The sequence below is a fragment of the Bos indicus genome, chromosome 7, assembly GCF_029378745.1.
Source record: "Bos indicus isolate NIAB-ARS_2022 breed Sahiwal x Tharparkar chromosome 7, NIAB-ARS_B.indTharparkar_mat_pri_1.0, whole genome shotgun sequence".
Taxonomy (NCBI): Eukaryota; Metazoa; Chordata; class Mammalia; order Artiodactyla; family Bovidae; genus Bos; species Bos indicus.
The window spans coordinates 37,653,190-37,797,368 of NC_091766.1; the positions used below are offsets into that span (position 1 = coordinate 37,653,190).

At 42.9% G+C, this 144,179-nt stretch overlaps 2 protein-coding genes across 10 annotated transcripts; one reads left to right on the top strand and one right to left on the bottom strand.

Annotated features, from left to right (window-relative positions):
- Window positions 1–34,812: 34,812 nt before the first annotated feature.
- FAF2 (Fas associated factor family member 2) lies at window positions 34,813–103,865 on the top strand. 4 transcript variants are annotated; one of them, XM_070793296.1, is made up of 12 exons: window positions 34,868–34,925; window positions 35,492–35,588; window positions 75,246–75,314; window positions 86,933–87,067; window positions 88,702–88,778; window positions 91,123–91,261; window positions 92,886–92,971; window positions 93,070–93,161; window positions 95,050–95,227; window positions 96,186–96,357; window positions 96,957–97,100; window positions 103,029–103,865. In XM_070793296.1, exons 3-12 carry the CDS (start codon window positions 75,267–75,269, stop codon window positions 103,209–103,211), a joined length of 1,254 nt encoding a protein of 417 aa, XP_070649397.1. In that variant the 5' UTR covers window positions 34,868–34,925; window positions 35,492–35,588; window positions 75,246–75,266; the 3' UTR covers window positions 103,212–103,865. The 4 variants fall into 4 exon arrangements, with proteins under 4 accessions (XP_019820234.1, XP_070649398.1, XP_070649397.1 ...); XM_019964675.2 differs by lacking the exon at window positions 35,492–35,588 and having other exon boundaries at window positions 34,813–34,925; XM_070793295.1 differs by lacking the exons at window positions 34,868–34,925; window positions 35,492–35,588 and adding an exon at window positions 56,119–58,460.
- A 14,099-nt stretch (window positions 103,866–117,964) lies between these two features.
- Window positions 117,965–135,048, bottom strand: RNF44 (ring finger protein 44). Of its 6 annotated transcripts, XR_011567614.1 has the most exons (12): window positions 134,810–135,048; window positions 123,364–123,515; window positions 122,968–123,157; window positions 122,407–122,574; window positions 121,828–122,004; window positions 121,553–121,714; window positions 121,346–121,470; window positions 120,965–121,052; window positions 120,755–120,876; window positions 120,510–120,609; window positions 119,696–120,318; window positions 117,965–119,651 (listed from the first exon to the last, which is right to left on the bottom strand). XR_011567614.1 is itself a non-coding variant. In XM_019964676.2 (11 exons), the coding sequence occupies exons 2-11, from the start codon at window positions 123,468–123,470 to the stop codon at window positions 120,256–120,258; spliced, it is 1,302 nt and encodes a 433-aa protein (XP_019820235.1). In that variant the 5' UTR covers window positions 123,471–123,515; window positions 134,810–135,048; the 3' UTR covers window positions 117,965–120,255. The 6 variants fall into 6 exon arrangements, 5 of the variants coding, with proteins under 5 accessions (XP_019820235.1, XP_019820238.1, XP_019820237.1 ...); XM_019964676.2 differs by having other exon boundaries at window positions 117,965–120,318; XM_019964679.2 differs by having other exon boundaries at window positions 117,965–120,318; window positions 121,828–122,001; window positions 134,810–135,047.
- Window positions 135,049–144,179: the final 9,131 nt, after the last annotated feature.

Sequence of the window (144,179 nt, forward strand, 5' to 3'; positions counted from 1 at the left end):
TTATGAAACTCAGCAATGGTCAAAAGACATCAGTTGAGTAAAGATATGAGGCAATCTCACAGAATCTAAATTGCAACTTACAAATTCTGAAGTGGAGATATTTTTAAAATGTTTTTAATAGGAAGTTTCAAGCATGCAGAAGAGAAGAAAGACTGATTTAATACAACTCCACATACCAACACCTGAGCATCAATATTACCAATATATAATCAGTCTTGTTTCATCCATAACCTTTATTCCTTCCCATGTATTATTTCATCAGTAAATCGTAACTTTTTTCTAAAATCTTGTGGTAAAAAACACATAAATTTACGGTCTTTACCATTTTAAGCGTACAGTTCAGTAGTGTTAAGTATAGCCACATGGTTGTACAATAGATATCCAGAACTTTTTCATCTTACAAAACAAACTATATCCATTACCCAATTCCTCACTTTTCCCTCATCAAAGCCCTGGCAACCATCAGTCTACTTTCTGTTAATATGAATGGACTGGTTTAGATAGCTCACAAAGGTGAAATTATAGAGTTTTGTATCCTTATTCCACTTAGCATAATGTTCTTAAGGTTCATCAAGTTCTGACAGATGCAGCATGGGTCAGAATTTTCTTCCTTTTTAAGGCTAAATAATATTCTGTCATATGATATATATATTGCATTTTCTTCATCCATCTGTCCATGGACATTTGGATTGCTTCCTCCTTAGTTACTATGAGTAGAGCTGTTGTTAACACAGATGTACAAATATGTCTTTGTGATCCTGCTTTCTGTTCTTTTAGATATATACCCTGGAATGGAATTGCTGGATTCTATGGTAATTCTATTTTCAGTTTTTTTAAGCATCACCATACTGGTTTCCAGAGCTACTGAACCATTTTACATTCCCACTAATAAGTTCCTTTTTTTTGATTGGTTGATTTCAGTTTCAAGGGTTTTTTTTTTTTCCTTCATTTTTTCAAGTTTTTATTTTGACAAATTTCAACTTACAGGAAATTATAAATAATTCCCATAGGCTTTTCACCATTCTCACCAGATTCCTTAAATTATAACATTTTATCACCTTGGCTTTATTCTTTTTTTCTCTTTCTCCTAAACTAAACTTACTCTGTGTAAGTTGCACACACCATGAACCTTCATCCCTAAATATTTCACTTCATGTTTTCCTAAGAATAAGGACATTCATTTACATCACCACTCTACAATTATCAAAATCAGTGTATTAATTTTTATATAATACCATTATCAAATTGACATAACTTACTCAGATTTCACCAAATGTCCCAACAATAGAGGGAAAGAAAATCCCAAATTATGTGTTTAGGTATTCCACTCAGTACCCTCTCTGTTTGATTTCCTTCAGTCTGGAGTGGTTCTCTGTCATGAAGATGATGTCTTGAAGATTACTAGTCAGTTATTTTGTCCTTCAATTTGAGTTGTGTTTGTTTCCTCCTGGTTAGATTCATTGTAAACATTTTTGGCAGAAATAACATGATTCAGGCATTAGAATGATAGTTGACAAATGCTAATCTTCTAGTTCCATTTCCATAAACATTTATTAGTTGGCTTTCTACTATAGGATGTTTGTTCCATCTGCAAGACTCATAGATTCATTTGATCCGAGTGAATTGTATTAGTAGTGCTTTGCTATCATTATTTATTCTAGTGCTCATATTGTCCAAGATTGGGTCAGTAGGAGCCCCTTTGAGTTGGCTCCTGTGTTTCTAATGTGTGTGTGTGTGTGTGTGTGGTCAGTCATGTCAGACTCTTTGCAAGCCCATTAGGCTCCTCTGTCCATGGGATATACCCAACAAGAATACAGGAGTTGCTTAACAGTTCCTCTTCCAGGAGATCTTCCCAACCCAGGAATCAAAACTGCTTCTCCTATGTCCACATCATTCTTTGAGCACTTTCTCATTTTCTGGCACAACAAAATATTTCAGGCTTAAGAATAAGTCATTTCTCAATCATCAAAAAGTCTATAAATAATAAATGCTAGGGAGGGTGTGGAGAAAAGGAAACCCTCATACACTGTTGGTGGGGATATAAATTGGTGCAGCCACTATGAAGAACAGTATGGTGTTTCCTTAAAAGAGCTAAAAATAGAGTTACCATATGATCCAGCAATCCTACCCCTGGGCATATATCCAGAAAAGACAAAAACTCTTAATTCAAAAAGATTTATGCACCCCAAGGTTCATAGCAGCACTATTTACAACAGCTGAGACATGGAAACAGCCCAAGTATCAACAGATGATTGATTTAAGATGATGTGAGATATATGTAATATAGATACATAATGATATATTAGCCATAAAAAAGAATGAAATATTGTCATTTGCAGCAACATGGGTGGGCCTAGAGAATATCATACTAAGTGAAGTAAGTCAGACAGAGAAAGACAATAATTATATGATATCACATATATGTGGAACCTGACAAACAATACAAATGAATCTATATACAAAACAGAAACAGACAGGCATAGAAAACAATCTTGTGGTTACCGAAGGGGATAGGGGGAGAGGAGGGATAAATGGGTGGAAGAATAAATTAGAAGCATACAATTAACAGAAATACACTATGCATAAAATAGATAATCAACAAGGATTTACTGTGTAACACAGGGAATAATATTTAGTATCTTGGACAGAGGATGAGATGGTTGGATGGCATCACCAACACAATGGACATGGGTTTGGGTGGACTCTGGGAGTTGGTGATGGACAGGGAGGCCTGGTGTGCTGCCGTTCATGGGGTCGCAAAGAGTTGGACATGACTGAGCAACTGAACTGAACTGAACTAAACTGCGATCATCTATAATGGAAAATAACCTGAAAAATATATGTGACTTAATCACCTTGCTGTATATCTGAAACTAACAGAATATTGTAAGTCAATGATACTTCAACTGAAAAAAGAAAGAAATGATGGTGATTAATGTCATACATGTGTGAACTAAAGCTTTGGTGACAATTATTTTGTAATATTTGAAAGTATCAAATCAACTGGTTCTATACATTAAACTTACTCAATGCTATATGTCCTTCATTTCTCAGTAAAGCTGACAGTGGAAAGAATAAGCCATTTCTACAAAAACTTCTGGTACTTTTGAGAGGAAAATGAAGAAACCAAGATTCACATGCCAGGTGCTATCCTTGCTATGACTGCAACTTCTCCTTTCCTCCTTAATTCTCATCTTCTCCTTTGGGCTTTCCTGGTGGCTCAGACAATAAACAATATGCCTGCAATGAGGGAGACGGGTTTGACTCCTGGGTTGGGAAGATCCTCTGGAGAAGGGAACAGCTACCCACTCCAGTATTTGCCTGGAGAATTCCATGGACAGAGGAGCCTGGCAGGCTATAGTCCATGGGGTCGCGAAGAGTCAGACACGACTGAGTGAGTTTTGTTTTCTCCTTTATGCAACCACAAAATTATTAAAACATCAAAAATTTCTCCTCCAAATTCCATAATGTCATCCATCATAGTATTCAGATTTGCCCAGCTAGTTGCCATAAATATCTCTCTATTGTCTGTTTGCTTACTTAGGATCCAAACGAGGTCAAAACATTGCATTTGATTGATATAACTCCTAAGTTCCTTAAAAAAATGTTTTTATGATGGACAATTTCAATTATATACAAATGTAGAGATAACAAAATTAATATAATAATGTATAATACAATAATAAACTTATAATAAATCTCAATGTCCCCATCAGCCAGCTTCAATAATTATCAATATTTGGCCAAACTTGTTTCATCTACATCCCCATCATTGCCCTGTGCTTTAATTCTTTTAAAGTAGATTCTACATACCATATAAATTCATCTATAAATAGATGAATAAAATTCATCTAAAATAGAGGAATTTCTTATACCATCTTAATATAATCAATATAATTATCATAGATAAAAATTAAAACTATTATTAATAATATCAGCAAATATTCAGTAAGTATTCAAATTTTTATAATTGTCCTATTTTTTTCAGTTGGTTTGTTAGAATAAGGATCTAAACAATTCTCTGTATTACATTCATGTCTCTTAAGTCTTTGAAAAATCAGCTTTATATGGTAAATTTTATAATCAATAAAGTATGTCCATTTTCAGTGTACAATCCCATGAGTTCTAACAAATGTGTATACCTGTGCGACTGTCAGCACCAAAATATGAAGCAAATCCATTACCCTGAAAAGTTCTCTTATGCTGCTTCTCAGTCAACTCCTGTGACTGCCTACAACCCTCAGCCCTAAGCAAGCACTGCTTTCTGTTAGTACAGATTGCTTTCTGTTATATACTCTGTAATACACATAAATTGTGTATCTTTCCAGATCTCTCCCAGGTGGCTTAGTGGTAAAGAATGCACCTGCCAATGCAGGAGATGCAGGTTTGATCCCCGGGTTGGGAAGATCCTCCAGAGGAGGAAATGGCTACCCACTACAGTATTCTTGCCTGAAAAATTCCATGGATAGAGGACCCTGGTGAGCTACAGTCCATGAGGTCACAAAGAGTCAGACATGACTGAGCACGCACACACATGTATTTTTTCATCTGTCGATGGTCATTAGAGTTGTTTTCCAAGTTTTTGCTATAATGCAAAAGCTACAATCTTTCAGCAATACATGAACCGTGAACTTCCAGATGTTCAAGCTGGTTTTAGAAAAGGCAGAGGAACCAGAGATCAAAGTGCCAACATCCACTGTGAGGGAGTCTTTTGGGCCTAGAAAAGAAAACAACAGTCTCAAAAGCCCTTGGTGAATCATCTAACTTCGGAGAAAACAAAACAGAACTTTAGGTCCCGCCCTGATGCTCCAGGCTCATTGCATCTATCTGGGACTTTATCATCCCCTGTCCAGAAACCTTCCACCCCCTACACCTGCCCAGAAGACTTATCATCCCCTGTCTGGAAATCTTCCACCCCCTACACCTGCCCAGAAGACTTATCACCCCCTGCCCAACTACAAACACCATCTCAACTAAAGAATACCCAAAACATCCTGCCTGATTAATGTTTCCCTTATCGCTTCCACAAACTTCCCTATAAGTATAGAGCCTCCCTGATCCCTCTCCACGCTCAGCCTGGTCGTTAGGCCGACTGTCGCCCCTCCTTGCCTGAATAAAGGTAACCTACTTCTGTTGAGGTCGTCTTTCCTCTTTCTGCCTCGGCCCGAACTATACCTTACAGGACTGATGCTGAAACTGAAGCTCCAACACTTTGGTCACTTGATGCGAAGAGCCAACTCATGAGAAAAGACCCTGATGTTGGGAAAGATTGAAGGCAGGAGGAGAAGGGGAAGACAGAGGATAAGATGGTTGGATGGCATCAGCGACTCAATGGACATGAGTCTGAGTAAACTCTGAGAGTTGGTGATGGACAGGGAGGCATGGCGTGCTGCAGTCTATGGGGTCGCAAAGAGTCAGACATGATTGAGCAACTGAACAACAACAATCAAAAGCAGTTAATCTTCAATAGACGATGTGCTTCTCTGAGATTTAATGGAGTCACTGAAACTGAACAGAGACATTTCTTAGAACAAAATTGTCTACTCTGTAGGGACTGGAGTAGGGCTTTCTGGTTGACAGTCCTAAAGATGGAGATGGCATCCTGAAGTTCCTGGCATTCTTGGTGCATCCTGGCTGGTGCTGGATGGGACACAGGGTCCCTGGAGGCCATGGAAGGAAGGAGACCTTCACTATTGTTGATCTTGGGAATGCACCATTTTCCTGGGATGTCTGTTTCTGTCTCTGAATTACTTGTCTCTGCTTAAAAATTTCAGCCCCTCAGAGGCCACTGAAGGCTGAGGATCATCCAGCTAAAGGAGCTGCCTGTGCCAATGATCCTTTCCTTATGCTCAAATGTGAAATTAGCATTTCCTTCTCTAAGATCCACCCAATGCCTTTCTTGTTCTCCTGACTTTCAGCATCTTGACTACCCATAACATAGCCCTCCTTTTTCCTGGGCCTGGGCTGACAGGGCTTGTACAAGAGATGGTCTACCCTTTGCCTTTCCTCTGGGTTAAAAACCACTGAAACAAATCTTGAGTCCTAGTTCCTTTTATTTTTTTAATTGAAGTAAAACATATAACATTATCTTAGTTGCAAGTGCATAGCATAATGATTCACTATTTGTATGTATTATGAAATGATCACCACAATAAATCTATTAACATTTGTATACTGTGCACGCATGCTCAGTCACTTCTGTCATGTCCGATTCTGTGCAACGCTATGGACTGGAGCCCACCAGGCTCCTCTGTCCATGAGGATTCTCCAGGCAAGATTACTGGAGTGGGTTCCCATGCCCTCCTAAAAGGGATCTTCCCAACCAAGGGATGTAACTGGTGTCTCCTGCATCTCCTGAATTGCATATGAATTCTTTTAACTGCTGAGCCATCAGGGAAGTGGCTCAGCACTTAGTTACAAAATTTTTTCCTATGATGAGAACTTTTAAGATCTACTCTTTTGGCAACTTTCAAACCTCAATACAGTATTATTAACTACAGTCACTTTGCTATTCATTACGTCCCCTTGACTTAATTTATAGTTGCAAGTTTTTCTTTTTGCCTGTCTTCACCCATTTTATCCTCCTCTCATCACCCCTGGCAACCACCAGTCTGTCCTGTACCTGAGTCCGTTCCAAGTTAGCATTTTGGAGGAGCCTTTCTTTCCTTTCTCTAATGCAAACTAGAGTATTTCCTTCACAGGATCCTCAGTTAATCCCATCCTGGGAAAGTAGCTGGTCTCTATGGTATGAGAGGTCCATATCTTACTTACACTTGAAGTTCTCTTGGTTTGGGGTGTCTTAGGGTCTCACTCCATCCATATGTTGTGAAATTTAACTTTGGGGAGCTTACTAGTTCACTGGCTATAAGGATGTTTCTTAAATCTTTTTTAATTGACACATTCCCCTCCATTTGTTGCCTTGCAATTTGTTGTCATTGAAGGAATTGTATTGTTTTGTAGAGTTTATCTCGGTGTAGGTTTACCCATTTGCATTCCTGTGGTTTTTAACTTGCTCTTGGGGACTTTTATTACTCAGATTAGTAGTCAGATCTACAGTAGTGGTTCTCAACCAGGCTTGATTTTACTCCTCAGGGACCATACTGTCATAACTTGCTGTTTTTCAGTCGCTAAAGTTGTGTCCAACTCTTTGCAACCCCAGGGACTGTAGCACGCCAGCCTCCTCTGTCCTCCATGATATCCTGGAGTTTGCTCAAATTCATGTCCATTGAGTCAGTGATGCTATCTAACCATCTGATCCTCTGTTGCTACCTTCTTTTGCCTTCAATCTTTTCCAGCGAGTCAGCTCTTCCCATCAGGTGGTCAAAGTATTGTCTCAACTTGCCAGGGTGCTAATAATAACTAGTAGGTAGGTAGTGCTAGGGGTAAAGAACCTACCTGCCCATGCATGAGATATAGGAGATGCGGGTTCAATCCCTGGCTGAAGAAGATCCCCTGGAGAAGGGCAGGGCAAGCCACTCCAGTATTCTTGCTGCAGAACACTATGGACAGAGGAGCCTGGCAGTCTACAGTCGATATGGTCACAAAGAGTTGGACATGATTGATGCAACTTAGCCAAGGATGCTGCTAAATATCTTAAAAGTTACCAAACACTCCCTCACAAAAGGAATCATCCACCCAAAAAAGTTTAGTAAAGCCCAAGTCGAGAAACCACAATCTAGAGACTTAAGTAGATTCCACATGACTTTTTTGCAAGAATATTTCATACATGATGTTGGGAAATTCCCAGTGTATCACATTAGATATCACATCACATCTAGTTGCCTCTTAATGACATTAATGTTGATCAGCAGGTTTAGGTGTCGGTCAGCTCAACTCTTTAATAACAAAGTTTCAAATCAGCTTTTCATCTCAGGTTTTAGCATCCATTGTGATCTTTATCTAAATCAATTACTTTATTTGGAATTGAAGTTGTGGTGATTCTATTCCTCTCAATATTTCTGCATTAGCTGGAAGTTCTTAAAGAACTTTCACTTGTTATCAATTTGGTTGCCCATAGGTAGAATTCATGGAGGACAGGTAAGACCAAAGTTTGATTGCTTCTCTTAATATACCAGCTTTCAGAAAAATGAAGTGCTGTGCTGGCAATCTCCAAAAGCAGTTAATGAGCTATGGGTTTGTGTTTATTCTCTTTTTGATAGCATAATAAACTCTTGGATTTATATATTTTTGATGTGTTTCAGTTCATTGTAGGCATTATACTTTTTAAGTACCTCTATTTAGGTATAATTGGCATGTAATAAGCTGCACATATTTAAAGTTTACAGTCTGAGAAATTTTAACATATGTGTACAGCTAGGAAATCCTCGTTGCAATCAAGATAATGAACATCTCCAGTAACGTGAAAGATTTATTTGTGCCCTTTGTAATTCCTCTCTGCCTTAACTCCCAGCCTGCCTCCAATCTCCAGGCAACCACTGATGTGTTTTATGTATTGTCTTGAGTTTTATATAAATGCAATCATGCAATATTCATTCTTTTTTTACTCAGCATAATTCTTTAAAGATTCATCCATGTTGTTCCATGTATCAATGGTTCATTCCTTTTTATTGTGTTGAGTACTAAAATGTATTCATCCCTTCACCTGTTGATAGATATTTGGGTTGTTTCTAGTTTCTGGATGTTACCAATAAAGTTGCTATGAGATTTGTGCACAAGGCTTTGTATAAATACATGTTTTCTTTTTTCTTGGGTAAATACCTGAGGTGAAATGATTGGATCATAGGTATTGAACCTGAATCTCCTGCTGCTCCTGCATTGCAGGTAGATTTTTACATCTGAGCCACCAGGGAAGCCTGATGTTGGAATATGTTCATAAATAAATGTGATGATGTTATACATCATTTTAATGCATATTTCTCACTTCATGTTTTTTTGCTCATGACATTACTTGCTGTTTATATTAGACTATAAAAATGATGTTAGACAAAAAGCAGATTCCAGCGATTTTTATATTTGAATTCATAATGGGTTGTAAAACAGCAGAGACGATTCTCAACAAAGCAATACATTTTCCCAGGAACTGCTAATGAACATACAATACAGTGGTGGTTCAAGAACTTTTGCAAAGGAGATGAGAGCCTTGAAGATGAAGAATGCAGTGGCCAGCCAGCAGAAGTTTACAATGACCAATTGAGCACCATCATCGAAGTTGATCCTCTTATAACTACAAGAGAAGTTGCCAAAGAACTCAATGTCAACCATTCTACAGTCATTCAGCATTTGAAGGAAATTGGAAAGGTGAAAAGCTCGTTAAGTGGGTGTCTCATAAGCTGACCGAAAAAAAAAAAAATGTCGCTTTGAAGTGTCATCTTCTCTTATTTTATGAAACAACAATTTCTTGATCGGATTGTGATGTGCAATGAAAAGTGGATTGTATGTGACAAACGGCGATGACCAGCTCAGTGGCTGGACCAAGAAGTTCCAAAGCACTTCCCAAAGCCAAACTTGCATCAAAAAATGGTCATGGTCATTGTCTGGTGGTCTGCTACTGGTCTGATCCACTACAGCTTTCTGAATCCTGGCAAAACCACTACATCAGAGAATTATGCTCTGCAAATGAAAGAAATACACTGAAAACTGCAACACCTGCAGTCAACAGAATAGGCCCATTTCTTCTCCATGATAAGGCACAGCGCATGTGCCCAACCACATGTCACACAACCAACACTTCGCAAGTTAAACGAATCGGCCTACGAAGTTTTGCCTCATCCACCATATTCACCTGATCTCTTGCCAACTGACTACTGCTTCTTCAAACATTTTGACAACTTTTTGCAGAGAAAATGCTTCCACAACCAGCAGGAGGCAGAAAATGCTTTCCAATAGTTTGTCAAATCCTGAAGCATGGATTTGTTACACTACAGAAATAAACAAACTTATTTCTCATTGGCAAAAATGTGTTGATTGTAATGGTTCCTATTTTAACTAATAAAGATGTGTTCAAGCCTAGTTATAATGATTTATAATTCACGGTCCGAAACCACAATTACTTTTGTATCAACCTAATACTTTATAGTTTCTAACTAAAGCCTCTCATCAGATATGTAGTATGCAAATATGTCCTTCCAGTCTGGTTTTTTTCTGGCTGTGAGATCTTAGTTGCCCAGCCAGGGATCAAACCTGGGTCCCCCACCCCCGGTCTTGGAAGCATGGAGTCTTAACTTCTGGACCATCAGGTAAGTCCTATATCTTCTTATTTTCTTAACAGTACTTTGAAGAGCGGAAATTTTACATTAAGATGAATTATAATTTATCAGTTTATTTATGGATCATGCTTTTGTATTTTATATATATATAGAAATATTTGCCTAGCCCAAGATCACAACGTTTTTTTCTTCACTTTGAATCTTATTTATTTATGACTGTGCTGGGTCTTCATTGCTTTGCTTGGACTTTGTCTGGTTGCACCGAGCAGGAGCTACTCTTTGTTGCAGTTCATGGGCTTTCCGTTGCAGTGGCTTCTCTTGTTGTGGAGCACAGCTTCTGGGGCATGTGCGTTGCAGCATGTGTGCTCACTGGTGCATGAGAAGTGAGGGCTGCAGTGTGGGCTCACACTGCAGTAGTTATGGCTCATGGGCTCTAGAGTGTAGGTGCACAGGTTGTGCTCACTAGTTGTGGTGCACAGGCTTAGCTGCTCCTCAGCTTGTGGAATCTTCTTGGACCAGGAATTGAACCCATGTGCCCTGCATTGGCAGGTGGATTCTTATCCACTGAGTCACTAGGGAAGCTCCACAAAGATTTTTGTCTGATGTTTTCCTTCTCTAGTTTTATGTTTTATATCTAAGTCTATAAACAAATTTCCCTGAATGACACACTTTCTGAATACCCGTATATCTATTAAAGAAATAAAACTTGTAGTTAAAAATCTTCCTATATAAGAATGCACGCTTTTGCCACTTCTAGTCAACATTGAACTAAACGTTCTGATCAGAACAGTTGGGCAAGAAAAATAAATAAAAGACATTCAAATTAGAACAGAAGATGTGAAATGACCTCTATTCACAGCTGAAATGATTTTATATATCAAAAATCCTTAAGTTTACACATCAAAACTTTTAGAGCTAATAAATGAATTTATCAAAGTTTTAGGGTTCAAGGTCAACAAGCAAGAAATAGTTGTATATCAACTATACTTCAATTAAAATAAATTTTTAAAAAAGTTGTATCGCCATACACTGCTGCCGCTGCTGCTGCTGCTAAGTCGCTTCAGTTGTGTCCCACTCTGTGCAACCCCATAGACGGCAGCCCAACAGGCTCCCCCAGGGACTCTCCAGGCAAGAACACTGGAGTGGGTTGCCATTTCCTTCTCCAATGCATGAAAGTGAAAAGTGAAAGTGAAGTTGCTCAATCATGTCTGACTCTTCGCAACCCCATGGACTGCAGCCTACCAGGCTCCTCCATCCATGGGATTTTCCAGGCAAGAGTACTGGAGTGGGGTGCCATAGCAATAAACAATCCAAACATGGAATTGAGAAAACAATTTCATTTACAAGAGAATAAAAAAAAAATAAAATGCTTAGGATAAACTTAACAAAAGAAGTACAAGACTTGTACCCTGAGGACTACAAAATATTTTTTAAACTAAAGAAGTCCTACATGACTGGAAAGACATGCAGTGTTCATGGATTGAAAGGCCTAATATTGTTATATGGCAGTACAGCCCAAAGTGGTCTACAGATTCAATGTTACTACTATCAAAATCCCAGTGATTATTTTGCAGAAATGGAAAGGTTGATCCTAAAATCCAGATGGACTCTCAAAGAACCATGAATAGCCAAAACAATCTTGAAAAAGAAAAACAAAGTTGAAGGGCTCATACTTCCCAATTTTATAACTTACTACAAAGCTACAGTAAAAGAATGAGGTATTGGCATAAAGATAAATTAACAGAAGAGTATTGAGAGTTCACGAATCAACCCATGTATCTATCATCAATTGTTTTTGAAAAGGGTGCCAAGACTATTCAATAAGAGAAGACTAACTTCAACAAATGGTGCTGGGACAACTCAATACCCACATGCAAAAGCATGAAGTTGGACATTTGCTTCATAAGATATGAAAAAGTAACTGAAAATGGATCAAAAACTTAAATGTAAGAACTAAAACTATGAAACTCTTAAATCTAAATATAAATTTTCATGACCATGTGTTTGGCAATAAATTCTTAGAGATCACCCCCAAAAACACAAACAGCAAAAGAAAAAAATAGATGAACTTGACTTCATTAAAATTAAAATCTTTTGTGCATCAAAAGATACTATCAAGAAAGGGAACATACCACCAACAGAAAGGGAGGAAATACCTGCAAATCACACATCTGATTAGGATCTAATATCCAGAATGTATAATAAACTCATATAATTCAACAACCAAAAGACAAACAACCCAATTAAAAAATATGCAAAGGACATGAATGGACATTTCTCCAAAGAAGACATAACCAACAGTCACATGGAAAGATGCTCAACATCATTAGTTACTAGGGAAATGCAAGCTGAAGCCACATGAGATGCCACTAGAATGGCAATAATTTTTTTAAAAAGAAAAATGTGTTGGCCAGGATGTTGCATCATTGGAACCCTGACACATTGCAGGTGGAATGTAAAATAAGACAGTCTTTGTGGAAAACAGTTTGGTTGTTCTTCAAAAGGTTAAACATAAAATTGCCATATGACATAGAAATTCTACTCCTAAGTATATATCCAAAAGAATCGAAAATAGGTGCTCAAGCCAAAAGTTGTTTACAAATATTCATAATAGCACTATTAACAATAGCAAAAATGTGGGAACAACTCGAACTTTTGTTAACTGACAAATGTATAAACAAAATGTGGTATATCCATACAGTGGAATACTACTCATCAATACAAAGACTGAATTGCACACTATAAAATGATTAAAATGGTCAATTTTATGTCATTTTTTACCACACTTTTAAAGAATCAATTCAGGTAATTGATCACATTAACAAAATCAAGAGAGGAAAAACCATATGATCACCTCAGTGCAGAAAAAGCCTTTGATTAAATTCAGCATCTTCCTAATGGAGCTCTTAGCAAACTAAGAATTGAAGGGAACTCCCTCAACCTGATAAAGGACAGCTATGAAAAACCTTCAGTTAGCATTAAATACAGTGGTGAAAGACATCACTTTTCTTCTACGGTCAGGGATCACATAAGGATGTCCCCGTTCAGCACTTCCATTCAACATTGTACCAGAGGTTCTATATTTCAAACCAAGAAGTAAAATTATCTTTATACACATATATAGACAGCATGATTATTTTATGTAGAAAAATAGATTCTACAAAAAAAGCTACTAGAGCTAATATGTGTGTTCAACTAGTATACAGGATACAAGATCAACATACAAAATGAATTTTATTTTTACATACAAGCAATGGCCAAGAGGAAATTGACATGTTAAAATGTCATTTACAGGATTCATTTCGATATTTGGCAAGACTAATACAATATTGTAAAGTTTAAAAATAAAATAAAATTTTTAAAAATGTCATTTACAATAGCATCAAAAATATTAAATATTTAGAGATAACTCTAACAAATAAAATGAAAGACTTGCACACTAAAAACTACTAAATATTGCTGAGAGAATGAGAGAAGTTAAGATTTAAATAAATGGAGAGATAATTCTTTGTTCATTGATTAGAAGACTCAATAGTAAGATGTAAATTCTCCTCATATTAATCTATAGAGTCAATGTAGAGGTGGTCCTAAGATGGCAGAGGAATAGGACGGGGAGACCACTTTCTCCCCCACAAATTCATCAAAAGAACATTTGAACGCTGAGTAAATTCCACAAAACAACTTCTGAATGCTGGCAGAGGACATCAGGCACCCAGAAAAGCAGCCCATTGTCTTCGAAAGGAGGTAGGAAAAAATATAAAAGATAAAAAGAGAGACGAAAAAGGCATGGACGGAGATCCGTCCTGGGAAGGGAGTCTTAAAAGTGAGAGAAGTTTCCAAACACCAGGAAACACTCTCACTGGCGAGGCTGTGGTGAGCCTTGGAACCTCAGAGGACAGCATAACTGGGAGGAAAAATAAATAAATAATTAAAACCCACAGATTACGTGCCCAACAGTAACTCCCAGTGGAGAAGCAGCGCAGACGCCCGCATCTGCCACTAGCAAGCGGGGGCTGGGCAGGGAGGTGCGGGCTGCATTGCTTAGAGTAAGGACCGGGCCTGAATGCCCCGAGGGCAATCTGAGAGAACTGACTCGAGATAGCAAACCAGACTGTGAGATAGCTACCAGGCGAAAAGCCCTAACCTAAGACACCGCCAGGCCAGGCCCGCTCACAGAACAAAGGAACAAAGGACTGACAAGAGCTAGCCGCCTGTGGACCGGCCCATCCCCAACCAGACCCAGGCAGGTGAGGGCAGCCAGAGCCAGAAGGGGACAATCGCGGCTCCAGAGAGGCATCATCTACCAAACTGCAAGCAGGCTTCGTTGCTAACCAAGACTTCTTGGGATTCTGGACTGTCGACATCCGCCTGAGAAGGTGCCCCAGTTGTACATCCAGAAAACTGAGTGGCAGGGACGGGGGAGGCGATAAGTCGCAGCAACCATGTTCACCAAACACCTGGTCACCTGAGCTGCTTGGACCTGGGAAGGGCACAAAACGCAGGCACAACCAAGTCTGCACCTTTGTGGAGTACCCAAGTACCTGAACCTGAGCGGCTTAGACTTGGGAAGCACATACAACCCAGGGCTGGCCTCAGACAGTTCCCAGCAGAGCAACCTAGAGCCTAAGCAGTGTAGACAGGGAAAATACACACGCACTGTGAGCGGGGGCAAGCCCAGTGTGGCCGAGACACTGTGAACACACGCCAGTTATTTGTTTGCAGTGTTTCTCCCTCCCCACAGCATGACTGAACAAGTGAGCCTAAAAAAGTGTCCACCACCCCCCCCTTGTGTCAGGGCAGAAATTAGACACTGAAGAGACCAGCAAACAGAAGAAGCTAAAACAGAGGGAACCGCCTTGGAAGTGACAGATGGAGAAGTCTTGAGGCTACTGTAAGAATAAGACTGAAAATCAGAGACAGGAGGCTTAAGTCCGAATCCTGAGAACACTAGAGAACTCCTGACTCCAGGGATCATTAATCAATAGGAGCTCATCAAATGCCTCCATACCTACACTGAAACCAAGCACCACCCAAGGGCCAACAAGTTCCAGAGCAAGACATACCACACAAATTCTCCAGCAACACAGGAACATAGCCCTGAGCTTCAATATACAGGCTGCCCAAAGTCACTCCAAACCCATTGACATCTCATAACTCATTACTGGACACTTTATTGCACCCCAGAGAGAAAAAATCCAGCTCCACCCACCAGAACACTGACACAAGCTTCCCTAATCAGGAAACCTTGACAAGCCATCTGTACAACCCCACCCACAGCAAGGAAACTCCACAATAAAAAGAACTCCACAAACTGCCAGAATACAGAAAGGCTACCCCAAACACAGCAATACAAGCAAGATGAAGAGGCAGAGAAATACCCAGGTAAAGAATGGGATAAATGTTCACCAACCCAAACAAAAGAGGAAGAGATAGGGAATCTACCTGATAAAGAATTCCAAATAATGATAGTGAAAATGATCCAAAATCTTGAAAACAAAATGGAATTATAGACAAATACCCTGGAGACAAGGATTGAGAAGATGCAAGAAAGGTTTAACAAGGACCTAAAAGAAATAAAAAAGAGTTAATATATAATGAATAATGCAATAAATGGAGGGAACCAACAGGAGAATAATGGAGGCAGAAGATAGAATAAGTGAGGTAGAAGATAGAATGGTAGAAATAAGTGAAACAGAGAGGGAAAAAGAAAAAAGAAATGAGGACAATCTCATAGACCTCTGGGACAATGTTAAAGGCCCCAACATTCGAATCATAGGAGTCCCAGAAGAAGAAGAAGACAGAAAGAAAGACCATGAGAAAATACTTGAGGAGATAATTGTTGAAAACTTCCCTAAAGTGGGGAAGGAAATAACCACCCAAGTCCAAGAAACCCAAAGAGTCCCAAACAGGATAAACCCAAGGTGAAACACCCCAAGACACATATTAATCAAATTAACAAAGATCAAACTCAAAGAACAAATATTAAAAGCAGGAGGGGAAAAACAATAAATAACACACAAGGGAATTCCCGTAAGGATAACAGCTGATCTTTCAATAGAAACTCTTCAGGCCAGGAGGGAAGGGCAGGACATACTGAAAGTGATGAAAGTAATATACAGCCCAGATTACTGGGCCCAGCAAGGATCTCATTCAAATATGAAGGAGAAGTCAAAAGCTTTACAGACAAGCCAAAGCTTGATCTTCTCTAGACAGGAAACACAGAAAGGGTGTATAAATTCGAACCCAAAACAATAGAGTAAATGGCAATGGGATCATACTTATCAACAATTACTTTAAACATAAATGGGTTGAATACTCCAACCAAAAGACAAAGACCGGCTGAATGGATACAAAAACAAGACCCCTATATATGCTGTCTACAAAAGACCCACCTCGAAACAAGGGACACATACAGACCAAAAGTGAAGGGCTGGAAAAAGATATACCATGCAAATAGAGACCAAAAGAAAGCAGGAGTAGCAATACTCATATCAGATAAAATAGACTTTAAAACAAAGTCTGTGAAAAGAGACAAAGAAGGACACTACATAGTGACCAAAGGATCAATCCAAGGAGAAGATATAACAATTATAAATATATATGCACCCAAGATAGGAGCACCACAATATGTAAGACAAATGTAACAAGTATGAAAGGGGAAATTAACAATAACACAATAATAGTGGGAGACTTTAATACCCCACTCACACCTATGGATAGATTAACTAAACAGAAAATTAACAAGGAAACACAAAGTTTAAATGATACAATAGACCAGTTAGACCTAATTGATATCTATAGGACATTTCACCCCAAAACAATGAATTTCACCTTTTCCTCAAGCACACAAGGAACCTTCTCCAGGACAGATCACATCCTGGGCCATAAATCTAGCCTTGGTAAATTCAAAACAATTGAAATCATTCCAAGCATCTTTTCTGACCACAATGCAGTAAGATTAGATCTCAATTACAGGAGAAAAACTATTTAAAATTCCAACATATGGAGGCTGAAAAACACACTGCTGAATAACCAACAAATCACAGAAGAAATCAAAAAAGAAATCAAAATATGCATAGAAACAAATGAAAATGAAAACACAACAATCCAAAACCTGTGGGACACTGTAAAAGCATTGCTAAGGGGAAAGTTCATAGCAATACAGGCATACCTCAAGAAACAAGAAAAAAGTCAAATAAATAACCCAACTCTACACCTAAAACAACTAGAAAAGGAAGAAATGAAGAACCTCAGGGTTAGTAGAAGGAAAGAAATCTTAAAAATTAGGGCAGAAATAAATGCAAAAGAAACAAAAGAGACCATAGCAAAAATCAACAAAGCCAAAAGCTGGTTCTTTGAGAGGATAAATGAAATTGACAAACCACTAGCCAGACTCATCAATGAACAAAGGTAGAAAAATCAAATCAATAAAATTAGGAATGAAAATGGAGAGATCACAACAGACAACACAGAAATACAAAGAATCACAAGAGACTACTATCAGCAATTATATACCAATAAAATGGACAACTTGGAAGAAATGGACAAATTCTTATAAAAGTACAACTTTCCAAAACTGAACCAGGAAGAAATAGAAAATCTTAACAGACCCATCACAAGCACAGAAATTGAAACTGTAATCGAAAGCTTCTAGCAAACAAAAGCCCCGGTCCAGAGGGCTTCACAGCTGAATTCTACCAGAAATTTAGAGATGAGCTAACACCTATCCTACTCAAACTCTTCCAGAAAATTGCAGAGGAAGCAATTTCCAAACTCATTCTATGAGGCCACCATCACCCTAATACCAAAACCTGACAAAGATGCCACAAAAAAAGAAAACTACAGGCCAATATCACTGATGAACATAGATGCAAAAATCCTTAACAAAATTCTAGCAATCAGAATCCAACAACACATTAAAAAGATCGTACATCATGACCAAGTGGGCTTTATCCCACAGATGCAAGGATTCTTCAATATCCACAAATCAATCACCACATTAACAAATTGAAAAATAAAAACCATATTTATAGATTCAATGCAATCCCTATCAAGCTACCAACAGTATTCTTCACAGAGCTCGAACAAATAACTTCACAATTTGTATGGAAATACAAAAAACCTCGAATAGCCAAAGCAATCTTGAGAAAGAAGAATGGAACTGGAGGAATCAACCTGCCAGACTTCAGGCTGTACTACAAAGCCACAGTCATCAAGACAGTATGGTACTGGCACAAAGACAGAAATATAGATCAATGGAACAAAATAGAAAGCCCAGAGATAAATCCATGCACCTATGGACACCTTATCTTTGACAAAGGAGGCAAGAATATACAATGGAGAAAAGACAATGTCTTTAACAAGTGGTGCTGGGAAAACTGGTCAACCACTTGTAAAAGAATGAAACTAGAACACTTTCTAACACCATACACAAAAATAAACTCAAAATGGATTAAAGATCTAAACATAAGACTAGAAACTATAAAACTCCTAGAGGAGAACATAGGAAAAACACTCTCCGACATATATCACAGCAGGATCCTCCATGAGCCACCTCCCTCAATATTGGAAATAAAAGCAAAAATAAACAAATGGGACCTAATTAAAATTACAAGCTTATGCACAACAAAAGAAACTATAAGCAAAGTGAAAAGACAGCCTTCAGAATGGGAGAAAATAATAGCAAATGAAGCAACTGACAAACAACTAATCTCAAAAATATACAAGCAACTCCTGCAGCTCAATTCCAGAAAAATAAATGACCCAATCAAAAAATGGGCCAAAGAACTAAATAGACATTTCTCCAAAGAAGACATACAGATGGCTGAAAAACACATGAAAAGATGCTCAATATCACTCATTATCAGAGAAATGCAAATCAAAACCACAATGAGGTACCATCTCATGCCAGTCAGAATGGCTGCGATCCAAAAGTCTACAAACAATAAATGCTGGAGAGGGTATGGAGAAAAGGGAACCCTCTTACACTGTTGGTAGGAATGCAAACTAGTACAGCCACTATGGAGAACAGTGTGGAGATTCCTTAAAAAACTGGAAATAGAACTGCCATACGACCCAGCAGTCCCACTGCTGGGCATTCACACTGAGAAGACCAGAATTGAAAGAGACACATGTACCCCAATGTTCATTGCAGCACTGTTTATAATAGCCAGGACATGGAAGCAACCTAGATGTCCATCAGCAGATGAATGGATAAGAAAGCTGTGGTACATATACACAATGGAGTATTACGCCACCATTAAAAAGAATACATTTGAATCAGTTCTAATGAGGTGGATGAAACTGGAGCCTATTATACAGAGTGAAGTAAGCCAGTAAGAAAAACAATAATCAGATCAGATCAGTTGCTCAGTCGTGTCCAACTCTTTTCGACCCTATGAATCACAGCACGCCAGGCCTCCCTGTCCATCACCAACTCCCGGAGTTCACTCAGACTCACGTCCATTGAGTCAATGATGCCATCCAGCCATCTCATCCTCTGTCATCCCCTTCTCCTCTTGCCCCCAATCCCTCCCAGCATCAGAGTCTTTTCCAATGAGTCAACTCTTCACACGAAGTGGCAAAAGTACTGGAGTTTCAGCTTTAGCATCAATCCTTCCAAAGAAATCCCAGGGCTGATCTCCTTCAGAATGGATTGGTTGGATCTCCTTGCAGTCCAAGGGACTCTCAAGAGTCTTCTCCAACACCACAGTTCAAAAGCATCAATTCTTCGGCGCTCAGCCTTCTTCACAGTCCAACTCTCACATCCATACATGACCACTGGAAAAACCATAGCCTTGACTAGATGAACCTTTGTTGGCAAAGTAATGCGTGCTTTTGAATATGCTATCTAGGTTGGTCATAACTTTCCTTCCAAGGAGTAAGCGTCTTTTAATTTCATGGCTGCAGTCACCATCTGCAGTGATTTTGGAGCCACAAAAAATAAAGTCTGACACTGTTCCCACTGTTTCCCCATCTATTTCCCATGAAGTGATGGGACCGGATGCCATGATCTTTGTTTTCTGAATGTTGAGCTTTAAGCCAACTTTTTCACTCTCCTCTTTCACTTTCATCAAGAGGCTTTTTAGTTCCTCTTCACTTTCTGCCATAAGGGTGGTGTCATCTGCATATCTGAGGTTATTGAGATTTCTCCTGGCAATCTTGATTCCAGTTTGTGTTTCTTCCAGCCCAGCGTTTCTCATGATGTACTCTGCATAGAAGTTAAATAAACAAACAAAAAAAAAGAAGTTAAATAAACAGGGTGACAATATACAGCCTTGACGTACTCCTTTTCCTGTTTGGAACCAGTCTGTTGTTCCATGTCCAGTTCTAACTGTTGCTTCCTGACCTGCATACAAATTTCTCAAGAGGCAGATCAGGTGGTCTGGTATTCCCATCTCTTTCAGAATTTTCCACAGTTTATTGTGATCCACACAGTCAAAGGTTTTGGCATAGTCAATAAAGCAGAAATAGATGTTTTTCTGAAATTCTCTTGCTTTTTCCATGATCCAGCGGATGTTGGCAATTTGATCTCTGGTTCTTCTTCCTTTTCTAAAACCAGCTTGAACATCAGGAAGTTCACAGTTCACATATACTAATGCATATATATGAAATTTACAAAGACAGTAACGATAACCCTGTATGAGAGACAGCAAAAGAGATACAGATGTATAGAACAGTAGGACTATAGGACTATAGGATTCTGTGGGAGAGGGCGAGGCTGGGATGATTTGGTAGAATAGCACTGAAACATGTATATTATCATATGGGAAATGAATTACCAGTCCAGGTTGGATGCATGATACAGGATGCTCGGGGCTGGTGAACTGGGATGACCCAGAGGAATGATATGGGGAGGGAGGTGGGAGGGGGGTTCAAGATGGGGAATACATGTACACCCATGGCAGATTCATGTCAATGTATGGCAAAACCAATACAATATTGTAAAGTAATTAGCCTCCAATTAAAATAAATAAATTAGAAAAAAAAAATAGAGTCAATGCAATCACAGAACTCCGGCAGTACCTAAAGTAGAAAAAAAAACTTTGGTAAAGAACAAAATTGGAGGACTAACACTACCAGATTTCAAGACTTATTATACAGGTACAGTTATTAAAACAGTGTGGTTTTGGCATCAAAATAAACAAATAGGTCAATGAAAGAAAATAGTCTAGAAAAAAGACATACACATATATAAACAACTGATTTCTGACAAAGTTGCAAAGGCAATTCAGTACAGAAGAGATAGTCATTACATTTTTTAAAATAATTTTATTTATTTATGTAAAATTTTTTTGGGCTGTGCTGGATCTTTATTGTTGCTCAGGCTTTTCTCTAGTTGGGTAAGCGGGGGCTACTCTCTAGCTGCGGTGCATCAGCTTCTCATTGTGGTGGCTTCTCTTGTCGCTAAGCATGGGTTCTAGAGCACACAGGCTTTAGTAGCTGCAGCTCGTGGGCTCAGTAGTTGCGGCTCCCAAGGTCTAGAGCACAGGCTCAAAAGCTGTGGTGCAGAAGCTTAGGTGCTCTGCAGCACGTGCGATCTTCCTGGTTCAGGGATCGAACCCATGTCTTCTGCACTGGCAGGTGGATTCTTCACCACTGAGCCACCAGAAAAGCCCATCATTATAATTTCTGATGCTTAAATTTCCCCATCTTTGGCCCCTTGTAACAGTTCAACAGCTTGTTTGCTCTCTGACACACATTCCTGGCTCATCCTGTACATTACCTGCCCTCAGACTGGGATTAGTCATTTCTTCAAAGAGTTCTGTGATCTCTTAGCAGAAAATGATATTTAGAAACCGTTGTTGGGTCTCCTCAGTAATTACATTTAATAGACCTCTTTAGTCAACAGAATTGGGCAACACATTTTCTGTTTGAAAAAGAAAAATAAATTGTGTTCTTATTAATATTTCTAATTCAAATTTAAGATTACAATGTTTTACTTAATCCTTTTGATTTTAGATCTATATATATCTCTTTCACCAAAAATTTTGGTTCTCCTGCAGTGGCAGACAGATTCTTTACTATTGCACCATCTGGGAAGCCATAAATCTTGGTTCTAATGCATAATATGACCACTCTTTCTTGCTCTATCTACAGGAAGATATGCTATTGTTGTTCAGTCGCTAAGTCATGTACAACTCTTTTGTGACCCCATGGACTGTAGCCCACCAGGTGCCTCTGTTCATGGGATTCCCCAGGCAAGAATACTGGAGTAGGTTGACAGGGATCTAGGGTATCCAGGGATCAAACCTGGGTCTCCTGAATTGGCAGGTGGATTCTTTGCCATTGAGCCACCAAGGAAGCCCCCATATATAGTTTTTTAAATTTATTTTTTATTTAAGTATAGTTGGTTTATAATGCTATATTAGTTTCTGATGCACAACAAAGTAATTCAGTTATACATATGCATGCACACAAATATATATTCTTTTTCAGATTCAGATTATTACAAGATATTGAATATAGTTCCCTGTGCTATACAGTAGGTCCTTGTTGTTTTATCTGTTTTATATATAGTACTGTGTATCTGTTAATCCCAATCCCCTAATCCCTCCTCTTCCTTTCCCTTTTGTTATTGTTATTCAGTCGCTCAGTCATGTCTGACTCTGTGTGACCCCATGCCAGTTTTCCCTGTCCCTTATCTCCTGGAGTTTGCTCAGATTCATGTCCATTGAGTCAGTGATGCCATCCATCCATCTTGTTTTCTGTCACCCCCTTCTCTTCCTGCCCTCAATCTTCTGCAACATCAGGGTCTTTTCTCTTTTGGTAACCATATATTTGTTTTCTATATCTGTATAGTTTTTAAATAACAACATCAATATTATTATTGACCTGTGATTACTAAATATCATTTAAGATTTTTCTGTTTTTAGGATATGGCCTATTGGGAAAATGTAGGATTACGGTCCTGCAGATAGTGTGTTTTAAATTCACTTGAAATTGTTATTTTCTCTGTGGTTGAGCCACTAATTTGATACACAATGTCATAGGCTAGGTCCCATAGAAAACAGCCTGAATCAAAAGCTTACATGTTTACAGTTTACTGGGGAGTGCAATTCCAAGGTATCAGGCATGACAGAACAAGGCAGGGAGGCAAGGAACAGGGAGAAATACAGGAGGAAGGCTACTGTTTGGTAGGAACTACATTGCTCCATCCCATGGGTCTGCCTCCGAGAGACCATCTGAATGCTTGCATCTTAAGATAGCTCAACACGGAGCAGGAAATGAAAAGTTTTCATTTGGCAGATATCAGCTTTCAGAGGTCAGGGTTTTGCCCCGTGAGACATGAATTCTCCCGCACTTCTGTGTAGTACACGTGTGGACATTGTGCTGGTGCACAGTGTCTCGTACTCCAGTAGCAACAGGCAAGCTGTGGGGTGGGAGGCGCACCCATGAGGTGAAGCACTGTCAGGCCGTGTCTGTATAAACGTGTCACCATGGTGGTGACTAGATAGGATCCACGTAGAGCTGGTCACCACGGAAGTGGCTGAGCTGAAACAAGTGACCAAGGGCCTTGAAGACAGGTGAAACTGCAAAGGTCTGAAGTGAGAACATAAGAGTCGTCTGACACAGTACACCCTCGGGCCCTCAGTGTTGTTCATTCCCTCTCATTATACCTGGTCTCATCTGACAATATGGGTCTCCTCTACTGTGGGCAAAAGGACCTCACTCCTTCTGAAAGGTGGGGTACAAGTCCAGCCATTCATAAAAATCCCGGAGATAGTTGGATAGCTTCTCTGACTCAATGGACATGTTTGAGCAAGCTCCGAAAGATGGTGAAAGGTCAGGGAAGTCTGGCATGCTGCAGTCCATGGGGTCGCAAAGTGTCAGACACAACTGAGCAACTGAACAACAAGCCACAATCTCTCTTAAGACTTAGGAAAAATGAGTTAGCAAGACAAGCTACGGTTCTCTGCAGCTGAGGCTGGTTCTGAAGCTCTAAGTGAACATTCCATTATCTCCCTCCTACCATTCAGTCTAGATTTTGTCACTCTTGGCTAATACTTTGCTGCTGCTGCTGCTGCTGCTAAGTCACTTCAGTCATGTCCGACTCTGTGCGACCCCATAGATGGCAGCCCATCAGGCTCTGCTGTCCCTGGGATTCTCCAGGCAAGAACACTGGAGTGGGTTGCCATTTCCTTCTCCAATGCATGAAAGTGAAAAGTGAAAGTGATGTCGCTCAGTTGTGTCCGACTCTTAGCAGCCCCATGGATTGCAGCCTACCAGGCTCCTCCATCCATGGGATTTTCCAGGCAAGAGAACTGGAGTGGGGCGCCATTGCCTTCTCTAATACTTCCCAACTCGTTGGCCTGATGGCTTTCCTGAGGAGATATCCAGACTTTGATTTCCACAGGGTCTGCGTTGCCTCAACCGTGTCAGGTTACAGTTGTTGCAATTGCTTCTTTTCTGTTACCATTGGGTACAGAAGTGTGCAGAGATGTCCCAGTGAATCCCCTGGGCTCCAGTCCCACTTTTCCGGACTCTGTTGTGTGTAACAGCAACCCTGGTCCCTCATTGTAATGGGGGAGGGTTGCCCTGGCAGTATGGTAATGCTTCTATCTCCATGTTCATTGGCATATTGAGCCCAAAGTATCCAGATGGTAATCTGAGCATCTGGTTCAGTGGAACCTACACTATATTTTTGGGAAACATCCTCCCCTCTTCTCCCCCAAGCCAGAGTCTAAGACTGTAGGGATAATTTCAATGCATCTGAGTTACTGAAACCATCTGTAAGTAGGTCTCCTTCTTTCCCTCGCTTTCCCACTCTGCCAACTGAGGTGTTGTTTGAACTTATTGACAGTTCACAAATCATGTAATTTTTTTTTATCAACATGGGGTTTTAAAAGAGCAATAAACTATTTCTGCCTTAAAAAAATATCTACCTTAAAAGTCACTGTTATTAGCATCCTTTCCTCCATCGGGCAAAACTTAGGTGGTTCTTTTCTTCTCTATTTGAGATGCTGTGAGTAAAGACTTTCTGTCTACATCCAACAGGCAGTAGCTTTATTTCCTGATTTCGTTCCCAAGGCTGTATTCCCATAAGTCCATCTACATTCATGAGGTCTTTGCTCTAAGGATCTAGCCTGGGCTCAATATTTATAGACCTTTGACTCTATGCCTAGTGCAGCTCTCAGTACTGGGCACTCAGTAATGGCCCAAGCCAACTTGGCCTCTCTTTTCCTTCTGGAACACAGAGCTTTGAGATAAATGGATAAGCAACCCAATAGCATCTAGTTACTAGTGATTTGAAGAAAACATACATTTTAGGATTTATCTGAGGTTGTTATACTCATGTACTGAGATCTGAACATCAAAAGGGACCTGTCGTGAGGACTCAAGTGTTCCAGGCAGAGGGTACTAAAAATGCAAAGTCCTTGACGTATGACTAAGAATAATGAGGTGGAGGTTTGAGAGTAATGAGTTCACAATAATGAGGCCCGAAAAGTGTAGGGTAGGCTTCCTTGTTGGTCACAGAAAGGAGCTTGGATTCTATTCCAAGACAATGGGAAGCTAATAGGTTTGGAGTTGGGGAGTGATAGGATTTGACTTACTTTTTGAAAAGTTTCTCTGGCAGCTGTGATGAGAAGGGCAAGAGTAAAATCCAGGAGACCAGTTAGGAGGAAACTGCAGTGTTCAAGGGAAGAGATGAGATTGGAAGCTAAGAGGTCCTTTGTAACAGACGGGGCTTCCTTGGTGACTCAGACAGTAAGGAATCCACCTGTAATGCAGAAGACCCAGGTTTGATCACTGGATCATGAAGATCCCCTGGAGAAGGGAATGGCTGCCCTGTCCTGTATTCTTGTCTGAAGAACTTCATGGACAGAGGAGCCTGGCAGGCTACAGTCCATGGAGTCGCAAAGAGTCAGACCCGATTTAGTGATTCACACACACACACACATGAAAGATACAGTCTATTACCGACTGTATATCTTTGGGGCTCTGTCATTTCCCAACTGATACTGCAATTGACTTCCTGTTATTCTAGGAGATTCCTGAGGCTAGGCCACCCCCAAAGCTAAGTAAATGTAAGACAGTAACATGTTGAGTCAATCTATAGCAAAGTCTAACTTCTGAAAATGGCTTTAGCAATAATAAAGTCTTTTCTCTTTTTTTTAAAATATTTTATTGAAGTACAGTTGATTTACAGTTGTATTAGTTGAAGTACAGTTGTTATATCAGTTTCTGGTATATAGCAAGTGATTCAGATATATATGTGTGTGTGTGCACGCATGTGTGCTAAGTCACTTTAGTCATGTCTCGACCCTATGTACTGTAGCCCGCCAGACTCCTTTGTTCATGGGATTCCCCAAGAAAGAATACTGGAGTTTGGGGTTTCCCAGGTGGTCCAGTGGTTAAGACTCCATGCTTCCACTGGGTTCAATCCCTGGTCTGGGAACTAAGATACCACATGCAGCATGGTGTGGCCAAAAAAGATAAAAAGTAACAAATAAATAAATAACTTTTTTTAAAGAATAGTGGAGAGGGTTGCCATACTCTCCTCCAGGAGATCTTCCTGACCCAGGGATCAAATCCATGTCTCTTACATCTCTTGCATTGGCAGGCAGGTTCTTTACCACTAGCACCACCTGGGAAGCCCATATACGTGTGTGTGTGTGTGTATATATATATAGATATAGTCTTTTTCATATTCTTTTCTATTATGATTTATCACAGGATATTGAATAGGTCCCTGTGCTATACAGTAGGACTTTGTTTATCCATTCTCTATGTAATACTTCACAGCTGCTAATCCCCAACAACTCCAATCCACTGCTCCCCAACCCTCCTGCCCCTTGAAAACCATAAATCTGTTCTCTGTGTCTGTGAGTCTGTTTCTGTCTCATAGATAAGTTTATTTTGTCGTATCTTACATGTCGTATCTTACATTTCACATGTAAGTGATATCAGGCGATATTTTGTCTTTTTCTGACTTACTTCACTTAGTTTGAGAATCACTAGGTCCATCCATGTTGCTGCAAATGGCATTATTTCATATTTTTCTATAGCTGAGTCATATTCCACTGGGTATATATTCACATCTTCCTTATCCATTTGTCTGCGGATGGGCGTTTAATTTTTCCCATATCTTGGTTATTCTGAATAGTGACAGATAATACACTGTTTCACTCTATCCTCTCCCAAGTCTGCAAGGTGGTTATAATAAGGCCATAAATTTTATAAGTTCTCTATGATTTAATCATTGCCACAAACTGTGAGGTAGGAACTATTCATTTACAGCTAAGAGATGAGCAAACTGAGACAGAGATATTCACTTACCAAAGCCACAAAATTAATAGTGCAATACTCAGGTAAGAAAAGTCAGACGAACCAGAGATCAAATTGTCAACATTCTTTGGATTGTGGAGAAAGCAAGGTAATTCCAGAAAAACATCTACTTCTGCTTCATTGACTATGCTGAAGCCTTTGATTGTGTGGATCACAATTAACTGTGGATAATCTTTAAAAGACACGGGTGTACCAGACCACCTTACCTATCTCTTGAGAAACCTTTATGTGAGTCAAGAAGCAACAGTTAGAACTGGACATAGAACAAATAACTAGCTCAAAATTGGGAAAAGAGTATGTCAAGGCTATATATTGTCACCCTGCTTATTTCACTTCTATCCAGAGTAAATTATGCAAAATACTGGACTGGATGAATTATAAACTGGAATCAAGATTTCCAGGAGAAATATCAACAACTTCAGATATGCAGATGACACCACTCTAATGGCAGAAAGTGAAGAGTAACTAAAGAGCCTCTTGATAAGGGTGAAAGCGAAGAGTGAAAAGGCTGGCTTCAAACTCAACATTAAAAAACTAAGATCATGGCATATGGTCCTATAACTTCATGGCAAATGGAAGGGGGAAAAGTGGAATCAGTGCAAATTTTACTTTCTTGGGCTACAAAATCCATGTGAATAGTGACTGCAGTCATGAAATTAAAAGACATTTGCTCCTTGGAAGGAAAGCTATGACAAACCTAGTGTGTGCATGCTAAGTCACTTCAGTCGTGTCCAAATCTTTGACTTTACAGACTGTAGCTGGCCAGGCTCCACTGTCATGGGATTCTCCAGTCAAGAATACTGGATGGGTTACCATGCTCTCCTCCAAGGGATCTTACTGACCCAGGGATCGAACCCACATCTTCTGAATCTCAAGTGGATTCTTTACTACTGAGCCACCAAGGAAAGTGAAAGTGAAAGTTGCTCAATTGTGTCTGACTCTTTGCAACCCCATGGACTATACAGTCCATGGCATTCTCCAGGCAAGAACACTGGAGTGGGTAGCCTTTCTCTTATTCAAGGGATCTTCCAAACCCAGGGATTGAACCCAGGTCTCTCACATTGTAGGTGGATTCTTTACCAGCTGAGCTATAAGGGAAACCTGGACAGTGTGTTAAAAAACAGAGACGTTACTTTGCCAACAAAGGTCTGTGTAGTCAAAGCTATGATTTTGCCAGTAGTCGTGGATGGGATGTGAGAGTTGGACCATAAAGAAAGCTGAGCACCAAAGAATCGAAGCTTGTGAATTACGGTGCTAGAGAGGACTCTTGAGAGTCTCCTGGACAGCAAGGAGATCAAACCAGTCAATCCTAAAGGAAATCAACCCTGAACATTCACTGGAAGGACTGATGCTGAAGCTAAAGCTCCAAAACCTTTGGCCACCTGATGCAAAGAGCCAATTCATTAGAAAAGACTCTGATGCTAGAAAAGATAGAAAGCAAATAGGAGAAGGGGATGGCAGAGGATGAGATGATTAGATAACATCATCTACTCAATGGACATGAATTTGAGAAACTCTGGGAGAGAGTACAGGACAGAGGAGTCCGGCATGCTACAGTCCATGGGGTCGCAAAAAGCTGGACATGATTTAGTACTGAACAGGGGCTTCCCTGTGGCTCAGAGGTTAAAGTGTCTGCCTGCAATGCGGGATACCTGGGTTAGATCCCTGGGTCAGGAAGATACCCTTGAGAAGGAAATGGCAACCTACTCCAGTATTCTTGCCTGGAGAATCCAATGGACGGAGGAGCCTAGTGGGCATGGGGTCACAAAGAGTTGGACACGACTGAGCGACTTCACTTTCACTTTGACTTTAGCTACTGAACAGTAACAACTTGTTTCCCTGCAGAACAGGATATGTACTTCATGACTTACATAAGGCAAAACTTTGTTTCCAAGCTTAGTTTATTTTAATCACTCCAAACACCCTTAGCATAAGCCTGAGAATCTAAAATACACTGTTGGGTAAAGGTATTACTTCTCTCAATTCTCCTACTTTTTGAATGAATCTAGTTGAGTCCTCTTAATTCCTGCTGGTGTCACTTAACCTATAATGAATAATTTGATGGACAGAAAGCCAACAAACAAAAAACTGCTGCTGCCATCTCAATGGTCTGCTTTACTCAGCTATCAAAATGCCGTGTCCCCAACTGATAGAAAATACCTTATGTTCCAGGTTCTCAGAAATTGAGGGCTTCTTCTAGGATTTTCATTACTCAATAGGACAGATTTCATCCTTATCAGGAATAAAATGGTATGGAGTTAACAAATCCTTATTACTAGAATTAGAGGAACAATTATTCATTAGATTCTCTTAGCTCTCAGTGACAAATCCCATTGTGTTATAGGCATAAAACTGGAACTCAAAAATCTCTCTCTCACACACACACACACACACCAGTCCAGAGACTGATGAAAATCCAATTAAATTTTCATTTAACTATGTATTCTTTCAAGAACTGTGGCTGTGTCTTGTTTACCATTCTAGCATCTGGTCCACAGCCTGGCTCAGAACAAGCATTCAATCAATACTTGTTGAACAAATTAGCAAAATCTGTAGATGCATATAATTTTTCAAATTTTATTGAAATATTAGTTGATTTACGATGTTATGTCAATTTCTGCTGCACCACAAAGAGATTCAGTTACACACACACATACATATATATTCTTTCAAATTCTTTTTCTTTTCATCTTCTTTTCCATTACGCTTTATCACAGGATACTGAATATAGTTCCCTGTGCTATACAGTAGGACCTTGCTGTTTAGCCACACTATATATAACACTTTGCATCTTTTAATCCCAAGTTACCAATCTTTCCCTCCCTCACCTACCTTCCCCTTGGCAACCACAAGTCTGTTCTTTATGTCTGTGAGTCTGTTTCTCTTTAGTAGATACATTCATTAGGTACATGGTAAAGTGATTCAGTTATTCATATATGAGCGAGTGAAGTCGCTGAGTCGTGTCCGACTCTTTGTGACCCCATGGACTGTAGCCTACAAGACTCCTCTGTCCATGGAATTTTCCAGGCAAGAGTACTGGAGTGGGTTGCCATTTCCTTCTCCAGGGGATCTTCCCGACCCAGGGATCGAACTCAGGTCTCCCACATTGCAGGCAGACACTTTACCGTCTGAGCCACCAGGGAAGTCCCTTATTTGTATATATACACATACATATTCTTTTTCAGATTATTTTCCATTATTATCATAAGATATTGAATATAGTTCTCTGTGCTATACAGTAGGACCTTGTTGCTTATCTATTTCCCCATATTTGCCTGTTTTTAAAACTTTTCTTTTTTTAAAACTTAGTTGGTTTTGGCTGCACTGGGTCTTTGTTGCTGCCCCCTAGTTGAGGCGTATGGACTCTTCCCAGAGCAGGGATTGAACCCGTGTTGAACCCTGAACTTCAAGGCAGATTTTCAACCACTGGACCACCAGGGAAGTCCTAGTATGTACCTGTTAACTCCAAATTCCTAATTTATCCCTCCATTGGCCTTACATGGAAGCCAAAAACTACAGCTAAGAAGCAGAAACTACCTTTACTCATGGAATGAACTCTCTAATTTGTCATATCATATTCCTACGATAGGGTTTTTTTTTTTTTTAAGTAAAATATTCTTTTTTTTTTTTTTTTTAAGTAAAATATTCTTATAACCACATCTTCATTCAAAGAAAAGGGAAATGTAGATTAAGAGGGTGTATGAAAAGCAGAACATTGAATGGTGTTTAATACAACTAAATTTGTGCATGGAAAGAATACATCTTAAATCAGAATTATGCAACAACTCTAGAAAGCAACTGACTTTGCAGTCCCTCATCTAGTTCTTCTGGATCCATCATTATTGGAGATGTTGAATAGTACTGCATCTCCTTTAAGCTTTGAATTGATGTTAAAAAAAAAAAAAAGTCTCTCAAGTGGCTGCTCAGTTCAGTTCAGTTCAGCCGCTCAGTCGTGCTCGACTCTTCGCGACCCCATGAATCACAGCACGCCAGGCCTCCTGGTCCATCACCAACTCTGGGAGTTCACTCAGACTCACATCCATCGAGTCAGTGATGCCATCCAGCCATCTCATCCTCTGTCATCCCCTTCTCCTCCTGCCCCCAATCCCTCCCAGCATCAGAGTCTTTTCCAATGAGTCAACTCTTCGCATGAGGTGGCCAAAGTACTGGAGTTTCAGCTTCAGCATCATTCCCTCCAAAGAAATCCCAGGGCTGATCTCCTTCAGAATGGACTGGTTGGATCTCCTTGCAGTCCAAGGGACTCTCAAGAGTCTTCTCCAACACCACAGTTCAGAAGCATCAATTCTTTGGTGCTCAGCCTTCTTCACAGTCCAACTCTCACATCCATACATGACCACAGGAAAAACCATAGCCTTGACTAGACGGACCTTTGTTGGCAAAGTAATGTCTCTGCTTTTGAATATGCTATCTAGGTTGGTCATAACTTTCCTTTCAAGGAGTAAGCGTCTTTTAATTTCATGGCTGGAGTCACCATCTGTAGTGATTTTGGAGCCCCAAAAAATAAAGTCTGACACTGTTTCCACTGTTTCCCCATCTATTTCCCATGAAGTGATGGGACCGGATGCCATGATCTTTGTTTTCTGAATGTTGAGCTTTAAGCCAACTTTTTCACTCTCCTCTTTCACTTTCATCAAGAGGCTTTTTAGTTCCTCTTCACTTTCTGCCATAAGGGTGGTGTCATCTGCATATCTGAGGTTATTGATATTTCTCCCGCAATCTTGATTCCAGCTTGTGTTTCTTCCAGTTCAGCGTTTCTTATGATGTACTCTGCATATAAGTTAAATAAGCAGGGTGATAATATACAGCCTTGATGTACTCCTTTTCCTATTTGGAACCAGTCTGTTGTTCCATGTCCAGTTCTAACTGTTGGTTCCTGACCTGCATACAGGTTTCTCAAGAGGCAGGTCAGGTGGTCTGGTATTCCCATCTCTTTCAGAATTTTCCACAGTTTATTGTGATCCACACAGGCTGCTACTTGCTTCCAATTTTACTTTAAAGGTCTAAGAAAAATTCCAGGACATTGTCATAAAGTTTGTGCAGACTGTCGGTTTTAAAAAAAGTCACAACTTAAATGTTGAGAGTTAGGCTTTATTCGGCAGAAATTTTCAGGGCTTAAGCCCAGGAGGCAGCATCTCAAGTAACCCTGAGAGAACTGCTCCGAGGAGTGTGGGGAGGAGTCAGGTCATATGGAGGTTTGCAACAAAGGGCAGGAAGTCTGAACATCAAAGGTATTTTTGTGAATTAAAGAAAACCAGATATCTTGAGTCAAGGAATTTGGTGATTTTCTATACATGAGAAAATGAAAGAGTCTGGGTTTATGGAAATCATTTCTTTTGTATGCATCTCAGCTATCTAGGGCCAGTATCCTGCCTCTTTCCCTCAGTGCTAACCTTAGCAAGTGGCTGCTGGATCACAGGTTGTTCTTCTTGGTTGCCCTGGAGGCCTAGAATCACTGATGACTGTGGCATCCTTGTTTATTGATATGGCAGGAAATACTCCATTTCTCAAGACCTATTATAAGACTGGATTCAGGCCTGAAAGAAATAGCCCAAACTTAAGTCCTTCCATCTCTTATTGTACTCTTCACTGAACTTTAGTTTTCAAAAGCCCTTCGGGTTCTGTCTCAGCAATTTAAATGCTGTGAAATTGGTGGGGTCAGATAGCACAGATAGGGAGGACAATGGGGCCCAGAAGGCTGAGTGCCTTGCTAGGAGTTAGACAGACACTTGATGTAAAAGCAGGCACCAGACCCTGACCCCTCTGCCTCCCAAAGCCTTCTGGAGATTGGACAGAAAAACAGGTGGCCGGAGAAAAGAAATGGAAATGAAAATAGATCTGAGGAGAGGTGGAGGGTTTGGAGGGGAAAGGAAAGTGCATAAGAAGGCAGACATTGAGAGGTAGAGATAAGGTAGTAGAAAGGGTGAGGGGCTGCTTCCAAGGAGAGTGAGATAAGGCAGCATATCTGGGGCTTCCGGTGAACCTCATTCCCTCAGTGGCAAAACTAGACCAGAGAGGAGGAGGTTTGCTCAAGGATGTCCAGTACTTTTCCACGTGGACACTGGAACCTGAATCCAAGTCCTCTGATCCCACTCATGGGATCTTCCTTTGGCTGATCACAGAGAAGATGGGCCAGAGGGCAGAAACCCGAGAAGGCCTGAGGCAGGCAGGGGCAGAGTCCCAAAAGGAGTGGACAGAGAGCTCTGCCTAAGTCTGGCAGAACCCAGGTGGCCGAGTCCCAACAATTTTCATGAGCCCCTAATCTTCCAGCTTCTGGTTCGAAGGCGGTGAGGGGAAATGCCTCCCACCCCTGGCCCAGTATTCAGGGACTTTCAGAGTGAGAGATGGTCAAGGGCTTTTGGAAACATCATGGCAGCAATCAAACATCAAACGACTGATATTTCTGAACGGCCACAATTTCTTTTTTTTTTTTTTCTCACAATTTCTTAAGAAACATTCTGAAACACTAGAGATGAAAATGGTTAAAGAGCAGGCAAAATCTGTCGAGTGGCATTAGGGAGTTACCGAAGCATTCGGAACCTCTTGGCTCTGAGGTCTATTCAAGGGTCATAAGTCTGGAAGATCCTGACTTTAGTTCAGTTCAGTCACTCAGTCGTGTCTGACTCTTTGCAACCCCATTGATTGCTGCATGCCAGGCCTTCCTGTACATCACCAACTCTCAAGAGTTTACTCAAACTCATGTCCATTGAGTCGCTGATGCCATCCAACCATCTCATCCTCTGTCTTCCCCTTTTCCTCCTGCCTCCAATCTTTCCCAGCATCCGGGTCTTTTCAAATGAGTCAGTTCTTTGCATCAGATGGCCAAAGTATTGGAGTTTCAGCTTCAGCATCAGTCCTTCCAGTGAATATTCAGGACTGATTTCCTTTAGTATGGACTAGTTGGAGCTCCTTGCAGTCCAAAGGACTCTCAAGAGTCTTCTCCAACACCACAGTTCAAAGGCATTAATTCTTCGGCGCTCAACTTTCTTTACTCTCACGACTCTCCTATCCCTACACGACTACTGGAAAAACCATAGCTTTGACTAGACGGACATTTGGCAAAGTAATGTCTCTGCTTTTTAATATGCTGTCTAGGTTGGTCATAACTTTTCTTTCAAAGATCTATCCTGCCTTCGCCTAACTCCAAAAGGCGTCTTGTCCACACAGTTCTGGACTATTTTCGGAAGTGTTCGGGGTCAGCACGAGAGAAGGCGCCCTCTGGCGGCGGAAATTATCACTATTTCCATCCCACCCCAGCACCTGGGTTGGGCCGGCATGCGCAGACGCAGTTGCGCGCCGGCGGCCGTTCAGACCGGATGTGGGTGCTGCTGAGGTCACTTCCGGCGGGTGACGGTGCGGACGGGTCAGAAGCGTAGAGGCGGCGGCAAAATGGCGGCGCCTGAGGAGCGGGATCTAACCCAGGAGCAGACAGAGAAGCTGCTGCAGTTTCAGGTAGCAGCGAGCACTCGGTGCAGCGAATGTTGCCGCGGGCTAGGGAGTGGGTCCCTAGAGGAGCCCAGAACCCTGCTCAGATTGGGCCCGAGATTCTTCTCAGACCAGCAGACGGCCCCCTCCCCCCCAGCCGCCAACTGCCCTGCTAGGTGCCCCCGGCCTCCGAACCTCTGTCTGTCCCCGGCCTTCCAGGAATGGCTGCGGCCAGACCTGCTCTCGCTGTCTCTCATCAGAGGGTCAGCTCTCCAGGTTCCCCTTTAGCAGTGCCCGTCCTTAGCCATCCTTTCCAACCAGGTTACCGGTTGGACCCTCTCCGCCCACGACTCTGGATCCGCTGAGATGCTTAATCCCCACCGTGGAGTTGGCCTCGTTTCGGGTCTCTGTTAGAGCTTTTCACCAACTTCCCCATGCCATTTCTACAAACATTGAGGGCTTTTTAGGTGCCAGGTCCTGTGTTGGGCGCTTTGGTAGGGCGGGGGCAGAAATGGCCCCCACCCTAAAGGTGTGGGAGGACACCTCGTATTGAAACAATGCAGCGTTGTAAATGTCATCTGTGCCTTCTGAAGGGGGTTATTTCCTGGAGCTGATTCCTGGACTCACGCGCTTGACTCTGAGGAGGATGGACGGTACACTTGCTGCAGTCTGCCTCGTTTTAGTGGATGTGTAGGTTAAACACTTTTGACACTAAACACCTTATCCCTGAGCTGGAGAATCCGGTTGGAGGAAACTTAGGTTACCTTGGCTCTGTGTTACCCTAATGGGTACCAGTTTATTTCTGCGGTACATGTCTTGAGTGTTTACCCCCTAAGGACGTTGTGGAGATCACAGTGAGTTTATGGATGTTTAAAGGGCTTCGTAAACAGTAAACTTCTCTCAAACAGTATTGCAACTGTTAATCCTTATTTAACTTAGGGTAGAATTAAAGTTAGTGGTGCACCTATTTCCTAATATAAACTGTGCTAAGTATTCATTAATTCCGCGATATTTACCAAGAACTGTAGTGCTCAGGCCACAACACCAAATGGTTAGAATACCATTTATTGAGTGTGGTGGTCTAAGTACTTTGCTGAAACACTTAGCACACTAATGCATTTTATACAAGAGTTTAATTGTTTAATACAACAATTGTATTTAATACAGTGGCCCTATGAGATTCATATAGTCACAATCTCTGTTTTAAAGATGAGGGATATGAGGCTTAAGAAGTAACATGCCTGGTTTACACAGCTAGTAGGTTATGGTGTCAGATTTAAAGCCAGGTCCCTTGCATTTCCTCAGCATTTCCTGAGTTCTTGAGGTGATGCTGTGCAACACGTGGGAGTAGCAGTGTACAGCTGAAAGTGGAATGCCAGTGCTCTAATACTGTCTTTTTTTTTTTTTTCCTTTTTGTAAGTTCTAGCTTTTCTGTGGTTTCCTCGATTTCGCTGTAGTTAATTTTGAAGTGTTTTCTCTTAAATCAAGCAGTGGGTTGGAAGCGTATAGATTGGAAAATACTGTCATAGGAGTAGTTGACATTTGATTGGAGTTCTGAGTAGAGAAATTGATGATACAGCAGATTAGAATTAGAATGAATAAAGAGCGAACAACTAGCTTCCACTTCCTGGTAGACCACTAATTTCAGAGTTTTGTTTAACTTTGGCAGATCATTTTATTCCTTACAACTCTTGAGAGATAAGCCCTTGTATGGTTTTAAAGTGTAATGAGGTGATGTGAACCGTAAACGAGTCATGAAGTACTAAGTCTGGTCCTGGAAGAACATGAATATGTGGTAGCATTTCTGAGATAAAGTGCATGGGAACCTCTGTTTTTGTCTTCACTGGGTATTTCTATCAATAAGAGAGGTGAGTAGCAGGTTAGAATTGTATTAAGATTGCTTTATTTAATAAGGCAAGTACATTTTACATTTGTGTGTTCTCTAAGCAATTGCTTGGATCAGGTTCACCATCCAGATTACCATTAACACTCCGAAATTTACTAGGTGTCAAGCATTATACCAGGTATTTGATGTACATTAACTTTTTTAAACCTTTTCATAACACTGTAAGGTGTTAACCCCAATTCAGTGTATTAACGAAGAAACAGGTTCTGTGAGGCCAGGTAACTTGCTGAAGTAGTAAGTGACAGAGATTTAGAAATCCATACCCATAGCCATCTTGCCTATAAGCTAATGGAGAAGCCAGATATATACATAAATAATCGATATTTTTCAGTGTATTAGTGCTCATAAGTATAATAAACATAGGGGTATAAACCAAGGAAATTTAGGGAATAATAGTATTGATGAAGGTGGGAGGGGTAAAGAAGTTGGCTTAGTAGTTACCATTAAGTTTCTACTGTGCCTCAGGCATGGTGCTAGACAGTTTATAACCATTATGCGTAATTCTCACAATAGCCTTGTGAAGGTGCCACAGGTCGTATGCCTCCTAGGTAGGGAAATGGGTCTATTGAAGTATTTTCTCCAGATAATTAAGCTATTAAGCAGTGGGGATGGAATTAGAATTAGAAATCTAGTGGGTCTAGATCTGAACTTAAAGGCTGGACTCCTTCCACTGTTCTTTGCTACTTTGAAGGAGGAATGAAATAACTGGAGGTGGGCAGGAATATGTTCATAGCTGAGAGATGACTGTGAAATAATGTGGAATGTGTTTGTTGTGATGGATTTCAAGAATTGGAAGTTTAAAATAAGACTGGAAAGGTAAATTAGAGCCAGATTTTGGAGGCCTTTCAGAGCAATGTTCAATGGTTTAAAGTTTAATCTGTAGGCATGAGGAGCCACCAAAGGTTTTTTCTAACTCTCGAGTGAAATAACACTGGGTTTCAAGTTTGCTTCACTAAAAGTATGGAGCGTGTGCTTGGACTCTCCACAGGGATCAGAGCAGATGATACTGCTAGGAGTCAGTTTTTAATAATGTTGCTTCATTTTATATATTGAAATTAGCAAAAAGTAAAATATTTTGGAAATCTCAGGTTTCTTCTGTTTTACTGTTTTTGTGACATGTGATTTGATTGGAACTCCTTAGGGTATATTTAGCAGGTTCTCAGTCCGTATTATGTCCTTTAAGATTTTTCTAGTTATTTTCTCCTCTTTATTTTGGATCTAGTTGAATATGAGTAAACGATGCCATATTTGTTTTAGGTGCTTCAAATGGGAAATAATGGGTTTTTAGGGGAGCTAATGCAAATACGGGGAAGGTCATTTGTATTGAAGTCCATTTTTCCAAGTTTCCAAGTGTAGCAGACTTTCGTGGTGTACTGCCTCTAGGTTTTGTTTGAACACCTGGAGAAGAATGACATGGGCAAAGAGAAGGGACCGAAGGAGCTATCCGTGGCCACTAGAGGAAGAGTTCTTTTCTTCTGGTATAGGAGTATGAAATTTGAGGTTTGAAGATGTATTTATTTTTATGTTGTTTGAACACTTATTGGGCTCCCCTGGTGGCTCACATGGTAAAGAATCTGTCTGCAATGCAGGAGACCCAGGTTCAATCCCTGAGTTGGAAAGATCCCCTGGCGAAGGAAATGGCAACCCACTCCATTATCCTTCCCTGGAAAATACCATGGACAGAGCAGCCTGGCAGGCAGTAGTCCATAGGGTCAGAGTCAGACATGGCAGACTTGAGTGACTAACACACACACAGTTATCGAACATTTACTTATCCAAAGTGCTCTAGATGCATTGTATCATTAAGTCCTCCCAGTAAGCATGGTGTAGGTTCTGGTGTTGGTGAGTAAACTAGGATGAGGATATAGTTTACCTAAGGTTAGTGATGAGCTTAGAATCCAGAAGTCTGGTTCTCTTTCCTGTCACCTAACACTGCCTCTCTGGCTTTAGGTTTTGATTTTGTTTTCACCTACAGGTGAGTGAGTAGGGCCAGTGGAAATAGTATGGGACACTTTTAAGACAGAAAACACAATAAAGAAAGTCCAAGAGTGTGATTCTAATCCTGGAAATCATCGCTAACGTGAATTCTCTTAATCTCCTCTACGTGAAGATGGACTTTTTAAGGAGAAGGGAAGAAGAATCCCCCAAAGTGGGAATGAACAGGGAGCACCATTGTCTCACTTCCATACCCACAGGTAGGAGAGAGAAAACGGGAGAGGGCTTCAGTTCAGTTCAGTTCAGTCGCTCAGTCATGTCTGACTCTTTGTGACCCCATGAATCGCAGCACGCCAGGCCTCCCTGTCCATCACCAACTCCCGGAGTTCACTCAGACTCACGTCCATCGAGTCAGTGATGCCATCCAGCCATCTCATCCTCTGTCGTCCCCTTCTCCTCCTGCCCCCAATCCCACCCAGCCTCAAAGTCTTTTCCAGTGAGTCAGCTCTTCACATGAGGTGGCCAAAGTACTGGAGTTTCAGCTTCAGCATCATTTTCTCCAAAGAAATCCCAGGGCTGATCTCCTTCAGAATGGATTGGTTGGATCTCCTTGCAATCCAAAGGACTCTCAAGAGTCTTCTCCAACACCACAGTTCAAAAGCATCAATTCTTCGGCGCTCAGCCTTCTTCACAGTCCAACTCTCACATCCGTACGTGACCACAGGAAAAACCATAGCCTTGACTAGACGGACCTTTGTTGGCAAAGAAATGTCTCTGCTTTTGAATATGCTATCTAGGTTGGTCATAACTTTCCTTCCAAGGAGTAAGCGTCTTTTAATTTCATGGCTGCAGTCACCATCTGCACTGATTTTGGAGCCCAAAAAATAAAGTCTGACACTGTTTCCCCATCTATTTCCCATGAAGTGATGGGACCAGATGCCATGATCTTTGTTTTCTGAATGTTGAGCTTTAAGCCAACTTTTCCATTTTCACTTTCATCAAGAGGCTTTTTTTTCAGTTCCTCTTCACTTTCTGCCATAAGGGTGGTGTCATCTGCATATCTGAGATTATTGATATTTCTCCCGGCAATCTTGATTCCAGCTTGTGTTTCTTCCAGCCCAGTGTTTCTCATGATGTACTCTGCATATAAGTTAAATAAGCAGGGTGACAATATACAACCTTGACATACTCCTTTTCCTATTTGGAACCAGTCTGTTGTTCCCTGTCCAGTTCTAACTGTTGCTTCCTGACCTGCATACAGATTTCTCAAGAGGCAGGTCAGGTGGTCTGGTATTCCCATCTCTTTCAGAATTTTCCACAGTTTATTGTGATTCACACAGTCAAAGGCTTTGGCATAGTCAATAAAGCAGAAATAGATGTTTTTCTGGAACTCTCTTGCTTTTTCCATGAGGGAGTATTTTTAGGGAAAAGCCAAGCTTCAGTTAGAACATGAAAGTGAAGGAAGTGCTCAGGGAATTTAAGGATGGATGGGCTTCCCTGGTGGGTCAGAGGTTAAACGTCTGCCTGCAATGTGGGAGACCTGGTTCAGTCCCTGGATCGGGAAGATCCTCTGGAGAAGGCAGTGGCACCCCACTCCAGTATTCTTGCCTGGAAAATCCCATGGATGGAGGAGCCTGGTAGGCTGCAGTCCATAGGGTTGCTAAGAGTCAGACACAACTGAGCAACTTCAGTTTCACTTTTCACTTTGCTGCATTGGAGAAGGAAATGGCAACCCACTCCAGTGCTCTTGCCTGGAGAATCCCAGGGATGGGGGAGCCTGGTGGGCTGCCGTCTATGGGGTTGCACAGAGTTGGACACGACTGAGCGACTTCACTTTCACTTTTTAGGGGATATAGCTAATATAGCAGGGCTTTTAATTCTAAACAGAATCCTAAAAATGTGCTAGACTACTTTCCAGGAAGTTTTGGCAGCCCATGGTCTCACTGAGAGGATGTGAGACGACCTGCTTCTCCACATCCTTGCCAGCATTGGATGGTATCTTTTCAGTTTTTGTCAATCTGATTAAATTTTCAGAGTCCTTACCTCAATTTGCATTTCTAGTGATAGTGGTAGTTATAATTCTTGATTTTTGTTTTGCAGTCACTTGAGTTTGAACAGCTAATGCAAACACTTGTTTTAAGCTATTTCAAATGGAAAAGAGTAGGAACATAAGAGTGACAGATTGGCTTATCAGTCTCTGTTTTAAAAAAATAGAGATAATGCATGTGTCCCACATTAAATGGAAGTTATGTTTTCTGGTTGCCAAATAAAATGTGCTGATTTTCAATTTCATTGTTCTGTAAACTCCTGATTGTGGATGAGATTGAAGTTCTTTTGGCTATTTATGGTTAGTTATTATATAAATTCCCTGTTTATCCTTTGTTCACTTTCTTTTGGATTATTTGACATTTTCTTAGCAGTTTGTACAAGTTCTCTATACTGGACGTGTATAGCAAATATTTTCTTTCATGACATCATTTATCTTTGCTTGTTATCTCTTCCCTTCAGTTCAGTTCAGTCACTCAGTTGTGTCCGACTCTTTGCGACCCCATGCATCGCAGCACGCCAGGCCTCCCTGTCCATCACCAACTCCCAGAGTTCATTCAGACTCACGTCCATTGAGTCAGTGATGCCATCCAGCCATCTCATCCTCTGTCGTCCCCTTCTCCTGTCCCCAATCCCTCCCAGCATCAGAGTCTTTTCCAATGAGGCAACTCTTCGAATGAGGTGGCCAAAGTACTGGAGTTTCAGCTTTAGTATCATTATCTCTTCCCTTAGACTTGTTTAAAATTGTCGACTGATTGCCTTTTTGTTCTTTCTGGCCTTTTGATTGTCTATTTTGTGTAAGAATGCCTTCCACTTAATGAGGTTATACAAATGTTCTCTATTGTTTTAAAAATATTTTACAGATATATTTTTAAAATCAGGTCTTTAATCCATATGGAATTAATTTCTGTATATATGAGATGAGAAACCAACTTCACATTTTTCCAGTAAAGACTGTAGGTTAGCTAAATAGTCAGTTCCTCCCCCAACTGATTTGAGTAGTCCTCTTTATCATACTTCTCCATAACCTATTTGCTAGTAGCATTACTGAATTAATAATACCAGCTTTATATCAAATTTTAATATCTGAGAGGACAGGACTCTCTCCCTATTCTTTTTTTAGATTATTGGTAATTCTTACAAGTTCTTTCATGTACATTTAAAAATCATTTTGTGCAGCCATGGAATTATAGAAATTGCTTAAAATAATATATTAATTTGGGACTGGGTGAAGTTCAGGAACATGTACATTTCTTTATTCAGATGTCACATGTCCCTTAAAATATTTTTGGTTACTTTCTTTTAGATTTTTGTACGTTCCTTATTGAACTTATTCCTAGGTATTTTGTAGTTTTGGTCACCCTGTGAATGGGATACCTGTTTATTTCTAAGTGGTTACCAATAGAAACACTGTGGTATTTTGCATATTTATCTAGTTGTTTTTTTTTTTAACTTTATTTTCTATCCAGTTTCTTATCATGTTTTCTGATCATTACTAATTTTCTAACTGCTAATTTTCTAGTTTTATGTCTTGGGCTCTTTTAATAGCAGTTTTATTGAGATATAATTCACATATAAATTAACCCTTTTAAAATTGTAAATTAATCCTTTTAAAGTATGCAGTTCAATGGTTGTAGTATATTTACAAAGTTGGGGAGTCATTACTGCTGTGTACTTATAGAGTATTTCTGTCACCTCAGGAAGAAACCCATTAGCAGTCACTCCCCATTCTTTCCTTCTCACCCCTGGTAACCACTAATCTATATTCTGTCTCTAAGGATTTTGCCAGTTCTGGGCATTTGGTATTAATGGAATCATATACTACACAGCCTTTTGTGTCTCACTTCTTTCATTTAGCATAATGTTGTCAAAATTCATCCATATTGTAGCCTGTATCGGTATTTTTTTTATGGCCAGTAATATTTCATTGTGTGGATAAAACACATTTTGTTTATCCATTCTTCAATCCATGGCCATTTGTATTGTTTTCACTTTTCAGCTTATTAATACTGCTACGAATTTGCATACCAGTTTTTATTGGGACATGTTTTCGTTTCAACTAGGAGTAGAATTGCTGGGTCACATGGTAACTTTAACTTTTTGAGAAATTGCCAAACTTTTTTCAAAGCAGTTATACCATTTTCCCTAGCAGTAGTATGTGAAGGTTCCTGTTTCTCCACATCCTTACTAACATTTGTTAATCATTCATCTTTGAAACCTTCCTAAAAGTGTGAGATATTATCTCGTTGTTTTGATTTGCATTTCCCTAATGACCTAAATAATGATGGGCATTTTTTCTTGTGTTTATTGGCCATTTAGAGCTTCCCTGGTGGCTCAGATGGTAAGGAATCTGCCTGCAATGCAGGAGACCCAGGTTCGACCCTTGGGTCAGGAAGATCCCTGGAGAAGGAAATATCTACCCACTCCATTATTCTTGACTGGAGAATTCCATGGACAGAGGAGCCTGGCGGGCTGCAGTTCGTGCGGTCGCAAAAGATTTGGACAGGACTTAGCAACTAAACAAAAAAGATACTGAATTTAGTTCCATGTGTTACGCAGTAAATCCTTGTTGCTTGTCTATTTTATGTATGGTAGTTTGTAGCTTTTAATCCCATTCTCTTACTAATTTATCTCTCATCTCCTCTTATTCCTTTCCCTTTTAGTAATCATGAGTCTGTTTCTGTTTTTGTATATAGATTCATTTGTACTATATTTAGATGCCATAGATATGGGATATGATATGCATCTTGTTCTGTCTTCAGTTCAGTCTCTCAGTGGTGTCTGCCACTTTGTGACCCCATGGACTGCAACACGCCAGGCCTCCCTGTCTATCACCATCTCCCGGAGTTTACTCAAATTCCTGTCCATTGAGTCGGTGATACCATCCAACCATCTCATTCTCTGTCGTCGCCTTCTCCTCCGGCCTTAAATCTTTCCCAGCATCAGGGTCTTTTGAAATAAGTCACTTCTTTGCATCAGGTGGCCAAAGTATTGGAGTTTCAGCTTCAACATCAGTCCTTCCCATGAACAGTGATCAGTGATCAGTCCTTTCAATGATCAGTCCTTCCGGCCATGTGGAGATACCGCACGTTGAAGGTCAGAGAAACCCCAGTAAGACGGTAGGCGCTGGAATGGCTGTGAGGAGATACCCCACACCCAAGGGCAAAGGAGAAGCCCCAGCAAGACAGTAGGAGGGGCGAATTCGCGTTTAGAATCAAACCCCATTCCCGCCAGAAACTCCTAGAAGGCTCAAAAAATCTTGGTGTGCACCAGGTCCCAAGGACCCCACAGAGACTGAGAACTGTGTTTGAGCATCTCCTGTGGAGGTATGGGTCAGCAGTGGACTACAGCAGGGACAGGGGCTCTGGGTGTGGGTATGGCATAAGTCCTCTTGGAGGAGATTGGCGTTAACCCCACCATAGACCTGCCAGAACGTACACAGGACTGGGAAATAGATTGTTGGAGGGTACAACAGAACCTTGTGCACCAGGACCCAGGAGAAAGGAGCAGTGATCCCACAGGAGACTGTCTCGGACTTGCCTGTGGGTATCCGGGAGTCTCTGCCAGAGGCGTGCGTTGATGGTGGTCTGCTGCAGGGTTGGGGGCACTGAGTGTAGCAGTACATGCATGGGATCTTTTGAGGGAGATCCCCATTATCTTCATTACCTCCACTATAGTTTCAGTTCAATTCAGTCGCTCAGTCGTGTCCGACTCTTTGCGACCCCATGAATTGCAGCACGCCAGGCCTCCTTGTCCATCACCAACTCCCAGAGTTCACTCAGACTCACAACCATCGAGTCAGGGATGTCATCCAACCATCTCATCCTCTGTTGTCCCCTTCTCCTCCTGCCCCCAATCCCTCCCAGCGTCAGTCTTTTCCAATGAGTCAACTCTTTCCATGAGGTGGCCAAAGTACTGGAGTTGCAGCTTTAGCATCAGTCCTTCAAAAGAACATCCAGGACTGATCTCCTTCAGAATGGACTAGTTGGATCTCCTTGCAATCTAAGGGACTCTCAAGAGTCTTCTCCAACACCACAGTTCAAAAGCATCAATTCTCTGGCGCTCAGCTTTCTTCACAGTCCAACTCTCACATCCATACGTGACCACAGGAAAAGCCATAGCCTTGACTAGACGGACCTTTGTTGGCAAAGTAATGTCTCTGCTTTTGAATATGCTATCTAGGTTGGTCATAACTTTCCTTCCAAGGACTAAGCGTCTTTTAATTTCATGGCTGCAGTCACCATCTGCAGTGATTTTGGAGCCCCAAAAAATAAAGTCTGACATTGTTTCCACTGTTTCCCCATCTATTTCCCATGAAGTGATGGGACCAGATGCCATGATCTTCGTTTTCTGAATGTTGAGCTTTAAGACAACTTTTTGACTCTCCACTTTCACTTTCATCCAGAGGCTTTTGAGTTCCTCTTCACTTTCTGCCATAAGGGTGGTGTCATCTGCATATCTGAGGTTATTGGTATTTCTCCCGGCAGTCTTGATTCCAGCTTGTGCTTCCTCCAGCCCAGTGTTTCTCATGATGTACTCTGCATAGAAGTTAAATAAGCAGGGTGACAATATACAGCCTTGACGTACTCCTTTTCCTATTTGGAACCAGTCTGTTATTCCATGTCCAGTTCTAACTGTTGCTTCCTGCATATAGGTTTCGGAAGAGGCAGGTCAGGTGGTCTGGTATTCCCATCTCTTTCAGAATTTTCCACAGTTTATTGTGATCCACACAGTCGAAGGCTTTGCCATAGTTAATAAAGCAGAAATAGATGTTTTTCTGGAACTCTCTTCCTTTTTCCATGATCCAGCGGATGTTGGCAATTTGACCTTTGGCTCCTCTGCCTTCTCTAAAACCAGCTTGAACATCTGGAAGTTCATGGTTCACGTATTGCTGAAGCCTGGCTTGGAGAATTTTGAGCATTACTTTACTAGCGTGTGAGATGAGGCAATTGCGCAGTAGTTTGAGCATTCTTTGACATTGCCTTTCTTTGGAATTGGAATGAAAACTGACCTTTTCCAGACCTGTGGCCACTGCTGAGTTTTCCAAATTTGCTGGCATATTGAGTGCGGCACTTTCATAGCATCATCTTTCAGGATTTCAAGTAGCTCAACTGCAATTCCATCACCTCCACTAGCTTTTTTCGTAGTGATGCTTCCTAAGACCCACTTGACTTCTCATTCCAGGATGTCTGGCTTGGCTCTAGGTGAGTGATCACACCATCGTGATTATCTTGGTCTTGAAGATCTTTTTTGTACAGTTCTTCTGTGTATTCTTGCCACCTCTTCTTGATATCTTCTGCTTCTGTTAGGTCCATACCATTTCTGTCCTTTATCGAGCCCATCTTTGCATGAAATGTTCCCTTGGTGTCTCTAATTTTCTTGAAGAGATCTCTAGTCTTTCCCATTCTGTTGTTTTCCTCTATTTCTTTGCATTGATCGCTGAGGAAGGCTTTCTTATCTCTCCTTGCTATTCTTTGGAACTCTGCATTCAGATGCTTATATCTTTCCTTTTCTTCTTTGCTTTTCCCTTCTCTTCTTTTCACAGCTATTTGTAAGGCCTCCCCAGACAGCCATTTTGCTTTTTTGCATTTCTTTTCCATCGGGATGGTCTTGTTCCCTGTTTCCTGTACAATGTCACGAACCTCCATCCATAGTTCATCAGGCACTTTGTCTATCAGATCTAGTCCCTTAAATCTATTTCTCACTTCCACTGTAGAATCATAAGGGATTTGATTTAGGTCATATCTGAATGGTCTAGTGGTTTTCCCTACTCTCTTCAATTTAAGTCTGAATTTGGCAATAAGGAGTTCATGATGTGAGCCACAGTCAGCTCCTGGTCTTGTTTTTGCTAACTGTATAGAGCTTCTCCATCTTTGGCTGCATAGAATATAATCAGTCTGATTTTGGTATTGACTATCAGGTGATGTCCATGTGTAGAGTCTTCTCGTGTTGTTGGAAGAGGGTGTTTGCTATGACCAGTGCGTTCTCTTGGCAAAACTCTATTAGCCTTTGCCCTGCTTCATTCTGTATTCCAAGGCCAAATTTGCCTGTTACTCCAGGTGTTTCTTGACTTCCTACTTTTGCATTCCAGTCCCCTATAATGAAAAGGACATCTTTTTTGGGTGTTAGTTCTAAAAGGTCTTCTAGGTCTTCATAGAACTGTTCAACTTCAGCTTCTTCAGCATTACTGGTCGGGGCATAGACTTGGATTACCATGATATTGAATGGTTTTCCTTGGAAATGAACGGACATCATTCTGTCATTTTTGAGATTGCATCCAAAATACTGCATTTCTGACTCTTTTGTTGACCATGATGGCTACTCCATTTCTTCTAAGGGATTCCTGCCCACAATAGTAGATATGGTGGTCATCTGAATTCACCCATTCCAGTCCATTTTAGTTTGCTGATTCCTAGAATGTCGACGTTCACTCTTGCCATCTCCTGTTTGACCACTTCCAATTTGCCTTGATTCATGGACTTAACATTCCAGGTTCCTATGCAATATTGCTCTTTACAGCATCAGACCTTGCTTCTATCACCAGTCACATCCACAACTGGGTGTTGTTTTTGCTTTGGCTCCATCCCTTCATTCTTTCTGGAGTTATTTCTCCACTGATCTCCAGTAGCATATTGGGCACCTACTGACCTGGGAAGTTCCTCTTTCAGTATCCTATCATTTTGCCTCTTCATACTGTTCATGGGGTTCTCAAGGCAAGAATACTGAAGTGGTTTGCCATTCCCTTCTCCAGTGGACCACATTCTGTCAGACCTCTCCACCATGACCTGTCCATCTTGGGTGGCCCCACACGGCATGGCTTAGTTTCATTGAGTTAGACAAAGCTGTGGTCCGTGTAATTAGATTGACTAGTTTTCTGTGTTTATGGTTTGTGTGTCTGCCCTCTGATGCCCTCTCATGGCATCTACCGTCTTACTTGGGTTTGTCTTACCTTGGACGTGGGGTATCTCTCACGGCTGCTCCAACAAAGCACAGCCACTGCTCCTTACCTTGGACGAGGGGTATCTCCTCACTGCCGCCCCTCCTGACCTTGAACATGGAGTAGCTCCTCCAGTGGAGTAGCCACTATAGTTTGGCCCCAGGTAAATAGCAAGGAGGAAACACAGGTCCACCCATCAACAGAAAATTAGATTAAAGATTTACTGAGCGTGACACCACCTGTCAGAACAAGACCCAGTTCCCCCTCAGTCAGTCTCTCCCATCTGAAGCTTCCATAAGCCTCTTATCCTTCTCCATCAGAGGGCAGACAGACTAGAAACCACAATCACAGAAAACTAATCTAATCACATGGACCACAGCCTTGTCTAAGGTCTTGGTGGAGAGTTCTGATAAAATGTGGTCCACCGGAGAATTCTTGCCTTGAGAACCCCATGAACAGTATGAAAAGGCAAAAGATAAGACACTGAAAGATGAACTCCCCCGGTTGGTAAGTACCCAATATGCTACTGAAGATCAGTGGAGAAATAACTCCAGAAAGAATGAAGAGACGGAGCCAAAGCAAAAACAACACCCAGTTGTGGATGTGACTGGTGATGGAAGCAAGGTCCAATGCTGTAAAGAGCAATGTTGCATAGGAACCTGGAATGTTAGGTCTGTGAATCAAGGCAAATTGGAAGTGGTCAAACAGGAGATGGCAAGAGAGAACTCAACATTTTAGGAATCAGCGAATTCAAATGGACTGGAATGGGTGAATTTAACTCAGATGACCAACCATTATATCTACTACTGTGGGCAAGAATCCCTTAGAAGAAATGGAGTAGCCCTCATAGTCAACATAGTCCGAAATGCAGTACTTGGATGCAGTCTCAAAAATGACAGAATGATGTCCGTTCATTTCCAAGGAAAACCATTCAATATCATGGTAATCCAAGTCTATGCCCCGACCAGTAATGCTGAAGAAGCTGAAGTTGAACAGTTCTATGAAGACCTATGAGACCTTCTAGAACTAACACCCAAAAAAGATGTCCTTTTCATTATAGGGGAGAGTTTTGCCAAGAGAACACACTGGTCATAACAAACACCCTCTTCCAACAACACAAGAGAAGACTCTACACATGGACATCACCAGATGGTCAACACCAAAATCAGACTGATTTTCTGTCTTACTTAGTATGATATTCTCCAGGCCCATCCATGTTGCTGCAGATAGCAATAGTTCATTCTTTTTTTATGGCTGAGTAATATTTCATTGTACATATATGTGTATGTATGTGTACACGCTGTATCTTTTAACTGAAGTATAGTTGGTATACAATATTATATAAGCTACAGGTATACAATATAGTTATTTGCAAGTTTTAAAAGTTTACTCCATTTAATAGCAGTTAATTAATTATTTTGATTGTGTTGGGTCTTAGTTGCTAAACTGGGCTTTCCCTAGTTGCCAAGCAACTAAGGGTCTGCTGTCTGGTTGCAGCATGTTGGCTTCTCATTGCCATGGCTTATCTTGTTGCAGAGCACAGACTTTAGGGTGTTTGGGCTCAGTAGTTGTGATAAATGAGCTTAGTTGCCCCACAGCATGTGGAAATCTTCCAGGACCAAGGATCAAACCCGTGTCCCCCGCATTGGTAGGTGGATTCTTTACCACTGGACCACCAGGGGAGTCCAAATTTTGACCATTTTGTTTTGTGTTTTTCAGGTATATACCCAGGAGTGGAATTGCTGGGTCATACGGTAGTTTTGTTTTTAGTTTTGTTTTTTAGTTTTGTGGCTACACCAATTTACATTCCCACCAGTGGTGTGCAAGGTTCCCCTTTTCTTTACACCCTTGCCAGCGTTTATTTGTGTTCTTTTTATGATAGCCATTCTGAGAGGTGTGACATGATAACTCCTTGTGGTTTAGACTGTGCATTTCTCTAATAGCTAGTGATGTTGATCATTTTTTCATGTGCCTGTTGGCCATCTGTGTGTCTTTGGAGAAATGTTTATTTCAGTCTTCTGCCCATTTTTTGATTCCATTATTTGGGGGTTTTTTGATGGTGAGTTATATGAGATGTTTGTAATATTTTGGATTATTAAACCTTTGTTGGTTGCATCATTTGCAAATATTTTCTGCCATTCCTTTAGGTTGCTTTTTTTTTCCTTTTTTGATGCTTTCCTTTGCTGTGCAAAAGCCTTCACCTTTGATTAAGTCCCATTTGTTTATTTTTGCTTTTATTTCTTTTGCCTTGGAAGACTGATCTAAGAAAACATTGCTCTGATATATGTCCAAGTATTTTTGCCTGTGTTCTCTTCTATGAGTTTTATGGCTTGATGTGTTATATTTAGGTCTTTAAACCATTTTTATTTTGTGTATGGTGTGAGGGAGTGTTTCTCATTTCATTGTAGCTGTCCAGCTTTTCCAGTACCACTGCTGAAGGGTGTCTTTTCTCCGTTTCATATTCTCGCCTCCTTTGTCATTAATTGACTATAGATGAGTAGGTTTATTTCTGTCCTTTGCCCATTTTTTAATTGGGCTATTTCTCTTGTTATTGAGTAGTAAGTATTCTTTATGTATCCTGAGCACAAGTCTTTTGTCAGATATATCATTGGCAAAATGTTTTCTCTCATTCTCTGAGTTGTCTTTTCACTTGGTGGTGTCTCGGAAGTTTTTTAATTTGATGAAGTCCAATTTACTTGCTTTATCTTTTGTTGCTTGTCCTTTAGCAGTCATATCTAAGCAACCATGGTGTAATCCAGAAAAATTTACACCTGTTTTCTTCTAAGACTTTTGTTTTAGCTGTTATGTATAAGGTCTGATTCATTTTTAGTTAATGGATTTTAGATAGGGGTCTAACTTCATTCTTTTGGATGTGGATATCCAGTTTTCCCAACACCATTTCTTGAAAAGATTATTCTTTCTCTACTGAATAACCTTGAAACCCTTGTTTAAAATCAGTTGACCATAACTAAGGATTTATTTCTGGACTCTGGTTTCTGTTTCATTGGTCTGTCTCTATCCTCATGCTGTTACTACACTGTCTTTGACTATTGCAGTTGTGTAATAAGTGGAAGTCAGAAAGTAGTCCTCCTCCAACATTGTTTTTCAGAAGTGTTTTAGCTATTCTGGATCCTTTTCATTTCCAAATAAATTGTAGCATCACCTGTGTCAATTTCTACAAAAAAGGTAACTGGGACTTTGATAGGAATTACCAGCTGGGACTTTGATAGGAATTGCTGTTTACTCTAGATCAATATGGGGAGCCTTGCTATCTTAATACTAAATCTTTCGGTCCAGGAATATGAGAATTTTTCCATTTATTTAAGTCATCTTTAGTTTCTCTCGATGTTTTGTAGTTTTCTGTGTACGAATCTTGCACTTGTTTTTATTAAATTTATTCCTACATATTTTATTCTTTTTGATTATACTGGGAAAGGAAATGTTTTCTTAATTTTATTTTCAGGTTCATTACTAGTGTATAGAAATACAGAAATATAACTGATTCTTGTGTACTGATTTTGCATTGTTCAGCTTGGTTGAACTCATTTTTAGTTCTCTATTCATTTTTTTTAAACTTTAGGTTTTTTCTATATATAAGATTATGTTATCTGTGAATAGTTTTGCTTCTTATTTTCCAATCTGGGTGCCTTTCCCCTCCTTCGTGCTTAAAAGTTTTAATATAGTGTGGAATAAAAATGGCCAGAATAAACATCTTTGTCTTGTCCTAATCTTAGGATGAAATCATTTAGTCTTTGACCGTTACTATACTAGCTGTATTTTTTTTAATTTATTTATTTTTAACTGAAGGTAATTGCTCTATAGTATTATCTTGGTTTCTGCTGAGCATCAACATGAGTCAGCCGTAGGTATACCTCTGTCCCCTCCATTTGGAATCTCCCTCCCCATCCCGCCCTTCTACGTTGTTGCAGAGACCTGGTTTGAGTTCCTTGAGTTGTGCAGCAAATTCCCACTGGCTGTCTGTTTTACATATGGTAATACGTGTTTACATGTTACTGTCTCCATACAGTCCACCTTCTCTTTCCTCCTCCCCTCTCACCTGCCTTGTCCATAAGTCTGTTCTCTGTGTCTCTGTCAGCTATGAATGTTTCTTGGATCAGGGTGAGAAAGTTCCCTTCTATTCCCAGTTAAATTTTCATCATGAAAGGGTGTCTTGGGTTCTTAAAGGGTATGAGATAGTGCATGTAAAGTACCTGATAAATACTAGGGCTCTATCTAAAAAGAGGCTGTTTGGGAGATTGTTCAGTTGTGCACACTTTTTTTACATTTCTGTATTCTTCCAGGGAATATTTGATAAAAGAGTAGAATTGAGAATTTGTAAGAATGTTATCCTTTTTTAAAATTGGAATTAGAAGACAAACACTTATCAAGTAGCCTGACATATACTTGCGGAGAAGGCGATGGCACCCCACTCCAGTACTCTTGCCTGGAAAATCCCATGGACGGAGGAGCCTGGTAGGCTTCAGTCCATGAGGTCGTGAAGAGTCGGACACGACTGAGCTACTTCACTTTCACTTTCACTTTCATGCATTGGAGAAGGAAATGGCACCCCACTCCAGTGTTCTTGCCTGGAGAATCCCAGGGATGGCAGAGCCTGGTAGGCTGCCATCTATGGGGTCACACAGAGTTGGACACGACTGAAGCGACTTAGCAGCAGCAGCAACATATACTTGAAGGAGTGCAAGTCCTCTTCAAAAGAATACATACAGAAAGTATTTTAAACAGAAGACTTGTCTGGTATTTTTCACATATACGGAATTAACTCTGATTTGGGAATTAAAAGTGTTAATTAAACTTTGTAAAGTTTTTTCACTTGAAAATTCTAATTTAGCTTATTAGTTTTGGTATCCTTGGATACATTTTTTATAAGCTTAATATTAATACATTATATTTCATTAGCTTTTACATAGTCTTTTCAAGACGCTTACTCCTTGGAAGGAAAGTTATTACCAACCTAGATAGCATACTCAAAAGCAGAGACATTACTTTGCCAACAAAGGTCCGTCTAGTCAAGGCTATGGTTTTTCCAGTGGTCATGTATGGATGTGAGAGTTGGACTGTGAAGAAGGCTGAGCGCCGAAGAATTGATGCTTTTGAACTGTGGTGTTGGAGAAGACTCTTGAGAGTCCCTTGGACTGCAAGGAGATCCAACCAGTCCATTCTGAAAGAGATCAACCCTGGGATTTCTTTGGAGAAAATGATGCTGAAGCTGAAACTCCAGTACTTTGGCCACCTCATGTGAAGAGCTGACTCATTGGAAAAGACTTTGAGGCTGGGAGGGATTGGGGGCAGGAGGAGAAGGGGACGACAGAGGATGAGATGGCTGGATGGCATCACTGACTCGATGGACGTTTGGGTCTGGGTGAACTCCAGGAGTTGGTGATGGACAGGGAGGCCTGGCGTGCTGCGATGCATGAGGTCGCAAAGAGTCGGACACGACTGAGCGACTGAACTGAACTGAACTGAGTCTTTTCACATGCAATGTGATGACAGTTTGATTCTGTCTTCCTCTCTTTATTTATTAATAGGGAGTCTTCTATAAAGATATACGTTCCCTTACCTGTTTAGTTATACTAAGTTATAGTATGTATAGGGCTTCCCTGGTAGCTCAGCTGGTAAAGAATCTCCCTGCATTGTGGGAAACCTGGGTTCAAACCCTAGTTTGGGAAGATCCCTTGAAGGAGGAAATGGCAACGCACTCCAGTCTTCTTGCCTGGAGAATCCAAGGGACAGAGGAGCCTAGTGGACTACAGTCCATGGGATTGCAGAGTCAGACATGACTAAGCATAGCACACAGTATGTATAATAAAGGCAAGATAAACATTTAATCCTTTCAATTATTAGTTTTTAAATAATGGGTTGATTCCCAGCATCCTAGAAAGTAACCAGCCAGATTTTTAAAATTTTAATTGTAAATTTTTTAAATTTGCAATGAAGTCACAGATGTAAACATATTTAATGTTGTACATTTCATGCCATTGTGCTTATTGAGGCTTAGATTGGGCCATCTTTGACAGCTGTGAATCTGTTTAGGTTGGTTCCTGATGGCCTTTTTTTTATTTATTTAAGGAAAACCTAATAGATACACAATTTTATTTTTCCAGAATCACAGAAAATAATTCCCTTTTGAGTTTGTAAGAGCCTTGTGTTTCTGTTCCTAAAGACTTTATTATATTGACATGGCCCCAGTAGCCTTTGATAGCTTTTTAACTTTCTGAAGTTATAAGATGTTTGACTCATCTTGGGCATTTTCTACCTAAATCTTGAATTAGCCATTTCTCCAGGAAGTGTGTGTGTGCCTTGGCTCATTGCGTTTGGGTTGGGCTAGAACTTTCTAGTTACTAGAACTAGGAAGTACATATATAACACAGACACACACATATATTTGTATTTATTTAATTCATGATGAAACAGTTTTATATTTCCAATTCAAATTCAGGACTGCTAGTTAAAATTCTGCACTATGTTTCACCTCTCCTTTCTCTATACCAAAAAATGTGGTTCTTAATGAGGTTAACATGATGATTCATTTGCTTTATCACATAATCATCACTTTAAGTGTCTCAAAATAATACCCTTACTAGTAACAACAATCGGAGAAGGCAATGGCACCCCACTCCAGTACTCTTGCCTGGAAAATCCCATGGATGGAGGAGCCTGGTAGGCTGCAGTCCATGAGGTTGCTAAGAGTTGGACATGACTAAGCGGCTTCACTTTCACTTTTCACTTTAATGCATTGGAGAAGGAAATGGCAACCCACTCCAGTGTTCTTGCCTGGAGAATCCCAGGGACGGCGGAGCCTGGTGGGCTGCCGGTCTATGGGGTCGCACAGAGTCGGACACGACTGAAACGACTTAGCAGCAGCAGCAGCAGCAGTAACAACAATATGATTATTTAAAACAATTTAAGCCTTTTTATTGTAGAATGTATAGTCAGGTGCGTGTGCATGCTCGGTTATGTCCATCTCATTATGTCCGCAGTGAGACAGACATAACTGAGCATGCACACGCACGTGACTCCTCTGTCAGTGTAGCCCACTCACCAGGCTCCTCTGTCCATGGAATTTTCTAGGCAAGAATACTGAAGTAGGTTGCAGTTTCCTCCTCTAAGGAATCTTCCTGACCCAGGGATTGAACCAGAGTCTCCTGAATGGGTAGGCAGATTGTTTACCACTGTGCCGACAGGGAAGCCAATTTTACTGTGTTTTCAAGTCATGTGGGATAGTTTTGAGTTGTTATGCTACTATCTCTACATTGATTTTTACTTGAGATGTTTAGGGATTGTTGGTGCTGCTGCTTTTTAAATTTTGTTTTATAAAACAGCTATATGATTCCAAAGTCAAATCTACATGTAGCAATATATTTAAAGAAATCTAACTCCTTATTATCCCTTATACTCTGTTCTTTTCCCTGCCTTCTCCTCGTATATAAGCTTAGAATTAAAAAAATAACAAACCCTTTCATTTAAAAATGTAAGTATTAAGTAAATTTGTGACTCCCTCTTTTAAAAAAGATAGATGGTGATATTTATTACACACTTTTCTCCACCTGCCTTTTATACTTATTATTTTCTTGTGATCACTGCATGGCATTGTAGGAAATTCTCTCTCTTTGATACTTACAGCTGTGTAATACTCTATTGTATACATACCATAATTTAGCCCCCTCCTGATGGATATTTGGGTTATTTCTCATTATTTGCTATAATAAATAACATAATGGTAAGTAGCCTTGTGCACTAACATTTTATTTTTTGCTAGTGTTTCTGGATCAAAGGGTTAAATGCATGTATATACATATAAATATGTAACATTGCTGCTACTGCTAAGTCGCTTCAGTCATGTCCGACTCTGTGCAACCCCATAGACGGCGGCCCACCAGGCTCCCCTGTCCCTGGGATTCTCCAGGCAAGAACACTGTAGTGGGTTGCCATTTCCTTCTCCTGTAACGTTGCTAGATATTGCCAAATTTTCCTTCTGAAGATTGTACCATTTTATGTTCCCACTAGCAATGTTTGAGGGCGCCAGCAACCTCGCTAACAGAATATGTTGTCAAATTTAGTGTAGTTTTTAATCTACTTTTCCCTTATGAGTGAGATTGATCAACGTTTGTATTTTTAAGGACCATTTGAGTTTATTTTTCAATGAATAGTCCACTTATCCACTTTTGTAGCAAGTTATCCTTTTCTGGTGGGGTTTTTTTTTTTTTTTTGGCCTCACTTTGAAGCATGTGGGATCCCAGTTGCCTGACCAGGGATTGAACCCATACCCCCTGTAGTGGAAGCACAGAGCCCCAATCACTGGATCACCAGAGAAGTCCCATCCTTTTTCTTCTGTTTTTTTTTTTTTTTTTTTTTAATATATACGTTAGGGATATTAACTCTTCGTCTATTAAATAAGTTGCAGACGTCGTTCTCAGCTCTTTTCTTTTTGTATGATGCTGTGTTTTGGCCACACTCATGTTGTGGTGGTTTTTTTTGTTACACACTCAGAATTTTATTTGTGTAATACAAAATCTTTTCCTTTATCGCTTATGAATTTTGAGTCATGGTTAAAGACTTCCCCACACTTAGGCAGTAGAAGAATTCACTTGTGTTTTCTTCTAAACACTTGTATGGTTGGGCTCTTAAAATTGAGCAGTAAAGAAGCAACTCAGTTAAAAAGCGGGAAAAAGATCTGAACTGATACCTCACCAATGAAGAAATATAAAGGAGATGATAAACATGAAAAGATGCAGAACATCAAGTATCATTTAAGGAATTTCAAACTATAACAATGAGAGAACCACCGTAAACTGTTAGAATGGCTAAAATCTAAAACACCAAATGCAAGGATATGGAACAACAGAAACTCATCTGTTACTAGTGAGAATACAAAATAGTACAGCTACTTTGGAACAGTTATGCAGTTTCCTAAAAAAGTAAACATAGTCTTAAGGAATTCCCTGGTGGTCTAGTGGTTAGGACTCAGAGCTCTCACTGCCTGCAGCCTGGCTTCAATGCCTGGTCAGGGAATGAGGATCCCACAAGCTGTGCAGCCAAAAAAAAAAAAAGAAGTAAACATAGTCTTAACCATAGGATCCAGCAGTATTTACCTAAAGTAAAATAAAAATACTTTATGTCCACACAGACACCTGCATGCAGATGTTTATAGCAGCCTTATTCACAATTGCCAAAAAGGTGGAAGAAACAGAGGTGTCCTTCAGTATATAAATGGATAAACAAACTGGTACTTCCATACAATAAAATATTATTCCGTGGGGGCTGAGGGGAAATGAGTTCTCAAGTCATGAAAAGACACAGAGGAAACAAAAAGAAAAGACACAGAGGAACCTTAGATGAATATTAAGTGAAAGAAACCAGTCTGAAAAGCTTCTATACCTGACTCCAACTATATGCCTTTCTGAAAAAGGCAAAACTATAGGAGATAGTATAAAGATCAGTGGTTGCCAAGGATGGGGTTAGAGGGGAGAGAACAAATGGAGCATGGAACTTTTAGGGCAGTGGAACTCTTCTTTATGGCACTATGATGATAGATACATAACATTATGTATTTGACAAGACCCATAGAGTGTATGACAAAGAGTGAACCCTAATGTAAGCTGTGGGCTTTAGTTAATAATAATGCAGTTATAACATGTGCACAACACTGCAAGATGTTAGTAACAGGGAAGTGGGTGTTGTGAAGGGAGTATAGGAACTGTCCATACATACTTTCTATACAGTTTTCCTGTAAACCTAAAGCTAAGAAATAGGGTCTACGAGGGTTTTTCTTTGTTTTTATTTATTTTTTAACTTTCTTTTGCTCTTTGTTTTGAAATTCCTTTCTCAGTACAAAATTCTGTATGCAGTTAAGTCAGTTCCTCAACTCTCTTTTCTGTTCCATTCATCTTAAACATACTACTCAAAATTGTATCATGCAAACTCAGGGAGATAGTGAAGGACAGGGATGCCTGGTGTGCTACAGTTCATAGGGTCACAAACAGACATGACTGAGCGACTGAACAACAAGAGATAGTATATTTTAATCTGAAGAGGTGGTCTCTTTGTTGCTCTTTTTCAGGATTTTCACAGATTTTCTTGTTTACCTGTTTTTCCAAAAGAACTTTATAATCAGCTTCATAAAACTGAAATTTTATCAAATTTATAAATGAATTTGAGGGGATGTGATTAACATCTTTGTGTTGTTGAGTGTTGTTATTCAAGAACACAGTTACTGTCTTGTAAGCTTTTGGACAAACTGATTCAGTAGTTCTTGCTGGGCTTTTGTTTGTTTGTTACATCTTTATGTAACAATCACAGGCATCTGTGATCCAAGTTTATTCAGGTTTGGGGTGGTTTCTTCAGATTGAGCTGGCCAGCAGTGTTTGTTTATACATTCCTCTAAGTGTTTTCAGTAATAACATTTGTGTAATTGGCAGAGCAGTATAAATTCAGATTACTCTTGAGTGGAGGATTATCTGTACTGCAGATATTCTTTTAGAAGCAAATCTGTGAGTGTGTGTGTGCGCGTGCGTGCTGGGTCGTGTCCGACTCTTTGCAATCCCATGGACTATAGCCCTGCAGGCTCCTCTGTCCGTGGAATTTTTCAGCCAAGAATACTGAAGTAGATTGCCATTTCCTTCTCCAGGGGACCTTCCCCACCAAGGGATCAAACTTGCCTCCAGCATTGTAGGCGAATTCTTACTGCTGTGCCACTGGGGAAACCCTGCCTGTCTTTGAGGTGAATATTGGTAGATTAATTTTGTCAATTTTCTTTTGGGCCAGTTAACAGTCTTTTAATATATTTAGGAAATCTTAGTGGCCATTTATCTATATTATATTTTTTCTTAAAATGAATAGCAGAAAATAAGTAATAAAACTGAAGGTTTGATGTTAATGCTTCCAGTTGTATATGTGTATCTTTAAACTCTTATTTCATGAAAGTGTCAGTTTCTTGGAATAAATTTAGCAGAGAAAATGTTTTCATGCTAAATATCTGGGGAATTTTTTTTTCAGTATGTATGCATGTGTATATGTATTAATGTTTATAAATTCCTGTTGGAGTTGAATGTTGTTGTTCAGTCCATATGTCATGTCCAGCTCTTTGCAGCCCCACAGGTTATAGCACAACAGGCTCCCCAGTCCTTCACCATCTCCCGGAGTTTACTTAAACTCATGTGCATTGAGTCACTGATGCTATCCATCCATCTCATCCTCTGCTGCCCCTTTCTCCTTTTGCCTTCATTCTTTCCCAGCATCAGAGTCTTTTCCAGTGAATCAGCAGTTTGCATCAGGTGTCAGTACTGGAGCTTCAGCTTCAGCATCAGTCCTTCCAGTGACGATTCAGGGTTGATTTCCTTTAGGATTGACTGGTTTGATCTCCTTGCTGTCCAAGGGACTCTGAAGGTTCTTCTCCAGCACCACAGTTCGAAACCATCAATTCTTCAGTGCTCAGCTTTCTTTATGGTCCAACTCTCATATCTGTACATGACTACTGGAAAAACCATATTTTTGCCTAGACGGACCTTTGTTGGTAAAGTGATGTCTCTGCTTTTTAATACACTGTCTAGGTTTGTAATAGGTTTCCTTCCATGGAGCAAAGGTATTTTAATTTCATGGCTATAATTACTGTCTGCAGTGGAGTTAAATCAAACCAAAAAATCCACCACACTCAATTAACCGTCCACTCTATCTGCATTGCCTCTACCCTAGTTTATACTTACATTTCAATATACTTTGAACTATTTCAGTGACTGTACCAATGCTCCTAGTTTCAAGTTTCTCTCCTCTTCAATTTAGCCTAATTCTTAATTTTTCCAGAATCTTTCTAGCAAAGATTTGATCATGTCACTCATTAAGATTTTTAATTTGCTTTGTATTGATTAAAGCAGCATGAAATCTTTCTTTACTTTTCATGATCTGACTCCTATTTCACTGTTTAACTCTATAATATTCATTCTACCCTTTATATTTCTATTCCAGTGATATTTTTTAGTTTCCTTAACATGACATTCTTTATCATTCCTCTGTGCCTCCATGCATATTCCTCTATTGTCTTGAAACACCTCCTTCCACTAGTTTTCAGCTCAGAACTTTGATATCATCCTGAGTCCCCTGGAACACTTGGATTTGTTTACTACTGGTATATGGTCATTGTCATAATAATTTAATTATTTACAAGTCTTTTTACTCCACAAAGTTATTGGGAATCAGAACTGTGATTTCTTTGTGGTGCTTGCCACATGATGTCAATTATTTGTTGAGTGAATTTAATAATTCACCAGAAATTTCACTTCCCAGAGGGGTTTTGTTGTAGTGATGGGCTTCTCTAGCTGTGCTCAGTCTTATCTCCCAAGGCGTGTGGAATCTTAGTTCCTTGACTAGGAATCGAGCCTATGTCTTCTGCATTTGAAGGTGGATTCTTAACCACTGAATTAACCAAAGACTTAATCAGGGAAGTCCCAGTGCAGTTGTTCCTGATGTTTATGTTTGTTAAACCAATTCCTGTGGCTTTAAGTATCCCTTTTTAAGGAGGAAGGGAAAAACAAAAAAAATCAATTTATTTGATTCCTAGAAAACAAACTGATTGTAGTACTTCAGAACCTTTTAAGCAAGTTCAAATTCATCTCACAATATATTAAAAATGTGTTTTTCCCCCAGTTTTTCAAACATGGTAAAATACATAGAAAATTTACCATCTTAGCAATTTTTAAGTATACAATTTAGTAATAACAAACACATCTGTAATGTTGTGCGACCATTATCATTCATCTTCAAAACTCTTTTTATCTTGTGAAATTGAAATTACACCCATTAGACAGTAACTCCCATTTCCCCTCTAGCCCAGGGCAGCCACCAGTTTACTGTCTTTCTCTATGATTTAGAGTACTCCAAATACTTCATAGAGGTGGAATCATGTAGTATTTGTCTTTTTATGACTGGCTTGTTTTTTTCAGCATAATATTCTGAAAGTTCATCATTCTTGTAGGATATTGCAAAAGTTTCTTCTTTTTAAAGGCTGAATAATGCTCCATTTTACGTATACATACATTGTGCTTATTTGCCTTATCTGCTAATGGACACTGGGTTATTTCCCATCTTAGCTTCTGTGGACGGTGCTGCTGTGAACATGGGTGTACAGGTATCTCTTCAAGCCTGCGTTTATTTTAGGTATACACGTGGGAGTGGAATTGCTGTGTCATGTAGTAGTTCTGTTTTTGATTTATTGATGAGCTGCACATTGTTTTACACAGTTGCTGTAACATTTTACATTCCCACCAGTGGTGCACAGGGTTCTAGTTTCACCACATCCTGGCCAGCACTTTTCATTTCCTGTTTTTTCAATAGTAGCCATATTAACAGGTGTTAAGTGGTACCTTATAGTTTTGATTTGCATTTCCCTAATGATTGGTGATGTTGAACATCGTTTCATGTGTTTGTTGGTTATTTGTGTATCTTCTTTGCCAAAATGTCTGGTCAAGTCCTTTGCCTAATCAAGTTGTGTTTTTGTTGTTGTTTTAAGAGTTCTCTATATTCTGAATGTTAATTCCTTATCAAATACATAATTTAAAAATATATTCTCCCATTCTGGGGTTGTCTTTTTACTCTGGATAGTGTCTTTTGTTGTACTAATTTTAAATATTGTCACAAAGTCCAGTTTGTCTCTTTTCTTTTATTGCCTTTGCCTTTGGTGTCACTTTGAAGAAATCATTCCTAGGACTTCCCTGGTGGTCCAGTGGTTAAGGCTCTGAACTTCCAAATCAGGGTCCACAGGGAAACTAAGATCCTTCATGCCATGCAGCCAATTTAAAGAAACGAAAGAAAAATCATTCCCAAATCCAGTGTCAGGAAGTTTTTAGCTTATGTTTTTTCCTAAGTGTTTTATAGCTTTAGGTTTTACTTTTGGGTCTTGGATCCATTTTGAGTTAATTTTTATATATGGTGTTAGGTGGGCTTCCCTGGTGGCTCAGATGGCAGAGAATCCGCCTGTAGTGCGGGATACCTGGATTCGATCCCAGGGGAAGATCCCCTGGAGGAGGGCATGGCAACCCGCTCCAGTATTCTTGCCTGGAGAGTCTCCATGGACAGAGGAGCCTGGTGGGTTACAGCCCATGGGGTCACAAAGAGTAAGACATGACTAAGCACATGGTGTTAGGTAAATGAGAAGGAAAAGCAACTCCTCTGTGTTTCTCTTTTACTCGAAACAGATGTGTGGGGTTTTCCACACATCAAGCAGTTCTCCCACATTCAATTTAGTTCTATTTGGATTCTGTCTACCTGAAGTTAGCATCAGATCCCACAAGTTAAGCGCTCAGCCCCACAAGACTGCCCTCACTTCCAGTGCCACCTGAACTTTTTACTGACCAGGTATAAATTGTGTTTCACATGACCCCCATTTGGGGTTTGATAATTTGCTAGAATGGTTCACAGACCTCAGGGATTCACTTTTGTTGATTGATTTATTAAAAAAGATATAATAAAGGATACAAGAATACATGTCTCAATTGATTTTAGTAGATAGCTATCATACAAAGTAGTTTCTAGAAATTGATAACAGAAATAAAACTGAAAATTTCATGAATTTACGTAAATAGCACACTTAACCAATGGATGAACAGAAATAAAATTGAAAATTTCATGAATTTATGTAAATAGCGCACTTAACCAATGGATGAAAGAAATAATCACAAGGGAAATTAGAAAATATGTAGAAATGAATGAGAATGAAAATACAGTGTGCCAAAACTTACAGGATGCAGCACACGATGCTTGGGGAGTGGTAGGGGGCATTTGTAGCTTTTAAACATGAATGTTAAAAAACACAAAAGATCTTCAATTTTAAAAAGTAATAATAAAAGGTCTTTCTGGCATTTCAGTGGTTAAGATTCCATGCTCCAGTGCATGGGGCACAGGTTTGATCCCTGATCAGGGAACTAAGATCCTGCATGCTGCCAAAATTCAAAATACAATGTAGTACAGTACAGTACAATACCAGAAGATTTCAAATCAACAACCTAACTTTATAATTTAAGAAACTAGAAGAGAAAGAACAGACTAAACTCAGAGCTAGTGGAAGGAAGGAAATGTAAAGGAGAGAGCCTAGGTAAACAGTAGAGAGAATAGAAAAATAAGACTGAAAATCAGTGAAATCAAAAATTGGTCTTTTGAAATCAACAAAATTGACAAACTTTTTAGCTAGGTGGAATGAGGAAAAAACAAGATTCAAATTACTAAAACCAGAAAGGAAAATGGGGGAACTTCCCCAGTGGTTCAGAGGTTAGGGCTCTGTTCTTCCACTGAAGGGGTCATGCGTTCAGTCCCTGGTTGGGAAACTAGGGTCTGGCATGTCCCACGGCCAAAAGAAATAAAAATGGGGACGTTACCAATTCTGTTAAAAAAAAAAGTTCTGAAGTGAGTACTGTGAACAATTGAATGCCAACAAATTAGATAACCTAGATGAGATAGACAAATTCCAAGAAATACAAAACCTACCAAGGCTAAGTCACAAAGAAATAGAAAATCTGAATAGACCTGTAACTAGTAAGGAGATTGAATCCATAGTTAAAACTCTCCCAAAAAAAACCTTGGACCAGTAGCTTCACTGGTGAATTGTACCAAACATTTGAAGAACTGAAAAGGAGGGAACACATTCTAAGTCATTCTTTGAAGCCAGCATTAGCCTGATTCTCAAATACTACTAGAAGACTGCAGACCAGTATCCCTTATGAACATTAATGCAAAAATCCTCAAGCAAATACTACTAAACTGAATTCAACAGCATATTAAAGGGAGTATACACCATGACCAATGGGATATATCTCTGGAATGCATGAGTGGTTCAATATATGAAACAATCCACTTAATACTTCACATTAAAAAATGAAGGGGAAAAATCCACATGGTCATCTTAATTGATGTACAAATGTCTTTCTTGTCCTCATAAACTAAGGTTCATTATAACATTCTCACTTTTAATGTTTCCTTCATGTTTCTTAAAAATAATAGCTAAATTGAGCATTGTACACTTAACTTTTTACAACCTAGTGAGTTAATGAGTATTTTTATTTACATTTTACCAGTAAAGAAACTGAAACTCAGAAAGATGTTAAAGGGCACCAAGCTAGTGAATGGTAGAGAAGGATTGTTGAAGACTCGAGTGTCTTCTAAATTTGCGACAAAGTTCCATCCCTTATTCCACCTACTCTTAATTGCTTGGATAAATATTGTGGGTTTGTTTAAGAAGCTACTGTGTGGGTATGGTTAGCTTTTGATTCACATGGAACATTAGTTTGACATCTCTTGATGGTCTATACCTGTGGTTCACAAACAGTTCTGTAGGAAAATTCTTCAAATGGATATTAGTTTGAGTTCTTTAAAAAAAAAAAAACAAAAAACCTCCTTTATGTGAGGTTAAAGGGTTTTTTTTTTCCTTTTAACTGAAGGCAAGAGTTTTCAAAGCCTTTTAAAAAAAAATGTATTGGGAATTTCCAGGAAGGAGATTTGATAAGCAGCGTTTTCCAGTTTTACTTGACACCAAACTATATTCAAAGAACATATCTATACTGATTATTTGTTGACTCTAGGCATATAGGAAAATAATTTTATGTACATTTATGAGCTGTTACTTAGCTGCCTGTAGATACACTGACAGAGAAGACAATGGCAACCCACGCCAGTACTCTTGCCTGGAACATCCCATGGGCGGAGGAGCCTGGAAGGCTGCAGTCCATGGGGTTGCTAAGAGTTGGACACGACTGAGCGACTTCACTTTCACTTTTCACTTTCATGCATTGGAGGAGGAAATGGCAACCCACTCCGGTGTTCTTGCCTGGAGAATCCCAGGGACGGGGGAGCCTGGTGGGCTGCCATCTATGGGGTCACACAGAGTCGGACACGACTGAAGCGACTTAGCAGCAGATACAATGAAGAAAGAAGAGACTGGGAATAAGATGGGATAGTTCTGCTATTCTCTTGCTCTGTGACTTGGGAAAGCTTGTTCACTTTGCTAAGCCTTAGTTTCCTTTTATGCAAAACGAGGGGGTTGAAATATTGTGTTCACTTTATCATTGCTTTAATGTGAAAACAGAAAAAAATTCCAGATGTTTTATTCTCAGTTAAACAAACATTTTGTTGAAAATTTCCAAATTGAGAATTTATTGAAAACTTCTTGTTTTCTAACATGAATTAATTAAATAATTAATAATGAATTAATTAAATAATAACATAGGAGACAACCTGGACTTCAGAGATTGTTACTCAAGGTTTCAATCTTGGCTGTACCACTTATTATTCTTAAATAAGGATATTCTTACACAAAGTACATGCCCTCTTGAATACTTGGGTTTCTCAGTGGTGAAAATGAGGACTTTATTACTTACAGTGCTTATTACATAGGAATAAGTGCTTAGTAAGTGGAATCTGCAGGTATTTAATTTGGTAAATCAGTAATTAAATGTAAATAATAAAGATTGAGTATAAAAGCTTTAGTTACACATTAGAGCCTAGGTTGAAAGCCTGGCCTTTCACTTCCTGAAAGGACTTCACTTTCCATTTCTCCTGCTGCTACCAAAGAGGGCATATTGCTTATTGTATAAAGCAAAGCTCTCTGTGTTGGAGGAAGGAGAGAACAGAGATCTCTGCTTTTTGCTAAGTTTCTCTCTGGGAATAACTGAAAACAAATGTTAAAATATGCATCCTCACTAGGAATAAAACTACCATCAGTTCAGTTGCTCAGTCGTGTCCGACTCTTGGTGACCCCATGATTTGCAGCACGCCAGGCCTCCCTTGTCCATCACCAACTCCCGGAGTTTACTCAAACTCATGTGCATCGAGTCAGTGATGCCGTCTAGCCATCTCATCCTCTGTCGTCCCCTTCTCCTGTCCCCAATCCCTCCCAGCATCAGAGTCTTTTCCAATGAGTCAGCTCTTCGCATGAGGTGGCCAAAGAACTGGAGTTTCAGCTTTAGCATCAGTCCTTCCAATGAACACCCAGGACTGATCTCCTTCAGAATGGACTGGTTGGATCTCCTTGCAGTCCAAGGGACTCTCAAGAGTCTTCTCCAACACCACAGTTCAAAAGCATAATTCTTGGGCGCTCAGCTTTTTTCACAGTCCAACTCTCACATCCATACATGACCACTGGAAAAACCATAGCCATGACTAGACGGACCTTGGTTGGCAAAGTAATGTCTCTGCTTTTTAATATGCTATCTAGGCTGGTCATAGATTTTCTTCCAAGGAGTAAGCATCATTTAATTTCAAGGCTGTAATCATCATCTGCAGTGATTTTGGAGCCCCCAAAAATAAAGTCTGACATTGTTTCCACTGTTTCCCCATCTATTTCCCATGAAGTGATGGGACCAGATGCCATGATCTTCGTTTTCTGAATGTTGAGCTTTAAGCCAACTTTTTGACTCTCCACTTTCACTTTCATCAAGAGGCTTTTGAGTTCCTCTTCACTTTCTGCCATAAGGGTGGTGTCATCTGCATATCTGAGGTTATTGGTATTTCTCCCAGCAATCTTGATTCCAGCTTGTGCTTCCTCCAGCCCAGCGTTTCTCATTATGTACTCTGCATAGAAGTTAAATAAGCAGGGTGACAATATACAGCCTTGACGTACTCCTTTTCCTATTTGGAACCAGTCTGTTGTTCCATGTCCAGTTCTAACTGTTGCTTCCTGACCTGCATATAGGTTTCTCAGGAGGCAGGTCAGGTGGTCTGGTATTCCCATCTCTTTCAGAATTTTCCACAATTTATTGTGATCCACACAGTCAAAGGCTTTGGCATAGTTAATAAAGCAGAAATAGATGTTTTTCTAGAACTCTATTCCTTTTTCCATGATCCAGCGAATGTTGGCACTTTGATCTCTGGTTCCTCTGCCTTTTCTAAAACCAGCTTGAACATCTGGAAGTTCACAGTTCATGCATTGCTGAAGCCTGGCTTGGAGAATTTTGAGCATTACTTTACTAGCATGTGAGATGAGTGCAGTTGTGCGGTAGTTTGAGCATTCTTTGGCATTGCACTACTGGGCATATACCCTGAGGAAACCAGAATTGAGAAAGACGCATGTACCTCGGTGTTCATTGCAGCACTATTTACAATACCTAGAACATGGAAGCAACCTAGATGTTCGTTGGCAGATGAATGGATAAGGAAATTGTGGTACATATACACAGTGGAATATTACTCAGCTATTAAAAAAAGGGAATGCATTTGAGTCCGTTTCAATGAGGTGGATGAACCTAGAGCCTATTACCGGAGAAGGCAATGGCACCCCACTCCAGTACTCTTGCCTGGAAAATCCCATGGACGGAGGAGCCTGGTAGGCTGCAGTGCATGGGGTCGCTGCCAGTCGGACATGACTGAGCGACTTCACTTTCATGCATTGGAGAAGGAAATGGCAACCCACTCCACTGTTCTTGCCTGGAGAATCCCAGGGACGGGGGAGCCTGGTGGGCTGCCGTCTCTGGGGTCGCACAGAGTCGGACATGACTGAAGCGACTTAGCAGCAGTAGCAGCAGCAGAGCCTATTACACAGAGTGAAGTAGTCAGAAAAAGACAAATACCATATATTAACACATACATATGGAATCTAGAAAGATGGTACCAACTATCCTATGTGCAGAGCAGCAAAGGAGACAGACATAAAGAACAGGCTTTTAGACTCAGTGGGAGAAGGAGAGGGTGGAGTGATTTGAGAGTATAGCATTGAAACATACATTACCATATGTAAAATAGATAGGCAGTTGGAGTTTGATGTATGATGCAGGGAACCCAAAGCAAGAGCCCTGGACAACCGGGGTCGGGTGGGGAGTGAGGGGGATTCAGAAGGGAAGGGACACGTGTATGCCTGTGGCCAGTTTGAGTTGATGTATAGCAAAAACCATTAAAATATTGTAATTATCCTCCAATTAAAATAAATATTAAAAAAAAAATGTATCCTCAACAAGCTAGAGCCGAGCCCAGTGAAATTTAGAGAGTGCTTAGATTTCAACTGAGATTTTGCCCCAACCTCCTACAGTGTTTGTTATATATATATATATATAAACAGATGAGATGTGGAAAGAAACACTTCTTAGGAAAGCACTCTAGTGATTACATTAGAGTAATTAAGTCTAGTTGCACAGTCCCTTTCCAAGTAGTTGAATGATATATATCTGGTTGTGATACCTTCCTTGAGTTACGCTTAAGCAAGAGATCAAGGATCAGAATATTTCAGAAGTAGGTTGCCAAGTAATGTTGACATCCTGTTATCAACCGACTTGGGAAAGGAGGAAATTAGACCAAGGCTGGAGTAGAAGGATATCAAATAGTTCACACACTTCCCTCTAATCTCCCTTATGCATTTCGCTGTTTAGAGATTGATTGGAGTTCAGGGTACTAATGCTGTCAGGCTGTTGTTACTGTTGAGTTGCTAAGTCCTCTCCAACTCTTTGCAACCCCATGGACTATAGCTGGTATACCAGGCTCCTCTGTCCATTGGGTTTTTCAGGCAAGAATACTGGACTGGGTTGCCATTTCCTTCTCCAGGGGATCTTCTTGAACCAGATATCCAACCCTGGTCTCCTGCACTGCAGGTTGATTTTTTTTTTTTTTTTTAACCACTGAGCCACCTTCTGTTACACTTGTATAAATTAATGAAACTAAGTGTAGCATTTGTGCTACATCCTTGCCATGGGCAGTTCCTGCAAGAGGAATTAGCTCTGGGGGGAGAAGGAAGGGAGAGACCATCGTGGAACCAGGGATGATTCTCAGTAAGACAGACTTGGGTAAACCGGCCCGAGTAGGGGATTTGTGGTAGACACTGGTCCTGAAAGATTAGAGGGTGCCGAAGTTAAAATTTTCTACATATTGAAGCTATTTTTCCAATGCCATCTCATGTCACCTCAGATGTCAGTAGATCTTAGTGTAAAAGCAAAATTCTAAAGAGCAAGCCAGTTAGATGAGATTACAGATTTAGTTGACCTTCAGTGAGCACTTAACTGTGTACCTGAATTAGTGTGGAGGGTCTTCCACATAATTCTTTTTTAAAGAGTCTTGATATTTTCAACTGATACTGGGTATGATGATACCCATAGGATTGTTGAGGAAAATATATAATTCCTTACACAAAGTAATAATGAACAGTACTTAAAAACTACCGAGTGATGAAGTAAAAGTTGATCATTGACATGAGAACAGAGTGTTCATTTAAATATTTTCTACTGTATGCTAAGGTGCTGCATTGGATCTAGGGGATATAGAGAGAAGTGGGTTCTCTTCTCGAAAGTTTTTAAAAATTATTTACTTATTTGACTGCACTGGGTCTTCATTGCTTTGCTCAGGCTTTCTCTAGTTATGGCAAACAGGGCTATTCCTCTTGTGGTGTGCCAGCTTCTCATTGCGGTGGCTTCTTTTATTGCAGAGCAGAGGCTCTCGGGTGCGCAGGCTTCAGTAGTTGTGGCTTGTGGGCTCTAGAGCACAGGCTTAATAGTTGTGGCGCACCTGCTGAGTTGTTCTTCAATGTGAAAGATCTTCCCGGACGAGGGATCGAACCCGTGTCCCCTGCATTGGCAGACAGATTCTTATGCTTTGTGCCAGTTCCTTTTAAGAGAATTACAGGAGCCTCCCTGGTGGCTCAGTGGTAAAGAATCTGCCTGCCAATGCAGGAGACAATGGGTTTGATCTCTGGTCCAGGAAGATGACACATGATTCTGAGCAACTAAGCCAGTGTGCCACAGCTATTGAGCCTGCACTTGAGAACCTGGGAGCCGCAGCTACTGAGCCCACATGCTGTACCTGCCGAAGCCTGTGTGCCTGGGGACCGGGCTTCACAATAAAAGAAGCCACTGTGATGAGAAGCCCACGAACTGCAACTAGGGAGTATCCTTGGCTGGTGGCAACTGAAGAGAAACCCACAGAGCATCGGAGACCCAGCAGGGCCGAAAATAATAAATAAATAAATAAAATTTAAACAATTACAGCCTGTTGGGTTCTAAAGAAATTAGTTTGGGAGGAGCTTGAAACCAATAACTGAAGTTATTAAATATAATGTTCCCTCAGCTTCTCTGTTTTACTTCTCTTCTGTATGTGCTTAGAGCTAAATGTGTTGGAGGTGAGGAGAAAATTGGTAGCAAAGCTTATGTAGTGTCTCAAGCTATACCTGTTATAGTCTTTCTTTTTGAAGAAAGCTGGCATTGCAAAACTTAATTGGCATGAAATGATTATTGGCTTGAGACATACTTAGCTTTTGACTCACATTGAAACCAACCCTAATCAATATAAATTGGAATGGTCCTTTTAAAGTGCATTTTAGTGCGTTTTAGCAGTATGTGTCAAGAACATAAAAATATGTACATTCCTTGGCCTGTAATTTTTAGCTGGATCCTCGGGGGGAAATCCTCAATACAGAGAAACTTTATAAACAGAAGTGTTCATGAGAATGGTATTTTAATAGCAAAAAATCAGAAGCAGTTACAGCATCTGTATGTCAATTGTTTTTGCCAATTGACATATTATGTGACAATTAAAATGATTATGAACTTTAATTCATAAGGGAATATTCTGCAAATAGGTATTTTTAACTACTAGCTTAGCCTCTAGTTAGAATATTTGGAGTTTAAATTTTCAAAAAAAACTCAGGGTATTAATGTACAGTGAAAATGTCTAGAGGGTTTCACTTAATAGCGATGATTATTGAAGCTTATCCTAAAAGGTCTTTTTAACTTGGACAGCCTTTTTCTGTAACCTTTTAAGCCCTTACTATGTGCCAGGGGTGGGCATGTGTGCGCGTGTGCGTGAGTGCACATGCGCTTGCTCAGTGTGTCTGACTTTGAGACACCATGGACTGTAGCCCACCAGGCTCATCTGTCCATGGAATTTTCCAGGCAAAAATACTGGAGTGGGTTGCCATTTCCTTCTCCAGAGGATCTTTCTGACCGAGAGATCTAAACTGCATCTCTTGTGTACAAGGTACTGGGGAGCATTATATAGAGATGAATCACATTCCTTTTTCTTAAGGAGCCTGCATCCTGTAATAAGGCAGTAGAATGAGTTTACGTAAACAGCCATAATAGATGATAGAAAATGATAGGTGAATAAGCGAGGTAGAAAATATTTTTGGTAAAGACCCAGTGGTCATTCATACCCTGAGAAGAAGGTAAAAGTAAAGTCCAGTTCTTAAAGAGAATATATAGAGAAGTGGAACCCTGACATACCAGTTCTCTGCAGTGGACAGCAAAGTAATCAAAAGTTAAAGGAGATTCTATTACTAGCTTGGTACAAAAGTAGTTGTAGTTTCAAACTGTGAATTTAAAAAATTTTTTTATCTGGCTGCACCAGGTCTTAGTTGTGGCTTTCAGGATCTTTGATCTTTAGTTGTGACATGTGGGATCTAATTCCTTGACCAGGGATTGAACCCAGGCCTCCTGCATTGGACCACCAGGGAAGTCCCCGGACTGTGAAATTTAAATCATTATCAGTTCAGTTCAGTCGCTCAGTCGTGTCCAACTCTTTGTGACCCCACGAATCAAAGCATGCCAGGCCTCCCTGTCCATCACCAACTCCCGGAGTTCACTCAGACTCACGTCCATCGAGTCAGTGATGCCATCCAGCCATCTCATCCTCTGTTGTCCCCTTCTCCTCCTGCCCCCAATCCCTCCCAGCATCAGAGTCTTTTCCAATGAGTCAACTCTTTGCATGAGGTGGCCAAAGTACTGGAGTTTCAGCTTTAGCATCATTCCTTCCAAAGAAATCCCAGGGCTGATCTCCTTCAGAATGGACTGGTTGGATCTCCTTGCAGTCCAAGGGACTCTCAAGAGTCTTCTCCAACACCACAGTTCAAAAGCATCAATTCTCTGGCACTCAGTTTTCTTCACAGTCCAACTCTCACATCCATACATGACCACAGGAAAAACCATAGCCTTGACTAGATGAACCTTTGTTGGCAAAGTAATGTCTCTGCTTTTCAATATGCTGTCTAGGTTAGTCATAACTTTCCTTCCAAGGAGTAAGTGTCTTTTAATTTCATGGCTGCAGTCATCATCTGCAGTGATTTTGGAGCCCCAAAAAATAAAGTCGACACTGTTTCCCCATCTATTTCCCATGAAGTGATGGGACCGGATGCTATGATCCTCATTTTCTGAATGTTGAGCTTTAAGCCAACTTTTCACTCTCCTCTTTCACTTTCATCAAGAGGCTTTTTAGTTCCTCTTCACTTTCTGCCGTAAGGGTGGTGTCATCTGCATATCTGAGGTTATTGATATTTCTCCCAGCAATCTTGATTCCAGCTTGTGCTTCATCCAGCCTGGCGTTTTTCATGATGTACTCTGCATATAAGTTAAATAAGCAGGGTGACAATATACAGCCTTGACATACTCCTTTTCCTATTTGGAACCAGTCTGTTGTTCCATGTCCAGTTCTAACTGTAAGTTCAAACACATCTTCATTAATCAGAATAGGAACCATTACAATCAACGCTTTTTTGCCAACAAGAAATAAGTTTGTTTATTCCTGTAGCATAAAAATCCATGCTTTGGGATTCTACGAACTCTTGGAAAGCATTTTCTGCATCCTGCCAGTTGTGGAAGCGTTTGCCCTGCAAAAAGGTGTCGAGATGCTTGAAGAAGTGGTAGTTGGTTGGCAAGAGATCAGGTGAATGTGGTGGATGAGGCACAATTCCATAGCCCCGTTCGTTCAACTTTTGAAGTGTTGGTTGTGTGACCTGCATCGTGCGTTATCATGGAGAAGAATTAGGCCCTTTATGTTGACCAGTGCCAGCTGCAGGTGTTGCAGTTTTCTGTGCATCTCTTTGATTTGCGCGTGCTTCATATGGAATGGTTTTGCCAGGATTCAGAAAGCTGTAGTGGATCACACCAGCAGCAGACCACCAGACAGTGACCATAACCTTTTTTGGTGCAAGTTTGGCTTTGAGAAGTGCTCTGGAGCTTCTTCTCAGTCCAACAACTGAGCTGGTCGTTACTGGCTGTATAAAATGCACTTTTTGTCCCATGTCACAATCCAATAGAGAAATTGTTCACTGTTTCATAAAACAAGAGGAGACAACACTTCAAATTGATTTTTTTTGATTTGCCGTCAGCTCATAAGGCACCCACTTAACGAGCTTTTTCACTTTTACAACTTTCTTCAAATGCCAAATGATCACAGCATGGTTGACTTTGAGTTCTTTGGCAACTTTTTGTGTAGTTGTAAGAGAATCAGCTTCTATGATTGCTTTCAGTTGGTCATTGTTAACTTATGATGGCCAGCCACTATGTTCATCTTCAAGGCGCTTGTCTCCTTTGCAAAATTTCTTGAACCACCACTGCATTTTATGTTCATTAGCAGTTCCTGGGCCAAATGCATTGTGAATGTTGCAAGTTGTCTGCCTGCTTTATGACCCAGTGAGCTCAAATTTAAAAATCACTTGAATTTGCTTTTTGTTTAACATCGTATCCCTAGTTTAAAATAAATATAAAATAAACAGCAAGTAATAAGTCATTAGCAAAAAAAAGTATGAAGTGCACATTAAAATGATGTATAACATCACCACATTTATTTAAGAATGTATTCCGATATCAAACAGCAAAGGTCAACAAAGAAAAACTGCGGTTACTGTTGCACCAACATAGTACAAGCCAGAAGGGAATAGCCAAAGTAGTAAGAGGCCCAGAATGGTCAGGAACCAAAATTAAAGATGGTCAGAGCTGTCATAGCCATCAGTTCTTAATAGATCTCTAGAGTTCTTAACAGAGCTTTCTAATTTCAGTATTGAAAATTTTGCAGTATTTTAAGCATAAAAATATATTAACAAAGTTTCTGTACTGTGTAATTTAAATTTTTTTAAATTTCTGTGTAGTTTAAAAAAATAAACAAGTGCATACCTAAAGAATGCAAACTTTAATTTTTGTTTTGTTCTTTTAAGCTCTGGAAAGGATATTCAGTCCAAATTAAATCCCTCGTTGTACATAAAGGAATCTGGAATTCAGTTATGTCTGGTCTTTGAATCATAGGTTACAGAACCAAAGCAAGAATCTCAGCCTCCTGACTCACCAGTGCATGTTACCACATTCTTGTCAGGTTGAGATCAATCTCTTTTTTCCGGTTGCTTGCTGGTTATTAAGAGGGATTTGTTGAGGATAGAGACTGTGTATTTATCCCTGTATCCCTGGACATAGTAATAACACAGAATAGACAATAACAGTAGACATATGTTGCATGAAAAGGATAGTTGGGTAGGTTTGGCTTCTCTCTTAGACCTTGAAGGAAGGCTAGGATTTAGCTTTGTGGAAGTTCTGGTCATTTGGTATACACAGAAGCTGTTAGATTTGTTGAGTTTTGAATACCTAAAGGAAAATAGAAAATAATGCCGAAATCTACGTTGGCGCTACATTGTAGGAACACTTGAATGCCAAGCTAAGAATTTTGGAATTTGTTATCCAGTTAGCTGAAAAGTTTTGAGCAGAGAAGTAGCACACACACACACAGGAGTAGGGAGACCAGGGGAGGTGGGGAAGAGTTAGGAAGAGAAATTATTGTGACCATTCACTTGAGGTATCATAAAAGCTTGATTGAAGATGCTAGCTGTGGGAATGGAAATATGGTTATAGATACAGAAAACCATCAGAACTTGGTTACCGATGAAGTGTGTAGTTCAAAGTATAGAGTACTCAGAGATGCGACTGAGGTTCCAGATGTCATCTTTGCCTGTATAGTTTGGAAGATGGTGGTGTCATTAACACATACAGTAGTTTTAAATGATATATTTGAGGTACTTGTGCCACATCTAGATGGAAATGTTGAATAGGCTATTGGAAATGTGCTGCCAAACTTCAGAAGAGAAGAAATACATTTAGGAGTCATTTGAGTAGAAAGGATCATTGAAGGCTGAGGATTAAATGAGATTGCCAGGAAGAGGCAAAAGCCAAAGACACATCTTTAGGAAATTTTCTACATTTAGAGGGGGATGAGAGAAGAGTCAGAGCAGATTTATTTGATCATAGACAAAGTGAAACCTAAAAGTCGTGTAAGGAGAAGGGAGTAGGGAGAGTACTTACAGGAGGGAAACATCTGAATTACAGATTCTTTTTAATAAAAAGTTTTACACAGTTTGTATTATAAGCTAAGTCTTATGCTAATAGCTAAAATATGTAAGTTAATGAAAGGCATGTTTTGCAGAAAACCTGCGTTATATGAGTATGTATTATAAACAGAATAGATGTTTAACATTAAATAAGACTGTTTTGCTGAATGTAGAAGTTGAAGAAGTCTTTCATTTTTTAAACTTGAATTTGAGAGAATATAGTCAAGTAGTCTTTTTAATTAAAAGCCTTGAAGTTAAGACAAGAAATTTTTTGTTTGTTTTAACATATATGATAACCATTTGAATGAATTCTGAATAGTGATGTTTTACCATACTTGTGTATCTGTTTGCCTTCAGCACTTGGTAGAGTATTTCCCCTGCAGTATTTGTAAGTATTCTATTGAGGGTAAAAATATCCACCATGTACTGTTGGTTTTTGCAAAGTAACTTTTTGTTTTTATCTTTCAGGATCTGACTGGCATAGAATCTATGGATCAATGTCGCCATACCTTGGAACAGCATAACTGGAACATAGAGGTATTATAGGATTCATTATGAGTGTACTTATTTCTTATTCCCTGCTCTGATAACAGATCTCAAAGATGTGTACGTTTCTTTTTTTCCTTTTCACAGCAAAAATCTTCTCTCAATAGTTTGTTTTTTGTTTTTGTTTTTTTAATTTACAGCTCTTTAGTCTTTAAATTACCTACTCCAGTGTTCTTGCCTGGAGAATCCCAGGGACGGAGGAGCCTGGTGGGCTGCCGTCTATGGGGTCGCACAGAGTGGGACACGACTGAAGTGACTTAGCAGCAGCAGCAGCAGCAGCAGCAGTCTTTAAATTTGTGTGAAAGGTGAAGATTATAATCAGAGTTTATAAAATCACAGAAAAGATTGTGACCAAATCCCTCAGTATAGTGTCCCTCCCTCTTTATATTTTCTTAATGACTCTTTGGGGAAAATACTGGTTTTTCTATATTTGATTTACAGCCAGATACCATAATGTGAACCTTTTTATTAAATATTTTAAAATTTATTCTTATGAATTTTCTATTTGGTTATGTTACCTGCAGCTCGTTATTTTTTTTTTCAGTATATGGATCTTTTGTGTTACTTGATGATGAATTGGCTAGTACTTCAGAATAGTCTCAATTAATAATGGTAACAGCAAACACCTGGTGGGCTGCCGTCTATGGGGTCGCACAGAGTCGGACACGACTGACTCGACTTAGCAGCAGCAGTAGCAGTAAACACCTTGTCCTCACTATAATGCCTCCAATGTTTTATTATCAAGTGTAATGCTAGTTATTATTTTGAGATAGAGCTACTAGAATGTAATAAGCTCCATGAGAGCAGAGTGGTTTTGGTTTTTTTGACTATTGTATTCCAGCATCTAAAATTGATCCTAGTATATCATAGGCTCTCAGATATCTGTTGACTGTTCTTCTTTTCTTGCTTTATTAGTGGATGTTGAGTTTAATCAAGTGTACTTTTGATGTCTGTTGAACTTAACTATTTAATTATGGTATATTATTTGAATAGAGTACTGGATTACAAGTGGTATTTAGTTATTCAGCGCTATTTTGGAGCAATTCTAGGCTCTGGCACTAGAGCAAACAAGACTTAAGTCCCTATTCTCATGGAGCTTCAGTTTGTAATAAATGCTGTGAATAAGATGAGTAAAGAAAATAGAATAAAGAGGATAAGGAAAGTCATTTTAATAGGGTGGTCAAGTAAGGCCTTTCTAGGGAGGTTATATTTGAGCTGACACCTGAATGATGAAAAGGAATGATGAATGTGGAATTTTAAGGGGAATACATTTTAGGCAGAAAGCATGATGCTGCTCTGTATGATACTTTGGTATTGTCTCCTTGTTAGACTTTTATGTCAAGCATATGCTGGCTTTTTAAAATGACTGACTTGATAAAATGGGTTGAGAAGCCTAGTTAGCATAGATTGAAAAGGAAGCAATTTAAAACTTGCTTCTGCCTTTTCTGTATTAACTTCTTCATTTTCCTCCCATTGGTCATAATCTATTTGTTGCCTACTTTTTTCTTGATAAGCTTTCTTGAGGATCCTTTTTTCTTAGAGATTTTCAGGATAGGTTTAGAGATTAGCATAGGCTGTCTCAAGCACTATGTCATTTTCTCTCTTCTATGTTTGTTCTATTATTACCTCTTCTCATGGTTTTTATTATGCTTACTTTCCTTTTTTAAAAATGAGATTTGCTGGAGACTTATTTTACTTGTTTATAAAAAGCTCTTGTATTTATCAGTTCTTTTTACTGTTTATAAAACAAAATCTGATGTTAATGTATTTTACCATACTTTTGTAGGTTTGTGTTCTCCTTTTTTTTTTTAACCATTATGATTTTTGAAGCTTTGTTAATTTATTTGTACTCTTACATTTAAGCCTGTGAATTTTCTTCTGAAACTATTATTTTAAATGTTTTATTTTCTTCTTTGGTCCAGGAGTTATTGAGAAACACTTTTTTGTTTGTTTATATAGCTGTATAGATTTGTATATAATTTTCTTGTTACATAAATGGAATTATGCCATATTTATATTTTTTCACTTTCAGTAACTCCTAAAAATAATACATAAAAGTAACTTTCGTTCTAAGTTACACAAAAAGATGCTCAGTATCACTTAACTATTACAGAAATGCAAATCAGGGCTACAGTAAGGTGCCATCACATTCAAGTCAGAATGGCCATCATTCAAAATTCTACAAATAACAGATACTGGAGAGGGTGTGGGGAAGACAAATCCTCCTGCATTGTTGGTGGGAAAGTAGTTGGTGCAGTCACTGCAGAAAACAGTGTGACGGCTCCTCAGGACCCTGAACTCAGAATCGCCACACGGCACAGCAGGTCCACCGCCCGGGTGTCGTCCAGCGGAACTGTGAGTCAGAAAGACACAGCGCCCCCGCCAGGCGTATAGCACCATTCACAACAGAGGAGGCATGGAACCGGCCTAATGTCCACCAACAGAGGAACACAAAAAGAACATGTGATGTGTGTATCTATACAGTGGGATGCTGCTCAGCGATAAAAAAAGAAAAAAAGAAATAATGCCATTTGCAGCAACATGGATAGAGCCAGAGATTATATCATACTAAGTGAAATAAACCAACAGAATGATCTCTGTTCGTTTCCAAGGCAAACCATTCAGTATCACAGTAATCCAAGTCTGTGCCCCAATCACTAATGCTGAAGAAGCTGAAGTTGAACAGTTCTATGAAGACCTAAAAGACCTTCTAGAACTAACACCAAAAAAAAGATGTTCTTTTCATTATAGGAGACTGGAATGCAAAAGTAGGAAGTCAAGAGATACCTGGAGTAACAGGCAAATTTGGCCTTGGAGTATAAAATGAAAAAATGAAATGGCAAAGGCAAGCAGAGTTTTGCCAAGAGAATGCTGGTCATAGCAAACACACTCTTAAAACAACCCAAGAGAAGACTCTACACATGGACATCACCAGATGGTCAATACCAAAATCAGATTCATTATATTCTTTGCAGTCAAAAATGGAGAAGCTCTATACAGTCAGCAAAAACAAGATGGGAGCTGACTGTGGCTCGGATCATGAACTCCTTATTGCCAAATTCAGACTTAAATTGAAGAAAGTAAGAAGAACCACTAGACCATTCAGGTATGACCTAAAACAAATCCCTTCTGATTACACAGTGGAAATAACAAATAGATTCAAGGGATTAGATCTGATAGAGTGCCTGAAGAACTATGGACGGATGTTCGTGACATTGTACAGGAGGCAGTGATCAATACCATCCCTAAGAAAAAGAAATGCAAAAAGGCAAAATGGTTGTCTGAGGAGGCCTTATAAATAGTTGAGAAAAGAAGAGAACCTAAAGGCAAAAGAGAAAAAGAAAGATATACTCATTTGAATGCAGGGTTCCAAAGAATAGCAAGGAAGGATAAGAAAGCCTTCTCAGTGATCAATGCAAAGAAACAGAGGAAAATGACAGAATGGGAAGGACTTAAGAGATCTCTTCAAGAAAATCAGAGCTACCATGGGAACATTGCATGCAAAGATGGGCACAGTAAAGAACAGAAATGGTATGGACCTAACAGAAGCAGAAGATATTAAGAAGAGTTGGCAAGAATACACAGAACTATACAAAAAAGATCTTTATGACCCAGATAACCACAATGGTGTGATCACTCACCTAGAGCCAGACATCCTGGAATGAGAAGTCAGTGGGCCTTAGGAAGCATCACTGTGAACAAAGCTACTGGAGGTGATGGAATTCCAACTAAGCTGTTTCAAATCCTAAAAGATGATGCTGTTAAGGTGCTGCACTTAATATGCCAGCAAATTTGGAAAACTCAGCAGTGGCTACAGGACTGGAAAAGGTTAGTTTTCATTCCAGAGCCAAAGAATATTCAAACTACCACACAATTGCGCTCATCTCACACGCTAGCAAAGTAATGTTCAAAATTCTCTAAGCCAGGCTTCAATAGTACGTGAACCATGAACTTCCAGATGTTCAAGCTGGATTTAGAAAAGGCAGAGGAACGAGAGATCAAATTGTCAACATCCGATGGATCATGGAAAAAGCAAGAGAGTTGCAGAAAAACATCTACTTCTGCTTTATTGACTACATCAAAGCATTTCACTATGTGGATCACAACAAACAGTGGAAAATTCTTGAAGAGATGGGAATACCAGACCACCTGACCTGCCTCTTGAGAAACCTATATGCAGGTCAGGAAGCAACAGTTAGAACTGGACATGCAACAACGGACCAATTCCAAATAGGAAAAGGAGTACATCAAGGCTGTATATTACCACCCTGCTTATTTAACTTTTATGCAGAGTACATCATGAGAAACGCTAGGCTGGAAGAAGCACAAGCTGGAATCAAGATTGTGGGGAGAAAAATCAATAGCCTCAGATATGCAGATGACACCACCCTTATGGCAGAAAGTGAAGAAGAACTAAAAGAGAGTCTCTTGATGAAAGTGAAAGAGGAGAGTGAAAAAGTGGCTTAAAACTCAACATTCAGAAAACAAGGATCATGGCATCTATTCCCATCACTTTATGGCAAAAAAGATGGAGAAACAGCAGAAACAATGAGAGACTTTATTTTGGGGGGCTCCAAAATCACTGCAGATGGTGATTGCAGCCATGAGATTAAAAGACACTTGCTCCTTGGAAGAAAAACTATGACCAACATAGATAACATATTAAAAGTAGAGCAATTTGCCAACAAAGGTCCATCCAGTCAAAGCTATGGTTTTTCCAGTAGTCATGTATGAATGTGAGAGTTGGACTATAAAGAAAGCTGAGCGCCAAAGAATTGATGCTTTTGAACTGTGGTGTTGGAGAAGACTCTTGTCCCTGGGACTACAAGGAGATCAAACCAGTCAACCAAGACTCTGATGCTGGGAAAGATTGAGGGCAGGAGGAGAAGGGGATGACAGAGCATGAGATGGCTAGATGGCATGATCAACTCAATGGACATGAGTTTGAGCAAACTCCAGGAGATTGTGAAGGACAGGGAAGCTGGTGTGCTGCCGTCCTTGGGGTTGCAAAGAGTTGGTCATGACTGAGTACTGAAGAACAATAATATAGATGTGTATAACTGAATCACTGTTGTACAGCAGAAATTGATCAATTATACTTCAATTTTTAAAGATCAATTAATAGAAGAAAAAAAATTTAGCTTAAAAAGTTAAAACAAAGCCTAAGATTAAGTATGAAAAAATCTGGGTCTGATCACTTCCCTACCACTGTCTCACGGTCCTACATTCCCAACATAGTAGTATTAACGATTTCTTTTGCTTTTTTCCCAGATATTTTTGTTCCTCTCTAGAAATATTTGTGTGTTAAAAGTGAAAAGTGAAAGTGTTTGTTGCTCAGTTGTGTCTCTTTGTGACCCCGTAGATGAGCCAGCCTGGCTCCTCTGTCTGTGGAATTCTCCAGGCAAGAATACTGGAGTGGGTAGCCATTCCATTCTCCAAGGGATCTTCCTGACCCAGGGATCAAACCTGGGTCTCCTGTATTGCAGGCAGATTCTTTACTGTTTGAGCCATCAGGGAAGCCCCAGAATATATATGTTGTTCTCCAAAGAGCTTTTATTTATATAGGCTGTATCTGTTTGTTTATTACCATGTTGTTGCTCTGTTCAGTCACTCAGTTGTGTCTGACTCTTTTCGACCCTATGGACTGCAGCATGCCAGACTTCTCTGTCCTTGACGATCTCCTGGAGCTTGCTCAAACTGATGTCCATCGAGTTGGTGATGCCATCCAATCCTCTTATCCTCTGTCGTTCCTTCTCCTGCCTTCAGTCTTTCCCAGCATTGGGGTCTTTTCTAAGAGTCTTCTCTTTGCATCAGGTGGCCAAAGTTTTGGAGCTTCAGCATTAGTCCTTCCAATGAATATTCAGAGTTCACTTCCTTTAGGATTGACTAGTTTAATCTCCTTGCAGTCCAAGGGACTCGCAAGAGTCTTCTCCAAAACCACAGTTCAAAAGCATCAGTTCTTTGGCACTCAGCCTTCTTTATGGTCAAACTATCACATCCATGCATGACTACTGAAAAAACCATAGCTTTGACTATACAGATAGTTGTCAGCAAAGAATGTCTCTGCTTTTTAATAAGTTGTCTAGGTTGGTCATAGCTTTTCTTCCAAGGAGCAAGTGTCTTTTAATTTCATGGCTGCAGTCACCATCTGAGTGATTTTGGAGCCCCTCAAAGTAAAGTCTGTCTCTGTTTCCATTGTTTCCCCATCTATTTGCCATGAAGTGATGGGAACAGATGCCATGATCCTCATTTTTTGAATGTTGAGTTTTAAGCCAACTTTTTCCCCTCTCCTCTTTCACCTTCATCAAGAGGCTCTTTGGTCCTCTTTGCTTTCTGCCGTAAGGGTGGTGTCATCTGCATATCTGAGGTTATTGGTATTTCTGCTGGCAATCTTAATTTCAGCTTGAGCTTCATCCAGCCTGGCATTTCACTTGGTGTATTCTGCATGTAAGTTAAATAAGCAGGGTGACAATATACAGCGTTGACATACCCCTTTCCCAATTTCCAACCAGTCCATTGTTCCATGTCTGCTTCTAAGTGTTGTTTCTTGACCTGCATACAGATTTTTCAGGAGGCAGATAAGCTGGTCTGGTATTCCCATCTCTTTAAAAATTTTCCACAGTTTGTTGTGATTCACAGTCCAAGGCTTTAGTGTAGTCAGTGAAGCAGAAGTAGATGTTTTTCTGAAACTATTGCTTTTTCTATGATCCAGAGGATGTTGGCAATTTGATCTCTGGTTCCTCGGCCTTTTCTAACTCCATCTTGAGCATCTGGAAATTCTTGGTCCACATACTGTCGAAGCCTGGCTTGGAAAATTTTGAGCACTACTTTGCTAGTGTGAGATGAGTGCAGTTGTGTGGTAGTTTGAACATTCTTTGGCATTGCCTTTCTTTGGGATTGAAATGAAAACTGACTTTTCCAGTCCTGTGGCCACTGCTGAGTTTTCTAAATTTGCTGGCATATTAAGTGTAGCACCTTAACAGCATCTTTTAGAATTTGAAATAGCTCAGCTGGAATTCCATCACCTCCACTAGCTTTGTGCTTAGTGATGCTTCATAAGGCCCACTTGACTTCACACTCCAGAATGTCTGGCTCTAGGTGAATGATCATACCACCGTGGTTGTCTGGGTCGTGAAGATCTTTTTTGTATAGTTCTTCCATGTATTCTTGCCAGCTCTTCTTAATATCTTCTGCTTCGGTTAGGTCCTTGCCATTTCTGTCCTTTATTGTGCTTGTGATTGCATGAAATGTTCCCTTGATATCTCTAGCTTTTTGAAGACTTCTCTAGTCTTTCCCACTCTTATGTTTTCTTCTATGTATTGATCACTTAGAAAGGCTTTCTTATTTCTCCTTGCTATTCTTTGGAACTCTGCATTCAGATTTTCACCTTTGCCTTTCACTTCTCTTCTTTCTCACATAATTTGTAAGGTGTCCTCAGATAACCAATTTTCCTTTTTGCATTTCTTTTTCTTGGGAATGTTTTGATCACTGCCTCCTGTACAGTGTTACAAACCTCTATCCATAGTTCTTCAGGGGCACTCTATCAGATCTAATACCTTGAATCCATCTGTCACTTCCACCATATAATCATAAGGGATTTGATTTAGGTCATATCGGAATGGCCTGCTGGTTTTCCCTACTTTCTACAATTTAAGTCTGAATTTGGCAATAAATTAACAGTTAACAATCTGAGCCACAGTCAGCTCCTGTTTTTTGTTTTTTGTTTTTTTTTTGCTGACTGGAATGAGCTTCACCATCTTGGGCTTCAAAGAATATAATCAATCTGGTGATGTCCATCTGGTGATGTCCATGTGTAGAGTCATCTCTTGTGTTGTTGAAAGAGGCTGTTTGCTATGACCAGAAAGTTTTGGCCCAACTCTGTTAGCCTTTTCCCTGCTTCATTTTGTACCCTAAGGCCAAATATACCTGTTACTCCAGGTATCTCTTGACTTCCTGCTTTTGCATTCCAGTCCCCTATGATAAAAAGGACATCCTTTTTTGGTGTTAGTTCTAGAAGGTCTTATAGGTCTCCATAGAACCGTTCAGCTTCTTCTGCATTAGTGGTTGTGGCATTGTCTTGGATTACTGTGATACTGAATGGTTTGCCTTGGAAACAGAGATCATTCTGTCATTTTTGAGACTGCACCCAAGTACTGCATTTCGGACTCCTGTTGACGTATGAGGACTACTCCATTTCTTCTAAGTGATTTTTGTCCACAGTTGTAGATACAATGGTCATCTGAATTAAATTTGCCCATTCCACTCCATTTTAGTTCACTGATTCCTAAAATATCCATGTTCACTCTTGCCATCTCCTGTTTGGCCACCTCAAATTTACCTTGATTCACAGACCTAACATTCCAGGTTCATATACAGTATTGTTCTTTATAGCATCAGACTGTACTTTCATCTCCAGACGCATCCACAACTGGCGTTGTTTCCACTTTGGGTCAGCCTTTGCATTCCTTCTGGAGGTATTTCTTTGCTTTTCTCCAGTAGCATATTGAGCGCCTACCGACCTGGGGAGTTCATCTTTCAGTGTCATATTTTTTTTCTTAGTTTAGTATTCATTTTTAAAATAATAAACTCATTGTATGTTAACATAAATGTTTGCAGATATTTTTGTCTGGCTTAGTAAAAAACAGCTGAATTTTCATATTCACTTCTGGTTTTAGTCTTTTGTGATATATAGTTTTAGTTGAAGTATGTGACGAACATCTGGCTTCAGCCAGGTATGTAATTTTTAAGGGGCAGTATAATTTAGTGACATTAATTTCAGGACATTTACATTGTTGTACAACAATTACCACTATCCATCTTTAAAACTTTTTCATCTTCCCAAACAAACTCTCTACCCACTAAATCAGTTACTTCCCATCTGTCTCCGCCAAGCCTCTGGTAACCACAACTCTACTTTCTGCCACTATAAAATTAGACTGTTCTAGATACGTCATATAAGTGGACTCAAACAATGTTTGTCCTTTGGTATCTGACTTATTTCACTTGGTTATCCATGTCACAATATGTATCAGGTTTTTTATTGTCAAATAATATTCTTTGTATGAATATGCCACAATATCTTTATCCATTCATCAGTTCATAGATATTTGGATTGTTTCCACTTTCAGTTTTTATTATTAATGTTACAGTGGATATTAGTGTACAAGTTTTTGTGTGGGACATATGTTTTCATTTCTCTTGGGTATATATCTAGGAGTAGAATTGCTGAATCATGTGATAACTCTAGGACTTTCCAGGTAGCTCAGTGATTTAAAAAATCTGCCTGCCAATGCAGGAGACAGAGCAGACTCAGGTTTAATCCCTGGGTCAGGAAGATCCCCTGGAGGAGGAAATGGCCACCCAACTCCAGTATTCTTGCCTGGAAAATCCCATGAACAGAGGAGCCTGCTGGGCTACAGTCTGTGGGGTCTCAGAGTACCTTTCAAAGAACTGCCAGACTGCTTCCAGAGAGGTTACACTATTTTATACCCCCAAAAATAGTGCCTGATGGTTCCAGTTTTTCTACATCCTCACGTGCACGGGTGCTCAGTCACTTAGTTGTGTCCTCTTTGGTGACCCCGTGGACTGTAGCCCGCTAGGCTCCTCTGTCCATGGGATTTTCTTGGCAAGAATACTGCAGTGGGTTGCTGTTTCCTCCTCCAGGGGATCTTCCGAACCCAAGGATCCAAGCTATGTCTCCTGTATTGGCAGGCAGAGTCTTTACCACTGAGTCATCTAGGAAGTCCATACCATCACCTACAATTTGTAAAAATCTGTCTCTTATTATGGTCATTCTAATGGATGTTAAGTAGTATCTCGTGATTTTCATGTGCATATTTCTGATGATTAATGAGGTATATTTTTTTATATGCTTTTTGGTCATTTGTTTATCTCCTTTGGGGAAATACCTATTCAAGTACTTTGCCCATTTTTAAATTGAGTTGTTTGTCTTTTAAGTGATAAGTTGTAAGAGTTCTTTATATACTGTAGATACTAGACCCTTATCATATACATGATTTGTAAATGTTTTCTCCCATTCTGTGGGGTTGTCTTTTTACTCTATGATAGTGTCCTTTGGTGCATGAAAGTTTTTAAGTTGTGATGAAGTCCAGTTTATCTGTTTTTTTCTTTTGTTGCCTGTCCTTTTAATATCTTATCTGAGAAACCATTGCCTAATCCAAAATCACAAAGATTTTTTTTTCCAGCTATGTTTTCTTCTAAGGGTTTAATCGTTTCAGCTCTTACATTTAGGTCTTGAGTTAGTTTTTGTATATAGGGTGATTTTAGTAGGTCAGCTTCATTATATTGCATATGGTATCAGTTGTCTCAGCCTTATTTGTTGAAAGACTGTTCTTTCCCATTGAATTGTGTCTCAACACTTGAAAATGTAAAACCTAGAGGCAAAGTTTAAAGCCAGCTATGAAGGTTAGAGAGTATACAGTCCTCTAAAAGACCATCCTTACTTCTGTTAGCAACTGCAAGTTCAAGGTGTTCCTAAAACCACATGCAGGTGTAATAATTCACTAAAAGAGCTTACTGAAAGCTATTACAACTCATGGTTGCAGTTTATTATAGGGAAAGGATACAGATGTAAATCAGCTAAAGAAAGAAGCTGTTTGTGCAAAGTCTTGAGTTCCAAATACTTGTTACCCTCCTGGCCCAGATGTTTAACAATAGGCACCAAGTGTTAACCCACCAGGAAGGCTCACCACAGCTTCAATGTCCACAGTTTTTCACTGAGGCTTTATTACATAGGCATGATTGATTTGACTGGTTGCCTATGTAATTGAACTCAGTCTCTAGGTTGACTGATACTGCATTACTCAAAGTCCCCAGCCTAAATTACATGGTTGGTCTTTCTAGGGTGCTCAGCCCCACCATAAAATCCCATAGCAAAGATATTCTTACCAGGTGTGACATAGATTACCTGCAGAAGCTGAAGGTAGAGATCAGATTTCCCTTTGGGTAAAGCCAAATTTTTTAACTACACTGGGACAAATAGCCAGTTTCAGGGGCAGAGTTAGGAAAGGAATGAAACTTTTTTTTTTTTTTTTTTTTTTTACTGAATATCAGCTTTGTGCCAGGAATTATATTAGAATTGTGTATGGTCATCTCATTAACTTTTCAGATTAACCCTGAAAAGTATTGTTTATTTATTTTGCATGTGAGAAAACTGAGGCACATAAGCCAAGCAACTTCTCTCATTGCTGGAGCTAGGATTCAGACCTAACTTTCTCTGCTCCAAAGCCACGCTTTCCCTCAATACCAGCCCATCAAGATGGCTCCATTGCACAGTTCTGGGGGCACCGTCTACAGTTGTGTTCTCTGTGGGTGGTTTTCCTTATGCTTGTACAGTGAAACACCTTGTATCCCAGCCACCCTAAATAGCATATACCACCTGGATAAAAGCAGTGAGCTTCCAGACAAGTTCCTTGGGACTCTTCTGTGTATGAATTCTGGAGCCATCACCACACATTGCCTCCCACCTTAGCAAGTTAAAAAGGTTCATGAGTGTGTACTCCCTGGTGACCTATTTTGACACACCAGTAATAGTTGTCTCTTCTAGGTTGATATGAGCATCATTGAAGCTACTGTTTTTTTCTTCTCAGGCTGCTGTACAGGACAGATTGAACGAGCAAGAGGGTGTACCAAGTGTTTTCAACCCACCACCATCTCGACCCTTGCAAGTTAATACAGCTGACCACAGGATCTACAGCTATGTTGTCTCAAGACCACAACCAAGGGCAAGTTATTTCATAGCTGGAATCCCTCCCTTTTTTATTTTAAAAGTTCTTTTACTTGGTTATGTTGATCTCTGTATGATAGGAGCAAAAGGAATATTGAGAATATAAACCTGTTAGCTTGACCTAGCTCCTTGGTAGATTTATTGGGTGTATCATTTTTTTCTTGATTCCTTACTGAACCAAAGAAAGTAACTATCCTTTTTTTCCCTGTTTCTATGCCAGTTACTTGAAGAGTTTTCTGTGCCTTGTTTTGTGTTTATGACACTTTATCTACATGTATTTACGTGTCTAAAAATGTTTGTGTTTAGTAGATCCTGCACTTTTAAATTAATGTTTACTGAATTCTTTGCTGTTTCATTTTGCTTAATTTTAAGGTACTTCTAGGAAAATACTTGGAAGTTCTGTGGGAGCCTTGGCCATATTTTTGAAATTAATCTCAGGGCTAGTAGTAGCAAGGAGGTGATTCAGTTATATTCAGTTGGTATTTAAGAGTGTTTCAGGTACTTGATATTTTGCTGTTGGGAATCTAGAGATGAATAAAGAGGCATTCTTCCCTTTTCAGATTATTCGCAGTCAGATTAGGGAAGTCAGGTGTGTATGCTCACAGTGAACTCCAGAGAACTTTTAGAGTTTCTCTTTCTTATTCTTAAGAGTTAACACTCACTTCTTACACTTGAGTTTAAAATGTATTCCATCATTCCTTTTGCAGAGTACTTGGTAAGATTTAAAAAACAGAGTTTCTAAGTAGCTGTTTTAAAGTATTTAACAGTAGAAGAGCACAGAATCTTAGAGGATTATATGATTCAAGGAGTAGTTCAAAAGAATTTCTGGCAGTCCAGTGCTTAGGATTCTGCACTTGACTGCTGAGGATCCAGGTTCAATCCCTGGTCAGGGAACTAAGATCTCACAAGCTGTGCAGTGCAGTGAGAGGGGAAAAAAAAAAAAAAAAGAGTCCTTCTATATGTGCCCAGTGTTACTGCAGTTTGTTTTGGGCTTGACTGTGTTTGAGACCCTAATGTCGACTAATGGAGTTCCAGAGCTCTAGAGTTCCCTGGCCATGGACACAAAGAGGATATCACATTAACATAATATAACATATAATAAATGCTTTGTAAGCTATAGAGCCCTATGTATTCATTAGTTAATAATAAGAGCAGCAATAATCAATATTGTTAAAATAATTAACACTACTATTGAAATTAGCAGCTATTTGGAGATTTGTAATTGTGATTAGTATAATTATTCATCACTTACATACAGAGGTCCAAGGTAGTAATATTGGTTATCTTTCTTGTTATTTCTATATACTACATTTTAATGTGTTAACTCTAAAAATGAAAGAATGAATATTTATGATTTGGGGAGGAAAACTTGGAATTGAATTTGACAACTAATATAGGTAGCTGCACAAAAAGTGTTCAAGCAGATTTAATACAAAAATTATGATATTATTAGATGAAATGAGGTCCTAAGTAGTTGGTTTTTTAAGAAAGATGAAGTGGTCCAGGAAAAGAGAACCATATGTGACAGAAGGAGAAATCACATAAAGGACAAAAAAGAATGAAAATCTTATCTAGCAGTTAAGGTATTAGGGATTGGGAGAATGATATCTAACTTTGTTTTTGGAATTTCAGGGGCTGCTTGGATGGGGTTATTACTTGATAATGCTTCCATTCCGGTTTACCTATTACACAATACTTGATATATTTAGGTACGTACCTTTGTATCCATGTGTTTAGTAGCAACAGGGTAGACTTTGGAGCAGAAACAGATCAGACTAAGGTTTATGCTCTGATCAATTTCAACTTGCCAGTTTATCATCATTATTGAATACCTTTCCTAAAGTATTGCATATAGCATGAAAATATTTTCAGTTTTTCGAACGTAACAACAGATGTTATTTTCACAAATGAGTCTTCCTATATTTATTGTATCCTCCCTATCCCACCATGTTTTCCGCCTACATTCCTCAGTTAGTCTTCACACCCTTTCTGTTCCAACCTTTGTTACCTTTACTAGCTTCATACTCCTTATTAACTTTCACCCTAAACCATCTTACAACTCATAATTCCAACAGATTGACTTGCTCTGAAATGACCCATTTTTCCCCAGATTCCTCCTATAACAGTTTCACTATTCTAGACACCCCTTCTGTACATTTCCCTCTGTCTTGGTAATCCATAGGTTGCTGGCACTATAACCCTTCCACACGTGTGTACACCCTTGCTTCACACCGTCACTTTTCTTCTCACTTCCTTCTTTCACCGTTTGGAGAGCTCAGCACAAGAAGCTGCAGAAAGATTGGAAAATGTCAGGGGACCCAAGGTGCACATCAGACTTGAGTGTCTGATCTGGAACTCAGTAATAGATGAATCCACACCTAATCTTTATGGAGAACTAGAATGTTTATGGGCATCCAGGCCAACAAATGTAGCCTTGTATGCGTACAGCGCAACCTGTACCTGACTCTGAATACAGGCTAATCTTTGCCTTACTCTAGGCAACAGAGCCTGAAGGTATGGACCGACCAGCTTCAGAGGTGCATGTAAAAATCTTTAAAATCATAATGAAGATGGAGTTGATATCTCTGTTGTTTTGTTTTTTTTAAGCTAATTGTCCTAAATTGTGTTGGCCATTGGACTATATTGTGATGAGAAAGAACAACAACAAAAAATAATTAAAACCTTTATCCATTCATTCATAAAATTTGAAAACTTAGAGTAATAAGATAATCCTAAAATACTTGATTTCAGAGAAAATTATCAAAACATTAATCTTAAGGATTTCTAATCACTCCTCCACATACACAGCTTCTTTCTTTTATTTTTAATTTGCTCTGGAATGTTTGTGTCAATGAGTTAGATTTGATTATTCAGGAGAAATTCCAAGTGACATTGTGTATATATGGGGAATTTGTTAAGGGGATGAAGAACTGACTTAGTATTTGGTAAGGAGAGTATCATAGTGTAGTTAGCTTTTCTATGCTGAAATTTCTTCAAGTATATGAATATTGTTCACTTCCTTGGGGAAAAATATGCATGGCATGTGTTACTAATTTTAATGCAACTGTATCATCCAAGCAACTTGTTTAACGTTATGTAGCACCTTGACTTATCAAGCCCCTGCTCCTTTGCCTTTTATGGAAACCCAAAGGATAAATAAATGGTACTATACAAATGTGATAAGATGGCCTCTTCAGAAACAGATGTACCATCTTTAAACTTAAGTAACTGCCAAGTTTTCAACTCTGGCCAAGTGTTGTCTAGATCAATTTTATAACTTCTCTGTGGATGCTGTCAACCATAAATCACTGAGCAAAATTTACTTGCCCCATTGACAAGCAAGTAAATCATGAGTGCAAGTTTGGATTTGAAGTTCTTGTCCATAATCTGAATAGTTTGGGGATGTGGATTCATAATTCAAAATTCCAAGAGAACAGAAAGGAAAGGGAGAGGCAAGTAGAACAATCAGAAAGAGACAGCTCTGTTCTAGAACAGCACTGTCTAATAGAACTTTCTGTGATGATGGAAATGTTGTGTATCTTCGCTGTCTAGTGTGGAAGCCATTAGCCACATGTGGCTATTGAGCACTTGAAATATGGCTGTTGTGAGTGATGAACTAAATTTTTTTATTGTATTGAATTAATTTTCTTGGTAATTTTGATAGCCGTAGGTGGCTCTTGGCTGTTTTAGACAGTGCCATTACAAGAGTCTGAGGGCACAGCCTGACTCATGACCTTTGTGGATATTGGGTCTTCCTTTCCCAGTTCTTTTAGTCCTAAATTTTTCTGCAAAAAGCATTTAATATTTGTTTACGCCAGTGTTGAAATTTATAATCCTAGTAGTTTGCATTCTTCTTAAACAGGCTGTGGCACAACGTGCTGCTTTGTGGCTTTTGAGCCAGACTGTCTTCTCAGGTTTGATGGTCCACTCAGAGGTGTTTCACCTCCCCTTGCTGCCATGCCTGTGGCTCTGTATAGGAATCTTTACAAACTGGCCTATTCCGTATGCACTACAGTAAGCCGATTCATGTGATATTTATTCCTTCCTCCCCAGGTTTGCTCTTCGTTTTATACGGCCTGACCCTCGCAACCGGGTCACTGATCCCGTTGGGGACATTGTTTCATTTATGCACTCTTTTGAAGAGAAATATGGGAGGGCACACCCTGTCTTCTACCTGGGAACATACAGCCAGGTCAGTGCCACAAACCATATAGATGCCAATTTATTGATATGGTTCTATCCTCAAAGCATAGGCCAGCACTGATCATGTCATTCTTTTATTCAAAAACTTTAAATGACTTTTTATGGCTTATACATACACACACACACACACACACACAAGCCCTTTAGCTGGGCCCTCTTTGATCTAATCCCAACCTCATTTTGAGGTCTTTCCTGCATAACTTGTTTTCCTGTACCTTAGGTTCCAGCTAAACAATCCCCTTAACACACTTTGTAACGTCCCACCTCTGTGCCTTTGCTTTTACTTTACTGTTTCCTCTATCTGGAATGCCTTCCTCACATTTTTGTTAACTGGAATCTTGCCCATCCTTTACCAGCTCGTGTCTTGCCCCTCTTGTACCTTTCCTGATTGCTGCACTCTACCCTGCCTACTTATAGACTAAAATAGTCTTTTGTATTTTCATAGTGTTTTTTTTTAAATGTTATAGCAATTTCACAGTCTTCCTTATTTTATAGTTGTTTGTGTTCATGTCTTATCTCCTATACAGACCATAAGCTCCTTGTAGGCAAAGCCTAAGTCTTCTTGGATCCCTCACAGAACTGAATAAGGGCATAGACCATAGACTCAAGGCAGCACATCTCATTTAACCCAAGCAACACACACCTTTGACTGTTGTTATCTCTCAGGGGCGAAGATAAGTAGGAGTTCTTTGGGTATTGGGCACACCCCACTTCACCAGAAAACAAGGTAGAAGCACACGGTGGGCATGTGCCTAAGGACGGTTCTGTTCTGCAGCCTCCAGGATTCCTGAATCTATCTGGAAAAGGAGAAAAATGCTGACTCTGGCTTCCTGTCTGATTCTCCCACATCTGTTTTTTCTCACTGGCTGCTCCCACCCCATTCAGTAAGCCTTAAGCACCTACTATATGCCACACGTTGTGCTCAATGCTAGAGATACAGTCGTGAATGAGATGGGTCCTCTCATATACCCTCTTCGCTGTGATCCTGAGGGTAGACCACTATTGGTCATTCAGGAAACCTTAACTGAATTGTAATGTGTCTAGGAGTCTACAAATGGAAAAGCACACACAGGAATGTGGGATACTTGCCTTGTTTTTGAAGATCTTTTAAAACTCATGCTCTTTAAAATGCCCTTAGGTCTCTCATTTTCTCATCCCTGTTTGGCATGTGGCCAGGGATCTGGCTTATCTTCACAGTATTTATTATGCTGTAGCTATCAAGTGGCAAAATTCTCGTCTCCTTTTTCAGGTCAGATTCTCCTGTTTTTATCATTCTTTAGACTGGGAACAGCTGACTTTTCTGTGATTACATGGGGCTTTTTTCTGTCAGCCTGCTTATTCTTTATTCTCACTTGCCTAATACAATTTAAATCCTAACAACACTAAAAACTTTTTCATTGGAGCGTATTAGCATATGGACTTTCTATTGGGAGAGGAATGCCGGGGGTGTGAAGATAGAAAAGCCCAGGAGTTTTCTGGTTTTCTTGCTTCCCTTCTTTCCTTATTTCTTCTTTTGTTCCTAAATACATAGCTGTATCCATTAGGACCCTTATCCTAATTAAAAGCTTGAGGCACAGTCATCATCATAATTAGTGATCTTCTGTTTCTCACAGGCACTTAATGATGCCAAACGGGAGCTTCGCTTTCTTTTGGTTTATCTTCATGGAGACGATCACCAGGACTCGGATGAATTCTGTCGGTAAGTGGATTGTTTTTTTTCTCCCTCTTTTCTGATCTTATCTGCTGATAGTTGTGGTAAGCAAGTTCCTCTTACGTCATTTTCATCCCTCTCCCCAGCAACACACTCTGTGCACCTGAAGTTATTTCACTAATAAACACTAGGATGCTCTTCTGGGCATGCTCCACAAACAAACCTGAGGGATACAGAGGTAAGTTGTTTTTTTTTTCCCTCATTGAAATTGTTAGAATATCTTTCAAATAATCTGGATGGACACGCCATTTATCGCATGACTATTCTTTGGCCAACCAAACCTCTCAGCAGTCATAAGAGATGGGGTTGTATTACCTCCACTGTATAGTTTAGGTGTTGAAGCTGCTGGCCCACAATCATACAGTTAGCAAGTTTTGGAGCACGCTCAGGTCTGTCAGACTCTAGCCCACTTATTACAGTTAACCATTGCCAGAACCTGTTTTGTTTTTTAAAATACCCAGTCCTGGCCAGCAACTTGTCTTTAATCTTAGTGGGCTTTTTACCAGAGTCTATTCTTGTCATTAGCAATTTTACCAGAGCTTCTTACACAGTGAGATAGTTGTTCTAGTATGTTGAGTGCCCATAGGGATTCAGAAAGCTCAGATCTTTACTGACTGTAACAAACTCTTAACTGGAGGTAAATATCTTTAGAAGTCAGTGTAAGATGTACCAGCTTCCCTGGTAGCTCAATCGTAAAGAATATGCCTGAAGTGCAGGAGACCCAGATTTGATCCTCGAGTCGGGAAGATCCCCTGGATAAGGAAATGGCAACCCACTCCAGTATTCTTGCCTGGAGAATCCCATGGACAGAGGAGCTTGGCAGGCTACAGTTCACGAGGTCACAAGAGTTGGACACAACTTAGCAACTAAACCACCATAAGATATAAGGGCATCTAGTGAAGGAAAACATAGTTTACTTTGCAGCTACTTCTGTTCAGCAACTTTTGAGTATATATTGGCATACAGGTTCTGTGCTAAATCCTGAGAACCAAAGATGCAGTAGGTGGTTTGTCTGCATCCTGGAATCCGAATTGTTGTTCCTAATTGGTTTTTAAACAGCTGATAAGTCCTTGCATATTTGACATTCTAATATGGCTTTGGAGATGACCAGTGATAGAAGGAGACTAAGGGTATTTTTTATAGAAGCTTAAAATCTCTTCTTTTCAAATCATAAGGTAAAACTGTTATGGTAAAATCTTGGTTATTTGGAGGACCAACTTTCTAAGCTTGTTCAGAATAGAAAAGCTAGCCCTTTTTTTATTGGGTAGCATGTATGGGACATAGGAAAAGGGGATAAGGAAGGAATTGGATAAAAGGAACAAAAGATAAGGAAGATGATGGTTTAGATCATCACCAGTAACAGAAAACTGGAGAGTTGCAGCCTTGGCCTCTTTAGGCTTGACCCCAACCAGCACAAAGTAAGATTATTATAATAAGCAGTAGCCAGAGTCCTTGTGGAGAAGGCAGTGGCACCCCACTCCAATACTCTTGCCTGGAAAATCCCATGGACAGAGGAGTCTGGTAGGCTGCAGTCCATGAGGTTGCTAAGACTAGGACACGACTGAGCGACTTCACTTTGACTTTTCACTTTCATGCATTGGAGAAGGAAATGGCAACCCAGTCCAGTGTTCTTGCCTGGAGAATCCCAGGGACGGGGGAGCCTGGTGAGCTGCCGTCTGTGGGGTCGCACAGAGTTGGACACGACTGAAGAGACTCAGCAGCAGCAGCAGAGTCCTTGTATATCCTTTTTGCTCTGTCAAATAGACATCGTCCTTGAACTCTGCAGCCTGCTCTAGCATCATCATGACAACCACACCCCACCAGAAAAGCCTGTCCTACTCTAATCAGACTAATTGGACATAGGAACACGAATATATAACAACAACAACAACAAAAAGATTGAGAAACTAGAAGAGGAAAAAAGGTAGGCAGGGAATAAATGACACCTCCATTGTTTCCCAATTGAGACTAAAGCAGTTATCTCTTGCTTGTTGTGTGAACTCTAAGAATTAATCTGTTTCATCCCTAAGTCCTGCCCTTGATTTTTTGGATCTTCTTTCTGTCAGTCTCTCAGGCTTTAAGAGAAAACACCTATCCATTCCTGGCCATGATTATGTTGAAGGATCGGAGGATGACTGTGGTAGGACGTCTAGAAGGCCTCATTCAGCCTGATGACCTCATTAACCAGCTGACATTTATCATGGATGCAAATCAGACTTACCTGGTGTCTGAACGCCTAGAGAGGTACAGGGGAGTTCCTCTCTGGAACTGAGAGACCAGCTGCAGACGTGGGTGCCTTACCTGGGGCTTCACAAATCCTGACTTCTTCTCTGTGTTAGGCAACTTCAAAAGCCTTCTCCATTTAATGTTAAAATATTCATATATTGATACTTTGACCTAAATAACTCCATCAGATCATTTGTTCTTGGAGATGTCATTCAAAATAAAGATAAGACTGTGCTCAAGATCACAGATCATGTCATTTAAAATAGCTGAGCATGATATAAAGAACTTAAATATAAAAACTGAGGAATGGTTATAACTCCCCACGCCCTGCCATCATATAATATACAGAAATTAATGTAGAAAATTCAGGAAACACAGAAAAGCACAAAGAAAAAATTTTAAATAATTCATAATCCTACCACCACTTTAACATTCTGGGATATTTTCTTTTAATTTTACAGACACAGACACACAACACTCTACATACATACCCAATTTTTCAGAGAGAAAAAGAAATATCCTAAAATGTCAGTGTTTCCTTTTTGATTAATAGAATTCTGAATTTCTGTATTTTTCAAATCTGCTAAAATATGTGTGTGGTTTTTTGGTTTTATAAAAGCAACATATATAAAAATGCAGTTACCCAAGAAGGTATTTACCTATAAAATATGATATTGATGAACATTTGATGGTAATAATACTGAGTTACTTCTGTTAGGATTGGGGGGAAAGGGTAGTTTTACATGAAAAATTGAAAAGAGATGGAAAAACTCGCCATTTCTTTTTCTGCCAAATTAAGACAAGAGACAGTGCATTTAGATTCTGCATGCTTTCTTTGTACTCTCTCATGATAGTGTGAAATAGTCTTCTGCCCAGATTGTCAACCTTTTTAACCCCCTAAAAAATTTTCAGTATAAGGAAACACAGGGCTTTGTGAGATTTATCTTTTCCTTTTGTGCTTTTGATCTGTCCACAGGGAAGAACGAAACCAGACCCAGGTGCTGAGACAGCAGCAGGATGAGGCCTACCTGGCCTCTCTCAGAGCTGACCAGGAGAAAGAGAGAAAGAAGCGAGAGGAGCGCGAACGGAAGAGGCGGAAGGAGGAGGAGGTGCAGCAGCAGAAGCTGGCAGAGGAGAGGCGGCGGCGGGTGAGGAGCCTGTCTGCTTCTGGTGACTCCCAGACTCACTCTCTTCTTAAGTGTGAAAGGAAAACACTAGTTGATAGGATTGTGAATGATTTAAATTCTCCATGCCGTTTTAGTGTTTACTACATTTTTCACAAAAAGTATTTTTTTTTTAAGTTTATTAAAACAAATATAAGAGTAAGTATAAAGGTTATGTAAAACAGCTCTGTTCCATGAAAAGGAAGCATAAACAGATAGTAAACAGTTCAATATGCTAATTCACAGCAATAGTGTTTAAACATTCAAGTACCAGTGTTAGGTCATCTGACATTTAATTCGTGGTCTTGTTTCATCATTGCATATTGCTGCTTGATTATAGCCAGTGTCTTTTAGTCCTTCCCTTTTTTCTAACAGTTGCATACCTTAACATAGTCAATAAATAATATATGTGATGCAGTGGTGTGCAATCAGATAAATATAATTTGAAGTAAGGTGTTTCTGACTCTTGCCAAGAAGTTTTTTTCCTGATACTGCCCAGTAAACCTACATGATATGATTGTATTTCTTGTTTCCTTGTTCCCTAATTGGAACCATAGTCTCACCTTTGCTTTGTGTCTCTACAGAATTTACAAGAGGAGAAGGAAAGGAAGTTGGAGTGCCTGCCCCCAGAGCCTTCCCCTGATGACCCTGAAAGTGTCAAAATCATTTTCAAATTACCCAATGATTCTCGAGTAGAGAGACGATTCCACTTTTCACAGTCTCTAACAGTAAGGACTGCCTCAACTGTGTGAAGTGTTAATGTCTGGGCTATAGATCTGAAAGCTTTTAAGGACTCTCAAGAATGTTGTTGGTTTATCTGCTGCTCTAATGAACAGAGGAGGAAGGGGGTAGAACAGAGAGTGAAGAGGGTACTGAATTATTGTAGGTTCCTTCAGGTCTAGCTGCCAACACAGAGCAGTTATTAAGATTCATTATGTCATGTTTGAGCTCTGCCAAGAAGAAAAGATACCTTACCAAGAAGTTCCACAGAAGACTCGGATGTTGGAGGTGGGAGACTCTCCTTTGCTGCTCGGCTTTCATTGGCTTCAGAATCCCATCAGCACCCCTTGCTGTGTAGAAAAGGCTCTATCCCCATGGCCCTAGAATGACTGGAATTACACAAGTGGATATAAGTGCATGTGCAGTTTTCATGCAGTTGTCACTGTTTGTTTCTTCTCAGGTTAACCCATAAGCCCCATGTAGTAGGGCTACATTGTATAGCTGGTGTCCATAGGTAAATAGTATTTGTCATTCCATAGGGATGTAGTTGGAGAAGGCAATGGCACCCCACTCCAGTACTCTTGCCTGGCAAATCCCATGGACAGAGGAGCCTGGTATGCTGTAGTCCATGGGGTTGCGAAGAGTCGGACACGACTGAGTGACTTCCCTTTCACTTTTCACTTTCATGCATTGGAGAAGGAAATGGCAACCCACTCCAATGTTCTTGCCTGGAGAATCCCAGGGACGGAGGAGCCTGGTGGGCTGCCGTCTATGGGGTCACACAGAGTTGGACACGACTAAAGTGACAGCAGGGATGTAGTTAAAAGCACAGACAGAGTCTTACAGAATGAGGAGCAAATTCTCATTGTTCTGTTGTTAATAGATGTCTCTCCTTGGTGAGTTTACTTAATCTCTACGCCTCAGTTTCTTCATCTGTAAAATGAGTATAATGGTCACTCTGTAGTAGGATAATTAGAATTAAGTTCGTATGTAAAGTACTTAACATTGTGCCTGGTTCATAGTAAACATTCAAATGCTATATTTTATGTTTTTTATCAGAAGGAATTATATTATATTTAGTGTTGGTATGTTGCCTTTATGTTTATATTGTGTTGGCATGTTGCCTTTCCAAATTTACAACCATACTATATTCTGCCATTTCCCTGATCCCTTGAAATAATCAGGAGTAAACTGCGTAATTGGACTTCCCATGGAGGCTCAGTGGTAAAGAATCCACCTACCAATGCAGGAGACTTGGGTTCAATGTCTAGGTCAGAAAGATCTCTTGGAGCAGGAAATGGCAAAACACCTCAGTATTCTTCTTGGGGAATCTCATGGACAGAGGAGCCTGACGGGCTAAAGTCCATGGGGTTGAAAAAGAGTCAGACATGACTTAGTGACTAAACAACAACAAACCGCATAATAGAAATGTGGCTGCTCTGTGGGTAGGTGAGGCTGGGTGGCACATTGATTACTTATTTCTGTTTAATTGGAGAACATTGAGCAAGTTACAGAATCTCTTAGAGGGCCTCAGATATATCGCAAATGTACAATGGAAATATGACTTGCCCTCTGATAACATTAAACTGAAGGTATTTTAGGCCCTGTGCTGGGTACCCTGTGAGTTATGCAGGTGAGTAAAGTTTGGTTCTGAAATTCACAGAGCTTGCTGACTACTAAGAATGTTAAGATGATTCAAAGAGCTAATTCACAGTAAAACGTTGTGAGGCATCCTGGTGAAATAAATAGCTTCTCCATTTTATTTCTCTCTCATTTATATACTGATTTATATGGAGGAAGGTACTCTTCATCCCTAACTTTGGGTATTTTATTTGGGAATAACATGAATGAGCCTCAAACAGGACCTACCATGTTGTAGATGGTTACTATATGTTCATTCCCTTGCCTTGATGTGTCTCCTAACTGCTGTTTTGTGTGTAGGTTTTAGCTTGCAACCATCTTGACTAACAGTTTCCCTGTAGTATGCCCAAGCTCTTCTGGAGCTTTTACTCCCCAAACTCTCATTACATATATGAAAAGCCTAACCAAAATTTGCTCTCCTCAGAGTTTTAGAGGAAAGTCTATTAGAATTGTGGAATAGAATAGACTTTTAGTTAAAGGGTAACCAACCAATTTGTTTTGTTAATAAATATTTAATCCTTGTAAGCCTTTAAAAAGGTTCACACTAAAAGTTATTTTAAAAAATAAAAACTAAGATGGAGAAATGAGGACAGGGCTCAAAGATAGGAAAGAAGTGTGACAGGAGGTATAGTGGCCCTGTTGGCTTTTCATTTAACATTCGTAGTGTTAATAGCAAGTAGCTGAAGAATGAGTTACAGTTTTTTAGTGCCCTCACAGACTGTGATCTTCCTGTGAATTCTACCCTCTATACATACTCTGGATGAGTGAATGTTACATGAAATGCACTGTTTGCACATGATACTCAACTCTTGACAGTGATTAAATGCTAGGATTAAAAAAAGGATAAAATGTACAAAAATCTCCAGCTTCTGTGAGTGGGCAGAAAAGTGGCACCTGACTTTCTCCTAAATAAATGCATATGAGAGAATCCAAATTAAACTCAGCCCAGAACTCATTTTTCTATCCATTACGAACCAAAAGGCACCTCTAGAGTGATTTTATGTGTTTCTTGATGGTTTTAGGGCATTGCCAGTGATAAAGAATGCCAGTGTTGTATTAGTGTTGAGTATTATCAAGCAGTGATTGAAAAAGGAGCAAGATGTTTTGCCCTTTTGTAAAACCCTTACTGGGTTCATACCAAGAATACTTGGTGCAAGTCTAACTGATGCATCTCAAGAAAAGAAAAGGAGAATGAATGTTAATGGAAATTGCAAAGACAGAAGGGAACTGAAAATTATTAAGGTTGACCAAAATATGAGAAATTTGTAAAATCATGAATGGATTAGATAAGAGAAAAATGAACTTACTCTTTAAATGGATTTGTAGCTATAGCCCCTTAAAAATTCTAAAGAGGTAAGTTTAAGTTAAGACAAACGCAGGAAGGACTGCTTCACCAAAAGGGAATATACTTATATGAGAGGTGGAATAAAAAGGAAATAGAAATAGATTTCCTCCAAAAAGTAAGTGTAACTTGACTAGTGTGTTCCTGATCTTTGTGAGGGACCTGAACGCAGTGTCCTTCATAGCACATCCCTTAGAGTCTTGTTAGAAATGGAATATGTGGGACTTCCCTGGTCTTCCAGTGCATGGGACATATGTTCAATCCCTGGTCTCAGAAGATCCCACATGCCAAGGAGCAACTAAGCCCGCGCACCACAACTGCTGAGCTCACACGCACTGCAATGAAAAGTTCCTATGTGCTACAGTGAAGATCCTGCATGCCACACCTAAGACTTGACACCACCAAATAAATACTTGTTTAAAAAACAAAAGGGACTTACCTGGTGGTCCAGTGGTTAAGACTTCATGCTCCCAACACAGGGGGCCTCGGTTCCATCCCTGGTCCGGGAAGTAGATGCTGCAACTGAAAGTTTGCATGCCTCAACTAAGAGTTCACGTTCCACAGCTAAGGATTCCACGTGCCACAACTAAAACCCAGCACAGCCAAATAAATATCTTTTAAAAAGAAATGGCATATGAGATGAATAGGACCATAGATCAGCCAGGGTGTGTATTCTTAATGGGTGGAGTTAAGAGAGAGGGGAAAATAAGAACTTACCTGTATCTTGTCAGAGCCAGACTAGAGTAAGAGGGCTTTCTCAGAGGAGAGGTCCACATGGAGGGTGCTGGTCCTGATCTCGATCAAGTTAAGGAGGTATCCACTTGTGGGGACACCCAGTGCAAAGAAGTCAGAGCCCAGGTGGCCTGGGAATGGAGTAGATATTAAAGCCAGAACCAGGTAAGGAGGGTGTACATTTGGAAAGAGGAATCAACTCTGAGCATTCAGCATATATAGAGGGAAATAAAGATACAGATGTGTATATGTATGTACACATTGCCTAGCTTTCTCCACAGAGTGTGCCTAGGAACATCAGCACCCCAGTAGCAGTGAACATACTTTTAGTACCTGGATCATGGTTTTTATTTATTTTCTTATTTTTTTCTTTCTTTGGCTACATCATGCAGCATGTAAGGTCTTAGTTCCCTAAGCAGGGATTGAACCCGTGCTCCTTGCAATGGAAACATGGAATCCTAACCACTGGTCCACCTAGAAATTCCCTAGGTCATGGTTTTTAAATGCCATTGTCCATTAGGAAGAACCAGGGAATGTCCCTGGTGGTCTAGAGGTAAAGAGTCCACCTGCCAATGCAGGGGACGTGGGTTCAGTCCCTGGTCCAGGAAGATCCCACATGCTGCAGAGCAACTAAGCCTGTGTGTTGTGCCGTAACTACTGAGCCTGAGTGCTGCAGCTACCGAAGCCCATGGGCCTAGAGCCTGTGCTCCACAACAAGAGAAGCCACTGCAGTGAGAGAGTAGCCTCCATTAGCCACAACAAAAGAAAGCCTGCATGTAGCAATGAAGACCAGTGCAACCAAAAATTTAAAAATTTTTTAAAAAGAATAATCAGGGCTCCTTGGAGAAATGGCTTATGAAAGTTAAGGGCTTTGATGGAAAATACAAGATTCGCCTGTAACACCTTGTGCCACAAAGCAAGAAATTATTCAGAGAACATCGGAGACAGGTCAGAAATACACAGAAGCCAGCTTCATTGGGCTTCTCAGACTCCATCAGAGACAGTTTGAGCATTAGAACCTATTGAATAAAATAGGGAAGCATGGCTCTATGTTAATAAATTGAAGAAAATTTGAGGAGCAGAATGTTCCTGGAGTTTCAGAGTACTTCCCCAAGAAATATTCCTTAGTTACAATGGAGAAAAGACTAAGAGTGAAGAGGCCTGGCAGGTCCCACCTTAATCAAGTGATCACAGTGGACATCATAGGTAATAGAGCAAATTGAAATTATACTCCACCTGAATAGTATGCATTGAGTAGATCACATCATTTCTATAACACTCCTGCTAAAGATGCATAACTGGAATTAATCATGAATAAACTTCAGATAAACAAATTAAGAGGCAAAATAACTGACCGGAAACCTTTAGTAGTGTCAGGGTTATGAAAGTTAAGGAAATCCTGAAAATTTGTTCCAGGCTAAAGGAACAGACTTAGGAGATGTGACAGCTACTAAATGCAACACACAATTCTAAACTGGATGCTTTTGCTCTAAAAGGCAACTGCCAGTACTTGAATGGAGCCTGAATGAAAATTTAATGTACATTTTTATAGTGTCAGTTAAGTTTCCTGATTTTGCAGGTTTTGTATTATGAAGGTAATTGCCCTTTTTGTAAAATATACACAAGTATTCTGGGATGATGGGACATTCAGTTGGTAGCTCACTTTCAGTTGGATTCAAAGAAAAAATACTATACCTATGCTTCTGACTTTTCTGTAACTCTTGACTATTCCTAAGTAAAAAATGTTTAGGGCTTCCCTGGTGGCTCAGTGATAAAGAATCCACCTGTCAATTGAAGAGATGTGGGTTCAACCCCTGGGTCAGAAAGACCCCTGGAGAAAGGAAATGGCAACCCACTCCAGTATTCTTGACTGGGAAATACCATGCACAGAGGAGCCTGGTGGGTGACAGTCCATGGGGTCTCAAAGACTAGGACTTACCAACTCAACAACAGCAAGGTTTGTTGTTTATATCAGACCAGTTTTCAAAGAAAGAAATGTATGAATTCATAGCAGGACTGGGTAACAAATCTCTTAAAAGAGCTTCCCTGCATTGCTCTGTGAAATGGATGGATTTTGAAATGAAATTTCAGTGTAATGCAGTAATTTTGTATCTCCAGGTCATCCTGGAGAGAGCTGGGGTGTATTTGATTTCATAGTTTTTGTGTGTGTATTTGTGTGTGTGTGTTTTCTCACTGCCCTTTTTCTCTGTGACCTCTGCAGGTAATCCACGACTTCTTATTCTCCTTGAAAGAAAGCCCTGAAAAGTTTCAGATCGAAGCCAATTTTCCCCGAAGGGTGCTGCCCTGCCTCCCTTCAGAGGAGTGGCCCAACCCCCCAACGCTGCAGGAGGCCGGACTCAGCCACACAGAAGTTCTCTTTGTTCAGGACCTAACAGACGAATGACACTTTTTCTTCCTCTTCTCTCCCACCCCAATCCCCAAAAGAAATGGAAAAAAAACAAAAACAAAAAAATAAGAGAGATTGATATTATTATTATTATAATACAATATTTTTTTTAAAGACTGCTGCATCCTAAGGAAGGATCAGAAACCATGCTGCCTGCAAGAGTCACCACCTGTGTGTGCACGCAAGGTTAGCAATGAACGTTCCCGCCGGCAAGCCCACCCTTCCCTACTCCCTCTGCACCACACACCTTCCAGTGAAAGGAGACTCTTCACCTCCAACCCAGCCAGTGTCCCAACTGGGGAAGGGCACATTCCCACTAGAGCTCATGCATTCTTGCTTTTATGGAAAATAAAAGTGAAAACCTTCATCAAACAGCTACTGCAGCGTCTCCTGAGGACTCGCTTCTCCCACCTCTAGAGAAGAGGGAAGAGAAGGCACAGGGCAGAGAGATGTTCCTTCAGCTTCCTACGATTTATGAATAATTTTAAATTTTTTTCTGTTGCTTTGTAATGACCAAAGGAATAAGGCTGACATATTTGTTTTCCTTAACATTATTTGATAAAGAGCCAGTTTTTAAACCCATGAATTTTTGCCCTGGGCTCTTCAGCCCACAAGAGTGTAATAAAGGTGCCCTGGGCTGGTTTGTGCTTATTTCTGCCATTGTCCCTCTCATGTTCCCAGAGAGGTTATTCTTTTTGGTCCAACTCTTGCTGTCCTTTCTTGCCACCTGTGCACCCCACTTGGGGCAATGGGAGGAAGTCCGGGTTTGTAGCCCTGCAAAGGTTGTGTATGTACCAATACACCGGTATGAACTCCATGTAGATTTACCTATACATAAAACTGCAGCTTTTCCTTGGAATCTGGGTTAGGTGGTCATTATGGGGTCTGAACCAAAGGATGGCACTTCATTCCTGACATGTGCATGCCCTTTCTGCCCAGCCCTGAGCCTTCCTGAATTGCCAAGCTTGGTGCCTTTCCAAAGGACTAACAGGGCCTGTGATGCAATCAACAGAACCATGTGAGAGGACCCTGCCTGTCTCCTTAGGAATGTGTGGTAGTGGTGGTTTAAAAGAAAGAACCATAGGCCTGAAGGAAGCCAAGACAGAACTCAGCCTCTGTAAACTGTTGGAAGGCACATTTCAGGTTTTGATGCAGCCACCTGCTGTGGAGACGAGTTTTTATCCTCTCTATTGCTGTTGAAGTAGTAGGGGTTTTTAGCCTCTGGATGTCTGTCTGTGGTTGAGTTTATGGTAGTGGGTACGTGGGTCAGACTGTGTCTTAGCATGAGCTGACAAGTATTCCAAAGTGTTCTGTGGTACACTGGTGTAGACTCAACATTGCAGCCTACTGAAGTTACCACAGTTCGCTAGCGTGTGGTGAGGCCAGGGGCTCATACCAAGGTCAAGCACAACTTGCTGGATTTGCAGTCTCCAGAGGCTTTCTCCTGCTTAGCTAAAACCTGAGGGCCGCCCTTGTAGGTTGCCTGACGTGGCTGCTGTTTTCTGCTGCCCCAGTGGTTGGCGTAAACACCCAGGGCCGGTGGGGAGCCCAGCAGGTGTCACCTGTGGGCCTTGAGAAGTTCGCAGTGGCCTTGGCACAAGTGTCTACAGCGCCATCTCCAGGAAAATGTAATCCCGCTCCTGGCTTCTGTCATCCTTCCACTTGGTTTCCTGCCATCCCATGACCAGACAATTGGGAAATTGCTGGCTGTTGCCATAAAATGTTATCTGAAGTGAATACCAGGATAAACCATGTTCTCCAGTCCACCTTATGTGAGAAGTTTGCTTCCTGCTGACAAGCACGCAAAGAGGAATTTTTTCAGTTAACTCAACCAACCTGCCTGCCTAGAATTTGCATTTCCCTGGCAGGACCTTTGCCAGGCTGGATGTACCAAGTATCTTTCCCACACCTCTGGGAAGTTGTACTTTTTTTGCCTAATAATTCAATCTGCATCTTCTTCTACAGTGTGCACTTTATGCCTCTTGCCTTTTGCTAACCGGTCCAGTGAAGGAGGTCCAGTGCCAGAGCATTAAAGTCCGTTTGTGTCAGTACAACTCTCAGGGTGGCCTGTCAATTTGCTTTGTTTTGTTTTTGTCTTTTTTTTTTTTTTTTTAGCACTGCTTTACTCAGAGCAGTTCCTGTCTTCTTGCTGATCTAGACCTGCCACTCATCCCGCTCCTTTCCTCCATGAAAGATGCACATTTTGTCAATGCCAGTACAATCTGTATGTTATTCCCAAGGCCCTCTGGGAACTTGATGGGACCTTCAAGCGAGAAAACAGAGAAGCTGGTGATCCACAAGCATTTGCTCTTGTTTCCAAATTGCCTGATTATTTCATCTGTTTTCAAATGCCAGGTCATCAGCTAAACAGAAACACTTGTTTCCAGTTTTGTTCTGCACTTCCAAGCCTGAAGTTGTAGATTCGGCTGAATTTCCATAGGAAGTGACCAAGCAAAGATACCCAGTTGGAGTCAGTTGAATTTCTGCAGCCTCAGTTTTTTCTTCCACGCCTGCAGAATTTCCTGCAGCAAGTACTTCTTTCTCCTTGCTTTCACTATAATGTTTGGACAAAAAATGGCCAATGGAGAATACTTCTTTAAAAAAGAAAAACAAACTATAAACAAGCTAAAAAGAACCTAGAATCTTCAACTGAACAGTCATTATGAAAATTGCAAATGGTGCCAAGGCCAAGGAAAAAGTTACGGAAAATGACTATGGGAAGGAGTGATAACCCCCAGAATGCAATGATAACCCCCAGAACGCAAAGTCAGGGGAGTATTAATCTGGTGCTTGAAGAAGGAGCTCCACTTTAGAACTGGTTCTGTTTGTTTGTTTGTTTTTTTAAGGACTTGCGAGAGACGCAGCAACAAGAAATCCATCCACAAAGGATGCAGTGCCCCAACGTGTACTGCACCTGAATAAGTTACGTGATAATTTACTGAGGAAATCTAGTGTACTTTAAATTTTTTTCATAAAAGTTTACATTGTATTGTAGGTTAACATTAAATGTTTTATAACAAAATATTCATACCAAGTTGTGGGTCTTTCTGTCTGGGGGAGATGTGGTTCTGTCTGAAGGCAAGGTTGGAAAACATCAGGGAAGGGAATTTTGCCAAGAAGTAAGAGTCAAAAAGAAGCAGGGAGTTAAAATAGACCCATGATGTGTTCCTGTGAAAATGGCAGGTCAGGCAGTGAATAGAAAGCTGGCGGATCTGCGTTCAGATTGTGGTCTGTCATTTGTCAGTCTTGTTAACCTCAGTGTCTCAGGTCCCATGAGCTTTAGTTTTACCCAAATGTAAATGAAGTTAATACCATCTGCCTCAGGATGGGCTTGCAGATGAAGTCAAATAAATGGAGGGGGGGAAAAGCTATATATATATATATATGAAGCGCCTGACACAGGTGTCGTTTGTTCCCCTTTCTCTGAGGAAGTGTATTTTGAAGGTATATTTTCTGGCATTAATAACAATCAGTTTCTTAAGGAATGTCATTTCTCCTGCCTGTACAGACCTATGTTCTTGCAAATGAGTGGCTAGAGAAGAGTCACTTTGGATCTAACAGATTCTTGACTTTGAGAACTACCCTCCTAGTCTATTTTTGCTCTTATTTTTATTTCTGAGGAAATTTAAGCCTCAGTTCTTCGCCTTTTTCCTACTATCTGTCCTGGGCAAAGAACTCATTTCTGTAAGTTTTTGTCACTTGCAGAGTGCCCTGTTGCTTACCCAAAGATACATGTATGTATTTTTTAACCCACATCTTGAGTGCAAACTAGAATGTCTTCTCAGTCTAGTCTGCAGTAATAGTTTATTCACCTTAGGTCAGAATCCCCTAAAAATGAAAACTTTACAGTTGATTGTTCACAAGATTTGCTTGATTGCTGACATATAAGATTTGTTTCATCTATTAGTAGTCAAGGAAGATGCAAACTCTGATGCCAGGTACATCTGGTCACAAATCCTGGCTGTGGCTGTGATTTTGGCCAACTAACAACTTCCTGGGCTTCAGTGTCATCTGTAAGATAGGTCCAGATGTAGCATTTCCCCGAAGATTCAATAAATTGCTGCTGCAGAGTGCCTGGCACACAGTAAGTGTTGGGTAAAAGCTCCTGTTAACTGTTTTCCAGTTTGTAGCTGGCCCACTGCTAGCAATTCATCCCCATGCAGATCAAGGAAGGAGAGAAATAAGGGAGTGGTTGAGAGTTTGCTTATGGGCAAACAGTGCCTGACACTTTTTCTTGACACACCTCCACCACTGCTGTTGGGACTCCATGTGTGCTTTTACCCTGACAGAGCCACAAGCCCCCAGAGTTCCTTCCTCTTGCCTCTTCTGCCACTTTGATGCGCTGTCCTCCAAGGCAAGCTCCCAAAGCACGTGCCATGTGCTTGGACTAGATCCTGTTCTGGTTGCTACTGGCCATTCTCCAGATGTCGGCAACTGATACTTTTTCCACCAGCAACGTGGGTGACTGGACACCTGCATATGTGGATTCCCTAAAATTCCAGCTCCACTTGTGTGGAGCATAGTATTCAACTTCTGTGGCAGCATAGTATTGCGGGAAGCAGCTTTGGAGTCAAATCTGGATTTGAAACTGCTTCCTGCTGGCAAGTTTCCTCATACATAAACCTCACAGCAGGATCCTTGCAAAGTCCAGGTGCCATTTTTCGGGATCTTAGTTCCCGAACCATCCCAGCCCCTGGCAGTGAAAACACCGAGTCCTAACCACTGTACTACCAGTACAGTCCCTCCAGATGCCATTTAAAGGAACTGGTATCTGTGAAGTGCTTGGCACTGGGTACATGGACACAAAGTTGAGTGGTCGCTTTCTCCCTTCTATGCCAGCAGTCCTAGGCTTTGAGTATGGCCTTCACTCAGAACTGCCTCACCCTCAGGACTTAAGAACCAACCCTCCTCACCATAGCCGTTACTGTTCCAACTCCACTGTCCCTACTCTGCCCTCAAAGCCTTTCTGTCCCTTCTCACTTCAGCGTCTACTGGAATCATCACAGTTGGCTTCACATCTCTCTCCACTACAAGCCAGTACTGACTGTCACAGTTCCCAAAGTAAACTCAACTGTTTGATTTCCCTTCTCTTTCTCCTTCAGCTGCAGAATCCTAGCATGTATCACGGTGAGTTGAGGAGCCCTAGGGGTTGGTGCCCGCTCCTTTGATCCAGCTCAGGGAAATTCACACATTTGTACCCCCACTGGCACTGCATCACTGTGTCCCCTTTCTCAAATCCAAGCCCACGTGCATCCTACTCTTAAGCCTACTGCAACATCTTACTTCCTGAGAAAAATGAGGTCTTGCACAGAACTTCCTCATCTTCCTTTTTCACCTCAAAATGTTCTGTGTTTTGTCACCTGCTTCCTGTTTCTCTTCTGTCTTGTGGGTGTATTTTCTCTCAAAAGAGATATAATTAACACAGTAAAATGTCCAGCTCATAAATCCACAGCTTGATACAGTTTTACCTAAGTGTACACCAAAACCAAGGTGCAGAATACCTCCTCGCCCCCAGAAAGTTCCCTTGTGTGTCTTCCCAGTCAATGGCCTCTCAGAGGTAACTATTCTGACTTTTCACCATAGTTTTGCCTGTTCTTAAACTTTGTATAAATGGATTCACTTTATGTATGTGTGTATGGGCTTCCCAGGTGGTTCAGTGGTAAAGAACCCACCTGACAATACAGGAGATGCAGGAGACACGGGTTTGATCCCCAGGTTGGGAAGATGCCCTGGAAGAGGAAATGGCAATCCACTCCAGTATTCCTTCTGGGAAAACCCCATGGACAGAGGAGCCTGGCGAGCTGTAGTCCTTGGAGTCACAAGAGTCGGACTCGACTGAGCATGCATGCATGTATGATTGTATAATTTTATAAGTTGTTTTCATGATGGGAATTGAAGGAAGTTCAAAGCAAAAAAAAATAACCACACTGTCCAGAGATGTCCATTGTTAATATTGTGATGTGTATCTTCCCAGACTTTGCATATAAAAGCATTTTTAATACAGAAGTGGGGTAATATTATAAATATTGAATTATCTCTTATTTCACACATTCTTCTATATCTTTTTTAATGGCTATGCAGCATTTCCCTGAATAGATGTACCACATATTGATCAAAAGCCTCTTACGACATTTAGATTGTTAAACTTTTTGTTTGCTTTTCTAGATAATAAATTGATGAACATCCCTATAGCTAAATATGCATGTCCATGTTTATTTTCTCAAGAAAAAAATTTCTAGTAGTGAAATTACTGAGTCAAAAAGGAATGGAAATTTTTACTTTTTAAAATGTTTGTGTTATCTCTAAATTTTAGTCCAGAAAAGTTATTTTATACTCTTATCAGACACCATTTGTGTTATGATCACCAGATGTTTACCAAAAACTATTCCCTTTTCAGTTGCTTGGATTGCTTTATCATCTACCACAAACTATTTGGCATCTCCTCCCTTACAAAATCTTAACCTTGCTTTACCCATAAATCACCTCCCTGTCTCCTTCCCTTCCAAGATAGTTTGCACAACCAGCCCCCACTTCTTCCTTAACCTCCTGTTAATTATACTTTCATCTCCACTTACCATCTCTTATGGTCACCCATGACCTCTTTTTTTTATTTAATTTGGCTGTGCCAGGTCTTAGTTGTGGCCTGTGGGATCTAGGTCCCTGACCAGGAGTCAAACGTAGGCCCCCTGCACTGAGAGCCACTGGACCACCAGGGAAGTCCCCCCATGACCTCTTAATTACCACTTTGATTGGCCTCTTACAAGACCTTTTGGAATGTAGAAATCGCCCAGTTGATATTTGACACAGAGTAATTGTTGCCTTCTTTCCATTCTCACAGGTTGGGTGTCAGAATATGTGAAGAGGTTAAAGAATTCACACTTTATCCTGAAAGCCACTGAGAGCTTTAAACAAGGGAGGCACGCTGGATTCGGGTTTTAGAAAGTTGATTTTCTCACTGTGGGGAGACTGGATGGGAGAGGGCAAGATAAGAAGTGACAGGATGGAGTTGTGTATCAGGAGCAGCCTAGGGATGGTGAGAACCGAAGAATTGATGCTTTTGAACTGTGGTGTTGGAGAAGACTCTTGAGAGTCCCTTGGACTGCAAGGAGATAAACCAGTTAATCCTACAGGAAATCAGTCCTGAATATTCTTTGGAAGGACTGATGCTGAAGCTGAAACTCCAATACTTTGGCCACCTCATGTGAAGAAGTGACTCATTGGAAAAGACCCTGATGCTGGGAAAGATTGAAGGCAGGAGAACAAGGGGACAACAGAGGATGAGATGGTTGGATGGCATCACTGACTCGATGGACATGAGTTTGAGCAAGCTCCAGGAGTTGGTGATGGACAGGGAGGCCTGGCGTGCTGCACCCATGGGGTTGCAAAGAATCAGACATGACTGAGCGACTGAACTGAAATGAAGGGATGGAGAGAGGCTAATGATGGACTGAGCACTATTTAGGAGAAATAGTGGCCAAGACTAGGAGGTTGATTAAATGTGGAGGATCAAGGAGAGTGAGAAATTGAGAATGTGCTTATGTGTGCTTAGTCACTCCGTCATGTCCAACTCTGCGACCCCATGGGCTGTAGCCTGACAGGCTCCTCTGTCCATGGGAATTCTCCAGTCAAGAATACTGGAGTGGGTTGCCATGCCTTCCTCCAGGGGATCTTCCCAACCCAGGGATTGAACCCAGGTCTCTCACATTGCAGGCGGATTCTTTACCAGTTGAGCCACCAGGGAAGCCCATGAATACTGGAGTGGGTAGCCTTTCTTTCCCTTCTCCAGGGGATCTTCCCAACCCAAGAATCAAAAACAGGATCTCCTGCGTTGCAGGCGGATTCTTTACCAGCTGAGCTACTGGTTTCCAAAAACTGAATTTAGGAACAAAGGTGCTATTTCAATGGGGGAAGATAGTGTCAGAGACAGAAGTAATACGTAAGAGGCGAAGTGGGAAGATCAAATGTAGGCAGCTCTAACAGAATTTGTCAGTGACAGTATGGGGGGAAATAGGAACCAGGACTGCGGAAGGGTTATTTAAAGTAGGAGAGACTTTGTTATGTTTAAATACTAAAAGCAGAGATTTTAGAGAAAGAGGTTGAAAATGCACAGAGGAGGGACAATAGAGAAAGATGCCACTGGAGTGGTGGGAGGCATTGGCCTTAAGAGGAAGGATGGGAACAAAAGTCAGTGCATTCTGACTTCTAGAATGTAGATTTGAAGACAAGTTACAGGTGTCCCCATGTTATGATGTCTGTTCACTCTGTCAGGTTGGGGGTAGTGATGAAAGTGATGGGGCCAGAGATCTAATTAGACTGAGAGATTTGAAATGTCTGTTTTAGAGAGCAAGACAGAGTGTAGGTAGACTTTGAAGCCTGTCTCAGCAAACTGAGGGCCCAGGAGAGATTAAGCCCAGAACACACTGCGGGAGTAGTATGAAAATGTACTAGTCTGCCTCCCTCACTCCTGCCAATTGGTTTCTGAAAACAGAGGTCATGTGGGAACATCCAGAGGCTTTCAGCTCCCCAGCCTGGAAGTCGGGGCCTCAACTCTGGGGCCCTGGTGGAACATCGTAATTTCATTTTTCTCTGTTCCTCCATACAATCACACTTAAGTAACACACACAGATCTCTTGACTCTTTCACACCAGGCATTTGCCTGCCTAAAGTCAGACCAAGACAACTCACATTGGATAGAAAAGTTTTCAACAACATGCTGTCAATTTTTTGAACTCCTCTGATTGCCAAGAAGGCAAGTACCTAGACTACATGATTCTAGTCTTCCAGAATCATAGGACTCTTGTTTAACTCTGGCTTCATTATCACCCAGGTCCTAGCAGGAGAGTAGATGAAAGTCATATTTGGCCTAGTATGCCTTTTTAGACACACAGGACTGCACACACCTGGGTTTGCTCATGTAGTTCTTACTTTCTGGTGTCTAAAGAGACCTGTAGTTGAAAAGTAGCTTAGTCACTTCAGTTGTGTCTGACTCTTTGCAACCTTATGGACCGGTGTAGCCTGCCAGGTTCTTCTGTCTGTGGGATTCTTCAGGCAAGAATAATGGAGTGGGTTTCCATGCCCTCCTCCAGGGGGTCTTCCCAACCCAGGGATCAAACCCGGGTCTCGCACATCGCAGGCAGATTCTTTACCATCTGAGCCACCAGAGAAGCCCTTTAAAGAGGTCTGTAGTTAGCAAACAACAACAACAAACCCACTGTAGCTAATTTAAGGAAAAAACTGGTGTGTTGAAAGACTACAAGGTAGGTCCCAGAATGGAAAGCCAGACCTCAGAAAGGGTGGGGTCCAGGTCTCAGAATGGGTGGAGCGCAGTTGTGGGATGGGGGTTGTCACACGTAGAAGGCACATTCAGATGTCAGGCCTCCCGCCTCTGGAGCATAATGCAATCAGATTGGGGTTTTTGTTTTTAGTTGCGCCCCATACAGCAGAGGCAGAGCCATTTCTTTTAAAATAGTGCAGAAAAGTGTAAAGAAAATAACCATCGTTCACATTCCTACCACTCAAAATAATTAACACTGATATTTTGGCGTATCTGCTTCAGGTTTGTTTTTTCTTTCCTGTTTATACTTTGGTTAGAATCACCTAAAATGTTTATATATTTACTGCAAAGAAATCCTTTTATCCTCAAGAGATGTGGCTAGTTTCTGGCTGATCTGGGCCCTGGCACCAGCCTCTCCGGCGACCTGCTGCGGCCATGAGTCTGACCAGCCGGCCGTGAGCCTCTGCCGTTCAGATGGCTTTTCCAGCCTGCACTTCTCTCTCAGAAACTTCATCTGTGCTCGGAATAACGGTGGAGGATGATGGTGTGTCCCAGCTCGTCAGTGGAGGCCAGGGAGTGGACATCACCATACAAAAACTAATGTGAGAAAGAAGGGTTAATTTCACTGTTGCTGGGACCACAAAAGGAGAGGGCAGGGCCTGTAGAAAATCATCTGGGCCCTGGGACTGGGGTTAACCTCCCATGTCTTTTTCCTAACAGCAGCTCACTCATTTATTCACTTATTCAGTCATCCTCTCAGAAACCCTCACCAATGCCTCCTGTGTCCTTGCCCTTCCGTTAGGGTCCGGGAACATGGCGAATATGACGGTCCTTGGTCTGGTGAAGCAAAGTCACGGGCAACCAGCAGGACTTCTAACAGGTGAGACATTCGCATGGTGTGCAGTGGAAACCAGAGTGGAGTGTGGCCTGCTCTGGCTTGAGGTGTGGGGTCTGAGGAGGGGACATTCAAGCTGGGCTTTGGGAAGGGAGCATGCGTACCAGCAGTACCAGCAGGAGAGAATTTAAAGCCCCTGAGGCATCTTAGTGTGATTCAGGGGCCAAGGGGGCAGGGGGCGCATGGCAGCTCCTCTATCCAAGCCTCAGTCAGCCCCCAGTTGCCCCAGTGAGGAAGGTATAAACAGTTTTACAGTCAAGAACATAGAAGGATCGTGAGAGAAAAACGAGTGTGGTGGGTGCTCATTGGATGTGAGTGGTCCTCCAAGCAGAGAGAACAGCACACACAGCAAGGGGGTGAAAACAGGGCACGTTGGGAAAGAAACAAAACTCCTGTGGCTGCCAGCCCCCAAAGGACCCCTCCTAGGGACAAAAATCTTCTACTCCCGGTTCATCCAGGAAGTTTCTGGTGGCAGTGGGAGAGGGCTTGCCTGGAGCCTGGAAGAAGGGGAAGAAGAGACCAAAGAGGCCACCATTTGGGCTTTTCAGAAGTGTTTTCTCTGACTTCGGAGAATTTACAAGTAGAGACTACAAGGCCATCTTGATTCTCCCATTTTCTCCCCGGGCCTAGCCCTGGTCCTCTCTGAGCTTCAGTTCCTCTAAATAAAATCCAAAGATAATAAAAACCTCAACTCAGGGTGTGGAAGAACAAACGAACACTGTGGGAGCTGGCTCCTCTCCAACTTCACTCTGCCCAAATTCATTCTTGCCTCTGGGCCTTTGTACATTCTGTTCCTTCCCTCCAGAATGCTTTTCTCCTGACTAGCAATGGCACCCCACTCCAGTACTTTTGCCTGGAGAATCCCATGGACAGAGGAGCCTGGTGGGCTGCAGTCCATGGGGTCGCTAGAGTCGGACACAACTGAGGGACTTCACTTTCACTTTTCACTTTCATGCATTGGAGAAGGAAATGGCAACCCAGTCCAGTGTTCTTGCCTGGATAATCCCAGGGACAGGGAAGCCTGGTGGGCTGCCGTCTATGGGGTCGCACAGAGTCGGACATGACTGAAGCGACTTAGCAGCAGCAGCAGCAGCAGCTCCTTCCCAACACTTAGATCTCATTAATGTCAATATTGGTTGCCTCTTCTGAAAGCCCTGTATAGAGGTGCCCATTCTCTTTCATGGCCCTTGTTATATTTGAAATGGTGGTTTTCAGGGTTTTTTTTATATTGTTTGTTTCTCCTGGAATGCCCGTTTCCTGGTAACAGGAACTTAGTTTCATTCACTGGAGTCTTCCCAAGGCCTAGAACAGTGTTTGGCTTGAGGCAGAAGTACTCTGCCAGTTTTGCTGAAATGACAACTCAAGAACCCTACCAGGCCTTGAGGACTCAGGGGCAACTGAACTGCCTTTATAAAGAGTGTCTAGACTGTTACACCCTCTGTGCCCAGAGAAGAGCCCTGAAGGTTCTACATGTCAGCATACAGGCTGAGCTCAAAGGACACTTGAGCCCGAAAATGGTGAGAAAACATCCAGTCCTGGGGAGATCCACCCTCCTCCTTCCAAGGACACTTTGTAGTGTGTCACCGTTGAAAAGATGCTGCCAATTATACCAAGTGTTGGTGAAATAACTGCCAATTAATTCATTCCCCAAAATGGCCACCATGGGCCAGGCATTGTTGTAGTTGGTGGCAGGCAGAGCTTTTAATAGGAGGTAACCAGAATGACCACTTCAAGTGACAGAATTGCAGCCCAAGGATAATATAATTTCACTCTGATTCATAATGTCAAATCTTTATCTAATTTCCCTTTAACTGTGAAATAAATATACATTTATAGAAGTTGCAAAAACATTACAAAAAGGTCTTACATACATTTACTTTCCCTCAACAATAACATCTTGTATAAAACCAGAAAATTGACGTTGGTACCATCTACAGTGATTTTGGCTTATGGATATCAAATTACTCCAGGAGTATTTGTTGAAAAAAATTATTCATTGAATGTTCAAAAATCGGTTGTATGCGTGCACGTCTATTTCTGGATTCTTTTATTCTGTCCTATGGATCTATTTGGCTATCCCTCTCCTGATAAAATGTCTTGATTAATGTGTCTCTACAGGGAAGTCTTATAATCAGGAAGAGTGGTTCTTCTCATTGTATTCTTTTTAAAAATTGCCTTAGCTACTCTGGTTTCTTGACTTTTTCATGTAAAATTTAAAATAAGCATGTCAGTATGTCAAAAAAAAAAAAAAAAGAAAAGCTTTGCTGGACTTTAATGGGAATTGCATTAAACCTAGAGATCAATTTGGGAAGAAGTAAAAATTTACTATGCTGAATCTTCCAATCCAAGAATACGACAGGTTTCTTTGTTTATATAGGTCTTTGCCTTGTTTCATCAGTGTTTTGTAGTTTTCAAGATACAAGCCTTATGTTTTGTTGGATTTATACATTTCATTTTTCTCTCAAATGATTGTAAATAATCAGATTTTTATTCTTGAGTTCCACATGTTCACTGCTAGTCTATGGAAATACAATTAATTTTTGTTTACTTATGTTATAGCCTGCCAAACCTGACTAACTCATTTAGTTCTACGTATTTGTAGATTCTTTGGAATTTTCTACATACATAGATCATCATCATATCACCTGCAAATAGTGTTAGTTTTATTACTTCCATTTCTGCATTCCTATTTCCTTTTTCTTGCCTTGTTGTGCTGGCTCAGACTTCCAGTATGATGTTGAATAGAAGTGATGAAAGCAGATATCCTTGCCTGTCCTGATCTCAGGATTGGTAAGCAAATAGTCTTTCACATCATAAAGGGTGATGTTAGCTATAGATTTTGTATAGATGACCTTGTAAAATTTTATTATTTAGAATGAATGTTGAATTTTGTCCAAAAAAAATTTTTTTTTGCATCAATTGTTATTATCTGTGTTTTTTTCTCTCCTACAGGCTTTTTGAAATACTGAAATGGAGCTTGGAGACTTCCCCATCTGACAGTTCGCTCAGACTGGGAACTCAGCTTCTACACTGGTCTAGTTCACCATGCCCCAGTGTGCTCAAGAATGCAACCTGGACCTGCATGTGGCTAAAGAAGCCCAACACAAGAAATGCTGCCCAGAGTGTATATGCACTGCTATAGATTTACAACAGCATACATAGCCAAGGCTCAGAGTAGCCCTGTGATAAAAGCTGATTCTCAACATGGAATTTCCCGAACTTATTTTATGGCAATTTTTTATACAAACCCTATTATGTTTCATATGACTTTCTCTGAAACACTTAGGGAACCACTCAACTGAGTCTGTCCCCTCATCTGCAAACTAGTCAAAGCCTGAAAGACAAGTGCCCTGACCAAGGTCACAGATGGTGACGGCACAGACACAGCAGGTCTCCTGTCCCCAGCTGGACGCTCCTGCTCCCAACCATGCTGCTCTGACAATACTAACAAGTCACCAGGCAGCCCTGCAATACCACACACCATCATGGAGAGGAGGAACGTTCCACCTCACCAGTCTGGTCCCTTTGGTGGCTCTCAGGCCCTTCATCCCCACTGAGCTCGAGGATGAGCAGCTTAATTTTTGTAGGTTCAGTGGGACCCATGGGTGGGGATATATGTAACGCAGCTGGGCCAGTCATGCTGTTCTAACTCCCTAATGGTAGCAAAGGGTTCAGGAGTGGGTGTACAACCTGCTGGTTGAACAAGACTCCAGATCAGAAATTATTAGAATTACTAATAATTCTAATTAGAGAGAATTAGGAAAAAAAAAAAGTTTTTGCATGGAGATGATGCTAAATTAGGAGACACTGAACTAGAGCAAACTCTTTTGAGAGTCTGGAGAAAACTTTTGAGTCAATCCTAAAGAAAATCAGTCCTCAATATTCACTGGAAGGACTAATGCTGAAGCTGAAACTCCAATACTTTGGCCACCTGATGTGAAGAACTGACTCCTTGGAAAAGATTGATGCTGGGAAAGATTGAAGGCAGGAGGAGAAGGGGACGACAGAGGATGAGATGGTTGGATGACATCACCGACTCGAAGGACTTGAGTTTGAGCAAGCCCCGGGAGTTGGTGATGGACAGGGATGTCTAGCGTGCTGCAATCTGTGGGGTCGCCAAGAGTCAGACGCGACTAAGCGACTGAACTAAACTAAGCTAGAGCTACCAGGAAGCACCATGCAGAACAGTTGTAACATAAAGTGAGACCTTGGTTCCTTACAACAACACCGAGTCGGATCTAGTCAGGCTGAAGCAAAACCTACCTCCAGAATGTAAATGACAAGACTAGTAAGTGCCCTCTTCCTCAAACTGGTGAGATGGAATCTTGTCAGTTGCCAACAGAATCCTACCTAGTTGGCCTGTGAAGCAGATTGGCTCAGAGTAAGTTATCACTGAACTGGACCCGGAGACCCCTCTCCATCAAGAGATCATTTTTTTTCCCTTAAGGTTCCAAAGCAAACAACAATCTTTTCTGCCCCTCTTATCTCGGGCCCCTACCCACTCTCAGACTGATGCCCCCCTGCCCTACTTCCCATTAAAACAGTAAGGACACAGGCAGCCAAGAGCAGCTTGGGCAATACTTGATATACATCATACATTTATTAGTGAATATCCCTCTGAAATCAGCAACAATATTAAAAAAAATAATGATTGCACTACTTGGTCAAGCAGAACTAGCAACTTTCATTTTAAAAAAAGTACAAATCTGTTAAAAATTTCAATCGGTATACACATATATAATACAACATACTAGTTATGTTAAATGCTACAAACCAATGTGAATCCAATGGAATGGAAAAAACCACACATTTAAGCTTTAAGAACCATTTTTTTTTTTCTCTATATATTAGCATTTTCTCAAATACATACATGGGAAAAATGAGGTAACTGTAAAATGTGCAAGGAACAGGGCCCCCCCAAATTACATGTTTATATATATATATGTAATTATATATATATATATAAGACCTTTCTAACACAGAACACAGGTGCTGGGCCCAGCCAGGGCTGGGGGATGGAGCCCACTGTCATGCCTAGGCCAGAAGTTGGTAAATAAAACAGTAAACAATGACAAGCCCCCACCACAGGAAATCATTGGTAACATGGCATCTATAGCAAGGTCGGCAAATCACAAACATCCTAAATAATTGTCTTATAAATCTTTTTTTTTTAAGTGATTTTTTTTTAATGTTGTTTCCCCCCCAATAGCTGCTCGCTGGAATCACTGCTGCAGCCGACACAATCCGTGAGCCTGTTTCCGCCTGCCCCAGGAACTGGAAAGGGTTCTGAAAACCTTTTTTGGGGGTGGGGAAGGGAGGGGGGTTGGAGAGGGTGGTTCTCTGTGTAAAACGTGGGGGTTTTCAACACTGCTATAAATATAGAAATGTCACCTGGAGTTATATACAGTAAGACTTTGGGTTCTCCACGGGGTGGGGCCAGGCTGATGGGGCCCCATGGCAGGCTGGGGGGTGGCGGGAAGCCAGGGCCGCTGCTGGAGAACGAGGGTGGTTGGAGCATCCCTGAGGCAGCAGGCGCCAGGGGCTGCCTGCTAGGATGTGCCGGCCCCACACGCGGTTCGTTCAGGGCAGCAACCCCAGCTGGGGGTGAGAAGAGAAGGAATGGGACCACGAGGGCGAGGGTGGGGAACTCAGCCAGACCCTATGGGGGCTCCTCCAGACCTTGGAGGGCAGGGCTCAAGCTGGGAGGGGGGCCCCTGGAGGTGGGTCCACACCCTCCCTGGACCCAGTCCTCCCGGGACTTCCTTGGAGGAGACACACCCAGGCAGGTGGGAGACAGGTCCTGGCTAGAGGGAGAAATGCCCTGAAAAGCGTCCGGTCCCGGGAGGCTCTGGGGACGTGTGCAGTACAGTGCATGGCAGTTATCAGCTGAGCACAGACCCCGCAACCCCACCCACGACCGCCAGCCACCCCAGCCCCAGCCGTGCACATGCATGCGGACCAGGCGGTATAGCACGGACCATTCCCTGCCCCTGGGGCACTCGGTCCTGGTTGGTCCCTATACCCCCATTAAACCAAAAGAAAAGGGACTGTTTAAAAATCCACACCCTCAGATCCTACACACGATTTGGGGCCAAATGATCAACAAAAACTGCTGCTCCTCACGTTCATGCAAAACGACAGAAAGGGGAGATTGGGCAAGGGTCTGGGCACCGTCACTGCCAGGGAGGGCAGCCACCAGCAAAACAGGAGGTCACTCTCCCTGGCCTGGCCCAGGCCCTCAGAGGGCCCATCTGCCCCAGCTCAGAGCCTGCCTCCCACCTGCTTGGGAGGCAGGCTCTGATGCTCCCCAGCCTGGGCTTGGGGCCGGAATGTTGTGCCTGGGCTGAGGGCCCTCTAGGGAGCCAGCCCCACCCTCACAGCGGCCTGGCTGCCTGAGTCTGCCTGGGGTCAAGGCGGAAGGACCCACTTGGGCTTCCTGCCACCATCTGTCCACGCCTGTCAGTGCCACCTGCACAGAGGGCATGCCACTTCAGTGCAAGAGACTAGGCGACCCTGGACAGCTCCCCCTTTGCCCATCTTGGGGCCAACGATCTCCACCGGCCACACTAGGGGAATGGACCCTGGCTCCCAGTGCTGGCAGGAAAAGGAGACAGACCCAAGGGCAAACAGGAGAGACTGAGTTACGGGCGCTCAGGCTGCTCCTTGGTGGGCAGACGGGTGGGCAGACGGGGAAGGAGTCTTTGGAGCTTGGCAAATGCAGGGGCTTATTGCAGGGGCTTCTCTCGGGCTGACCCTGACACCAGCTCTGGAGAGGCAGGCAGGAACGGCAGGGCAGGCCGGGACCACGCCCTCCCTGGGCCCCCCGAGTTTCCAGAGCTTTGGGCAGGGTTCTCCGGGGTGGCTGTGGGGCCTCACTCAGCCTCCCTGGGCACCTCGGAAGCGTCGGCCCGGCAAATGGGACACGTCCGGTTGGCCTGGGGGAAGCAGCCACATGTCAAGACTCCGCTCTCGCCCAACCCCCATCCCATCTGAGGCTCTTCTGCTGCCGTGGGGACCTGGCTCCCTGTGTGGAGCCAGAACTCCTGGATGCCGAAGAGGATGCAGAGGGAAGCCCTCCAGTCCCCCTCCTCCCCCCCCACACCTGGGAGCAGCATGGGAACCTTACCTTCAACCACTTGTCGACACACTTGGTGTGGAACTCGTGGTTGCAGGGGAGGACCCGGAGCAGCTGCCGCGCCTCGAAATCACTGAAGCAGACAACACACCTGGGAGGAGGCACAGCGCGTCACCCCAACACTGACGGCAGGGCAGACTCATGGCAGGGCGCAAAGCCCCACCCAGGAGATTAGAAACCTATCTGTGCTCAGAGAGGCTGGGGGAGGGGGCTAAAGAGGAGGCCCGGGCACTCACAGCGTCTGCTCCGACTGGTGACTGTCCGGGTGAAAGCGGTACGATGGAAGCTGCTCGATGTCCGCTTTGGTGAGGCCACGGGGTTTGGCGTCTCCCAGCCGCTCGGCCAGATTCAGGAGAGCCTGGACGCGGGCAGGAGGGGAGAGTCAGCGGCGGCCAGGGCTGGAGGTCCCCCAGGCCCCCACTTCCCAGGACCGGGCTCCATGGGACCTCATAGTTCTCCATCTCCACATCATCCACATCAAGATCCAGGCTGATGGTGGGCCCCATTGCTGTTGGTGACATCGGCAGCATCGAGCTAGTGGGAGACAAGCACGTGGGCCCAGGGTCAAGGACAGTAGGCACAGAGAGCATTGCGGGGCTCCCCTGATTCCCACCATAAAACTAAGCCCAGAACTCTGCACTGTTCACACTAGGGACCCTACTGGGGAGCGTGAGTGTGCAGGTCTGGTCTAGTGGGGATGCTGGGGGGTGGGAGTGGGGGGGCTCGAGCAGCCCTGGGACCTCTGTGGGACCCTGTTTGGGTCTAACCACTAAAGGCCCCAGGAGAACACAGCCCCACAGCTCTGGAGCAGCTGTGCAGGTACTTACAGGAAGTAGGGCAGGAAGCTGGGGTAATACGGTGGTGGGGGAGGCGGCGGGGGCGGCGGGGGCAGCGGCTGTTGCAGGCGGTATCTCTGGGTGCTCAGTCTCCGAGGCATCACGTGGGAATATGGCTGCGAGAGGGGGGCCAGGGGCAGGTCAGCCACGGGCCTGTCTCCCCGGTCACCCTCGAGCCAGAGCAGGGGTGGCACTCACCACACCGAAGGACAGCTCGTGGTGCAGGGTGTCGTGGGGCAGGTAGTGCATGGGCACGGACGCCGACAGGGTCGGGCCTGGGGCCGAGGTGGAGTAGGTGAAGCTCCCCAGGGGGTGCTGATCCCCCCGGAGATCCACATCATTGTCGAGGCGCTGCAGGGGCTGCGGGGGGATGGCGGGGGAGGTGGGGTTTGGCAGTCAGTGACGAGGGGAGTCCCCTGGCCCCCACCCCGCCCACCATCCCCTGTAGCACCAGACCCGTCGCTGGGACTCACCATGCGTGGGTGCTGTGTCTGCAGGGACATAAACTGCCCAAGAGGCGCCATGTGAGCGGGCTGGGGGTGTGGGGCTGGCGGCGGGGGGTGTAGGATGTAGTGGTCACTGGAGATGAGATGAGGGTAGGCCTGATAGGGCACAGGGAGCTGCTGCATGGTACACGCCTGGATCAGCTGCTGAGAAAGGGGGCAGAGGCTGGAGAACACTTCTGGGCTCTGGGTCCGGTCTTAGGTTTGTGGGATCAGGGCCAGGGCCCATTCCACCCAGTGAGAAGCCCTCTGGACCATCTAGCCCTGGCCTAGGCCTCCCAGGCAGGACATCTTGCTCTGAAGGCCCACAGTGATGACTCCAAACCATACAGCAGGCCCTGCAATGCAGGGCCATCCCTGAGCTCTGCAATGCCCTTCCACTGGACATGAATACACGTACACTCTTCTGGACAAGGCTGTGGCCTGGAGCCCAGAGGACTCTGACAGCCTGGGTAAGGGCTGTTAAGTGCAGCTCAGTTTTGCTACAGGCCCAAGCCTGAGGCCTTCAGCTAGAGACAGACCAGGAAGCCTGGGTGGGCGCTCACTCACCGGGGGCGGGAGGCAGCAGAGCGGGTAGTGCTGCCCGCTGAACATCACGGAGCATGCTGGGAGCTGCTGAGCGCTGCAGCCAGGGATGTGCTGGCCTGCAGGCAAGGGGAAGCCTTGGGTGGTCACCGTGGTGACTGTGTAGGACAGAGGGACAGGTCCCTGGTGCACCTGCAGAAGAGAGACCCAGAACTGTGGGGAGGCCACTCGGCGGCCCCTGAGGTGAGAAAGTCCCGCCGGGCCAGCTCTCTTCCCTTCTCTAGCTGGGGCCTACCCACTGTAGACCTGGCTGCTACCTCCTGCCCCAAGCCCCTGAGAGTCCTCTGGGAACCCAGGAGGGGCTCTCTAGCTCTATCAACTCATCCACCGTGTGGCCCCAGGGAAGGTCCTTCCCTTCTCTGGGCTTCAATGCACCAACCTGTACACCAGGGCTAAAGATGCCTCCCTGAACGGCGCAATGAGTTCAGCAAGGTGAAGTCAGGGTATTGCTCCTCTGCTCCTTGGACCGACTTGCCAGAGGCCACGGCGGCAAGGCAGAGTGCAGGGGTGGGGAGTTCTGCCTACCTGCTCGTGGAGATCAACCATGAACGGGCTCTGCTGGGAGACTGGGTGCAGCATTCGGGGGCTCCCGCCGGCAGGAGCCGAGGCTCGGCGCTCCTCTACGGGGAGGTGTGCTGGTCGGGGCGGCAGCTGCTGGGAGGGGAAGCGCTCATCCTGGGCCGGCAGGCTGGCCAGGGGGCCCTCGTGGCTGGGGCTGCACCACAGAGAGGAGGCCCCAGTAGCACTGACGGGGGCTGCTCATTCACAGAGCATGGAAGAAGCCAAAGGTCCACTACCCACTGGGTAAGGAAGACAGCTCAGGGCCCTGGGCCCACCGCCCCCGGCCCCTGTGCCAGCCCAGGCTGACAGCCCCCATGCCAGTGGCTCCAGGATCCATGGGACTGGGAAGTTCCGTCCTACCTTCCCCAGAGCTGGCCCGGGCTGCTGCTGGGTCCTGCAGGGAATCGCCGCTGACCCCCAGGGGCAGAGGGTGCCCACCTAGTCACTGCCAGAGCCCATGGTTGCATCAGGGGTGGCAGAGGGCTGGAGGGGCTGCGCCAGGGTACACGACCCTAGGAGGCAAACCGACAAAGGGACTAAGGCACAGAAAGTTCAGTCCCTTGCTCCATAAGCGGTCAGGGAAGGAGCATCAAACTTCTGCACCCTGGTTCCGGAAGCCCACTGATGCCGCCCACCATGCCCCTGTGCTCTCCTGGCAGCACCCTGCTCTGGCACTGGGGTTCAGGGCCGACAGACCAGAGAGAGCCTTGGCCTGCAGGGAGTCCAGAGGGCTGGCTAACATGCTTCCAGGCCAGGTGGCTCTGGTGTAAGGCTCCCTCCGGGTGGGTCTCCAGGGAACCCTGTCGTGGTGCAAGGGTCTACAAATATGTCCTACAGATAGTGGGGTTCCTGAGGGGACTCCAGCTTCCTCCCTTCCACCTGCTTGGCTCAAGAAGGACTACACTCCTTCCACTACTAACATGTGAGAGGTTCTGACTTGGTTCCTGCCCTTGGGGGTTCTCAGTCTGAGACAAGTCAGGAGTCATCCCTCAGTATCCATGGGGTACTGGTTCTAGGACTCCCATGATACCAAAATCTGAGAATGCTTAAATCCCTTATGTGAAATGCTGTAATATTCACATATAACCTATACACATCCTCCCCTAGACTTCCTACCATTTCTAGATTACTTATGACACCTAATACAATGTAAATGCTGGGTAAATATGATGTAAATGCTACCTAAAGGGCAAATTCAAGTTTCGCTTTTTGCAACTTCATGGATTGCCCCCCCCCCAGTATTTTCTATCCAATGTTGGTTACATCTATGGATGTGAACGCGTGGATAAAGAGAGTAGACTGTATAGTTTCTTTCCATAATCTGTTACCACAGTGCCCACCCAAGTGAGACTTCACCTACTCTTAAGAGTAGGTGTCAGCTCCATTTTGCAGAACAGAAAACTGAGGCTCAGAGACAGGAAAGGACTTGCTCAAGGTGCCACAGGAAGTGTCAAAGCGGGGAGGTGGGCTGACTACAAGCCTCTGGCTGTACCCTGCTGCCAACAAGAAAGGGTCCAGGCCAAGAATTTTGGCAAGACGCAATGAAGCGATAAAGGAAGTCAACCTCTGATGGACTGGTGGGCCTGGCTGCATGCCTCTGGGGCAGGAGGAAGGTGTTGGAGGGGGTTGGAGGGGGTTGTACAAACCTGACCTAACACAGCCCGCAAGCGGGAGGTAGGGCTTGCTGAGAAAAAAGAGGAAGCAAAAACCTAAACCTAAGGGAGGAAGCTGAGTGGGAACGAGGCGGTGCAGGAGCTGGGGTCCAGGTGGGGCAAGTTGCGGGGGGCGGGGGCGGGAGGGGCATTAACTCCAGAGGTTGGAATGAGGCCCTGGCAGGGAAAGTTCTGGAATCTGTCAGGCCCTGCAAAGCTAAAGGGCACGTCTAGCAGGACCAGCCCTTGGCTGTTCCTACTGCAGGGACCCCGCCTCCACAGAACGCAACTCCTATGCTTCCTCCACACACAGCCTCAAGTGCTGCCTCTGTGCTCATAGAGGAGTGTGTGTACTGTCCCCTCGACTCCTTGTTCCTCTCCTCTGCACTGGGCTTTATGTGCGTGGGCCCTAACTTTCACAATGAGCCTGAAAGGGGGGACTCTTCTCTACCTGCTAAGACAGCACAGGGCCCAAGGCCACGGAAGAGCTGGAATTCACGCTCTTCCCAGCCAGCACTTGGCAGAGGGGTGGACAAGGCCCAGTAGATTGATCCAGCACAGGGCAGGCCTGATGTGGTAAATGCACCCAGGAGAGCTGATAACACAGGTCTATATAATCAGTCTGGCAGCAGTGAAGTTAGTGCCAATGATTAAAAATTGGGAGATTACATAAAAATCTGGCCTTTCAGAGTGAGTGAGTGTGACTGTGTGTGTGTGTGGTGAAGCAGAAAATCTGGTCCCTCATTCCTGCTTGACTCCCTCACTCTGAGCATGAGCTTTCTCTCCAGGCCATCCCAGACCCATTCCCCGTCTGCCCACCACAGGTGACTGGGGTTATAACCCCCTTGTAGGCCAAGTGCACATCCTAACACGCATGTGTACACACACACACACAGCCTCGATTCCTGCTTATGATCCAGCCAAGCAAACACAGACCAAGAGGGACTCAGAGGAAACCCCCAAATAACTGAAACACAAACTCCTGACCCACCCTAGACATTTTGGATCAGAATCTTAAGAAGGTTGGGGAACAAGAGTGCCTAGAATTCCACCAAATTCCCCAGCAGTTTCTATAGCACAGGCAGTGCTTAAGAACCTCTGTTCTAACTGACCTCGGAGATCCTGAGATACCTCAGTCCTGCTGATGGGGAGTTATTAACAAGAACTACAATGCTTTCCATGTGCCATCCCAGTTAAGTCCTCATAGAAACCCTCAGAAGTAGGGACACTGTGGAGGAGATCTCACTGAGAGAAATGAGATCCAAGGCCAGTCAGCTAGAGTTGAGTGCCCAGGGACATAGCAGTGGCCTCAACTGCTCCTCTTATGCTATGCTGTTTTGTTGAAGGCTGGGCAATGTGAAGGCTCAGGGGTGAAGAACCACAGAGGCCCAGGCCCATGGGATTCTGCTCTGGCCAGCCTCTTCAAAAACTCCCACAGCACAGGAAAGGGAAGTGGCAAGGAGCTGGGAAATCCAACCCTCTAGCTGTAGCCAATGGTGCCAAAGGTGACAGTGTCAACCCTTGCATTTTATTAACAACGGCACCCACTCCAGTGCTCTCGCCTGGAAAATCCCATGGACGGAGGGGCCTGGTGGGCTGCAGTCCATGGGGTCGCGAAGAGTCGGACACGACTGGGCGACTTCACTTTCACTTTTCACTTTCACACATTGGAGAAGGAAATGGCAACCCACTCCAGTGTTCTTGCCTGGAGAATCCCAGGGATGGGGGAGCCTGGTGGGCTGCTGTCTCTGGGGTCGCACAGAGTCGGACACGACTGAAGTGACTTAGCAGCAGCAGCAGCCCTGATCTCGGGCCAGTATTGGTTGAGGACTGGGCACTTTGCTTCCTCTCTCTGAGCCACAGTTTATTCATCTGTAAAATGGGATCAGGCCAATAATCACCTCCCAGGGGACTGGTAAGGACTCCCCAAACTCCACTGCAGTGATTTGTAAAGCTCAGGTATCAGCTGAGCTTTACACTATCAGAAAGTCAGACAGGCTCCCTTCCCTCAGGGAATACCCCAGCTAGCAAGGAGGGGGCCCTGGTTCTTAACTGGGAACAGGGATGGCCCAGGGGGAACTCACCCACTTGACAGTTGAGCAAACTGGGACCCAAGGAAGGAAGTAACTTACTCCAGACTATAAAGCCAAAGTGGGTCAGACTTAGTCCTGGCTGGTCACCTAGGCCCAGGCTTCTTCAACCCTGACTTGCATTACCATCAGTACCCTCAAGAATTACCTAATGCCAAATCTCTACTGCGGGCCCTAAAGGAGATCAGAAGAGCTTTCTCTTTCAGGCATCCTGACAAGCCCTATTGTGGAAAGAAGTGAGGCCCAAAGTTGGAGCCAGCAACTTGCTCAAGGTCAAACAGCAAAACCACCACCTAGTTAGCTCTGCCTTTTACCACTCGTCCTTTGGGCTGGGCTCTTAATAAGGTCTCTGAAAAAGAGCCCTGAGGGTCCCATCCCTAAATCCAATCTTGCCCAGAAGCAGGGAATGCATCTTGCATCCATCTCCTCCCCCAGGCACTTTCAGTGCCCCAAGCAGCTATCCTCATCCTGGTAGAGGGAGACCCTAACATATAATTTGGGCCTGGCGGCTCAGGAATAGGGGCTGTTTTGCAGATGATAAGCCAAGTGAGGCCCTGAGGACAGGAGCAGACTGAGGTAGGCTGAGAAGCACCCCTCCCTACTCCCTCCCACCAGCCCCCCAAAAGAGGCATGCTGGGCCCAGCACTGCCTGGAAGACAAGCAAAGCTACCCAACTGTGGTGTCTGGTGGCAGCTGAGGGCAGGACCACCAGGGTCTGAGTTAAGTAAGAGCCGTGCGCCAGCCCAGACTCCCTAGGTGACCTTGGTCAAGGAAATCTTCCCTTCTGAGACTCAGTTGCCACAACTGTAAAATGGGGGTGGAAATCTCTCCTTCCCAGAGCTCCCAAATAAAACCACAATAAGCAAGACGCAAGAAACCAGGTGGTCACATTATAGGGGAAGGAAACCAGTGTCCCTAAAGGGCAAGCCCCTCCTCATGTAGGCTAGGCGGAGGTAGAGGGGTTCGGGGAGCTTCCTCAACCAACCCTCCCCGGGAAAGGGGACAGGCGTGGGGGAGGGGGCATGGTACGGATACTCGCCCAGAGCAGGGCCTCCCTCACCCCCTTCTCACTCCTTTGTGCTGTGCTCAGAGGAACATCGGGGACGAGAGGCCAGATTGCGGCGTCGGGGCCAGAGCGCTGTGACTTTAAGAGCCGAGGATCCCGGACCATGTGCTCGGCGTGAGACAAAAGCAACAACAAAGGAAGTGGCGGCGGCAGGGGGAGGGGGCGGCTCCTTCCTCTCCAACCGCAGCGCTTAGCCTCTGAAGGAGACTCGGCCTGGCCTCGGTGGGCGCTGGGGGTGGGGAGGGGTCCCGGATTCTAGAGGCCTCGCCGTCCCCACTCCGGACTGCCCGTGATTAACTCCTGCAGAGCCAGCTAGATCACAATACCCAGTCCCAGGGGAAGGAGGGCAGGAGTTCTAGGGATGCAGAAATCGGGAGTTGGGGGCTCAGACCCCGACTCACCTTCGGCCACACCGTGACTCCTTTGTTCCCGATCTAGAACGGCCAAGCTGGGCAGGGGGCGGAGGTGGGGGTGGGAGTATGCTGCCTGGACCCTTTAAGAGCCCCCGCCCTGCGGAACAATGTGCTCCCTTCCCCACCCCCTAGTCCGGGGGCTGTCCAGATCCTTCCGGGGCCCTCTCTCTTTGTTGTCCGTCCGCCGACCGTCTGCCTCGCGAGGCCCACGCGTGGCCAGCTCAGGCCCTTGGGAAGCAGGAGGCAGTGCAGGACGCGGCCGGGTTTGCGCAGCTGCCTGCGGCTGGCCCTTTAAGAACTGTCCGCGGCGGCAGCGGAATGTAACAAACCCCACATTTGATTCACAACATTCGAAGCGGCGGGGTCGCGCGCCGGGCGGGAGGGGGACTCGCGGGGGCGCGCCGGGAGGTTCCGGCAAACAGTAGCCGGCAGCTGCCCGCAAGGGCCCCGCCCCTTGTCAAGAGCTCCTCCCCTCGGGGGTGCCAAGAGCCAATCACCCGCCGGGGCTCGGCACGTGATTATGGGTCGCCATCTTGAGGGCAGATTTTTTTTTTTTTTTTTAAACCTCCTCCTCGTCCCCACCTCCTCACTTAAAGTGACCGCAGCCATCACAAGCAAGGGGCGGGGCCACATGGCCTGACCTAAAGATGGAAGACCCTCTACGTGGGTAAGACAAATTGGCTGCAACTCTAACTTGCTATGCAAACTCGCGAATCAATCATGCTTCTGAGGTTCAGTTTCCCTGCCCGAGAAACGGGTCCTGCCGGGAGAGCCGCAGCCCGGACTTACTGTGTCATGGTTCCCTCCTCGGGCGCGGGCGGCGCCTGGGACACTGAAGTGCAATGAACCAGACCTTCGACGGGGCAAGAGCGTCCCTTAAGCCAGCCTGAGTGGTTAGGAAGGCTCTAACAGCCCTGGGCCGGCAACCTATCCGGAGATGACGTCAGCCCCGAGAGCTACTGCGCCGCGATGACATCATGGCCCAGCCGCTCCGCATCTCCTTGTTTATACTGCGCGGTGACTTTAAATAGTTGGGCGGGCCTGGCTTGCTCAACGAACCAATAAAGGGCAATTCATGCAAATAAGCTAATAACGCTTACTGGGAAGGGGGATTGGCCCGGCGCGCGCTGACGTCACAAACATTTAACCGCCCCGCCCCTAGCGTGGCCAGGGAAAGGGGCGGGGAACAATTTGAAGCTAGAGTAGGAGGCGTGAAAAGGAAGTGTTAATCCCTCGGTCCTGGCCGATTCTTTGCAAGCCGCTGGACTGTAGCCTATTAGTCTCCTCGGTCCATGGAATTCTCCAGGCCACCTGCGCTCTAATTGCTCTAGGCGAGGCGTAGGAGAGCTCCTTGCCTAGGTGGATAGTTTAACTAAACCCAATGAAGTCTAGTTTTCTACAATATTCCTATGAGACGGATTACTACAACCTACCCATTTTACAAAGGTAAAGAACATCAAGAGGGGCGTCATTAACACCAGGTCACACTGCTGAGGTGAAGCTTGAATCCAAGACAAAGCCTAGCTTCTTTCCCTTTTGCCTCCATGTCTGCCTGGGGACATTATACAAAATGGGGTATTACCTCCATATCGATGGGGGAAAAAAAAGAGAATAATATTTAAAATATTCAAGAGCTGAGAACAGGCCTAATATAAATAATCCATAACTAGACTCCTCTAGATGGAGCTGCACTGACACAGGGCTACCTCCGAATCAGCCCTACACGAGATACCAGCACGAATGTTAAAACATCTGCTAAGCCTGTGTAGTGGGGCTGTTGGGCGTGTGCCTGTGTGTGATTTTCTCTGCTTCTTTGGTATATTTCATAATCCCAAATTTCAAAACTGAAAGATACTGAACTGAGGGTAACAGTATCAATGTTTTTTAAAATAGGATATATTCGGTATCAGAATAGAATATTTTTGGAAGGATATACAGCAGACTGAATAACTGCCCTCATGGAGAACTGAAGGAGAGCACTGGGCCAGGAGGACAAATTTTTAATTCGATATGCTTTTGTATATTTGCTGTTAAAAAACAACCCTATACCGTATAACCTACTGAAAATTCTAGAGAAAATTACTGCAAAACAGTATGTCTTAAGGATTTCCAGTCATTAAAACTTGTGTTCCTTTAGAGGCATCCAATAGAAACAACCCTGAAGGAAGTTTGGGGAACAGACATGCCTATCCAAGTAATGTTTAGAGCAGCAACAATCTGACACCATACTGTGGATGTGCAGCCAATAACACAAAAACTGAAAATGGTATCCAGGGGCTATTTGCAGACCTGTAGGGACCAGAGATCAAATTCAGGAGGCATGCTACAGATGTTACCTGGAATGCCAAACTCTCTCCATCACAATTAAACTATGCGTGCATGAGAATAAATGGGGATGCCTTTCTCTAACCATCTCCTTTACTGCCACTCTCCCTCCCCCTAAATCCCTTCCAACCTCTTATTTTTCTCACTCCGTAAAAGCAATCAGAAAATCTGTCCTACACTCGAAGTGCGTACACAGACCAACCCCTGCTTGCCTGTGTAGGGGTAGAACCTGCAATGGCTCCCTAATGCCTAGCTTTGAGGGCTGTGCTTAACAAGACGAGCTTCCTGCACCAAACTTTTCAGGCTCACTTCTCCCCATCCTCTCTCCCACAGCTACCTGACTGTGCTCCCTCTGGCCTTCCCTGCCGCTCTCTTCCTTTCTACCAATCCATTCCTCTGCTCTGCCGCTTGAAGCTTGGCTCCCATCTCACCTCTTACAGGAAGCTGTGAAGTCTCTAGCTTGTGCTGAACTTCCCTATCTTTGAATTCAGGCCTATATGCACCCTGCCCTTCACTTCACGCCATTTGATTTGCACACAGCCCTGTCATGATCACTTCATGTCTCACTCAGTAATCTCCTCCTTGCCTGAGAGGATTCAGCATTTTTAAGTGCACTGACATTCAGCCTTCACTGAGACACCACAGGGGTAATCGCTTTTCACAGGTGAGGATCTGAGGCTCAAGGAAGGGAAGCGACTTGCATGAGGCCACAGTGTGGGAATCCTTACCAGGCTCAGATGGTAAGAATCTGCCTGCAATGCAGGAGTGAGTGAGTGAAGTCACTCAGTCGTGTCCGACTCTTTGCGACTCCATGGACTGTAGACTAACCAGGTTCCTCTGTCCATGGGATTTTCCAGGCAAGAATACTGGAGTGGATTGCCATGGAGAACCAGGTTCAGTCCCTGGATTGGGAAGATCCCCTGGAGAAGGGAATGGCTACCCACTCCACTACTCTTGTCTGTAGAATTCCATGGACAGAGACAGACTACAGTCCATGGGGTTGAAAACAGTTGGACACAACTGAGTGACTAACACTCTGGGATTTCCTCATAGCTCAGTTGGTAAAGAATCTGCCTGCAATGCAGGAGACCTGGGTTTGATCCCTGGGTCAGGAAGATGCCCTGGAGAAGAAAATGGCAACCCACTGCAGTATTCTTGCCTGGAGAATCCCAGGGACAGAGGAGCCTGGCAGGCTCCAGTCCATGGGGTTGCAAGAGTCGGACACCACCCCACACAGGAAGTGACTCCAGTTACTACTCCATAATCCACTTACTCCTTTGAAGAAACCAGCACTCTGATTGTCCCATTCTCTCTGCCTAAAGTGTCCTCAACATCCCCTACTCACCTCTGGCCAAACTCTGCTCAACCTTAGGGGCTCAGCTCAAAGGCTGCCTGCTCGGAGCCTCTCCTGACCTGTCTCCCGGTTTCTACAATACGCAGCATGCCTATTATCACACCGCATCAGGGCAGCAGAAGGCATCTCATGGGGCTGCTCCTTCTACCCCCAGCAGGGCCTGGCTCACACTGGACGGTGGATGTCCAAGGAAGGAGCTCAGGGTTGCTCTTCTTTGCCCCTGATGCTTCAGGGCCAGGAAATCTTCGTCCTGCTTTATCTCACATGTGACCATCCGGTTTATGTCCCTGAGACACCCTCAGCAAATCCCCACAGCCCTCAAGTTTCCCGCTGCAGGACCAGAGGCCAATAACACGTCTCCCACTCCCCTTGACCCAGTTCCCAGAAGTGTGGCCCAAGGAGCTCCAGAAATGACCGATGGGGGGTGGCTCACTCTTGGCCAAGCACCTCCCATGAAGTTCTGTGGAGAAACTGGAGTTCTGGCCAATAACACGTCCACCCTAACCCTAACCTGAAAAACTTTCCTGGGCACATGCAAAATCTACTCTGGAGCAAGCGGGAAGGAAGCTCAATTTTACCCAATTTCCCAGGGAAGATAGGAATCTGGACTTTCCTCTCATTGATGAGTCTTCTGCTTTGGAACCCCAGTGTGAGACCGTGGCCTATATACCTACTGTGTGCCTCACCCTCATCACCCCACCCTGCCCCCGCCCTTCTGAAGGCAGGTTCTGTTACTTTCATCTTACAGATGAAGAAAATGGCTCAGGAAATGACTCCCCTTGACCCAGTTCCCAGAAGTGTGGCCCAAGGAGCTCCAGAAATGACCGATGGGGGTGGCTCACTCTTGGCCAAGCACCTCCCATGAAGTTCTGTGGAGAAATCAGGGTTCTGGAGTCTCCTGCATATGATCTGGGTAAATCCTACCCTGATCATCTCACTGGTCATCCCGGTGACCTAAGAGCTAGGTATCAGTGTGTGCTCCACTTTACAGATGAGGAAGTTTGGGCAAAAGAGGACATGACTCACCCACCATCACATAGCCATCAAGGGGCAAACATGGGGTCACATTTTAAGCTAACATTAAGTTTGGTTCACGCAATGCAAATGCCAACACAGGGTCTCCAAGTGTCCAATAATCAAAAGCACAGATGTCCTTGGGGAAAAAGCCTCTCCAGATCACAGACTAGAAGAATGGCAGAGAGGGATTTGAAGCCTGGTCCCTTGAATGCAAAGTACTGGATACTACCTACATTCCAGCTTCCACCCCAGGACTCTGTAGGAGATGGATTCTGCTGGGGCCTCCCCTATTCCACCTGCCTACCTAAAAGCCTGGATAGCTGGCTGCCTCCTTCCCCCCATCAGGTGTCAGAAAGAACCCCACTCCTTTTTTCTAAGACCCCTCAAGCCCTCCTCCAGATGCAGGGCCCAGCAGCCTTCCCAAGTGAAGCTGGCAGAACACAGAGATTGAGGGACGGTCCAGGAGCACACAGCACAGCCTGATAAAGCCAGCTCAGGACACAGACCTCCCAGCTACTCCAGAGCATCAGACTTGAGCCTCACACTCTAGGGTAGGGGTTGATAGGTCCCACTCTGCCAAGTCCTTGCTGCTTAGGGCAGGCTTGAACACACCTGAGCCCCAAACTTTGGTTGCCCTTAAAAGCAGAGGCCATTTAAGCATATGGGGGAGGGTGGCCTGTCTACAAAGGTGTTCCCAGGTCTGGGTTCAAGGCTGCAGCACTCTGGCCCCAGCTCTGAGTCTTGGTCAGTGATGTGGCCTCTCTCTTCCTCATTCTCACTTCTGTAAAACCAGGATGATGACAACAGTAGTGACAAATGACATTTCCTGAGCACTTAGTGTGTGCAGCACTGCTGTTCATCTCCTACAGGCTACTGAGAGGGCAGGCAGACACTGATGGTTAAGTGCAATGCCTCAGAAGCCAACCACCTAGATATGAGAAAGCTGCCACCTCTACGAGGCTCACAGTTTGTCCAGTGAAAATAGGGGTGACTGTGAGTCAACAGTGGCTTCCACTGTGTGCTCATCTTCCACAGTACTGGAAGATACCGTGCGCTTGAAGGTGTGAGCTTTGTGGGTAGGGCAATGGGAGGGGATCCCCTTTCTGACTCCCTCCCTGCTATAGCTGTCACCGTGGAACCCATAGGGTCTGCAAAGGAAGGAGCGAGTATGGGTCACCACAGCATCCAGAGATGAAAATCGGGGGCTGCAAGAATGTGGAAGCCTGGCAGCTCACGGGAGATGAGCCCAGCTGAATTCCCCATTTTCCCTCCAACAAGGCCAGCTTCCTACACCCACATCGTCTTTCTTACCCCGGACCCATCTCGATTCGGGCTTCATAGCCCTCAGGCAACAGAATGTGTGACCTTGGGCAAGACACAGACCCTCTGGTTGCCCCCGCGCCTTCCTTTACCCTCAAAGCAGTACCCACGCCGCTGGCGTACAGTGGTCTGTTCTTCCGACCCGAGGCAGCCCCAGGGCAAGGTTCGGGTCGCCCTGGATCCCCAGCAGCTGGGACAAGGAGCGCTGGTAAAGTGTTTGGGACAGCCCTAAGGAGGCCAAAGCACTGCAGCTCTGTCCCGGACTCCTGGGCTCCAGCTCTAGCCGGGACTCGCCAGGGGTTGCGATTGGAGCATGCGTGGAGCGCAGGGCACTCTGGGACTTGTAGTTCCCAGGGGCTCCCCGTACTGGAACACTAGACAGCGGGAGGAGCGGCTCTGGCCCAGAGTCCCAGGACGGCAAGCTCCCGCCCAGCGGACGCAGCCCAGCGGACTCTGGCCTCGCTGGAGGTCCCTGCGCTACACTGCCAGCCCATTGCCGCCCCCTATCGCTTCATCCTCGTTGGCCCTGCGCCTGGGGCGCACGGAGCAGGGTCCAGGCCGTGCGTTACCTGGGGCCGCGGCGGGGCTCTAACCCCACCGGGCGGCCGGCGCGTTGCTCCCGCTGCAGCCCGGGGTCCTGGTCCCGCTGCGGCCCGAGCGCCGCCTGCCGCGGTTCCCCCTTTGGCTCCACGCAGTGGAACGATCCACAGACCTCTTCACCCGGGCGCGCGCGCGCGCGCGCGGGGTCTACAGCAGCAACGTAGCTTCACCCTCACTCCCGCGCACGTATGGAACTACCTGGACTGCACCAAGCGCGCGGGAGCGGAGGGTGGAAGGAGGCGGAGCGTGTCTCGGCCACGCCCACTCAGTGTCCGGCCGCAAAGGGCGCGCAAGGGCGAGGCTTACAGGGTCTGGCACCCTAGGCGACCCCTTTGCTACCTGTGTGACCTTGGATGAGTGACTAAATAGGAAAGATAATACGAGCCTGTGGCCGTTGAAAGACCCTTTGCTTTGCGGAGAGTTTGTTCCCCTCACTCAGCTTCGGAATTTGTGTGTGTGTGTGTGTGTGTGCGCGCGCGCGCGCTAGAGAAAGAGAGAGAGAGCGGGCGAGAAGGTGTCAAGGATCTACATACAAAGAGCAAAGACTCTGAGGTCAGCAGATCTTGGTTCCTCTCTGTGGGTCATTCTCTGAGCTTCAGTTTCCTCTTCTGTGAAATGGGAATGATGATAACCTTCTTCGGGATGTAGGGAGACTAGTGACAAGAGAATGCTTCTGTCCATTGCTACAGCCAGCCTAGACCAAAGTGAGAATACCTGCTCAGGCCTGGGATGCAGAGGGCATCCCCGCAGACTGCATCCTAGGGGGTAATTAGCCGGCTAGGACTACAACTCCCATCGTGCCCCGCTCCATCAGGGTCGTGCTGGGAGCTGTAGTCCCTGCAGACCTTACTCTCACAGGCTGCCCTCTTTCCCCAGCCCAGGACTTGGCACACTCTGCCGAGGGAGGGCCCGCAGCCTCGAGGCCACCTTATTTTTTAAAGCTTACTTTTGTTGAGTTCTATCTAGTGTGGGAATATTATTAGTGTCCCTGTTTTATAAATTCAAAAGTATAGCGAGCTGAGGGATTTTTGCTAGGAAGTGACAGGGCTCAGGATTTCTGTCCAGGCCTGGCATCCAGAACCTGCTTTCTACCTCACTCTGGTTCATCCTTTAGCAAACATATGTTTTGTTTTTTTCTTTTTAAATACGAACTACATTAAAGCCTAATTTAGGATATACTTTGTAGCTATACAGTAAAATAAATCTTACTTGTACATTCTTCATAAATGTATACCTCTGTATAACTAAAATCTGATCAAGATCTAGAACATTTTCATCACTCTGGCAAGTTCCCTTTTACCCTCTCCAAGTCAGTTTCCTGCAATCATAACTATGAATCTGGTTCCTGACACTATAGATTTGTTCTTGTGTTTAGAACTTTGTATCAATGGAATAACTCTCTGTGTAAATGCTGTCTTCTTTCATTCATTTCATCATGTTTTTTGAGATCCAACCTGTGGTGATATCAATAGTCTATTCTTTTTTTGCCCCCAGCTTTATTGAGATCTGATTAATGTTGACATATAACGTTTTGTAAGTTTAAGGTGTACAGTATTCAATACATGTATATACTGCAGAACGTTTCCCTAAATAATGTTAGTTAACAGGTCCTTCACCTATATAGTTACCATTTTTTTGTTTTGTGGTTGTTTTGTGCTACTCTCAATAGTAACTTTCAAGGTAGATACAGTATTATTGACTATAGTCACCTTGCTGTACATTAGATCCCCAGAACTTACTCATCTTATGTAACTGAAAATTTGTATCTTTTGACCAACACTTCCTGGTTTCCCCCACCCCCCAGCTCCTGGCAACCACCATTCTACAATCTGTTTCTATGTATTTGACTTTAAAAAAAGTTCTACGTATCAATGAGATCATGCACTACTTGCCTTTCTCTAACTGACTTATTTCACTTAGCATGTGTCCCTGTTTAGCATGTGTCACTTAGCATGGTGCCCCTCAGGTCTGTCCATGTAGTTGCAGATGGCAAGATTTCTCTATTTTTTATGGCTGAGGAATATTCCATTGTGTGTCTATGTATATATGTATATACCACAGCTTATTCTTTCATCCATCCTGGACACCTAGGTTGTTTTCAAGTATTGGCTATTGTGAATAATACTGCAATGAACACAGGCAGGTTTTTGTTGTTGTTCATTTATTTTGTTTTACTTTCTTCTCTAACTTGATGGCTAGCAACTTATTGTATGAATGTGCAATGGTTTTTGACACCCAATCCTTTGAAGAAATGATCCCTGAGTTCCAGGGATCTTGATCTTTCAGTTCTCCCAGGAGCCAGGTTCTTTCCTTAGTGGGGCTTTGAACACACTGTTCCCTCTCCCTGGGCTTCCCTTTCCTTCCTTGTAGCCTGACCCACTCTGCTGTCACACAGAGTTTCCCTCTGTGGGGCAGGGATGCTTGTTCCCCCCGGCCAGTGTCCCCCACCAAGCACAGTGCCTGGACAAGGTGACCAATCAGTTCCTGTCCATTGAAGGGACACAGAAGAGGCAGGGGACCCCAGGAGGGCCATGTGACACCAGGTTGCATTCCTGGGGGCTCAGAGGCCTGTTCCATCTCAGAGACAGCCACGTGTTATTTTACTTCCCCCTATTTTCCTGATGTGGAAACTGAGGCTGAGAAGAGCTGGAATGGGAGCACAGGTCTTCCTGGCTGTGACACCTTCCCAGGATGGTGGTGGTGAAGAGTGTTGAGAAGAACCTGAGGGAAGGCTCTAGGGAAGTTGTTGCAGAGCAGAGAGGGGAAGTGGGGCCTGTTACTCCCTGAACTCAAGCCCAGTGGAAGTGGTCAGGCAACCCTCAACTCCATAAAAACAAATACAGATGGGGCCATGGAGTGGAGGTCAGGGGAAGAGGTGAGCTCCCCATCACTAGAGCTGTGCAAACTGTGGCAGAGCAGCCCTGTGGAAGGGGTCCTTTGGAGAGAATATGTGCTCTGGGAAGGGGCTCAGAGGTTTGGAGGGGTGAGGAGTTGGTCTCATGGGTCCTCAAGTTATTTCTAGGATGGGAGGTCGTGAGTCTGACACCAAGGGGCTGTTTATATATTAATACCTTGGGCTGGTTCCTCAGCTGTAAGACAGAGTGATGAAGGAAACTTGTATTCTGCAAAAGTGTGTGAAGCTGGAAGGTTGAGAAGGGGGTTGGACACATGCACAGCAAAGAGACACACCCAGCCCAGGCTCTCCAGGTCACCTCTGAAGCCATACACTGTTGAGGTGTGAGCGGGGCACTTCATGTTTCAGATGAAGTTGTAGCTCAGAGAGGAATGACTTGCCAGACACCACAGGACAAGTCAGGGCTTGATTTCAACTTGATCAATTTCTGAGCACAGAGTGAGTGCACAGAGTAGACTGCCAGAAAAGACAAGCAACGAGAAATTTTTCTCATCAAAACTTTTAGAGAGACTTCCCTGGTGGTCCAGTGGTTAAGACTCCACCTGGCAATGCAGGGGACACGGGTTTGATCCCTGGTCTGGGAAGATTCCACATGCTGTAGAGCAACTGAGGCCGTGCACCGCAACTACTGAGCCTCTGTGCCCTAGAGCCTGTGCACCACAACCAACAGTAGCCTCTGCTTGCCCAAACAAAAGAAAGCTTGTGCACCACAGCCAAGACCCAGGGCAGCCAAAAATAAATAATAATTTAAAGGAAAAAAAGCTTTTAAAAACCATGCACCTGAGACAGTGGCTATGAAGAAACCCTGGTGTGGGTCCAAATTGCTACCTCCTCTCTGTCACTTGCCCTGTGCTAGTGCTTCAGTGCATGTGTGTGTGCTGAGTTGCTTCTGACTCTTTGTGACCCCATGGACTGTAGTCGGCCAGGATCCTCAGTCCATGGGATTCTCCAGTCAAGAATACTGGAGTGGGTTGCCATGCCCTCCTCCAGGCGATCTTCCCAACCCAGGGATCAAACCCATGTCTCTTGTGTCTCCTGCACAGCTTACACAGTTTCTTTACCACTAGTACCACCCGGGAAGCCCCAGTGCTTTAGCGCATTTCCTGCTTATTTTTTATAACAAACCTAAGGCTTGGCTTCTGCAGTTGTGCCCATTTTACAGATGAGGACATTGGAGTTTGGGAGATGAACTCTCTTGCCCAAGGCCCCCAGCTGGTAAGCTGTGGGGAGACGATTAGGACCTAGGTCATCTGAGTTCATATTCTGACCTCTTAGGCCTATTTTGTGCCTGGCCACTTGCCACTCACTCCCCGAAACTGACACAGACCTGGGTCAATTACAACCCAGAGCCCAGTGAGCTTCTCAGATCACCTGATGGCCGGCAGACAGGTGCACTTGAGATGGAAAAGGCACCATCTGGCCACACCTGGCTCATCCACACACTGGCCAAAGGTCTGGGAAGGCCAGGACACACCCTGTAAGGGCCAGAGCAGTGACTCAGAGCTGTTGGCCCCCGGGGTCAGAGCAGGGAGCGAGGGCAGGGGCCGGGGCTGGGGTTTTTCCTACCTGGTCCTAGGCAGAGAGACCAGGCTAGCTCCCTTGGTCCGGGATGGGCCTGGAGCCTTGGGCAGAGGTGCCCATCTCTCCTCCTACCAACTAGGCCCCTAGTGATCGCACCATACCATTACAAAACTAACATTCTGTGAGCCTTCTCTCTGTGTTGGTCATTGTCACTCTAAGCGCATGACTTCATTTTCATCCTTACCACCACCTTCTGAGGTAGGTTTCATATATTACCCATAATTTACAGATGAGGAAACTGAGGATTCGGGAGATTCTGTAATTTGCCTCATTACAATTGAACTCAGCCCCTGATCCTGAACCTGGTTTCTTAGCAACTACATTTTAATAGTCATGTCAAGTGCCATCCAACATCCTGTAGCATCCTTTTCTTGGAGACACACAAGAGGTAAAACCTATTAGGTATTTGGAATTGCACCACAACTCCCAGATCCTAGTGAGCTTTCTCTCTCTCACATACATATATACTATGTATGTGTGTTGGATGGATGTTGGGCTTAATGGATCCCAGATCGTGTTTCCCTCTTTGCCTTGCCTGCTTGGAGGCTCAGAACCCAATTCATGGCCCACCTCTGACAATTATCTGGAATGTCAAGGCAAATATTTAAATGTTTTATGGACTCTATAGGGGCTAACTTCTCGTTTTTTTAATTGTTTTTTCCTTCATCCAGGTTTCTTCACTTTTTAAGTTTATTGTAGCACATATTTTTCCAATTTTAAAAAATTATGGTAAAATAAATAATATTAATTTACTGTCTTAACCATTTTCAAATATACAGTTGTATTAAGGACACTCATATTGTTGTATGTCACTGCTATTCATCTCCAGAACTCATTCCACCTTACAAAACTGAAACTCTATACCCACTGAACAATTACTTCCCATTCCTCCCTCTCTGGCCCCTGGTAAGTAGCATTCTCCTTTCTGTCTGCGATTTTGACTATTCTAAATAGCTCCAATAAGTAGAATCAATTTGTGTCTTTTTGTGACTGGCTCGTTTCACTTAGCATAACAAGGTCCATTTATATCACAATGTGTTGAAATTCTCTCCCTTTTTAAGGCTAATAGTCCATTGTATGTATAGACCACATTTTGCTTACTCATCCTATACTTTGGCCACCTGATGCAAAGAGATGACCCATTGGAAGAGACCCTGATACAGGGAAAGATTGAAGGCGGGAGGAAAAGGGAACAACAGAGGATGAGATGGTTGGATGGCGTCATTGACTCAATGGACCTGGGTTTGAACAACCTCCAGGAGATGGTGAAGGACTGGGAAGCCTGGTGTGCTGCAGTCTATGGAGTCACAAAGGATCGGACACGACTGAGCAACAACAACAACAAACCCATCTGTCCATGGACACTTGGATTGTTTCCGTGTTTTAGTTATTGTGACTAGTGCTGCTATGAACATGGGTGTGCACACAGCATATGTATTTTGATAATTTGTTTTAAAATTGGGGATTTGGGAAACAAACATTCTGTTAAAGTGTCTGTCATATCATAACTGCCTGATACATATATCTATTGAGTGTAAGTCAAGTGTGAGTCCTGCCCACGAGGAGAAGGCCACCCAGGATGATGACGGGATAGTGGCATGTTGCTGGGCAAGCTACGGATTCAATGCCCTGGGAGCTCAGACAACTGGTGGGCGGGGTCCATGCTGTGTTCCAGGCCCCATGCCAGGAACAGTAGTTCAGTGATCTGGTTTTATCCTCACAAGAATCCTATGAAGTAAGTAATACTATTCTCTCCAAATTATGAATGCAGATGTCCAATAGCATGCTACGGGGAGAAGTGGGAACTCCAGGAGGCTTAACAGGGAGTTGGCCAAACCAGGTTCAAACTCTTCTCTCTCTTACCTTAACTCTGTCTGTGCCCCTTCCTTAGCATCTGGGTAGGGTGGTGTAGGGATGAGGAACTTCCTGCCTCAAGGGCACTATAATCAGGAAAGATTAATTCAACCAGACATAGCAGAAAAAGCAATGTATTGATTCTGTAACTGAAGAGTCTTTTGATGGCTTCAGGTGTGGGTATATCTAGGGGCTCGCATAAGTCATGAGGAATTCATCTGTCTCCATTTTTTAGTTCTGTTTTAACTCAGTCTTGGGTTATTTCTCAGTAGCCTTTTCCCTCGTGGTAGTAAGACAGACAGCTGTTGGAAGTCACTTTCTCAGACTTGGACATCCCATCGGGGAGGAATGAGGTTCTTGTTCGTAACAGTTTCAACAAAAGTCTTTTATTTGAGTCTCATCAGTTCTATCTGACCCAATTTTGGTCACATGCCCAAACCCAAACCAGAAGCTCTGGCCAGGTAGGTGCTGTGCCTGGCCTTATCATACGCCCTCCCTGGGGGTAAGGAGGGGTTAGGTGAGGAGGTTCCACAGAGGAAAACTGGGTCTTGTCACCAGGGAAGCCGGAAGAGCTGCTGGGCAGCCAGAACAGGGGGTGGATAGGAAGTGTGGAGGATGCCCTGCTGGGCGAGGAGACATGGGGAGGGGTGAGGCAGGCCGGGAGAACTCTTCCCTCATCGAAGGCCTTGATGCTGTCGTTAGAGCCAGTTCCTGGCTTCTGGTCACTTCTCCTTTCTGAGCCCCATGATCCTTTTCTGCAGCACGCCAGGCTCCCCTGTCCCCATGTCCACTGAGTTGGAGATAAAGCATACTGTGGGTGCTCAATGAATTTGATTCTAGCTCCTCTCAAGAGGCACGACCTCCTCCCCCCAGGACTTTCCTGGAACTGAGAGCATATTTGCATCTCATGGTCTCTTTTGGTTGTTCCTGGCCTCACTGAATGCCCTTCCTGGCCTGAGGGTCTCCCTGGCCGCCCTTGCCTGCCCCTAGGGTAGGAGGACACAGCCCCCCATGGGCCAGAAACAGGCAGCTTGGCTGTGGCTCAGGGAGGGGAAGTGATTTAAAATCAGCTCGGGTGGGGTGGGGTGGGGGTGGGGGTGGATGAACCCTGGGGGAGGGTGGGGGCCTCAAAGGAGGGCATCCATCACGGTTGCCTTCACTGCTCTCTGAAGACCTCATGTTGGATTATCACACTGTTTTACTACTTCCCTCCCAGAACCTATTTCCCTTCTCACCTCCCTCACAGGTCCTCTGCCACTGAGGGATCTTGTAGCAGGGAGGATATGGAGGACCCAGATGTCACCCGCCTCCACACACAGGTGCCCCAGGGCCGGGGCCCGGTTCCTACCTCCTGTGGGCTCGGCTCTGCTGGGCGCTGGCTCTCGGGTCTTAGGCCTCTGGGCCTGGGAGCAGGGGGTCCTCGCCTCAGTCGTGCCCTAGTAACCCCTCTTCAGCTGTGGCCCGGTCCTCCTGAGTAGTCTTTCCCATCCCCAGAGGTGTGGTCTCTCTCAGGGTTAATGATTTCTCAGGGGAGGTGGAGATGGTGCCAAAGTCTGCTGACTGTGCCACGGCAGGCCCCAGACGGTGCCCACCTGGCCCCAGCACACATCCGCTGCCTCCGGGGCCCCTCCTGGGGGCGCAGGTAGGGATGGCACAGCTTCTCTGCAGCAGGGGTGCGGGGTCTCCCGGCCAGGGTTATGGACCGAGTGGGGTTGCTGGGGCCGCGGTGAGCTTTGTGGGGGTCTCCGCCTCAGCTGGGTGGGGGCGCTGGGTGGAGGAAGTGAGCACTGGGGCCCAGGTGGGTGTACCTGGAGTGAGTCCCAGCCTGGCCACAGGGCCTCGGTGTCTTCTGCAGTGTAGAGCTAGTAACACCTATTCCCAAGACCCTGATGGCCCCCTTTCCTTCCAAGGCCTTAGGCGATTTGGATCCAACAGGTTTCTTCTCAGGACAGAAGGGAGGCAGGTCCCCTAGAGAAGTGAGTTCAGCTGCCTCAGGCCCCTTTCATGGGAAGCTTGAGGGGTTGAAGACACGGTGGCTGAGCCAGGCAGCACTAGCGCTCAGGGAAGAAGGACTGGGCTCCAACTCCAACGGCCTGGGTTCAGATTCCAGTTCCCTCCTGACTTTGAGTGGGCTCCGTGACTCTTCTGGGCTTCAGTTTCCTCATCTGTAGAATGGGGATGGTTATAGTGCAGGAAAGACCCTGGAGAGCCCCAAGGAATTTGGCCTGTGATCGGTAACGAAGCTCGGTGCCACCTCAGCTGGACTAGGAAGTGTCCAGCCGTTACTCACTACAGGCACCCTCCCCCCAAGCTCTGGCACATGCCGAGGCCCTGATACATTGCTTTGACCTGGGGAACCAGGTAGAGACAGCTGAGAGCTGGGCCGGGCCTGGGCCTCTTCAGGAACTGCTGGGTTGGGGCACTAGACAGAAAGCAGGGGCCTGGAAAACGCTGAAATCCAAATGATGGAGACAGGCCATACCCCTATGTGGACTCTGGTTCTTCTCCAAATCCTGTTTCTCAGGAAGGAGACTGAGGCAGGAGGATGAGGGCAGGTCTGGGGCCCGTGAACTGCGGCGATCAAAACTCAGGGCCATCTGATTCCATGTGTGTTTGCCAGGGAAGCAGCCTGGAGCTGGGGCAGGAGGGCCCTGATGGCATCAAGTGGACTCCAGACCAAGGCTTGACAGGGAATCCTGGTTTGGGAACCAGTCTGGGCCTAACCTCTGGGGCATCCCTCTCTGAGCTTCTCTGGACTATGGTTTCCTCACCTGGACCCTGGAATGTTGATTGCTTACAGATGGGAAATATCCATGAGAAATAAACAAGAAGGCGAGAAAGCGAAAGTGGGAGTCTGCGGTCAGTTGGAGGTGGTGGTATGGCTGGTGGTGGGGCCAGCCCACAGGGACGGGCCTGTGGGCGAGGAGGGCCACCTCCCTATCTGGCCCTCCTGGAGGGAGACCTCCAGGCTGTCTTGGGGTCCCCATTCC

Coding starts and splice junctions, on each gene's coding strand:
- RNF44 (XM_019964676.2), bottom strand. CDS start 123,470: ATGCAACCATGGGCTCTGGCAGTGACTAGGTGGGCACCCTCTGCCCCT. Junction 120,610..120,754: donor CACCAGTCGGAGCAGACGCT/GTGAGTGCCCGG, acceptor GCCTCCTCCCAG/GTGTGTTGTCTGCTTCAGTG. Junction 120,319..120,509: donor GTGTCGACAAGTGGTTGAAG/GTAAGGTTCCCA, acceptor TGCTTCCCCCAG/GCCAACCGGACGTGTCCCAT.
- FAF2 (XM_019964675.2), top strand. CDS start 34,863: ATGGCGGCGCCTGAGGAGCGGGATCTAACCCAGGAGCAGACAGAGAAG. Junction 93,162..95,049: donor CAAACCTGAGGGATACAGAG/GTAAGTTGTTTT, acceptor TCTTTCTGTCAG/TCTCTCAGGCTTTAAGAGAA. Junction 95,228..96,185: donor GTGTCTGAACGCCTAGAGAG/GTACAGGGGAGT, acceptor ATCTGTCCACAG/GGAAGAACGAAACCAGACCC.